This window comes from Schistocerca serialis, chromosome 4, assembly GCF_023864345.2.
Source record: "Schistocerca serialis cubense isolate TAMUIC-IGC-003099 chromosome 4, iqSchSeri2.2, whole genome shotgun sequence".
Lineage (NCBI taxonomy): Eukaryota > Metazoa > Arthropoda > Insecta > Orthoptera > Acrididae > Schistocerca > Schistocerca serialis.
In genome coordinates this window covers 457,744,066-457,888,244 of record NC_064641.1, presented here as the reverse complement: position 1 = coordinate 457,888,244, position 144,179 = coordinate 457,744,066, and the positions used below count along the sequence as shown (strand labels likewise).

General features: G+C 40.7%; 1 protein-coding gene across 1 annotated transcript; it reads left to right on the top strand.

The window, feature by feature from the left end:
- The first annotated feature begins 30,099 nt into the window (after positions 1-30,099).
- Positions 30,100-132,793, top strand: LOC126474534 (inactive pancreatic lipase-related protein 1-like). Its single transcript, XM_050102006.1, has 6 exons — positions 30,100-30,143; positions 30,226-30,374; positions 30,500-30,751; positions 30,827-31,018; positions 97,243-97,408; positions 132,706-132,793. Exons 1-6 carry the CDS (start codon positions 30,100-30,102, stop codon positions 132,791-132,793), a joined length of 891 nt encoding a protein of 296 aa, XP_049957963.1.
- Positions 132,794-144,179: the final 11,386 nt, after the last annotated feature.

Below are 144,179 nucleotides of genomic sequence, written 5' to 3'. Positions count from 1 at the left end.
TCAAGAACATAAATAATTTAGAAGCAGATATTCTCGGTGTAGCTTAGCAGTTTAAATTGCTTCATAAAGGCAAGTCTGCTGGCCCAGATTGTATGTCAGTTACATTCCTTTCAGAGTATTCTTACATAATAGCTCCACAGTTGGCAATCATACAACAATTCGTTCAGTGGAAGTTCCTTACCTCAGGACTGGAGAGTTGCGTAGGTCACATCAGTGCTCCAGAAAGGAAATAGAAATAATCCGCTGAATTACAGGCCCGTATCACCGATGAGGATTTGCAGTACGATTTTGGAACATATAGTAATGTAGAGACTTTTTGAAGGATTACATTGCATCTGATGTGGGCCCAATGGCTGCCCAGACAAGTCCCTGTCACAAGGAAAGAGAGCTGAATCAAATTAATTTCATAAATTCGATATTCCGAGTTCACTGATAGTAATTTCAGACCGGACAGACCATTAATTCAAAAGTAATAAAACTAAAACATTCAATTCATGTACATAGACTCATTTTTCCCAGCCAATGAATAGCACCGATGGCTTGCTTCATGAAGGACCAGCGACTGGAAAGGACAATTAATTCAGAAGGTACGTAAGACGGCGAAATTCTGTTACGTTCTACCATGTTACATTAAGTTGAAGCTACACGTTGTGGAAGCACAGTAATTCCTCCGTCATTCAGAGAACTGGCGGCCAAACAGGTGTCCCAACTTGAGCTCCAAGAGGCCATGCCATCCCGCTAGGCCAAGGCTGCCACAATAGTCTCCAATCGCTGTGTTATCGGCTACAGGAACTTTTTTGTCAACTGTGGACACACACTATGGTGTGGCAACCGAGTGTATGCATAGCACAGAGGGACACTCTCCAACCACAGTCCCTTGCTCTTCCTCGACGTTTTCATTTTACAGACAATAATAGTGCAGAAGTTCCCGCCATTTTGATACGTAAGTGTTGTCTTCCAATACCTTTGTTGCAGCTTTGTGTTAAGACTATCCAGTTAGGTCAGGATGACTCTTGATGGGAAGCTTTAGCAGCGACGTTGGTTGCTGCCGGGCAATCACGCCATTTGCTCCGCGAGCGTCTGGAACCGCAACTTCCACCGATCGTAATGTGGTAACCTTCGTGGTTCAGCCCTTGCCTGTGTATTGGTATTACGAAACTCGAGACTAGAATCTCTTTCTTGATTCGCCTCGATTAAACATACCTCGCTCTCTCTGGGAACTGGACTTATTCCCGTTTAGTTTTCATTGATTTTCGATGTATTTGTCCTACTCAGAATCGTGGTTACACGCTATAAAACATTGTAAGAGGACTACTTTATATTCGTGTCATTTTCTACAATATATTCCAAGTTTTCCGTGGAACTGTAGCTTTCCCGGTGCCTTTTTTCTTTAGTTAAACCGTTCGTTAGAGGCGAAAAAAGAGAAGGCCGACGGCTTCACGATCCAGGGACACCAGATTCGCTGGTGAGTGTTACTACCCGCCTGATAGGGAAATACTGATAGGCTGTACATACTCCAGGTTTTTATTCTCTGCCGTCACAGACGTGACAACGGTCCAGGCATAACATCTTTCATCATCTCACCCTTCATGCTAATAGACGTTACAACATGTTGTGTTCGAACATTATAAATTACGTAGAAGAAAACGATCTGTTCAGATGAAACACGAATTCAGGAAATATAGTTCTTGTGAAACATTTGTTCACACGAAGTAATGAGTGCTTATCGACAGGGGATCTCAAACTGATTCCTTATTACTACATTCCCAGAGAGTTGCTATTGCCGTTCCACACAAGCGGCTTCAAATCCTATTTCGTGTCTATGGAATATTGTGTCGGCTGGATTCATTATTCTGACAGAAATGTCACTTTATAATAATTGACGGAAAGTCATTGAGTAAAACAGAAGTGATATCTGATGTTCTCCAGTGCAGTGTTACGGGCCTTCTGCTGTTCCGAATCTATATAAACTATTTAGGAAGCAATCTGAGCATCCCTCTTAGACTGTTCGCAGATAACCCTGTCATGTACCGTCTAGTAAAGTCATCAGAAAACCAAAACTACTCGCAAAATGGTTTACATAAGAGACAGGATCTGTATGGTGTGAAAAATGGCATTTCACTGTAAATTTTGAAAAGTATGAGGTCATCCACAGGAGTAAAAAAAGGAAAACGTTAAATTTAGGTTCCACGAGAAATGACAGATCTAAAGGAATTCAACCAAATACTATGGATCACAACTACGAATAACATAAATTGGAAACATCAAAGAAAATGTTATGGGGAAAGACGAACCAAAGACTGCGTTTTATCAGAACACTTCGGAGATGCAACAGGTCTATTAAAGGGACTGCCTAGCCTACGCCTGTCCGTCCCCTTCAAGGCGATATGGGATCCTTAACACACAGAATTGACGGAGGGTACAGAAAAGTTGAAAGAAGGGCAGCTCGTTTCGCATTATCGCAAAACAGTGGAGACCGTGTCACGGATATCATACACGAGTTGGGGTGGCAGTCAACGAAACAAAGGCGTTTTTCGTGGCGGCGAGATGTTTTCAATAAATTTCAATTACCTTCTCTCTCCTCCGAATGCGAAAATATTTCGTTGATGCCCACTTACACAGCGAGAAAGTACCATCCTAATAGAATAAGAGAAATGAGAGGTCGCACGGAAAGATGTAAGTGCTCGTTTTTCCTGCTCGCTATTTGAGAGTAGAACAGGAAAGAAATAGTCTGAAGGCGGTTCGATGAACCCTTTGCAGTCACTTATGTGAGAATTGTAGAGCAGACGTGTAGATGTAGATGTTTTGAGTACGTTGTAATTAATGAACAGGATGTAAGCACATAAACTTTCGACTCATTGTTAAAAGAAAATACTTTTGTGTGGCACCGAGAACAACAATCTTTGATAATTGTAATACACTTCTAATGCCGACGGTGTTCTTCTTAAAATACTCCAGATCCGAACAATACTTTAACCTTATGAAGACTTCTTTCAGTCTTAAAAACCAAAACTGGTTAAGTAATCACTCGAGCGACAAACACAAACACACACACACACACACATACACACACACACACACGCGTGCGCGCATGCACGCACGCACATACAAACTCATTGATATACCAGATTCGAGAAGAAATAAAATAAAACCATATCTTGATATTTATTACTTTTGCTGCTCTTCCTCGTTGCTTTACAAGCAATTCTCCAGTCATTAAACCTGGTCTGAAGTCGATGCAGAGGCTAACATCGTCAAGACACAAGTAACTACGGGAAATAATTCGAATCTAAACGACTGATGCCTGTATGCAAGCTATATAAAGAAAGTTAAACAAAATTTGACTTACACATAAGGTACCGCAATCACACCAGCTCTCGTTAAGAACAAGTGCGTCTGCAAAATCGACACGCAATTTTACCGTTACGACAAGTCACCTCCAAAGCTGAAACCAGTCAAGGCCCGATAGCCTATCATGATTTACGAGGCTCTTAAACGCTCGTTAAAGTAACACGCTCGTGGCCCCTGAGAGACCCGCCACGATATTAACATGAAACGCGCGTTCACACATTCGTCAAGTCCACTTTTGACTCACAGGTAACAAACTGCTGTAAACTCTAACATTTAGAGAGCGTTGCTAAAGCGGCGAAAAATTCGTATTCGGTTTACTTTCGACGGCTATGCAAAAGATCAAGAATCTATATTCGACAAACTTCAGCCGATAGGTCAAGTGATTCAATTCTTTTTAGTCTGCAAATACAGTTTGGAAATATTAAAGAGAGAAAATGAGCTCGAACTTAATGCCCAAAACTAGTGTTCGAGAAGCCACCCGATATTGCTTGTTTACAAGACTGAAGGAAGATGCGTAGGTACACTATCACTCGCTTATTAACTGGGGCACACAGAGAAAAAAATTGACGTTTTGAGAATAACAGGCAAAAAGGCATCAACTACCTCAAAAAAATGATGAATGGAGATAAACTGTTTCGCTGTTGAGTTCGTGCCAGCAGGCACTGAGCTTACGGCATGCGACAGCGAACACCTCACGTCAGTACCACAGTATCCGCACCTGATTGCGACGGAAAATTAAATTTATCCTTATTATCACTGTTCATTTGCAACCTTTCCACTTCCACGTTTGATAATCCGCGCTCGCACATCTTCCAATGGCTTCTTAATTTCGCCAAAGGGAGTGAAAGGCAAGAAATAAATCTTCTGCTGTCATTTATGAGCAATATTAATATAGTTACTAGTGCGACCAAAACTTCATGAAACGCTGTAGGTAAGTCGTGATTCATAGAGCGACATTCACGCTACATGTGTTATTTACTCCTGCCGTGTATATACAGGGAGGTCCTGTGATCCGTGATCGGGCCAAATATCTCACGAAATAAGCGTCAAACGAAAAAAACTACAAAGAACGAAACTTGTCTAGCTTGAAGGGGGAAACCAGATAGCGCTATGGTTGGCCCGCTAGACGGAGCTGCCATAGTTCAAACGGATATCAAGTGCGTTTTTTTAAAATAGGAACACCCATTTTGTATAACATATTCGTGTAGTAGAAGAATGCTGAAGATTAGATGGGTAGATCCCATAACTAATGAAAGGGTACTGAGTAGAATTAGAGAGAAGAGGAATTTGTGGCACAACTTGACTAGAAGAAGGGATCGGTTGGTAGTACATGTTTTGAGGCATCAAGTGATCACCAATTTAGTATTGGAGGGCAGCGTGGAAGGTAAAAATCGTACAGGGAGACCAAGAGATGAACACACTAAGCAGATTCAGAAGGATGTAGGTTGCAGTAGTTACTTGGAGATCAAAAAGCTTCCACGGAATAGAGTAGCATGGAGAGCTAAATCAAACCAGTCTCTGGACTGAAGACCAAAACAACAGCAGAAACCTAAAACGTCAACTAACATTAAGAGCTTTTTAAGAGCCTATTGCTCTTGCTCAGTAACAAACAAAGATACACAAATAGTAATGTTGAAGATGTGCTTAGTTTTGATTAACGTTTGTTGATCCAGCAGCGTGCTTACAACAGCAGACAGGACCTCAAATGAAGGCTGTTGTACGAGGTGCATTCAAGTTCTAAGGCCTCCGATTTTTTTTCTCCGGACTGGAAAGAGATAGAAACAACCGCATTGTTTCAAAATGAGGCCGCGTTCATTGTCAATACGTCCCAGAGATGGCAGCACCGTACGGCAGATGGAATTTTACCGCCAGCGGCGAGAATAAGAACTGTTTTAAGTACTTAAAATGGCGACGTTTTCCTTACTTGAACAGCGTGCAATCATTCGTTTTCTGAATTTGCGTGGTGTGAAACCGATTGAAATTCATCGACAGTTAAAGGAGACATGTGGGGATGGAGTTATGGATGTGTCGAAAGTGTGTTCGTGGGTGCGACAGTTTAATGAAGGCAGAACATCGTGTGACAACAAACCAAAACAACCTCGGGTTCGCACAATCCGGTCTGACGACATGATCGAGAAAGTGGAGAGAATCGTTTTGGGGGATCGCTGAATGACTGTTGAACAGATCGCATCCAGAGTTGGCATTTCTTTGGGTTCTGTGCACACAATCCTGCATGATGACCTGAAAATGCGAAAAGTGTCATCCAGCTGGGTGCCACGAATGCTGACGGACGACCACATGGCTGCCCGTGTGGCATGTTGCCGAGCAATGTTGACGCACAATGACAGCATGAATGGGACTTTCTTTTCGTCGGTTGTGACAATGGGTGAGACGTGGATGCCATTTTTCAATCCAGAAACAAAGCGCCAGTCAGCTCAATGGAAGCACACAGATTCACCGCCACCAAAAAAATTTCGGGTAACCGCCAGTGCTGAAAAAATGATGGTGTCCATGTTCTGGGACAGCGAGGGCGTAATCCTTACCCATTGCGTTCCAAAGGGCACTACGTTAACGGGTGCATCCTACGAAAATGTTTTGAAGAACAAATTCCTTCCTGCACTGCAACAAAAACGTCTGGGAAGGGCAGCGCGTGTGCTGTTTCACCAAGACAACGCACCCGCACATCGAGCTAACGTTACGCAACAGTTTCTTCGTGATAACAACTTTGAAGTGATTCCTCATGCTCCCTTCTCACCTGACCTGGCTCCTAGTGACTTTTGGCTTTTTCAGCAATGAAAGACACTCTCCGTGGCCGCACATTCATCAGCCGTGCTGCTATTGCCTCAGCGATTTTCCAGTGGTCAAAACAGACTCCTAAAGAAGCCTTCGCCGCTGCCATGGAATAATGGCGTCAGCGTTGTGAAAAATGTGTACGTCTGTAGGGCGATTACGTCGAGAAGTAACGCCAGTTTCATCGATTTCGGGAGAGTGGTTAATTAGAAAAAAAATCGGAGGCCTTAGAACTTGAACGCACCTCGTAATACAGCACAATGAGTAAGAGAAAAATTACATTAAGAACATTTAGTAAACCTTTGTGTTCGTGTCTCATATTCCAGCTACTGTTATTAATTAATATAGCGTAGTAATTTATGTATGATAGCATTTACTTGTAAGATGGCTAGGGGAAGTTGTGGTAAAGTGGCCAGGACGAAAAAAGTTGCCATTTGATATCTTTTGATTTGAACAGCGCTGCTGCTTGTCGGGAAGTGATCAGACGGGTCTAACATGCATCGTCACTGTTGACAGTGATAGTGACAGAGGAAGCTTCTCCGTTATTTTCTAGAAAAATCTTTTTTTGGTTCTTGAGTCGCTTGACGTAATATACGTCACTTTTATAATTCTTGTCGCCTCAGTTGTACAAAGAGTAATACTTTGTAGAATATAAATGTTTAAACAAAGTATTTTGGCCTACACGTGTAATTCCTTGTTACTTATTTCAATTTGACAGCTCCTTCTGTGGATCAGTATTGCTGACATGGAGTCCAATATAAAAAAGTGGCCACTTGCAATTTTTGGAATATTCGGACAATCTGTGGGTTGAAGGTCCTCTGTGTTTTCCCAAGTTTTCGTATGTGATTCTTGTGAAAGGTAAAGATTTTGTAGATAGTAGATGTCAAAACAAAAACACGTTTGTTACAGTGAACGGTGCAGCTAATTTTGGATTCCCCCGAATCTTCAGGAAGCTGTAACAATGGTTAAACCGAAAATAGTAAGTGCTTCATATCGGCCCATTAAGTGACTGCAAGAGCATTTCACAATTTTCACAATTTTTGTCTGTGTACGGTTTGTTTTCAAGAAGAAAAGTGAGTGTATTCTTTTTGTGTGGACACATTGCTATTTGCATTAAATGTGCACCTTCCCTTTCCTTACGTACTGGGTTTCAGAATGCATTTTATATGTCAGAACTGTTTGATACTGCACTGTTGATGGCTGAAGGTGAGAGAGGGACAGACTTTAATTTCCCATTATCACAACTGAGCTATTCTGCCTTCTTGGATTTCGCACACTATGACTGACTGGAGATAAAGAGTACTGCATAGCGTAACTGGTTGGAGATCGGGGGAAGGAAGGTGGAAATTGTCCACCAACCCAGTTGCACTATTTCCATCACCATTTATTTATAATACTATGACTGGCTGGAGATAAGGAACGCCATTGTTTCCCATTAATAAAGATGATGATGGTGTCAATGATAACAGCAATGACCCCTCTGATGACATCAATAATAAGAATAATTACGTCAATGACCTAGGTCACATGAACTCACAAATATAAACAAGTGGGCCAAATAGTAAACACCCCTACTGCCACTCATGGGCTCTACAGGGTGGTCCATTGATAGTGACCAGGCCAAATATCTCACGAAATAAGGGTCAAACTAAAAACTACAAAGAACGAAACTTGTCTAGCTTGAAAGGGGAAACCAGATGGTGCTGTGGTTGGCCCGCTAGATGGCGCTGCCATAGGTGAAACGGCTTTCAACTGCGTTTTATTAAAATAGGAACCCCCATTTTTGTTACATATTCGCGGAGTACGTAAAGAAATATGAATGTTTTAGTTGGACCATATTTTTCGCTTTGTGATAGATGGCGCTGCAATAGTCACAAACATATGGCTCACAGTTTTAGACGAACAGTTGGTAACAGATAGGTTTTTAAATTAAAATACAGAATGTAGGTACGTTTGAACATTTTATTTCGGTTGTTCCAATGTGATACACGTACCTTTGTGAACTTGTCATTTCTGAGAACGCATGCTGTTACAGCGTGATTACCTATAAATACCACATTAATGCAATAAATGCTCAAAATGATGTCCGTCATCCTCAATGCATTTGGCAATACGTGTAACGACATTCCTCTCAACAGCGAGTAGTTCGCCTTCCGTAATGTTCGCACATGCATTGACAATGCGCTGACGCTTGTTGTCAGGCGTTGTCGGTGGATCACAATAGCAAATATCCTTTAACTTTCTCCACAGAAAGAAATCCGGGGACGTCAGATCCAGTGAACGTGCGCGACATGGTATGGTGCTTCGACCACCAATCCACCTGTCATGAAATATGCTATTCAATACCGCTTCAACCGCACGCGAGCTATTAGCCGAACATCCATCATGTTGGAAGTCCTTCGCCATTCTATCACGCAGTGAAACATCTTGTAGTAACATCGGTAGAACATTACGAAGGAAATCAGCATACATTGTACCATTTAGATTGCCATCGATAAAATGAGGGCGAATTATCCTTCCTCCCATAATGCCGCACCACACATTAACCTGCCAAGGTTGTTGATGTTTCATTTGTCGCAGCCATCGTGGATTTTCCGTTGCCCAGTAGTGCATATTATGCCGGTTTACGTTACCGCTGTTGGTGAATGACGCTTCGTCGCTAAACAGAACGCTTGCAAAAAATCTGTCATCGTCCCGTAATTTCTCTTGTGCCCAATGGCAGAACTGTACACGACGTTCAAAGTCGTCGCCATGCAATTCCTGGTGCATAGAAATATGGTACGGGTGCAATCGATGTTGATGTAGCATTCTCAACACCGACGTTTTTGAGATTCCCGATTCTCGCGCAATTTGTCTGCTACCGATGTGCGGATTACCCACGACAGCAGCTAAAACACCTACTTGGGCATCATCATTTGTTGCAGGTCGTGGTTGACGTTTCACATGTGGCTGAACACTTCCTGTTTCCATAAATAACGTAACTATACGGGGAACGGTCCGGACACTTGGATGATGTCGTCCAGGATAGCGAGCAGCATACATAGCACACGCCCGTTGGGCATTTTCATCACAATAGGCATACGTCAACAAAATATCGACCTTTTCCGCAATTGGTAAACGGTCCATTTTAACACGGGTAATGTATCACGAAGCACTGGAGAAAGTTACGTGATACCACGTACTTATACATTTTTTACTATTACAGCGCCATCTATCACAAAGCGAAAAAGGTGCTCCAACTAAAACATTCATATTTCTTTACGTACTACGCGAATATGTAATAAAAATTGTGGTTTCTATTTAAAAAAAACGCAGTTGATATCCGTTTGACCTATGGCAACGCTATCTAGAGGGCCAACCATAGCGCCATCTGGTTTCCCCTTCAAGCTAGACGAGTTTCGTTCTTTATAGTTTTTTCGTTTGATGTTTATTTCGTGAGATATTTGGCCCGCCACTATCAATGGACCACCCTGTATATATATTGGGCAAAAAGTTAGGAACACCGTGAGAAATGCATGACTGAACATGAATGTAGAAGCTAGCCAAACCTGAGGGTGGCGCCGCTGTGTTTGACCACGAACGGCACCTGTGCAATGCCCTCAATACGTTGGAAGTATCAGTGTCGTCAGAACAGTGTGCCGTGTAGTCGCGTGTGCATTATGTCGGAGGTAAGTAAATTCGAACGTGGGCAACGTGTTGGTGCTCGCCCGATGGGGATTGTTTGTTGCCAAGTGTGAAACAGGGTGAGGATTTGGCGATAATTTGGGCAGCCATATTGCGGTATTCCATGGGCCCCATGGTACCCTTCAACGTCTCATTAATGCCAAGGTTTATGTAACCCTTTTGGCTGATCAGGTCCATCTCATGATACACTGTTTATTCCCAAATTGTGTTTCTGTGTTCCAAGAGGACAGGTCCGCTGTTCACACAGTTTGCATTGTCTAGGACTGGTTCTGTGAGGACGAGGAAGACTTGTCGCATCCCCACTGTCCACTACAGTCACCAGACCTCTATATTAATGAGCCTTTGTGGTCTCATTTGGACAGAAGAGTTGACATCCACAACCATCACCAGTGGCGGATACATTTGGGGGCGCGTTAGGCGCCCCCCGCCCCCTCCTTGCGGAGCATCCCGCATAGCCACCATCGCCGCCCCCGCCAGTCAGCCCGCATGCAATTCGCTCGTTTCTCTCGTCAGTCGACTCGACTGAGTGGAGTTATGGAGTAGTTGTACCTTCTTATGTAGCACGCGCGTCCGCGTCGTCGTATTTTATACGTTTCTGTCTGGCACTTAGAAAGCTAATACATACCTACGAGAAAAGTCACGGCCGTTTTACTGATCTCGATACGTCATTCTGTCTGACATTTGTTCGAAAAAAGTCGCGAATATTCTACTGTTTTCTTATACAGAGAATCTTCGATACTTAGCGTTACAAATACAGGCTATTCGCCGAATAGGAAACTAATTTACAATCAGAAGCAGAAATATTAAGACTGAAGAATGAATAAATAAAAAGTCCTAGTTGTAGCAAGTGCAAGTTTGAAGATTAGTCAAGAGTGAGACTGATCAGTTGATTGTGAAGTGTTAGTAATAGTACTTCATAATAATTACTGAATAGAAATATTGTTACGAGACACGTAAAAATATTTTTACTAATAACGTAACAATAGCTTCCATACCTAACTCGTAATACGAGTTAGGTATGCGAAACAATTGATGCGTGCGTGTGTGTGTGTGTGTGTGTGTGTGTGTGTGTGTGTGTGTGTGTGTGTGTGTGTGTAATCAGTTTAAATAAAACTTCCTTAAACTCTGCATGCGATTTGATTATTTTTTATTACGGTAAAAGTAAAGGTAGCTCAAGATATTTTTAGCGCCCCCTACTTGTGGTTTTTCTGTATACGCCACTGCCATCATCGTTACATCAACTTGCCACTATTTTGTTGGAAGAATGGAATAAGGTTCCATTGAAAACCATACAGGACTTGCATTCATCCATTCCGAGACGAATGGAAGCTGTTTGGTATGCCAAAGGGTTTCCTACAACTTACTAGGCATAACAGTTTTCGTGTTTCTGGTTTTGCCACATTTTTTTGACACTTCGTACGTCGTTAGCGCCAAGCGCTAGCAAGTTCGCAACGGATATGAAAGTCGCGAACAGTTAAAAGATAAAAATACCAAATTCTGATGTCAGTTTCCGTCTGACGGCATGAACTGACTACCCCATTCTGGGCCAGGGTTGAAGCAGGACATGTTTCCAGTGAGGGTGTACAGAACTGATGTCGCAACCGGCATTACAAGACTATTGCTCCTTGGAAGCCAAATGTTCAGGAAACAGGCGACACACTGAGAAAACAAAACTAAAACCGAGGTTCAGCGACTGCAGTGCTACTCTGTGTAGACGACGAACGAAAGTAACACCAGCTCATTGTGCCCTGTGACAAACAAGTAGCCTTAGACACCTGTGTGTGGTTGCGTCAAAAAGTGGAGTAAAGTTCCCTAACACGATATTCTACACTTAACACTTTTACCTCTCTTTTACCTATAAACAATTAAGTAGATTAAATTTTCGTCTCATATTTTGCATAACAGCGTTGAGGTAGCCATAGTAAAAATGCAGCAAGCATGTCGAATAAAACTCAAAAAGATAACGTGTTTGCGTCTGTGTGTATGTGTGTGTGTGTGTGTGTGTGTGTGTGTGTGTGTGAGAGAGAGAGAGAGGGAGAGAGAGAGAGAGAGATAGATAGAGAGAGAGAGAGAGACAGAGAGAAACGCAGACAATGAGAGAGAAGAAACTCGACATGCATTGCAGCTAACGATACTTCAACATAGCCGGCCACGGTGGCCGAGGGGTTCTAGGCGCTTCAGTCTGGACCCGGGCGACCGCTACGGTCGCAGGTTCGAATCCTGCCTCGGGTATGGATGTGTGTGATGTCCTTAGGTTAGTTAGGTTTAAGTAGTTCTAAGTTCGAGGGGACTGATGACCTCAGATGTTAAGTCCCATAGTGCTCAGAGCCATTTTAACCATTTGATACTTCAAGATAAAATATGTGCATCTCGCTGTCTACGAATATAAAAAGCATAATGTTTTAAATCACCTGTATCCATTTCCAGTGTCGCAAGTATTGTCGGTACCAAAACAGAAAACGAATACTTAATTCTTTGTCTTATTAGTGTAAAGAGCGCATACAAGCGAAATATTGGAATCATTCCTGTCTGGTCATTTCTATTGTGTTACCAGACTTTAGCCGATGTAAATTTTATGCGTCGTAGCTGTAACTCATGCAGTTCAGCAAAACATAGAGTCGCGTTTTGGCATAAGCCTATCGGACTGAGGGTGTGTTCGCAGAGCAGATTCACATGTCACTACATGCTATTCTCGTCATATTAACAACATGCTTTGCAATTATGGGTTTCACGCCAGAGTAACATTTGCGCATTTCATGTACCAAAGTCAATAAACAGTGCACTTACGTTAGATAAAAACCCAACTGAAGTTATAGATCCTGGGAGAATTTCCAATATCTTTATCACACATGGTGTAACGGGTATAAGTGCAGTATTTCTTTCGATGACGGAGGATGCTGTGCTGAGCAACGCTACATCAGTATTTACACTACTGGCTATTAAAATTGCTACACCACGAAGATGACATGCTACAGACGCAAAATTTAACCGACAGGAAGACGATGCTGTGATATCCAAATGATTAGCTTTTCAGAGCATTCACACAAGTTTGGCGCGGGTGGCAACACAACCTGACATGAGGAAAGTTTCCAGCCGATTTCTCATACACAAACAGCAGTTGAGCGACGTTGCCTGGTGAAACGTTGTTGTGATGCCTCGTGTAAGGAGGAGAAATGCGCTCAAAATGTTCAAATTTGTGTGAAATCTTATGGGACTTAACTGCTAAGGTCATCAGTCCCTAAGCTTACACACTACTTAACCTAAATTATTCTAAGGACAAACACACACACCCATGCCCGAGGGAGGACTCGAACCTCCGTCGGGACCAGCCGCACAGTCCATGACTGCAGCGCCGTAGGCCGACTTTGATAAATGTCGGCTTGTAGCCTATCATGATTGCGGTTTATAGTATCGCGACGTTGCTGCTCGCGTTGGTCGAGATCCAATGACTGTTAGCAGAATATGGAATCGGTGGGTTCAGGAGGGTAATACGGAAAGCCGTGCTGGATCGCAACGGCCTCGTATCACTAGCAGTCGACATGACAGGCATCTTATCCGCATGGCTGTAACGGATCGTTCAGCCACGTCTCGATCCCTGAGTCAACAGATGGGGACGTTTGCAAGACAACAACCATCTGCACGAACAGTTCGACGACGTTTGCAGCAGCATGGACTATCAGCTCTGAGACCAAGGCTGCGGTTACCCTTGACGGTGCATCACAGACAGGAGCGCTTGCGATGGTGTACTCGAAGACGAACCTGGCTGCACGAATTGCAAAACGTCATTTTTTCGGGTGAATCCAGGTTCTCTTTACAGCATCATGATGATCGCATCCGCGTTTGACAACATCGCGGTGAACGCACATTAGAAGCGTGTATTCGTCATCGCCATACTGGCGTATCACCCGGCGTGATGGTATGGGGTGCCATTGGTTACACGTCTCGGTCACTTCTTGTTCGCATTGACGGCACTTTGGATAGTGGACGTTACATTTCAGATCTGTTACGATCCGTAGCTCTGCCCTTCATTCGATCCCTGCGAAACCCTACATTTCAGCAGGATAATGCACGACCGCATGTTTCAGGTCCTGTACGGGCCTTTCTGGATACAGAAAATGTTCGACTGCTGCCCTGGGCAGCACATTCTCCAGATCTCTCACTAATTGAAAACGTCTGGTCAATGGTGGTCGAGCAACTGCCACGTCACAATACGCCAGTTACTAGTCTTGACGAACTGTGGTATCGTGTTGAAGCTGCATGGGCAGCTGACCTGTACACGCCATCCAAGCTCTGTTTGACTCAATGCCCAGGCGTATCAAGGCCGTTATTACGCCCAGAGGTGGTTGTTCTGGGTATTGATTTCTCATGATCTATGCACCGAAATTGCGTGAAAATGTAATCACATGTCAGTTCTAGTATAATATATTTGTCCAATGAATACCCGTTTATTATCTGCATTTCATCGCGGTGTAGCAATTTTAATGGCCAGTAGTGTACGTCATTTGGAGACTAACAATTATAGCTATAACAAGTCGTATGTTTTTAGGTTGAGTAGTACGTCCAACAACATGCAGCAAGAGCAAGCCATTAATGCTTATTTTCCTGTGGGTAGCAGGTCAGATATTGAAGTGTGGACACGTGGGCGCAAAATAGTTAGTCTATACTCACAGGGTTAGTCCACTTAGTAGTGCAGGTACGATCCTACAGACAACATCAGGTAGTAAATTACGTGATGTGTCTGTGGAAAGACTGTTCGACGCCGAGAAAAAACAATCGACACACTGATGTGTGTACATACGAAGAAACTACGTATAAAAGTATTTGTACTTATCCCCGTAATTTCACGCTATAAAACGCAATGTTTGTCGCTTCCTTAGGTTTTCCCTCCTACTTCTCCTATCACCTTCTTATTAGAACTTGATGCCACCAACTATTCCATCATTTATTGATAGTTTACCATAGACTTCTTTCTTCATGTACAGGGTGGTCCGGGCCAAATATCTCACGAAATAAGCATCAAACGAAAAAACTACAAAGAAAGAAACTCGTCTAGCTTGAATGGGGAAACCAGATGGCGCTATGGTTGGCCCGCTGGATGGCGCTGCCGTAGGTCAAACGGATATCAACTGCGTATTTTAAAAATAGGAACCACTATTATTACTGCATATTCGTGTAGTATGTAAAGAAATATGAATGTTTTAGTTGGACCACTTTTTTCGCTTTGTGACAGATGGCGCTGTAATAGTCACAAACATATAAGTACGTGGTATCACGTACCATCCCACCAGTGTGGACGGTATTTGCTTCGTGACACATTACCCGTGCTAAAATGGACCGTTTACCAACTGCGGAAAAGGTCGATACCGTCTTGATGTATGCCCGCATCTCGTGGTCGTGCGGTAGCGTTCTCGCTTCCCACGCCCGGGTTCCCGGGTTCGATTCCCGGCGGGGTCAGGGATTTTCTCTGCCTCGTGATGGCTGGGTGTTGTGTGCTGTCCTTAGGTTAGTTAGGTTTAAGTAGTTCTAAGTTCTAGGGGACTGATGACCATCGATGTTAAGTCCCATAGTGCTCAGAGCCATTTGAACCATTCTTCTTGATGTATGGCTATTGTGATCAAAATGCCCAATGAGAGTGTGCTATGTATGCTGCTCGCTATCCTGGACGACATCATCTAAGTGTCCGGACTGTTCCCCGGATAGTTATGTTATTTAAGGAAACAGGAAGTGTTCAGCCACATGTGAAAAGTCAACCACGACCTTCAACAAATGATGATGCCCAAGTAGGTGTTTTAGCTGCTGTCGTGGGTAATCCGCACATCGGTAGCAGACAAATTGCGCGAGAATCGCGAATCTCAAAAACGTCGGTGTTGAGAATGCTACATCAACATCGATTGCACCCGTACCATATTTCTATGCACCAGGAATTGCATGGCGACGACTTTGAACGTCGTGTACAGTTCTGCCACTGGGCACAAGAGAAATTACGGGACGATGACAGATTTTTTGCAAGCGTTCTGTTTAGCGACGAAACGTCATTCACCAACAGCGGTAACGTAAACCGGCATAATATGCACTACTGGGCAACGGAAAATCCACGATGGCTGCGACAAATGAAACATCAGCGACCTTGGCGGCTTAATGTGTGGTGCGGCATTATGGGAGGAAGGAGAATTCGCCCTCATTTTATCGATGGCAATCTAAATGGTACAATGTATGCTGATTTCCTTCGTAATGTTCTACCGATGTTACTACAAGATGTTTCACTGCGTGATAGAATGGCGAAGGACTACCAACATGATGGATGTTCGGCCGGTGGTCGAAGCACCATACCATGGCGCGCACGTTCACCGGATCTGACGTCCCCGGATATCTTTCTGTGGAGAAAGTTAAAGGATATTTGCTATTGTGATCCACCGACAACGCCTGACAACATGCGTCAGCGCATTGTCAATGCATGTGCGAACATTACGGAAGGCGAACTACTCGCTGTTGAGAGGAATGTCGTTACACGTATTGCCAAATGCATTGAGGATGACGGACATCATTTTGAGCATTTATTGCATTAATGTGGTATTTATAGGTAATCACGCTGTAACAGCATGCGTTCTCAGAAATGATAAGTTCACAAAGGAACATGTATCAAATTGGAACAACCGAAATAAAATGTTCAAACGTACCTACGTTCCGTATTTTAATTTAAAAAACCTACCTGTTACCAACTGTTCGTCTAAAACTGTGAGCCATATGTTTGCGACTATTGCAGCGCCATCTATCAGAAAGCGAAAAATATGGTCCAATTAAAACATTCATATTTCTTTACGTACTCCACGAATATGTAATAAAAATGGGGATTCCTATTTAAAAAGAAACGCAGTTGATATCCTTTTGGCCTATGGAAGCGCCATCTAGCGGGCCAACCATAGCGCCATCTGGTTTCCCCCTTCAAGCTAGACAAGTTTCGTTCTTTGAAGTTTTTTCGTTTGACGCTTATTTCATGAGATATTTGTCCCGGTCACGATCAATGAACCACCCTGTATACTTCACAATACTACGTCATTTCGTTACTTACCCTAATAAGCCAAAAAATTGTATCTGCTTACTTAATGGCGTGTTGATCCACCACTGGAACGTAATATATCAGCTATCATCCGTGGCATTGATTAAAAAAGTCCTTAACACGTTTCTGGAGGTATGTTTCACCAGATGTCTACGCACAAGTCTCGTAATTCCTGTAAATTACGGGCTGGTGGTTTTTAATTGTGCCGCTGGAGCCGGGTATCGACCTAGATGAGGTCCAGCGGGTTCATATCGGGCGAATTTGGTGACCAAGACGTCAGAATCAGTACACTATCACGCTCCTCAAATCAATTTAGCTCATTTCTGTCCCTGTGAGACGGCCAGTTATCTGCTGGAAGATGTCATTGACTTCGGGGAAGACATCAAGAGTGAAGGGATGTAGCTGGTACGCAATAATGTTGACGTAGTCCACAGCTGCCATTGTACCTTCGATTACTACCACAAGTCCCATGGAAGGTGAATGTCCCCCATAGCATAACACTGCCTCAACCGGTCTGCCTAGATGGCGCAGTGCATTTTTCGAGGAGCCTTTCGCCTGGATGCCGGCATATCCGAGCATGACCATCGACCTGGTGTAACAAGAAAAACATTTCATCCGACCAGGCAACACGTTACCACTGATTCGCAGTCCAATCTCGTTGATCCTCTGCCCACTGCAATCGTAACTGACATCGTTGGATCAACATGGGAACACGTAGCAGTTGTCTGCTGCGGAGCCTCATTTTCAACAATGTACACTAAATGGCGTGTTCCAAAACACTTTCGTCTACACCACCATTGAATTCCGTCGTCAGATATGCCACAGATCGCTGCCTATCCTGCATTACAGATCAGGCAAGGTTCCAACCTCTACGTTCTGTGATGAAGCGTAAATGTCCAACACGTAACCTACTCGTCGTTTCACCGACCTTAAGGCACTTACCCTCGTACATGCGCACAGCATGAGTACACAAATCAGCTGACCTGGAGCTGGACCATAACAATCTGCCCTTCGTGCAAGTCACTCATGTCAGTGGATTCCCTCTTTTGCGGCCTGTATCGACGCTATAATGATTTCCAATTCGTCTATGTTCCATTCATATATCATTACAACAGTTCCTTGTTTTTGTTTGAACAGGCTATTACAGTTGCAAAACATCTCAGTTATGTAGTAGCTTCCGTCCCTGCGCAGCACAACAGAGCACACATTTGTGGTTTTCGTGGACTGGCCACAAGGCCTGTCGCTAGCTTGGTCCAACTCAACGACAGTGGGAGACTCCACAGATTATATTAAATCCATAATTTTGACTTCAGATTCGGGTTGTTCGTTAAATTGCCTTTCTTTTGGTACGTCTTTGAAGCTGATAAAGTAATTATCACAAAAATCGTTATAATTAATCTTTAATTATGCGATATCAAATTAATTTCACCAGACGATTTGAGACCACCGTTGGCTTGCCTAACCAGTGGACAGGCTCTTGGGGGCGGGCGAATTTTCAGGGTCCGAATTCAATAAATTCTACAGTAACGTAAGGTGGCGAAAATTGGCAGAGGCTACCCAGCCGTTAGCTTCAAATTCAGGCCAAGACTACTCGCCGCGGAAGGACACATGAGGATCCGCCGATTCTGCGGAGTTTCCGCCACAGTAAGAGCACTGAGCCGTGGCCACTGCACAGGGGTCCTAACGGTCGCAGCCACGCTGGTTGTGTTGGCTGTATGTCCCTCTTCTCTTCGGCGGAAGCGTACTGAGGTGAGGGCTCCTATCGAGAGACGATAAGGTTGATTGATTGTCTTTTTGAAAGGAACGAATCATCCTGACGTAAGCCTTAAGCTATTTAAGGGAATCATGAAAGAAGTGAATCACGGGGTGCGAACGGGGTTTTGAACCAGCGTTCTCCCGAATGCGAATCCAGTGGTTTCCCACTGCGCCACTTCGCTTGGTTAGTCTGGGCGGTTCGTGCTATTCCAGTGGCGTAGGCTTACGTGCTGGCATCAGTGTTACTTCCTCCCTTCGTTATCAACAACAGGCATGTAGCTCTATACACCACACTCATTCACACCAGCACTAAACACGTAATTTAATATAAAACAGGACACGTGGCATGTAATTGAAAAAGTGTCACGATGATCTCTCCATTGGCAAAACATTCCGGACTAGTCCACTATTCGGATCTCCGGGAAGGGACTACCAAGGCGGACATGACCGTGAGAAAAAAACATAAATAACCAACGGAAGGATACCGTTCTACGAGTCGAGGAGTGGAATGTCAGTAGTTTGAACGTGATAGGGAAACAAGAAAATCTGGAAAGGGAAATGCTAAGGCTCAATCTAGATATAGTGCGAGTCAGTGAAGTGAAATGGAAAGAAGACAAGGATTTCTGGTAAGACGAGTGTAAGGTAATATCAACAGCAGCAGCAGAAATTGATATAACGGGATTACCATTCGTTATGAATAGGAAGATAGGGCAGAGAGTGAGTTACTGTTTACAGTTCAGTGATAGAGTTGTTCTCATCCGAATCGGCAGCAAGCCGACATTGACAACAATAGTTAGGTAACTGTGTACGTGCCGACGTCGCAAGCCGAAGACGGGAAGATAGAGAAAGTATATGAGGATACTGAATGGGTAATTCAGTATGTAGAGGGAGATGAAAATCTAATAGTCGTGGGGGACTGGAATATGGTTGTAGGAGTAAGAGTAGAAGAAAGGGTTAAGAGAGAGTAAGGGTTTGTTACTACGAATGAGACAGAAGAAAGACTAATTGAGTTCTGTAATAAATTTCAGCTAGTACTAGCGAATACTATGTTCAAGAACCACGAAAGGAAGAGGTACACTTGGAAAAGGTTGGGAGATATGGGAATATTTCAGTTACATTACGTCATGGTGGGGCAGAGATTCTGAAATCAGATACTGGATGTTAAGGCGTACACAGGAGCAGATATAGACTCAGATCAAAATTTAGTGGTGATGAAGAGCGCGTTGAAGTTTAAGAGTCTAATCAGGAAGAATCAATGCGCAAAGAAGAGGGTTACGGAAATACTACGGAATGAAGAGATACGCTTGAAGTTCTCTCAGTCTATAGACACTGTGATAAAAAAGAGCTCATTAGACAGTTCAGTTGATGAAGCACGGATAACTCTGTTAGGTACAAAGAAGGTAACCACGACGAAACCAGGTGTAACAGAAGAAACACTTCAGCTGATCTATGATAAAAGGAAGTACAGAAATGTTCACGGAAATTCAGGAATCCATAAATACAAGTCGTTGAGGAATGAAATAAATAGGAAGTGAAAAGGAGACAAGGCGAAATGGGTGCATGAAAACCGTGAAGAAATTGAAAAAGAAATGGTTGTCGGAAGAGTTGACTCAGCATATAGAAAAGTTAAAACAGTCTTCGATGAAATTAAAAGCAAGTGCAGTAACATTAACACTACAGTGGGAATTCCACTGTCAAAGGCCGAGAGCTGACCGTCTCTATGAGGGGGAAGACTTTTCTGATGACGTGATAAAAGAAGAAAGAGGAATCAATAGGGAAGATACAGGGATCCAGTATTAGAATCAGAATTTAGAAGAGCTTTGAAAGGCTTAAAATCAAATAAGGCAGAAGGAATTAATAATACTAAATCGGAATTTCTAAAATCATTGGGGAAAGTGGCAACAAAACAATTATTCACGTTGGTGTGTAGAATGTATAGGACTGGCGATATACCATCGGACTTTCGGAAAAACATCATCCATATAATTACGAAAACTGCAAGAGCCGACAGGTGCGAGAATTATCGTACAATCAGCTTAACAGCTTACGCCTCCAAATTGCTGAGAAGAATAATACACGGAAAAATGGAAAAGAAAATTGAGGCTCAGCTAAATGCAGATAAATTTGCTTTAGGAAAGTTAGAGGCGACAGAGATGCAATTCTGAGGTTGATAATAAAAGCAAGACTAAAGAAAAATCAAGACACATTCGTAGGATTTGTCGACCTGAAAAAAGTGTCCGACAGTGTCAAATGGTGCAAGATGTTCGAAATTCTGTGGAAAACAGTGGTAGGCTATAGGAAAAGACGGGTAATATGCAATATATACAACAGCTAAGAGGGAACAATAAGAGTGCAGGACCAAGGACGAAGTGCTCTGATTAAAAAGGGTGTAAGGCGGGGATGTAGTCTTTCGCCCGTGCTGCTCAACCTATATTTCGAAGAAGCAATGACGGAAATAAAAGATAGGTTGAAGGGTGGAATTAAAATTCAAGGAGACAGGATATCAATGTACGCCACTGATGACAGTGCTATCCCTGTGGAAGTGAAGCAGAATTACGGGATCTGCTGAATGGAATGAACAGACTAATGAATACAGAATTGCGACTAAGGGTAAATCGAAGGAAGACGAAAGTAATGAGAAGTAGGAGAAGTGAGAACAGCGAAAAACTTAACATCAGGATTGGTGATCACAAAGCAGACGAAGTTAAGGAATTTTTCTACTTAGGCAGCGAAATAACCAATGACGAACGGAGCAAGGAGGACATAAAAACAGCCTAGCACTGGCGGAAAGGGCTTTCTTGGCCAAGTGAAGTCTACTGGTATCAAACACAGGCCTTAATTAGAAGAAGAAATTTCTGCGAATGTACGTTTGGAGCACAGCATTGTATGGTTGTGAAACATTAACTTTTGGAAAACCGGAAAAGAAGGGAATAGAAGCATTTGAGATGTTGTGCTGCAGAAGAATGTTGAAAATTAGGTGGTCTGATAAGGTAAGGAATGAAGAGGTTTTCCAGGGGAATCGGCGAGGAGAGAAATATATATGAAACACAGACAAGAAGAGACAGGATTGTAGGACATCTGTTAACACATCACACAATAACTTCTATGGTACTAGAGGGAGCTGTAGTGTGTAGGAACAGAGATTGGAATGCGTACAGAAAATAACTCAGAAAGCAGGTGTTGGCACAGGAGAGGTATTCGTGACGGTCAGCATCAAACCAGTCAAAGGACTGATGACTCAGAAAAAAAAAGCGAACGAAAGACAGAAATATGTGCGGAGAAAGATGTCATTTCTTACTAGAAGACTGAATAATAACTCGGGGTTTCCCAGCCAAAAGTGTCTTCCTTGCTTTTTTGTGTAGCTTTTCGTTACTATGCAGAAACGAGCCTTTTTTGTGCAGTTACTAACATACAGAAAATTTTTAGTGTGCAGCGTAGTTCCGCAAGAGAGAACGATTTATTAATATTTCCAAAGGCAAGCAAAGTTTTGGTTTTACACAACGACGAAAATTATTTGCCCTTAATATGTATCCTCATTATATTGCTTAACATATTCATTGAAACATAAACCAAACATGATATATAGCTGATGGTTGAATATAGTTAAAAATCCATTTCTCTAAGTATCTGACGGCTGTAGAAAGTCTCCTCACTAAAATATTAAATAAAAACATAACCGACATGCGCATTTAGCGGTACAGTCCATAAATCCCGCACGGATCTCTCAGCTTGTTACCTCTGCGTATCTTTCAGCAGCATTATTCTGACACATTCACTTCTGAATACACTCACTATATAAGCTGTCGTTTTAACCTCTCTAAATCCCAAAACACATTCCATTTCTCCATGCCATCAGGAGGCTGTAGCATGTTAGCTTGGATGGAGAATCATCAACAGATGCAGAAGTAACTCCGCCACACACCGTTGGGTGGCTTGCGGAGTATCAATGTAGATGTAGATATGCCCCAGAGAAATGTATTGGCACCCTTGCTATTCGTGTTGTTTATCAATGACCTTGCAGGAAATATTAAAAGTAAACTCAGACTTTCCGTAGATGATGCAGTTACTTATAACCAAGTATAATCTGAAAAAAATCTACACAAATATTTCGGCAGATCTTGACGAGATTAATAGTAGTAGTAGTAGCTTTATTCATCTTTAATCTCTTTTTGCAAGGATATAGGACATTTCAAAGTATTTACAAATTTAGATCAATTTAAAATAAGCTAATTCGTATACACATATATTTACAGACTTCTAGTTAGAGACAATTGTTAGATGTACTCCTGGTATACAATACTTTTTTTACAAGTAACTTATTAAATTGTAATGCCACATTGTTCACTCATATCTCACTATCAGTCACTGCACACACCGTACACACATTGTTTCATAACACTTCACTCACTACACACACACACACACACACACACACACACACACACACACACACACACGCACACTGATGGTATCTAGCCCATTTTCTGTACTGCAACTTCCCATTTGCTATCCTGAAAAACTGAGTCAGTATCCCTCCATAACGAGTGAGATGTTGAGCTTAGAAAGAGGAAGAGGTGTTAGTATTGTGCTACGCATAGTTTAGGGGTAAGTACTTCTAGAAAGGAAAAAAAAGGAAAAAATGTAAAGTGAAGGTGTTTGTGGAATGTTGGATATTTTATAATCATTATTATTATTATTATTTATTTGTATAACATTTTTACTCTGTTTCAGCTAAGTAATCCTTCAATGTATAAAATGTATTGCATAACAGGTACTATTTAGCTGCCTTTTTAGACAAGTGTATTTTTGCAGTTTCTTTAATCTCTTTTGGTAATTTATTGTACAGTTTTATTCCTTGGTAGAACATGCTGTTTTGAGTTTTATGTATATTTTTTCTTGGTAAATGTAAGTTGAGTCTATCTCTTGTTGCATGGTCATGGACAGAACTGTTTGTGCAGTAATTACCAATGTTATTTTTGATGCGTACAATTGATTGGTAAATGTATTCATATGGAGCAATTAAAATCCCCAGTGTTCTGAACAGATCTTTACAATGAGCTTGACTAGTATTTTTGATTATTATTCTTATGGCTTTTTTCTGGAGTTTCAAAATTGTCTTCATATTTTGTGCATTTGTTCCCCAAAAAAGAATGCCATAGCTAAGAACTGAGTGTACATATGAATAATATGTAACTAAAAGACACTGCATGTTAGATGCTGGTAATAGGATTCCAAGGGCATAACATGATGATGACATTCTGTTTGCAAGTACCTTTGTATGTTCACACCACTTCAACTGAGAATCAGTATTCATTCCTAGAAATTTTGCATTTGCTACACAGTCTATAGAGGTGGTATCTACATTTAATTTAACATTGTCATTTTTCCTCTTCAAACTGAAATTCATGGCATTAGTTTTCTTTATGTTCAATGTCACTTTATTACTTATTGACCAATCATAAACTTCCTTGGGAGTTTCATTTGCTTTCTCAGCAAGGAGTTCTCTAGTTTTCTCAGTGACTATAATATTGCTGTCATCAGCGAAGAGGATTTTTTCACCATGAGTAACACTACTGGGAAAGTCATTGCTGTATATCAGGAACAGTATTGGTCCTAATATGCTACCTTGCGGAACCCCTATATTAATGCATTTTGGTTCTGATAGGTGTTTTACTAAATGTTTAATCTATTTGAGGTATATGTTATCTCTGTTCTTTGTACCTATCTGTTAGGTATGATCGAAACCAGTCATTAGCTACCCCTCTTAGTCCTAATGCTTCTAATTTATTTAATAGAATCTTGTGTTCGACTGGATCAAACGCCTTAGAAAGCTCCAAAAAATGCCTGTGACATGCTCATCTTTATCAAGAGCATCAAGTACAACTTTGTGAATTCTACTATGGCTGACCCCATATTTTTGCCACTTCGGAAACCAAACTGTTATTTGATTAAAACATTGTATTTATTCAGGTAATTCATTAATCTGTCTTTCATAATGGCTTCTATTATTTTTGAGAATGCTGATAACAGGGAAATGGGCTAGTAATTTTCTATGTCTTCTGTATTACCTTTCTTAAGCAAAGGTACAACTCTTGCCTGTTTTAACTGCTCTGGAAATGTCCCTGATGTGAAGGATTCATTTTATTATATTTGTTAATTGCCTTGTATAATCCCTATGCATTGTTTCAGTACACACATTGATACTTCAAAATTGCAACCATTGGCAACTTGCTTTAAACGTTCAGAAATGCAAAATTGTGCACTTCATAAATCGAAAAAAACTAGTGTCCTATGACTACAATAAATCAGTCAGCACATATGAATACCTAGCAACAACAATTTGTGGGGATATGAAGTAGAAAAATCACATAGGCTCAGTCGTAGGTAAAGCAAGGTGACAGGATTCGGTTCATTGGAAGGGCAATAGCAAAATCCAATTAGTCTAAAAAGGAGATTATTTGTGACATAGTCGTTCAACCAGTCCTCGAATACCGCAACTAACAGGGGTACAAAGAAGGACAGCACGAATAGTCGCATTTGTCTTCTACTCATGGGCGAGTGTCGTGTATATGCCGAAAGGCACTGAAGATTGACGCAAACTACCTCATCAAAGCCTACTTTACGAAGTTTCAAGAATAAGTTTTAGGGAGACCACACCGTGGTTCAGGTCGAAGGAAATCGTTTTTCGGTTTTCATCATACTTCGATAGATTAAGGTTTTATTTAAGTACTCTGAAAAGGTTTTGCTGAAAATTTTTTTTCTAGCATTTAAAGAGCATATTCCTACCACATGTGCATATGTCCCACGCCCACTTTTCTGACAGCCACTTTTCTGCATATATTTTAGATCTTTATATCTCCTACATTGCATGTTAAGGATTTTTTCTTTTACTCCCGAGTGTCTTTGCTGTCCTTGGGTTGCAACGGTCGGTATTCTTTTGTTTCTGCTGTTTCTAAACAACACACTTTCAAACACGTGGTTAGTTTTATTCAAGTGTGATTGCGAGTAGTTGTTATACTTACGTTTGCAGTGCTTGTGTACGTGTGTTTTGTTGTGTTTATTGAAGATGACGAAACGTAAAGGCATTTTCAAGAAACGACAATTAAGAGGAAAGAGGTTTAGAGAGCTTTCTGTACAAGAGGTTATGTCGCCTGGTCACGATGTTTCTGATCGTAATTCTTCAACAAGTGCATCATCAAAGAAGCTCTCACCATTTCAAGAGAATTACAACGAATTTACTGTAAGTGACAAGGGGTGCAGCAACATTATTATAAATCTGACAATATCATCAGATGTAATTTCTAAATTTGTACAATGTAGACAGTGTAGTGAGTCACAGAGTGCGAAAATTTGTGGGAGTGCCAGTGGGAGAAAAGGCCTAGCAATTGTTTTCAATTTAATTTGCACTAAATGCTCAGCTGTGATTTCATTTATGAGTTCTTCAAAACTAGATGCAAGTGGCCCCCGTATGAAATCAATACTAGATTGGTTTATGCCTTACGATCCATTGGCAAGGGCATGGCTGCAGGAAGAACATTTTGTTCAGTGATCAACTTACATCAACCACCAAACAAATCTGAAAAACTGACTGCAATATTAGAGAAAGCTGTATGTGATGTCAGTGAGAAAAGCATGAAACTGGCTGCTAGGGAAGTAGTGGAAGAAAATGATGTATGTTCGGATATTGCAGTTGCACTTGATGGAAGTTGGTAGAAAAGAGGACATACATCTCCGAATGGAATAGTGACTGCCACGAGTGTAGACATCGGTAAAGTGTTAGATGTGGAGATAATGTCTAAATATTGCAAATGTTGTAAAGTCAATGAAAATAAAGAACACAACTGTGTGGCTAATTTTGGAGGAACAAGCAGTGGTATGGAAGTTCATGGAGTACAACTAATATTTCATCACTCCATAGAAACAAGTGGCGTACGATACACCAAACATTTGGGCGATGGTTACAGTAAGGCATACAACAATGTGGTGAACTCTAACCCATATGGAGGTGCCATTATTAGCAAAATAGAATGTGTAGGCCATGTTTAAAAACGTGTAGGAACAAGGCTGAGAAAACTAACTATTGATATGAGAGAAAAATATTAGAAGATAGAAAACTGTTGACAGGACAGGGTCGGTTAACTATAACTGAAATAGAAAACTTACAGGTATACTACGGGCAGGCAATTAGGCGAAATTAAGAATATCTGGCAAGGGCTTGGCTGCAGGGAGAACATTTTGTTCAGTGATCAACTTACATCAACCACCAAACAAATTTGAAAAACTGAGTGCAATATTAGAGAAAGCTGTATGTGATGTCAGTGAGAAAATCATGAAACTGGCTGCTAGGGAAGCAGTGGAAGAAGAAGAGCAATGAAGAGAGATCTTTGGGCCATATTCTTCTGTAAGTCCTCGCTGATGATAAACCATGTCATGGATTTTGTCCATCAGGAGAAAATTCGTGGTGCAAATACAATAGGGCTAAGGCAACTGGAGAATCTTATTCTCACCAGCATTCTCTTCCTGCTGCTGTTATTACAGCAATTAAACCTATTTTCAGACACTTGGCTCATCCTGACCTTCTAAGGAAATGTCTGCATGGGCAGACACAGAACCCAAATGAATGTTTCAAAAGCATAATTTGGAACCGCCTTCCTAAAACTGTGGTTGTAGGTATGCATACAATGAAACTAGGAGTTTATGATGCTGTTATTACATTCAATTGTGGTAATGTTGGAACTGGTAATGGGTACTGAAAAAGCTGGAAATTAATCCTGGTGAAAATATGTTCACTGGGCTGCAATATTGCGATAAAATGAGGATAGCCGATGCAGACAGGTCTGCATCTAATATGGCCAAGAAAGCAAGACAGATACCCAGGAAGGTGAAAAAGAAGTTGCAAGACCTGCTAGAGGTCAAAGAAGGGCCGTCATATGCAGCAGGACAGTTTTAATTAACTGTAAGTAACAAATTTCAAAAGTTTTTTCTTTAAAGTCAATTTCCCACAAACTAAAATTTTCAGTACATATGCCCCATTACATAAGAAACTATCATAGATAAATGAATGAAATTTCAGAGACTCTGCATAACATTAAAAGCCACCTCTGCTACTACATTCATTAATATTACCCCATTAGGAAGTTCACAAAAAAAATATTTTCTGCAGAAAAAAACTTAATATTTTTGGTTAGTAAATTTAAAAAAGTATTTCTTAAAAACTATAAAATGGATAAAGTAGATTTTAGTACAGTTGACTCCAGCGTCATGTAACATACAGTAAAAATATTAAGGAACTGCATCAAATAGTCTTTTTTCAGAACTGGGTCAATACTTGCCTAAATTAACATGGGTTAGATATGCAGGATGTGGTCGCTTAAATGAGGAATCTAGGACATACAGGGTGGTTATAAGCAAACCTTCGTTACCTGAGAGGGCCCCCATGAAAAACGAGAGATCTTGGGCCAATGAAACTTTATGGAGACATTTGTGAGGACATGTGGAAGAGACATAACGAATACACCATTGAAAGAGACGTATTTTAATTTCCATGAGAGCATAATATTTATTAACTGCATACCATGTATACTTTCCAGGTTACAGAAGTTGGCCGGCCAGGGTGACCGAGCGATTCTAGGCGCTACAGCCTGGAACCGCGCGACCGCTGCGGTCGCAGGTTGGAATCCTGCCTCGGGCATGGATGTGTGTGATGTCCTTAGGTTAGTTAGGTTTAAGTAGTTCTAAGTTCTAGGGGACTGATGACCTCAGAAGTTAAGTCCCATAGTGCTCAGAGCCATTTGAACCATTTTGAATAGAAGTTGCGGAATTTGACGACTATCTGCATCCACGACAGCTTGGAACCACATTAGAAGTACCATTTCGCAATTGTTCGCGGCACTTCTCGAACAGTAGACCATGGAATGTTCAGCTTTCGTGACACAACTCGTACACTGCTTGGACATCCCTCAATGGGTCCAGCACTCTCAACCATGGCAACACTAATTTCTTCAATAATTTTGTGGCGCCATTGGCCGTCGGCCTCTCCCGTTAGCAATTCCCAAATCGCCAGTTACTTAGAACTTCCGAATCATATTCTTCAACCGCGATGCGGAAAGAGGACCTCTCTGTATTCCTTTAACGCGCCGGTACTCGCGAAGAGCAGCAGAACTATTACTATTGTTTTGATAAAACAACTTTACGAGTGAAGTCCTGCTCACCTTGTTCAGACTCACGCTGACTGTCTGCAACTGTAATTCACACTGATGCTCGTGTTTCAATCCTATGTCGCCGTACCAGTACCGGCTTCTAACGGCAAATCGGGACACAATCACTCCTAAAAACGCAAATCCTGCAGCCCACTGTCTGAAAATCATTCCTATAAAGTTGGGTATCCATACCGTAAATAGTTTTTCGTCTGCATTGCCTCCAGTGGTGAAAGTTTAATTATAAACCTCCTGTACTACAACTCCTGAAGCACTCCGTAGGGATCGCCGCAACGGTTGAAGCCATTTACAGCGCGGACAGACTCGTTTAAACGATCGTTCTTTCCGCGATCCATACGTGAATGGAACGGGAAGCGGTACTAACAAGTAGTGCAATAGTAAGAACCGTCTGCCCTGCAGGTCACAGTGGTTTGCAGAGTACAGATGCAGCTCATTACGTAAGCTGTCGGTTTATCTTATGCCACTCCTCGTGGTCTTTGATCTCTCCTAGTTACTCATAGGAACATAACTCCTGCACTCTGTTTATATTGCGAGACGGACAGAAAATAATAGGTTTCACAACGTATAATAGAACAAAACAATTTACGGGCTCTGACACTACAATTATCTAATTAGTACTAGGCGAGACGAAATGTTGTTCCTTTACTTAAGTGTACAGTATCTCAAAGCTAACTGCTGGGACACAGGATTTGCAAAATGATAACAGGCAACAACTGATAGAATACTAACTCATAGTTTCTTCGGTTCCGCTATGTATGCAAGTAGGCATACCCCTTAATTAGGCATGCAGAAAAGATACATACATTTGCGCTTATCTCTATTTGATAAGTGCGTAAACAGTAGCTAATACGTTCTGCACAGATTGGGAACGGTTCACAAACCAGTTCATCACTCACAGCGGCCTGTGTGGGGGCACAATGTGGACCTTCTGCTCTTTCGCTTTTGTACTGGCCTTAGTCGCAAGTAAGTACACTTACTCGCATAGCACAATTTAAATTAATGTACTGGATGCATTTAAAAGTAGTTTATGTACTCAGACAAAAGCAAATGTAAGTATTCTCAGAAATTTTATTCGTACTAGAAGAAATATTTCTTCATGGCAATATCTTACTTATAGAATCACGTTCGCCCAATTTTAACGTACAACGAGTGTATTGTAATAAATATGTTCCAGTTGCGGAGGCACAGTGGTGGTTACCGTCGGGGCTGTTTGGTAGATTATTTGAAAACTGTTTGAGTCCGCCCATGGAATGTCCCAACGAGGATATAAAATTTTTCTTGTACACGAGGTAACTCGCATTCCTTCTTGTACATCCACTGATCACATTAAACTTATCTAGAATTACCAATGAAATACCTTTCTTTTTCCAGAGAAACACAAGATTCGCCTCACTTACTTGATGTAAATGATCCATCCTCATTTAAGTCTGCTGGATTTGTGAAAGGAAAACCTCTTAAGATTCTCATACATGGATACACTGGTCATCGTGACTTTTCTCCAAATACAGAAATACGTCCGGGTAAGTACGTTAGTAACAGTCTCACGGCGGAAGCATCCAAGATATCGTTCGCATGTCACATTTCTACTGTCACTCGTATTATTTCCGAAAGTTTCTCATTCAGTATTTTAACACGGGGATTGCAGCATACCTGCAGAATGGGGAATACAACGTAATCTCAGTTGATTACGGCCCTCTCGCACGAGAGCCGTGCTACATACAAGCTGCTTACAATACGCCGTTGGTTGGGAAGTGTACAGCGCAGTTACTTGATAAACTCATCGATGACGGAATAGTACCACTGTCAGATGTACACGTCATTGGCTTCAGTTTAGGAGCACAAGTGGCCGGGCAAGTTGGACAATACTTGAAATCAGGAAAACTCCCTCGTCTTACAGGTAAATACCCTTATACGGACATTCCAGTGAATCTTTTAAAGACTCTATTAATACATAAATGCGTTACCATAACAGGTCTTGACCCAGCAATGCCATTATTTGCAACTCCTTGGAAATCCAACAAGCTGGATTCCACAGACGCTGTCTTTGTTGACGTTATACACACGAATGCAGGCTCTAAAGGAAAGATTGATGCAAGTGGCGATGTGGACTTTTATACGAACGGTGGATTCCAGCAACCAGGATGTGACGCACCAGGAATTCCTAGTAAGTACTCCAGCTTTTTCAGTATGTAAAGCTGGGCATTTTATACTGTGTTCACATGAAATTTGCTCTTCTAAATCGCAAGTGAAATATTCTGACAGTGCATCTCACCAAAGATACAGGAAAAGCTGCTTATCGTTGTAGTAGCATATGCGAGTTTTTTCTCTGAAGTTCCGAGAAGCTATGAACTTCAGGTAGTAGTAGTAGTAGTAGCAGGATTCTAAGGGACTCGAAGCTCCCGTGCGTATCTCACATGATTCCTCCAGATGCTCCTGTCTTCTGTAGCCTCTTGGCAGTTATTTATTCCCAATCTTTCGGATATGCAATCAGTTTCACTTTGCCAAGTACTCCTGGGTCTCCCCCTTGATCTTTTGTCAGGTGGCTTCTTCCTGAATATTCTTAACACAATTTGGTCTTCTTTCATTTTCATCAGATGCATTTATTATGTTTACTATCGTTGGTTGTTGTGATAGCTCGTGTATTTCTACGTTGTCTTCTCTTCTAGCATTGTGATTCATTGTCATAATATGGACCAAAGATTTTTCTATGAACTTTATTCTCAAACACTTGTAAATGGTGGTGTTCTGTTTTCAATAGGCTTCATGTTTCTGTCCATAGATTAGAACTGGTATGATGAATGTATTATGTAACTTTATTTTAGTTTTCCTAGTCAGCAGTTTGGACCCTAAGAGATTTTGTATTGCATAATAGGCTCAGTTAGCATTTTGCAGTCTCGCTTTTATTTCTACCTGTCTCTGACTTTGTTCATCTATCATTGATGCCAGAAATTTGAACTGTTCAACACGCTCGAATTTGTGTTCAGCCAATATTAGATATGATTGGTTATCCCACTGATCTCTACATCTTTGAACTATCGTGTATTTCGTTTTTTCGTCATTTACTTTCAGGCCATGTCTTGATGCTTCTGTTGCTCCACAAAGAATTGTCTAATCTCTATTTCGCTGTTTCCAATGAGCGCTACGTCATCTGCGTATGCTTGGATGGAGAGGATTGTGACGAATGTAAGAGGACACGACAGCTGCAAATCACTGCAGAACTGAATGTCGCACTCGCGAGCCCTGTCAGCGCCAAAACAATACGAAGGTAGCTGCATGAGCAGGGAAATGCAGAGTGAGCTGGAATCGTAAAATCACTCGTCACTGGTGCAAATGCTCGTAACAGGAAAACGTTGTGCCGAAGCCATAGAACCTGGACTATGGTACAGTGAAAAAAATTCATTTGGTCGGGTGAGCCTTGTTTCACCTTCCGGTCAAGTTTACGTCGCAGGAGTGAAACACGAGGATGATTTAAGTAGTCATATCATGGTATTCCAAGTGCCCAATGGTTACTCTGGAAGGTCACTTTACCGTTAAGGGCTATATGGCCATTTTGGCTGATGGTACAACGTTTATTCACCAATGGTGACGCTCTATTCCAAGACGGCAGGGTCCCTGTTCACACAGTTCGCATCGCTAGGACTGGTTTTGTGTACACGAGGATGAACTGTCGCTTCTACCCTGCCACCGCAGTCACCAAACCTCAATATATTAGGCCTGTGTAATATATTGAGCCTATGTAGTCTATTTTGCAGTGAAGGATAGTGATCGCTATCCATCCCCATCATCGTTACCTGAGCTTTCCACCGTTTTGCAGGAAGAACAGCATAAGATTCCTTTGAAAACCGTACGGGACCTATATTCGCCAGTTTTGAGACGATTGGCGGCTGTTCTGATTGTCAACAGGTTTCCTACGCTGTATTAGGAATTTAAAAGTGTGATTTTGGTGTTTCAATATTTTTCTCCGTATGACCCCTAACTGTTGTTGTGTAGAAAGGAACAGGTCTTCCATACATTTATAAACGCCATCTCAACTGAAGGTGAGCGTGCAATCTGCCGTATTTTCTCAGATACGATATGATATGTTAGCTTTTTAGTTATTTAGCTACATGTTTCACTGATCGCCTTGCTTGACACATCGTAATAACGTGGAAGGAGTCAGTTTACTGAGTATTTGAATATGGCTGTGTCATGGTCTTCTACAGATGATATCACGTAACAGGAACGATATTTATTTTTGTAGCACAAGTACATATATAACATTTTCCCCGAAATAAGCTACACGTTTATAAATGAAAATCCTACCGTGGAAATAGCTTTGCCGTCTCTCAGGCATTTAATCCCTACTCTTGGGTATGTTATCAAAAAATTTTGGTAGTAGCTTTACTCATCGCTTTCCGAAGTAAAGTCAGTTTCATTGGAGAATAGTTAAAGCCATTTTTCCTTCTAGTATTATAATGAACCTTTTAACCCCTGACTTTTTTCCCACAAAAGTTTAGTAACTTGCGTTATTCATTAGAAAACATTTATTTACACTATAAGGTTCAAAAATATATTGCTTTACTCACTATATGCAAATGATAGGATGTACTACAAGTAGTACATAAGGTTTCAAGTGGAGTAAATTTTTACATACAAGCACTTATTCTTTTGTTGTCTCGTTTTCCTTTGTACACTGTTTCACACAAGAAAGTCATTGTTCAAATGTCTTTATCACTAATCATGGCAAAATATGGAAATGATTTATGTTGTCACTAATTTCTTTCATTGTTTAGGTACTGTTTCTAGTGATTACAGAAGGACTTGAAGCACTTGTTCATTAAACATAAAAGATATCACACTTTTCACACTTGAGTTTTACCTTCAGGCTACACATTTCTTTCTCCCACTTCCTTGATTGTTCACTGCTTTTGGCCAGTGTCCCACATTGTCAGATCAGATACCATCTGTACCCCCCGCACAGTAATAATACACAACTGTGGTGTCTCCAGTTACAGCAAAAGCTCCAGTCAGTTCAGATTTGAGAGATGCAGCTTTTCTTGGCAGACAATGAAATCATAAATCAGTCCACTCTCACCACACAGAATGTAACATTCCACCCCCTCCCCGCCAAGAATGTGTCTTACCATTTACATAATTCTCCACGTTCAAAGATCCTCTGAAAGGAGTAATTTGCTCATCAATACACACATTCTTTTCAAGATGGAAATCATGGCATCTTGACTTTAAGCAATCAATGATAGGTCTAACATTCCGTAGTCTATCGTTATTGTTGCCTGGTTCGTCAGGTGCTAAATACAGGCTTTCCAATCAGTTAGCTGGCATCTGGTCAGTAACCGATGGAGTGTGTGACAATGAATTTCTAAATCATCTTTTAAAATGCTATTGCCCATGTTTCTAACATAGTAGTTGTTTGTACGAAAAGCATTAGTTTTGTAGAGATCCTCTGGATTATATCTTCTAAAATATTCATACGGTGTGTAAACATCCTTCTCGTTGTCTCGCTATGGTGTTCTAAGGGCAAACATTGTTACGTCAGTTCTCGATGTCTTTTACTTCCGATTTCTCATGCACAGGTACGTGCTTCACATGATTACTCCATTGTGACGTTTTGTCGTCAATATTGACACCCCTAGCAATTTCTTCTGTCTCAAGGAAGCTGCAGTAGGTGTAATATCATCAGCTCCCACAATTGGAAAACAGTAGACCTTCAGGAGGGGATCCAGGTGTTTTCTTTTTCCTTTTTTGTATTTGGGGAGAGGGTGGAGAATTTGACGAAATCGTAAAACGTAATAATCGGAACTAAAGTAATATATTCACAAGCATTATAACGACTTTAACACATAAACAATGACAAAATGGCTCTTATAGAAGAAGGTGAAGAGGCTTCTTAGACATTTCACACAGCACTTCATCAGTTATTATTTCTATATTTTTGTGAATATATATCAAGACCAGTCCATTTAATCTGTCTACCCCTTTGTGCTCCTTAAGTAAGTCTTGAAATACCACGATGTTGAGAACAAATGTCCTGATGTTGCTGTAGTTACCAGCACTGTGCAGAAAAGTTCTAGATTCTTATGAGCGCAGGAAAAAATAATTTCATTACATATATTTAAAGATATAACAGAAGGTCAGTAAGTGAATATCTGTCTGATTAAGGGAATTTCGTCTCCCACCTTCGGTTCTTCGAAGAAAGTCTCTGGTGATGCATCAACATCATCAGGCCACTAATTTACTACTGCATCAAAAATCATCACAGCCATTCTCAACACTGTGAATAATGACCTATTACTGTCAGTTGTTAAAGTACGAGATGAACCAATTGTGAGCTACTCCCCATATTCCATAATGGTCTAACTTCTGGAGCAATATTTTGTGATCAACACAATCAAACGCCTTAGTTAAATCAAAAAAATATTCCTAGTGTCCGAAACCTTTTGTTCAACACATCCAGTACTTCACAGAGAAAAGAGAATAAAGCATTTTCAGTTGTTAAACGACTTCTAAACCCGAACTGTACATTTGATAGCAAATTGTATGGCATAAAAAGATCAACTATTCTTACATACACAACCTTTTCAATAACTTTAGCAAACACTGAAGGTATAGAAATAGGTCTAAAATTATCTACATTATTGTTGAATTGTGTGTTAGGAAATGTAAAAACTGAGTCTTACTGTGATTTAGCGTTAGTTTATATTCTACAAGCCATGAACTTACGTCATGAGCTGCCTTTTTATAAAGAGCGCTTTACTACTGAGTACTTCAATCCTTAAGGAAACTGACCATTCCTAAACGAAAAATTATAAATATGGTTAAATACAGGGTTAACACGAGCAGTACTTTAGTATTTTGCTAGGCACTTTTTTTTTTTTTGCACTATCATGCACAAAATTTGTATTGAAGTCACCACATATAACTAATTTCTGGTACTTCCTACAATGTTAATCAAGAACCCTCTCTAGCTTGAGCAGAAATGCTCTGAAGTCAGAGTTAGGGGACCTATAAACAACAACAATCAGAAGTCTGGCTCCACTAAATTCAACTGCCCGTGGATAACATTCAAATAATTGTTCACTGCAGTGCCGTGATACGTCTATGGAGTCAAATGGAATACTGTTTTTTACGCACATGCCCGCTCCCCCACCCAGCAAGAAACTCCTTGAAAAATAGCCAGCTAATCTGTATCCTGGTAAAGGAAGCCTCTGAATTGTCAAATTATTTAAGTGGTGTTCCGACATACCAGTAATTTCAGAGTCAACATCTATAAGCAGTTCACTAACTTTATCTCTAATACCTCTTATATTCTGATGAAATATGTTAATTCCTTCTCTATTTGGAAACATGACGTCCTCTGAACGTGAGCCCTTAGTTAGAGGGTCTTCCTTTAAGCAGGTACACCTATCAGCTGACTTAAATCTAAAAAAGGTGCGGCTCTAACACCAACTACTACAGGAATTTTTCCATGAGTGATCCCACCACCACCCACTACTCTGTCACCTATAAGCTTCCCATACCCATTGAGGTGCAGGCCATGCCTAGTGAAACACGATCTACCGATAGACCCAACTGGCACCACTGAAATATGACCCATGCCCTCTATCATCAGCGCCCTCCCCAGCCCAGTTTTAACGCGTCTAACAGCCGCATTAAGATGAGGCCGATCATGACGCTGGAACAGTTGCACGAAATGCACATCAATGCCACCAGTTTGAGTAGCTATCTTTGCCAGGTCACCACCTACATCATATTCCCCGTTCCTATCAAAACTGTTCCCTGCTCCACCCACTATCACTGTCTGATCCTCCTTCGTAAAATTCCTACATAGCTCCCCTATGGTATATATCACCTCAGCCAACCCTACACTAGGCTTCACAATGCTGGTGACCTGGTACTCATTCCCCAACACTTCCTGCAACTGCTGGCCCACACCTCTACTGTATGAACTACCTAGCAACAGAATCTTCACCTTTCTATTTGACTTTGCAACTAACCTAGGCCTCCTAATTGCTGAGGAGTGCTGCATGTTCCCTACATCTACAGCTACGAGAGGCTCCTCTCCACTCTGACAGTTGCTCAAATCTATTGCATAAACGCAAAGTATAACTGTTTGAATACCTCCTCCTCCTAGCTGCCGTCTTGCCAACTGCCAGTTCCCATCCCCCACCACCCTTCACCCTCCACAACCTATCTAGTTTCTCCTTTGCTCTTTGTAACTGCACCTGAAGGGTACAGATCTTACGCTCCTGCTCCTCTATCAACTTATTTCTACAACAGATTCAGCATTCCCAGGAGAGGATCTCGCTAGAATGCCCATTGTCTTCCCCACTGCATCCCCCCCCCCTTCACTCCAATGAAAATACTTTGAACAAATCCTACATCGTAACCCACTACTCACAAACCTACGACAGAGCCCGCACTTCTCACTCACGGTAAAATTTCACAGTTACTGAAAAAACTATACATCTACGTTACCTAAGTTCGATTACACCAGTAGAACTATTTAAAGAACTAACAATAGTGGTCTCGAAATTCTCTGTCTACTAAGAAAGCAGCTACTTGTATTAATACTACTACGCCACAGCTAATACCAATACCAACAAAAATTCACAAAATTATTAGCTAAAACCAAAAATTCAAGCTGCCACTGGAACACTCAATGAAGTTAAAACATTGAATGAAAATTTTACTGAACTATTTCACTAGAAACTGAAAACTAAAGCACGAAATTTACTAAACGACTTCAACGCACAGAAAACTCTAAAAAACACAGCGGGCGAACGTTGCCAAAAGTTTATTATATCGTTATTTCGCCACAAACAGCACGAAACACCGCTGAAAACAACTATGCCCCTTATTCCCTCCTCCCCCCCCCCTCCCCCCCCTCCCCCCCCCCCCCCATGCAACCGCCGCTACAGACCTTATTGTTTCAAATTGGTTTTCCTCATTCTTCTCCATCGGAGACACAGTCCAGATCAAATATCAGTATTTTGCAATTGCTGTAGCGAACTTCTAGTTCAGCACCGGATAATGGTGTGTACTTGTCAATGTGTTTTACTCGACTTGGATCCACTGGACAGCCTACACACCGCATAAAGGGTAGAATTGGAAATATGAAACAGTAGTCACTAGTTTCCACACTTGAAAATGATAATGGAATCAACTGTTATTTCTTTGATGGTATCCACCCAGAAACTTGACACACTCTTGGTTTTCACTCAGTATTTCCAGAAAAATTGCTCCATAAACGCCAGATATTACGAAAACAGAGCAAACACTCAGCTGTTAATCACAAATAATGTTTTATATAAAGTAGATTCGTTAAGTACTGTGGACAATATATATTCACAAATTTTAACTCCTGAGACCTGTTATCCTACATTAAATACATCCTGTTTGATATGAACATAAATAGGCGCTACTCTTACAGGGCTTTTCTGACATAACTGTGCTATGACTTAATTAACGCTATTTCACTCCTATTTTTGAATAAAAATATTGCCGATAAACGCTACAAGTACTTCAATATGCAATATAAACTATAAGCTTACCGGGAGGAGCTACGATTCTGTACACCGTATTGATTTCTGTTGGTGTGTTCAAGACAGGCAGCTGTTGTTACACTCTCTGCCAGTTTGTCAAGTGGAAATGTTACTATATTCAGAACACCCCAGTGCTCAAGTCTCCCAGAGTACTGAACAAAGAAATAATTATTTGTTAAGTGACCCACTTTATTTAGTACGTCAGAGCTGAAAGTGTTAAGGGTATCATTATTCTTTATGAAGTATAATAAATTATTTACAACAAATTTCACAAGAGATCATATGTAGTGTTACTTTGATGCTCTAATTGAAGCATCTAAGTTCTAAATAGTTGTTTACACGACGATCAAAGGTGAGAGCTACAATTCTGGCGATTAAAATTGCAGCACCACGAAGGCAGCCTGCAACATACGTCAAATTCGCATGAAGTGTTCGGATATGCAAATGATTAATGTTTCAGTGCAACCGCAGAAAGTGATGGGAGTAACGCCATTTACAATCTGTACATAAGGAAACATTAACCAACACCTTCATTCCAAAGATGTTTTTTGTGGGATAATCTGTTATACATCACGTAATAAGGACAAATGTCTATTTCCACACGTCTGAATTCGACAGCGGCAGTGACGTAGTCTACGGAAACTGCAGTTCATCGGTCGACAATATGGCTGCTCTTATTGGTAGGGATCAGACAACTGTCAAATAAATACGCTATGGAATCAGAATGGCCCCAGACAACCAGTCTCAGAGAGGACAGACATGTTGTTCAGTCGGTCATGTGGAATCATACAACCTCGTCATGTATTTCGTTTGCAACAACACAAGTTCCCACACAGTCAACACAGTCAATGCGACGACGTCTGGAGCCCTATGAACTATAAACACGACAGTCATCGATGGGGCTTCCCTTGACACGCCAGCAGAGAGAGGCATTGCTACAGTGGTGGACCATACAAGGGCAACATTGGACCCAGGAGCAACCCATATCATCATTTTGGACGTGTCTGCCTTCTTCGTACCGCATCATGATAGACTCACCCGTGTTTCAAGGTTCTGAGGACAACGATCGTTGCTAAATAGTATTTATCTTTATCATAAGGTGCTGGGACCTGACATGATGGAATACACGAATCAGAATATGTTTGAACCTACTTTTTTTGAAAGTGTACATACGAAGTCAACAATCCACTATCAGCGGTGGTCCTTTCTTGGACTGGCTCGACATTATCTGCAGGTAACTCCATGGCTGGTGCTGCTGTCAGTTTTTGAGCAAGGCAGTTGCCCTTCACACGTCCACGTCGTACGAGCAACGAAGCGTGATTCATTTTCTATGGAGCAAGGGACGAACGCCCATCGAAACAGACACACAGCCCACTTTTTGGAAAAAGTGTCTCGCTTTGAGAAGTGTGAAGCAGCGGTGGTGGTGGTGTGAGTTCGTATAAGACCGTGAAGACTTGCATGACAATTAGCGTTCGGGTTGGCCATGTTCGTCGCTGACTGACAACATTTCCCACGTGGATGCAATGCTGAAATCAGATCGGCTTGTGCAGCTCAAGGACACTTCCCAGGGGATTGGCATTTTGTATGGGAGCGTTTATCACATCGTTCATGAGTCATTAGAGTATCGGAAGGTTTCATGTCAGTGGGTGGCTAAACAGCTGGATGACACGATGAAAGGCAAGCGAATGATTGCTTCACTCAATTACCTGCGACAGTATCTCAGGAGGTTACAGTTTCCAGGACCGCATTGCTACTGGCGATGAAACGTTGATATCGCATTTCATGCCAGAATCGACGCACCAGAGCACTGAGTGGAAAACATCCAGGCTCACCTGTGACAAAAAATTGCGTTCAGTACCATCTGATGGGAAAGTGGTGTTAAACGGTCTTCTCGAATCGCCGCTAGGTGCACCCATCAATGCCAGTCGTTAATGTTCGACACTTTCATGGCTCAAATGTCTCTTAGCACTATGGGACTTAACATCTAAGGTCATCAGTCCCCTAGAACTTAAAACTACTTAAACCTAACTAACCTATGGACATCACACACATCCATGCCCGAGGCAGGATTCGAACCTGCGTCCGTAGCAGTCCCACGGTTCCGGACTGCAGCGCCTAGAACCGCACGATCACTGCGGCCGGCTCACACTTTCATGCCTGCACGCCTCCATCAGGAATATGCCTCTAGGTTTTCCCCGTGTGGACAATGTGGTTATCCTACACGACAATGCGAAGTCACATGTTGCAATCAGAACCGCCAAGCTCTGGTAATTTCAGTGGAAGAGTGTAAACCACCGACCATCCAGTCCGGACCTCGCCTCTTCTTATTGCCAAGTTTTCGGTCCGCTAAAGAAGTTCCATGCAGCAGAGCTGTTCACTTGCAACGACAAGCCAAGACAGCAGTCCAACAGTGGTTCAACAGTCGTCCGGACGAATTATACCACAGGCATATCTTAAATTTAGTCCTGCGATGGGGCGCATGTCCGAAATCGGGCGGGTTCTATGTGGGTAGCTTGGCTGCAAAAACGGCTAACTGCATGATAAGCGAAACTGAGAGAATCGCGAAAAACTCGTCCCATCCAAATTAATAAAAACTCATTTCTTTTTTAAAAATAAGTAAAAAACAATTAATTACTCTGTATTAATGGATGAAAGTTGTCGTTTTGTTTTATACATTAAAATCTTAAGTGTAATATTGACTTGGTGGATTTCGCACCCGATTTTTACAGAAAGGGCGGCCGGAGTGGCCGAGTGGTTCTAGGTGCTACAGTCTGGAACCGCGCGACCGCTACGTCGCAGGTTCGAATCCTACCTCGGTCACTGGTGTTTGTGATGTCCTTAGGTTAGTTAGGTTTAAGTGGTTCTAAATTCTAGGGGACTGATGACCTCAGAAGTTAAGTCCCATAGTGACATCCATGACCTTAGAAGTTAAGTCCCATAGTGCTCAGAGCCATTTGAACAAATTTTATACAGAAAGCAGGTTTTGCAAACGTATCTACACAACTGCAAAACAAACATTCGGTTGCAAAACCCGCTATTCGGTGATATGTTAGGAATGACAAAGGGATGGAATTTAATTATTGCGAATATGAACAGAATACATTCCATTTTGAAGGGAAGTCTGAAAAATCTACAAAACTACTAAACAAACACATGAAAGTGACATTATTTTACCTGAAAAAACTGACTTACTTACCGTCAAAAAGAGGAAAAAAATGAATGTTCAACATTAGGTTTAAAAAAATACACAATCGTGCTTTCGACATCACAAATAGTGTAGAAAATAAAATAAACTCCAAATTGTATCTTAGTAAAACATTGACAAAATATTACAAAATGAAGAATCTGGTGGAAAGTTGCATCTTTGTTTTAAATAGCGACAAAAAATTCTTCCTTTTAAGTGACCTCAACCTCAGCTCTGTCCACCAACTAAAAATCGCCTGCAGCTTCTTTCTCGTTCTGAGGCTTGACGGCAGCAGGAGCAACTCTAGGGGTGCCTTCCTACTCGTCGAACACCTCGGGAGAATTTGATGTTGTCGCTGGTCGCCCAGTCTTCACCAAAGTGGAGCTCCAAAAGCTTTTTAACGTCTCTGAGTTTGGCTTCTGAATGTTGTACACCTGCTGTGACTGGTGATGGACCGTTTCCTTTTTTTCCCCTCTTCAGGATGCTCTTCCCCTCTCCAGCTTTAAAATTGTGGAAGAACTCCCCACGAACTAGGAAAATTTTCTTGCTTTTGCTTTCCATGAACGCGGTTTTTTTTGTCTTTTTGAGTCTTCTGCGTACTCTTTTCAGTTTTGAACAGGGTATTCTTTTTTGTCCTAGACGCACTACCATCGCAAATTTTCCAGTGCACTGAACGTATAAAGATTGGTTTTCAATGACGCTCAACTTGCGAAGTTGTCTTTTGATGTTACCAGAAATCCTGTCAGGAGGGATGAACGAGTGGCTCACTATTGGGAATCGCAGTTCTATTAGTTCCAGCTTGTTAGGAGCTTCGAGAAGAAACCAGTGACATAACATGTTAATCATCGCCCTGTTTTCATTCTGACCCCCACATCCATCGGAAAACAACAGAAGTTTTTTCGCTCCTTCGAAGTGAGTTAATCTGTGGTGAACCATTGACGCAATTTGGTTTTATTCTTTGCTATATTCATGTTCCAATCAAATGTGCAAAAACATAGTGACGGTGTTCTGGGGGAAATCTGAGCATCCCTCAAACAGTAAAATTTTAAAGGTACATTTGATGGGAATAATAGGCTGCTTGGTCTGGCACCTTTCATAGTACTCAATTCTTTTGACAATCGTAGCCGAGAGTTATTTCACCCTCGTTATTCTATCTCGGCTTTGTGTAGGTCATATCAGCTCTCATTTTGAGGATTTTGAGCTGTGTTTGCAGATATCGAGCAGGTATCAACATATAATGCACCGCAGCCAGTAATAAAATCTTGGCGGAAAATGATTATGTAGTAATTGCATTTGACATTTCCAGGGTCTCTTCACACAACATGGTCCACATCTTCGTTATGCTCAGTTCGCTATTTACGAGGGGCGTTTGAAAAGTCCGTGCAAAAATAAAAACTACTTACGTGTTTATTTTTCGACATAGTCTCCTTTTAGACTTATGCACTTTGTCCAACGCTACTCCAATTTGTTGATCCCTTACGAATAATAGGAATTGTCAAAGTCTGCAAAATAGCTATTAGTTGCTGCAATCACATCCTCGTTTGAATAAAATCTTTGTTCCGCCAGCCATTTCTTCAAATTGGAGAACAAATAGTAGTCCGATGGAGCCAAGTCTGGAGAATAGGGGGGATGTGGAACGAGTTGGAATCCTATTTCCATTAATTTTGCGACCACAACTGCTGAGGTGTGTTCTGGTGCATTGTCGTGAAGGAAAAGGACTTTTTTGCGGTCCAATCGCCGGCGTTTTTTCTTGTAGCTCGGTTTTCAAACGGTCCAATAACGATGAATAATATGCCCCTGTAATAGTTATACCATTTTTCAGATAGCCGATGAGGATTATCCCTTGTGAATCCCAAAAGACATTCGCCATAACCTTTCCGGCCGAAGAACTGGTCTTCGCCTTTTTTGGTGCAGATTCTCCCTTGGCAACCCATTGTTTACATTGTTGTCTGGTCTCAGGAGTATAGTAATGTATCCATATTTCATCCACAGTGACGAAATGACGCTTAAATTCCTGCGGATTCTTCCTGAACAGCAGCAAACCATCCTTGCAGCACTTCACACGATTCCGTTTTTGGTCAAGCGTGAGCAATCGCGGAACCCATCTTGCGGATAGCTTTCTCATGTCCAAATGTTAATGCAAAATATTATGTACCCGTTCATTAGAAATGCCCATAGCACTACCAATCTCACGCACCTTAACTCTTCTGTCATCCGTCACCATATCATGGATTTTATCAATGAATTCTCGAGTCGTAACCTCCACAGGGCGTCCAGAACGTTCAGCATCACTTGTGCCCATATGGCCAGTCCGAAAATTTTGAAACCACTTATAAACTGTTCTAATCGAACGTCCAGGGTCACCATAATGTTTATCAAGCTTCTCTTTGGTCTCCTGAGGCGTTTTGCCTTTCATAAAGCAATGTTTAATCACCACACGAAATTATTCTTCGTCCATTTTTTGACCATCACTCGACTTCCTCGATTCACACGAATGCCAAACACAAAGAAATAGACCGATATGGCTGAAACTTGGTGTGCGTTCTTTTCAAAGATGTTACTAACTAAACATGACCTCAATATGCGCCGGTGGTACCATCTCTCGGACTTTGCACGGATTTTTCAAACGCCCCTCGTAAATAGTCTGTTTGGGTGTTGGTTCCTCGCGTGTAGTAATGTTCTACGGTGATGAACTTATTAATGTGATTTTTCACACACTGTTTCCTCGTTGCATACAGCTTGGTTCTTCTGTCACCTCCCCTTGTCTAAGTGGGAATTGCATCTTCGTCTAAAATTTTGTGGCACAACCAGGTAACCATATCTTTCTTGATTTGTAAAACTGACAAAATGCCGGTTTGCAAACAGCAATATTTTCGATCTCTTCGTCCCTCTTTATAGGTAAAGAAAAGTGGACAGTGATGGTTCGTTTCCTTTTTCCACACTTGCAAGATCTTCTTTCAGTGGATATGATACAGACATATTGACCTTGTAGTTGTTCTGTCACTTTCGGGTTCTTTTCTGGTAAAACGTTAGGTGAATTTCTCGTGCATCTTGCATGGAAAATTCGTTACATCTTAGTATTCCACAGGGATGTTTACAAGCAGGCACTGGCTTAGTATCTGAAACAAAGTCCCATGTTTAAGTACGTAGGAGCACTAAACAGTGACGAGTGGAAGGGGGGGGGGGGGGGGAGCGGACCCAAATTACGGGTCTTCAAAAGTAGGTAGAAGTCTGTACACGCAGATAAAATAAAAGGGATAGTAAGCAGGATGAGTTAAGAAAACAAGTAGTGTAATATAAAGAGGCATGATAAAAACTACGTGATTGGTGGAAAATTTAATTTTTTACTGCAAACACCCTCTCCCTCAGTGGTTGCTTTGCATAAAACCCTCCTCAATGGATAATTCCTGCGAAACTGAAACTGGAAGCAATCTGGCAACAGTGTAATCGTACTGCATAGCACAACTACACGCGATCGCTCGCACTATTTACTGCTCCCTGCGAGATCCACTGCATTTAACACAAATTTCTTTAGTTTGTCTACGCACTAGACTCTTACTTTGTTGTCAGACACTACCAGTTTCAGTTTGTCGGAATTATCCATTAAACTGATCTAACTATGCCACTGTGTAGAGAACAGCACAAATTGTGCCACGAATTTGTTAAGGTTATGTCATAACAGTTAGTGTCAACACAGTTTTCACTGCATAACATTGCTTTGATAATACTTTTCATATTCTTACCTTTCTGTTTTGGAAACGTTTCTCTCCCGCTGATCAGGACACTTCTGTTTCTGGGAGGGACTGTCGTTCTGGTCTTTTGCAACCACTACCATGGGTTCGACTTCTTGCAGGATTCCTGCTATTTCAATTAATTCCACTTCATTTGTATCATCTCCTGAATTTACACCGTCCACAAAATCACTCATTTTCTTCAAAACGCACAAATACGCTAACAAACACCCTGATGAACTGTGCTTACCAGCGTATATTTCGGCAATGCATCGGCAGCGGTAGCTTCGTTGCTGCGTACAGCACACTCAACCTAACTCTGAATAAGAAAAATATACATTCTAATCGTAACAAATTGAAAGGTAGCTTTGTGTGTCTACATTGGTAAGCCTGATGTCATTTGGCGTGTTTTGCATCCGGACATGGCACACTAACCGTCATGCCAATTGAAGTTGCCTTTTTTTCATTTTTTTTTTTTTCAAACGTTGGGCATTTAGCGGGCTTGCATGCGCCCCACACAATTACAGAGCCTCCACCAGCTTGAACAGTCCCCTGTTGATATGTAGGGCCCATGGATTCATAATGTTGTCTCCATACCCGTACACGTCAATCCACTCGATGGAATTTTAATCGAGACTAGTCCGACGGGTTAACATGTTTCCAGTCATCAACAGTCCAATGTCGGTGTTGATGGGTCCAGGCGAGGCATAAAGCTTTGTGTCGTGCAGCCATCAAGGGTACACAAGTGGCCCTTCGGCTCCAAAATCCCATGTTTCGTTGAATGGTTCACACGCTGACACCGATTGATGGCCCCGCATTGAAATCTGCAGCAATTTGCGAAAGGGTTGTACTTCTGTCACAATGAATGATTCTCTTCCATCGTCGTTGGTCTCGTTCTTGCAGGATCTGCTTCCGGCTGCGGCGATGTCGGAGATTTGATGTTTTATCGGATTGCTGATATTCATGATACACGCGTGAAATTGTCATACAGGAGAATCCCCACCTCATCACTACCTCGGAGATGCTGTGTCCCACCACTCGTGCACAGACTATAACACCATGTTCAGACTCACTTAAATCTTGATAACCTGCCATTGTAGCAGCAGTAAGCGATCCAACAACTGCGGCAGACACTTATATAGGTGTTGCCGACCACAATGCCATATTCTGCCTGTTTACATATCTCTGTATTTGAATAAGCATGCCTATACCAGTTTCTTTGGAGCTTCAGTGTGTTTATCATGTGGTAAGGCTAGTGAGCGTGCCTATCTTCGAGATCTCCATGATATTATCTCTCAACAAGATAATGCATGTTGCTCGTGCTGTCCTGATTTCGTCGGTACAAAGGTTGCTCAGCTGCTCTGTCACCCACTGAAAACATGTCGGGCGGGGACTGCCGAGAAACTGGCACGCCAACGCTCGCCCGTTACTACAGTTAATGAATTCAAAACAGAGTTGAAGCAGCATGGACTGGCGTGCCCATATCTGTCATCTAAGCTTAGTTCAACTCGATACCTAGTTGGATTAGAGACAATTTTGCTGCCAGAATGGCTGCATTCTGCACTAAATTTCGTGTCCTTTGTACCAACAAATCATTCACACATTTAATATTACGTTTTTTTTTTGCTGTTACAGTATATACTCACAACAAGTAAAATTTTGTTATTTGCAATCCTTCTGATGCTGCAATTTTAATGGCAATCGGTGTATTATTCTTGTGGCATGTTTTGTGCAAAGGAGGCTTTATTTATTTAAGAAGGCAAATTCAGGTACGTAACTAGGCTGGGCCGTTGCCCCAGGGCTACAGATAGTAGTAAGGGGCCCCTAGCGCCCAAAAATGAAACGGAGGAAAGTAAGGAATAATTAAAATGGAAAAATTAGTAAAAATTTATCAGTCAAGTGAATTATGTTGCAAAGGTTGTTTCGAGAACACTGCAGACATTTCGCTGGGAATCCATTACACATCATCCTTACCGTCTCGATCTCCCCCCATGCAATTTCCAAATTTTTGGAGTCCTGAAGAAAGACATTCATGGCTGTTGATTTTCTTCAGACGAAGAGGTACATGCCTGTGTACAGTCATGGTTCTGAAGGAAACCACAAACATTTTTCCATGAAGTAAGTGTGATAAATGTATTAACGTTTATGGTGATTACTTTTGAAACAACAAACAGTTTACTTTCTTCCTCATGCGTCTCGTTTTCATCTGACTGCCCCTTATACTTGTTGTGTCGGTCAGGAGTTACACAACAATCATGTGCAAATGATACTCACTGCTGTAAATTATGTATCACCGAAATAAAACAAAGCATTAAGCAATGACGAACTAAGTTGAGAGGCCTATGGCGAGCAGTACGACTTGATAGCTAAAACTGGCAGCGAAAGGAATCAACATACTGTTCTCTGGCTACGGTTATTAATGCAATTAAGGTAACGTACGTCATCAATAACACACGTTTCGATGGAAATACATTTGTTAAACACTGAATAACTAGACGCAATACAGCAGAAAACATGAGCTCTACAGAAAGTGAGAAAGCCGGCATCGGACTGGTCCAAAGAAAGTCACGGATAAAACACAATTAGCACTTATTGATAGTCGCCACAGAGTCTCCCACATCCCCCCCCCCTTCATGGAAGTGCGGAGCGCGGTAGAGAAGTTGTCCAGAGGCCCTGTGATGGTGCACAAGAGACTGGGTGCAACGAGACGTAGTAGTCTTCATGCCAGCAAGGCAGTTCAATAATGAGTCCGACTCTGGAGACAGGAGCTGCATCAGCCTACGTCGGTTCAGTGGGAGCATTGTCATCGTGTTAATGCTCCAAGGGGAAGCCTGAGAGGGCATCGTCTTGGAGCAATGGGGAAGCCAGTGTCACAGAGGAGTCTTCCAGGGTCCAAGCAGGTTTTACGCAGTGCATTGATATTGTTGATGTTTGCCATTGAGCATGATGCACATAGTAATGATGCCATGTACGAGCACTTTTTGTGTCACCAAGTAGCGGGGTTTAAGAGCGGCACCTACAGAAGTGCCCCATAACATGATGAAGCAGCATGTTTCTAAGTCCTTTTGGAGGAACATACATGGAGTGGTGTGAGGCTTAGGTGGTGGTGTCCAAAGGTTAGAGACGTGCACATGGACATGCTCGACCAGTGCATTTAGTGAATCTTGAGTTGGAGGTGATACATTATCCACAAATTCGGTGGGCAGGATTAGTGGCTCGCCGTACAGGATTTCTGCGAGTGATGTGTCCAGGTCCTCCTTGTGCACTGCATGCATGCATAGAAGTAATCAGGGAAGTGTCTCGGACTAACCCCACCATTGCACATGAGTGCAGCCTTGAGTGTCCTGTGCCAGCGTTCCACCAGGCTGTTGTTCTGTGTGTGGTAGGTCGTGATGTGGAACTTCGACACACCACACAGAGCACACAGCTGGTTGAACGGGTTAGACTCGAACTGGTGGCCCTATTCCATCGTCAGTGACAAAGGGGAGCCAAATTGCGAGATCCATATGTTGATGAACGTGTGCCCAACAGTATCAGTCGTGATGTCCTCCAGAGGAACCACCTCAACCCAATGGGTGCCCCAGTCAACCGCAGACAGTACGTATTTGAAACCCTCAGACATAGGGAGTGGATCCACGAGATTGATGTATATGTATTTCAGCCTGACAGAGGGTAGGTGAAGGTGCCGAGGAGGGCAAGGTGTGCTTACCAACCTTGATATGTCGGCACAGGTTGCACGCCCTTGTACACATCCAGCAGTCATGCTTGACTCCCAGCCAGACGTAACATTCGGTTACCAGTGTGGTGGTTGTTCTTACACCCAGGTGGGCCAAGTTGTTTAAGGCATCAAAGATGTCACATCGCACTTCGGTTGGGACAACTGGTCACACCCTATCTGTTAATATGTTGCAGAACACCAGTGTCATTGCTTTAGGAAGGTGGTGTATTTCAACTCGATTGTTCGGTGCATAGCTGTTGGACTGGTGTGTTGACAGCAAGTCGATAAGTCACGTCTTTGAAATTGAAAGGCGCAGCAATGATATTGATCTGTGAGAGATAGTCTGTGCTAAGTTCTCTGCCTCGCATATGTATCACGCGTCTGTGGAAGGCTGGCAGATGAGGTAAAGTTGGCAAAACCTGCGAGACCCTAAGACAGGTTTCAAATGGCGTCAGCAAGAGGTTTATGGTTCATGTAGTATATAGTGAAGTGATGCCATTTTGTATCGTTACAGAAGTATTTGATGGTCTCATAAACTGCTAAATGTTCTCGATCAAACACTACCCACTTGCACTGAGAGCTTTTCACTTCTGTCAAGGCTAAGTGGAGTGTCACCCATGTGCTGTTGTAGCATGGTGCCAATGGCCATGTCGCTGGTGTGTGCCATGAGCGACGGGATGGGGTGGGAAAGAGTAACGACCTTCGAAAGCGCGGCCCTCAGATTGTTGAACATGTCAATAATGTCTTTTGCCCAAGGAAGACGCCATTTGCCTGACATGTTCTTCTCGGCCAATGCATCAGTCAAAGGTATCCACACGGAAATTGCATTGGGGAGGTGTCAGTCGTAAAAACTAACCACGCCCAGAAAGCATCTTCGTTCAGCATAATCTTCAGGGAGAGGTAGGCTGAGAATGAGGTCGACCTGGTCCAAAGTGGGGCATATGCCATCAGATGAACCGGTATGACCCAGAAAAGTGATGCTGGTGCTACTAAGTTACAACTTTTCGTTATTTATCTCGACGCCAGTAAATTCCAAGGCTGCACGAACTTGTTCAAGATGCTACTGATGCTCGCTCACAGATGATGAGAACATGAGAATATCGTTGAGGTATGCATAGGCAAAGGGAAAGTTAAACAACTCTGACTCGAGAAAACGTCGCCACGTTTGGATGTAGTTTTGATGGCTGAAAGGCATGAATTGGTACTCAAAGAGCGCAAATGCCAAATGATAGCAGTCAAAGAAATGTTGGGTGGGTGCATGGGAATTTGGTGATATGCCTTACAGCAGTTGAGAACTATAAACACTTGGCACTATGTAGCAACTGTGTGAAGTCCTGGATGTGAGGAACAGGATAGTTATCGAGGATTGTGAGAAAATTTAGTGTTCCTTAATCACCACACAGATGGAACATACAATCTTTCGTTAACATGAGGTGTATTGGCAAGGACCAGTTGCTGTCTGAGGGCCATAGGATACCTGTATCGAGTAAGTTTTTCACAGTGTCTTTAGTGCAGCATAGCTTGAATGTGTTAAGGAACTGAACCTTGTGTCAAACCAGAGTCCCCTCTGTGGTATTTACATTATGAAAGGTGCCACTGGTGATGGTGCCTAAGCAGCAGGTGAAGTGGGTAGGGGAGGGGTCGGATGTCATGAGCTGTGGGTCACTGGTAGCTGATGAAACACACATTGATGGGAGACCAATTGTTGGTGCACGGGAGGTGGGGGTGGGTCCGCCAGCTGTGTGAGTGATGTGTCAGCTGACGTCAGGAGACCCTGGATGAGACGCACTGAGATGGCAGGTGGTGAGTGTGGGTGTGTCCTATCAGCAAGGATGATGGTGCTATCGCTATGCACATCACATGGAAGCGGATATGGTTGCTGGTACTCGTTTGTTGGTTTCTGTGGAGGACGCAGGGAGAGGTGTGTTGGCCCATGTCACAACTGTCAGGTCGAGATCACACTCAGAAGACCGGGAGTCAATAGAGAGGCGACAAAAATCCGCCAGTACACATGACATTTCATGGTACATTGTGTGATGTGTGAGAGCAGCTCCATGTTTTGTGCATGGAGGGCTGCTGTGTGAGAGAGCTTTGAGAGCATGGTCGCAATCTGAGATGGCAGTGAAGTGCATTCTGTGAGGATTGCCAGCTGCAGGGCTGAAGGAACAGGCAGTGGGTGTTGCTCATGGCTGCCATCACAGGAAGAGTAGTGAAGTACAAGGGCTTGGAGATCAGGCAAGAGGTCATAGTGGTGGAGGAAATCTAACCCTATGATAGGTTCATGGAAAAAGCTTATCGGTGGAAAGATAAGAGTCATAACCTGACGGAACCGTGAATGGTGATATGTGAACTGTCTGGCATGTAAAAGTCCATGGAAAAAGCTTATTGGGGGAAAGACAGAGTGATAACCTGACGGAACTGTGAATGGCGATATGTGAACTGTTTGCAGTGGTGAGAGGTATGGGGAGGATCAATAGGTATCACATTGGCAGGGATAAAGCTGACATTCACTCCAGTGTCCACGAGGAAGCGGAGGCTGCACCCGACGTCACACACATAGAGGGGGTGAGCATGTTCCTTAGGTGGATGCTGTGCGACCTGGGCTGGTAGGCGCCGTGTACCGTCAAGGCATGATGTGGCACCTTAGGTGCTCATCGTTGGCTTTTGGATGACTGCACAGAGGCCTACAGTTGTGAGCAGCACAGCCAAACACTGCGTGAAACCAACAGTGTGGACAGGTAGGGAGGGGAGGCGGTGTCAGCAGATGGGCAGCTTTGGCTGAAGTCAGTGTGCATCAGCTTGTTGACACTGGCAGTGCAGGCTGGAGGCCAGCAGGGGGCAGTGGCGTAGCAGTGGTGAGTGGGTAGATGAGGCTGCAGCCATGTGTGTAAGGGGTTAGCAGGGAGGATGCTGCCCCCATCACTGTAGTCAGTGGTTGCACTCAAGGCATGTGCTGGCAATGGTGAATAATAGGAATGCTTGGTCAGCGAAACTGAGTTGTGACTCCAGAGGGGCTCTGACATGCAAAAGCAATTGCAAGTGTAGCTTGTGAGCAAGTCTGATAAGCCAAAGGGTCCAGAGAGTGACATCGGGTATAACTTCACTGTTGACTTGGGAGCGAAGGTGCCACAAGAGGTGGGGTGGCGTGCGCTCACCTAATAATTTGTCTTGAATAATGTGGCCTATGGCCTCCTTAGGAGGCTGGGAGAGGTGCTCGATGAGGCAATTTTTAGCTGACGTATATTTGCAGTCCTTAGATGGCAAAAACAGTAGGCTATTCAAAAATGGTTGAAATGGCTCTGAGCACTATGGGACTTAACATCTGAGGTCATCAGCCCCCGAGACTTAGAACTACCTAAACTTAACTAACCCAAGGACATCTCACACATGCATGCCCGAGGCAGGATTCGAACCTGCGACCGTAGCAGCAGTACGGTTCCGGACTGAAGCGCCTAGAACCGCTCGGCCACAGCGGCCGGCATTTGTTAATCGATGGGACATAATTGCAGAGATTGTGTGCCTTGTTTTTGCAAGCTGTTGTCTCAGTAATTTACAAGTTAGTGCATACTACAATCTCTATGTTGCATGTTTCACTTTGCTGACGGTTGCATATGGATAAGTAGTGCGCGAAAAATTTTCTAATCTCAAGGAAAAATTCATTCACACCAGAAAGTCGTTTCACACCCTAGTTAGTCCACTGTTACCGGATGCTTCGCTTTCATATCAGCAGTTTTGTTAAGAGTGATGAAGAGTAAGCAAGCTAGTAATTTTACGATATGTCTGTATATATAACGGCATCCAGAAACCCTCAAAAACATACGTTTTTCATATTAGGTGCATTGTGCTGCCACCTACTGGCAGGTACTCCATATCAGCGACCTCAGTAGTCATTAGACATCGTGAGAGAGCAGAAGGGCGCTCCGCGGAACTCACGGACTTCAAACGTGGTCAGGTGATTGGGTGTCACTTGTGTCATACATCTGTTCGCGAGATTTCACACTCCCGCACATCCCTAGCTCCAGTTTCTCCGATGTGATACTGAAGTAGAGACATGAAGGGACACGTACAGCACAAAATCGTACAGCCCGACCTCGTCTGTTGACTGACAGAGGCCGCCGACAGTTGAAGAGGGCCGTAATGTGTAATAGGCAGACATCTAAACAGACCATCACACAGGAATTCCAAACTGCAGCAGGATCCACTACAAGTACTATGACAGTTGGGCTGGAGGTGAGAAAACTTGTATTTCATGGGCGGTATATGCCAAACGACGCCTCGCTTGGTGTAAGGAGCATAAACATTCGACGATTGAAAAGTGGAAAAACGTTGTGCCGAGTGACGAATCACGGTACACAATGTGGCGATCCGATGGCATGGTGTGGGTACGGCGAATGCCCGGTGAGCGTCATCTGCCAGCATGTGTAGTGCCAACTGTAAAATTTGGAGGCAGTGGTGTTATGGTATGGGCGTGTTTTTCATGGAGGGGGCTTCCATCCCTTGTTGTTTTGCGTGGTACTATCACAGCACAGGCCTACATTGATGTTTTAAGAACTTCCTTGCTTCCCACTGTTGAAGAGCAATACGGGGATGACGTTTGCATCTTTCAACACGATCGAGCACCTGTTCATAATGCACAGATAGTGGCGGAGTGGTTACACGACAGTAACATCCCTGTGATGGACTGGCCTGCACAGAGTCCTGACCTGAATCCTATACAACACCTTTGGGGTGTTTTGGAACGCCGACTTCCTGCCAGGCCACACCGACCGACGTCGATACCTCTCCTCAGTGCAGCACTCCCTGAAGACTGGGCTGCCATTCCCCAAGAAACCTTCCAGCACCTGATTGAACGTATGCCCGCGAGAACGAAAGCTGTCTTCAAGACTAAGGGTGGGACAACACCATATTCAATTCCAGCATTACTGATGGAGGGTGCCACGAACCTGTAAGTCATTTTCAGCTGGGTGCCCGGATACTTTTGATCACATAATGTATTTACTAATTGTATTTAAAAATGCCTGAATTCGCTACATTTGTGAAGAAGTAGTTTTTAGGAGTTCTCTGCTTCACCTAGTACGGGGTGTGAGGTTTTGACACCAGAGCGACACATACCAACCACTTCACTGCTCCATGTTAATGTGTTATGATGGCTACATTTTTTATCCATCCCCTTATGTATTCTAATTTATGATTAACATGGTCGATTAATAGATCATAATCAAATGCAGCCTCACCAAAAGCCTCCCATGTTCAACGTGTAAAGGTATGGCTCGCTGTCATACAGCCTTTAAACGACGCTGTCGTTGTGAGTCTTTAAGCATCTTGGAAGCTGTAGGGCGTAGGCAGTGCTGAATGCTCAATGTCTAAAACGTGACGGTCTTGTGACTGTTCTCATGTTCCTGAACCTCTGAAGCCGCCTGACATTCAGCATCCAAGTTCATTTGGACATAAGACTGTTCTGGCGTTTGTTGGATTCGAGTAACTTTCGCAACTTGTGCTGTCTTAGAACTGTGCGCCAAATGAGACTTACGTTTGTGAGGCCGCGCGGAGTTCAAATGGTTCAAATAGCTCTGAGCACTATGGGACTTAACAACTGAGTTCATCAGTCCCCTCGCACGGAGTGACAGCGCGGTTTGAGGCGCATCACGGATTGCGCGGCCTCTCCCGCTGTAGCATCGAATCCTCCCTCGGGATTGGGTGTGTGTGTTGTCCTTAGCGTAAGTTAGTTTAAGTAGTGTGTAAGTCTAGGGACCGATGACCTCAGCAGTTTGGTCCCTCAGCAATTCACACCCATTTGAACATTTCGCGAGGGTTATAGAAACATTTTGAAATACGGTTCTCGGCTTTACCGTCACATTTTATTGTTATATCTCCACCAGAACTCTGCAGCTTATGCCAGGTAGTGTAGAAAGCCACTGTCATAAACTACATGCACGTTAACATTGGATTTGCACCGTAATGGAATAATTCATGGACACTGAGAGTCGCCGACCATCGCGCCAACGCTGTCTCTCCCGCTGTAGGTTCGAATCCTCCCTCGGGATTGGGTGTGTGTGTTGTCTTTAGCGTAAGTTAGTTTAAGTAGTGTGTAAGTTTAGGGACCGATGACCTCAGCAGTTTGGTCCCTCAGCAATTCACACCCATTTGAACATTTCGCGAGGGTTATAGAAACATTTTGAAATACGGTTCTCGGCTTTACCGTCACATTTTATTGTTATATCTCCACCAGAACTCTGCAGCTTATGCCGGGTAGTGTAGAAAGCCACTGTCATAAACTACATGCACGTTAACATTGGATTTGCACCGTAATGGAATAATTCATGGACACTGAGAGTCGCCGACCATCGCGCCAACGCTGTCTCTCCCGCTGTAGGTTCGAACCCTCCCTCGGGATTGGGTGTGTGTGTTGTCCTTAGCGTAAGTTAGTTTAAGTAGTGTGTAAGTCTAGGGACCGATGACCTCAGCAGTTTGGTCCCTCAGCAATTCACACCCATTTGAACATTTCGCGAGGGTTATAGAAACATTTTGAAATACGGTTCTCGGCTTTACCGTCACATTTTATTGTTATATCTCCACCAGAACTCTGCAGCTTATGCCGGGTAGTGTAGAAAGTCACTGTCATAAACTACATGCACGTTAACATTGGATTTGCGCCGTAATGGAATAATTCATGGACACTGAGAGTCGCCGACCATCACGCTAACGCTGTCTGCATGATACTCACGCATATCATGTTTTAAAATGCTAATAATGCCCAAAAAGATACAATTTTAGAAAGTAGCCAGCGGTCTTCCTCATGGTTCTAATATCTCTGTACTAAATATCATCGGAAACGGTTTAGCGATAGAGTCGTGAAAACGTAACACATCCAGCTACTTTCCCAATTAATAATACTGGTATTAGTGTGGAAGTAACGATTAACGCGTTGAGAATTGAAAAATCGTTGTAAGTAGCAGGGCAACAGCGCCATCAGGACGTTTTATTAGTGCTGGTTGCCTGCATCGGGAGCAAGTATGCACTCAGGAGCAAACCTGTTGTCCTCTTTTGATTGAGAGGTAATGGCCCCCTAGGGTTAATACTTCCTCTAGATTGACAAGTCCTTAAAATATTGATCCCCCACCCCTCACTCTCCCCATCCTCTCCCCTTCTAAATCTACCAGGAAACCTCCAACTCACACCCCTCCCACTTACTGATGCAGGTACACTTTCAGGCCTGAGCTATTCGAATAGTGCCCTCTCACTCTCATCACTTTTATTGACTACTTAATTAAATTGATCAGTTAATTAACCCCTCCCCCTCTAGTAAACCCTAAGTCCTCACCCACCCCTCTTCCCCTCTCCTCCCCTATCTGCAATTTGGTGGCTCTGTGCTGGAGAGGAAGGACAGGAAATTCAATTACATAGCAAAGGGTATATTGTTTACTTATAAAAAATTCAGTTAGCAGGGGTTGGATTTCTCTTGTTCATCATTCTCTGCTATTTGGGGAGATGCAGGACTTGTAAGAAGTAATTACATCTGTCGCTTTTTTTTATTCCGATGGCACACGAAATAGCGTCATGAAACATCCATCACATATAATTACACTGTTAAAAATTGTTCGATCGTGATGCATGCGCCATCCACTGGACTGCAAGGAACCTCACCCACGCAGGCCGCCGACCACGCCACACTGGCCAGAGCCTAAGAAGCGGCCGCCACACGCAGGTGTCCACCAGGACCCTGCGTCTGATGGACCAGATATCCTCGAATGAAAGCATCCGAGAAATTCCTGTCGAAACACGTGGTGGTCTTTCTCTGTTCCTCCTCCGGTCCTACCGGGCCTGCACACGCCGTCAGTCGCGGTCAGAGTGCACTGCAAACTGAGCAACATTCACGCAGTAAATGTCTGCGAAAACCGACGCATGCGAGAAGGCTGTCCTTCCAAGGCAAATGGCTGATCGGGAGTGGAATCCGCCATGGGCTTTAAGCTGCCGTCTGTGCTGGAGAAAAAGGATCTCACGACAATAAATTGAATTATACAGCATAGGGTATACTGTTTATTTACAAAATTCAATTTGCAGGGGCTGGATCTCATTTTTATTTGGCAGGAAAAGGTCACATCCAGCAACTATATGTCCTAATTACGTAATGACACTGTGGAAGATTGAAGATGTCGTCTTATTGAAAAATTTTCCTGTGTGTGCTCACCTTGACATGCAGGGATCGACTGATCTAATGCACAGTGTCACCAGCAGAGGACGTTCCACCCCTCTTCCCATTCCCCCTTCCCTCCCCACCCTCCCAGAAAAAAGTTATAGGGGAAAGGCTCACTATATGCTAGAGAAGAAGGATCTCATGACATAAAATTCAAATCAAAGTCAATAACATATGGATAGATATTCTTTATTTAATCACTTTATGGGAGACGGGATTCCCCCACTTGGGCAGTCATCGTGACTGCTACCCCCCGCCATCGCTCCCCATGACATAATAAATGTAATCACAAGGAATGGAATGAAGTCCGATATAGTAGCCACCGTTTGGGCTATCACACGTGTATGTTTATCGTCTGGGCGCCGCCATGAAAGTGAAAAGAGTCCAATGTCCTAATTACAGATCACGTTACAAGATACCACCGACCATATACCGGATATCAGCTTCCTTTGACCTCGCGACCCACAAACAAAGCATCAAGTGGCAGCACTCTGTTGATCAGCAAATTCCAGACTCGCTTCCTGTCTCTGCCGCTCCCAAGAATCCATTTCATGCTTGTCTGTGTGAATCAATGTCTCCAAACACGAAGATGAATGTTCTCATCTCTTCTCAGAATACTGTATTCCTATTGGTAAATGTTGGAGACATAGGGAAAGCTGATGCAATTTCGATATCAAAAACAGAGCGAAATAATTCATTTGCACTATGCTCTCAAATTAATTGTTCAACAGTTTACAGGAGTCAAATAGATAGCTTAATACACTCACTTCCACCTTACAATGATCCTTCTTCGTAATAAAACATATTTTCAATGTTCGAGTGTCACACGAAAACATTATGTAAATCCAGTATTGAAATTTCCATCGCAAATAGATCGCAGCTCTAATATATCCGAGGTCTTGTAAGCACCCTCCTCCACCACGTTTCCACCAAACATATTCGGTGAAAAAAAAAAAATCCCGACGATCACAAAAACTCTCGATCACGAAGCACGCGCCACTTCTTGTCAGGCAACGCTCTCGCTCGCCGAGGCGCGCCGACAATGTCTATCCGCACCGAATGCATGCTTCCGTGCAATATAACTATCGGAAACGATAAATTGATCAATCAGGAATTGAACGTAGCTATTGGGCTTTCAAAAATTCTATAGACTTCTTAAATTTATTCTCTCTGCTGTATTCGGAAGCAGAGAGGAAGGTTCTACTGTGTGACAGAATAGAGACAACAGCAAATACCACTGCAAGACAGAGTCCACTGCCTTGTATTGAGAAGCACTAACTACGACATACTTAAACCACCATCCAGTCCGTAACAATAAGATGTCAGGGCTCCTGTGCCGATGTCCACACGCAGATCCCCCCGTGCCCATGTACACCGCCAAGGCCGACGTAAAGAAGTCAGTGAAAATTTCTACCACAGCTACAGTCACAAGCGTGACGTAAGCCGAATGCACCATCCCCCGTCATGGAGGGTTGGTTCAAATGGCTCTGAGCACTATGGGACTTAACATCTGAGGTCATCAGTCCCCTAGAACTTAGAACTACTTAAACCTAACTAACCTAAGGACATCACACACATTCATGTCCGAGGCAGAATTCGAACCTGCGACATTAGCGGTCGCGCGGTTCCAGACTGAAGCGCCTAGAACCGCTCGGCCACAACGGTCGGCCCATGGAGGGTGTCCAGTGCTGATGACGATTAATTGCCGTCGGGTAGACCGTTCGCCGGGTGCAATTCTTTCGATTTGACGCCACTTCGGCAACTTGCCCGTCGATGGGAATGAAATGATGATGATTAGGACAACACAACACCCAGTCGCTGAGCGGAGAAAATCTCCGACCCTGCCGGGAATCGAACCCGGGCCCTTAGGATTGACGTTCTGTCGCGCTGACCACTCAGTGGTAAGAATTTGGGTGTTATCAATCCGTCCAGCGCAAACGCCCATCATTTTGAATCTTCTCTCACGTAACACACGTCCACTTCTGTCGCGCTCACTCAGCACGTAGTTCACTTCGCCAGCCGTCGCTGCCGCGGGCAAGATCAGACAGATAGGAGCATCCTTTGTACACGTCAAAGGCTGAGCTAATCCAGTATTTCCGGTTGACGACTCCCCGTGACCACCCTTGCAGGCAGCCGCGGTGCACTGTGAAACAAGCAGCTGCAGCTTCTACGTATACAGTATTTCTGAACAATCGCGCCCCCACATAGACACGCCAGTTTAAAAAATCTACTTTACACAGTTGGAGGCAGTACTGTTGACCATACACCTTGAATTTCTCACACGAAATGTAGATTCATCCCATTTATACGAGTTATTTTCGAAGATACTAGAAATCGGACAGTTCACGCGTTTACACGTCGCTAAAGTACAGGAATTTGGCATAGACAACTTTACCTCCAAGTATTCTTTCATCAAGCAGAAAAAAATCTTTCCTTATTTGTCACGTTAGGCATCACAGGACTAGAATATTAAATTCATTTTTGGCTCTTGACTGAGTGCTAAGATCTACCACTATTATAGGAAGCCCCCTCACTTTCGAACTCTCTCTTAAAGTAACCAAATGTCTCGCCACAGTCTCTTAAGGTTAACAGCACAAAGAAGTTGTAAATGTAAGTTTCATACTACGTATCACTTTATAAATTCGTGAACACATCTGATTTTATTATGATGGTTGTCTCTTCCTGTATAGGTGGACGACTGAAATAATGTTAAAGGTTAAAGGTATCGCCGCAACGAAAAAAAAAAAAAAAACCAAGTGAAGAATCATATCCGTGGTGCCCTAGCCATCGCCTACAGGTGGCATCTCACTGATATCAAATTGATAGGCTAATTAAATAAATTTATCATGAGAGTCACTTTGCATGGCCAGTAATTTTTCTTTTCCAGAAGTCAGATTACACTCATCAGGCAGTTCAAATGGAAATCCCTGAGGAAAGACGATGTTCTTTTCGAGAAATACAATTGAGAACAGACATTTGAAGCTGACCACAGAAGGATTCTGCCACCGGGAACACACATTACACGTAAGGACGGCTCTATTAAAAACACGATCACAACGACTATGTTACAGTCACCCTGCATAAAATGCGGCCTCGGTTCTACAGGCACGCTCAAGAGTCGCTGATAGTGTAACGCTTTCCGGTAGAAATGCTGTCAGTGATTTGGTATCAAGTCTCTACATTCAGCCTCATACTTGCGTTCGATCCTATGGAGACGTCTTTCAATGATTTCAGCCAATGGCGAATAATATTCGTGTCACTCTCATACATCGCAACAAGTCACCATTTTCGATCCTACCTGCTACAGCAAAACTCCAACGTGATTTTAGACAATTCCTTTGCATCTTGTAACTGTTCCTCGCTCTCTGCTCCGGCCTCCCTGTAGCTTCGTGCATGTGATCGTTCCGATTTAAGTCGGAACTGAACGGAAGTCGGAGGGCGCTATACCCACCACCTTCTGCCACCCGTGTAGAAACAGGTTGAGCTGAGTTAATGCAAAAGGACAGTCTTTTGGCCACTCGGTAGAAATGGGAACATGCTGTCGTAGCTCCGCCAACCGTGTACGATATGTAAGGTCAGCGCTAAACAAAGCCTGCTCCTGTAACACGAGGTAATCCCTACGTCGGCCCTGGCGGTGTACATGGTGACTGAGAGGGGTAGGGGGGGGGGGGGGCGGCTCGTGAGGACCATAGAACAGGAGCGAGCAGGGATATGCGAATGTTTCCAGCTGTCTCTGACGTCTAACCCTAACAGCTTATTGTTACGGACTGGATTGTGGTTTAAATGTGTCATGTTTAGTGTTTCTCAATACAACACAGTGGACTCTGTCTTGTAATGGTATTTGCTGTTATGTCTATTCTATCACGCAGTAGAACCTTCCTCTCTCCTTTCGAATGTGGCAGAGAAAATCAAATTATGAAGACTAAAGTACTTTCAAAAAGCCAATCGCGATTCATGACGTTAAATTCCTGATTGATCAATTTATTGTTTACAATAGTTGTGCTGCGTGCAAGCAAGCATTTGGTGTGGACAGGCATGGTCGGCGCGCCGTGGCGGCGCCAGACAGAAAGTGGCGTGTGCTTCGTGATAGAGAGATTGTGTGATCGTCAGGATTTGTTTTGACCAGATATGTTTAGTGGAAACGTTGTGGTGGAGGACAGTGCATACAAGACCTCGGATATATTTAGCGCTGCGATCAATTTGGGACGGAAATTTCATTACTAGATTTACATAATGTTTGCGTGACACTCAAAAATTGAAAATAAGCTTTATTACAAAGAAGGATCTTTGCGAAGTGAAAGTGAGTGTTTTAAGCGATCTCTTTGACTCCAGTAAATTGTTGACCAATTAATTTGACAGGGTACTGCAAATGGATTATTTTATTCTATATTTGACATCGAAATTGCGTCAGCTTGCCCTTTGTCTTCAGCATTAGCCAATAAGGAATACAGTATTCTGAGGAGAGATGAAAACGTCCATCCTCGGGTTAGGAGACGTTGGTTCACGCAGACAAGCATGGAGTGGTTTCTTGGGAACGACAGAGACAGGAAGTGAGTCTGGAATTTGCCATTCAGCAGAATGTCGCCACTTGATGCCTTGTTTGGAGCCGCGAGATCAAAGGAGGCTGATATCCGGTCCGTGCTCGGTGGCATTTAGTAACGTGATCTGTAATAAGGATATTGGACTGTTTTCACTTTCATGGTGGCACCCTGACGATAGACATACACATGGAGGAGCCCAAACCGTGGCTGTTAAATCGCACTTCATTCCATTCCCTTGTGATTACATTTGTTATGTCGTGGATTGGGGGGGGGGGGGGGGAGGCTGCATGCCTGCCCAAGTGGGAGAATCCTGTCTCCCGCAAAGTGATTAAATAAAGAATATGTATCAAGATGTCACTGACTTTGATCTGAATTTCGTGTCATGAGATCCTTCTTCTCCAGCACAGAGAGAGTCCTTTTCCTATCAATTTATCCTGGGAGGGGTGGGGAGGGAGGGGGCGACGGCTACGAGGCGTGGAATATCCTCTGGTTATGGCACTGTGCACTAGCTCAGTCGATCCTTGGACGTCAAGGTAAGTGCACACAGGAAAATTTTTCAGTAAGACGACATCTTCAATCTGCCACAGTGTAATGATGTAATTAGGACATGTAGGTGCTGGATATGAGCTTTTCCCACCAAATAAAAATGAGATCCAGCCTCTGCATATTGAATTTTATAAACAATCAGTATATCCTATGCTGTATAATTGAATTTCTTGTCCTGAGATCCTTTCTCTCCAGCAGAAATGGTAGCTTAAAGCCCTTGGCGGAATCCATTCCCAATCAGTAATTTCCTTGGAAGGACAGACTTCTCGCGTGTGTTGGTATTCCACAGGCATTTACCAGGTAAACACTGCTTAGTTTGCAGTGCGGTCTGACTGTGATTGACGACGGCGTGTGCAGGCCTGGCAGGACAGGAGGAGAAACAGAGAGAGACCTCGCGTTTCGACACGAATTTCTCGGATGCATTCGTTCGAGGATTAGTGTGACATCCGCTCTGTCAGTTGTGGGGCCCGAGCGGACACCTGCACGTGATGGCCACTTCTCAGACTCTGGCCGGTGTGGCGTGGTTTGTGGCCTGCGTGGGTGGCATTCTGTGCTGCCTAGAGGATGGCGCGTCCTTTGCGATTGAACGATTTTTTACAATGTCTACATCTACATCTACATCCATACTCCGCAAGCCACCTGACGGTGTGTGGCGGAGGGTACCCTGAGTACCTCTATCGGTTCTCCCTTCTATTCCAGTCTCGTATTGTTCGCGGAAAGAAGGATTGTCGGTATGCTTCTGTGTGGGCTCTAATCTCTCTGATTTTATCCTCATGGTCTTTTCGCGAGATATACGCAGGAGGGAGCAATATACTGCTTGACTCTTTGGTGAAGGTATGTTCTCGAAACTTTAACAAAAGCCCGTACCGAGCTACTGAGCGTCTCTCCTGCAGAGTCTTCCACTGGAGTTTATCTATCATCTCCGAAACGCTTTCGCGATTATTAAATGATCCTGTAACGAAGCGCGCTGCTCTCCGTTGGATCTTCTCTATCTCTTCTATCAATCCTATCTGGTACGGATCCCACACTGTTGAGCAGTATTCAAGCAGTGGGCGGACAAGCGTACTGTAACCTACTTCCTTTGTTTTCGGATTGCATTTCCTTAGGATTCTTCCAATGAATCTCAGTCTGGCATCCGCTTTACCGACGATCAACTTTACATGATCATTCCATTTTAAATCACTCCTAATGCGTACTCCCAGATAATTTATGGACTTAACGGCTTCCAGATGCTGACCTGCTATTTTGTAGTTAAATGATAAGGGAACTATCTTTCTATGTATTCGCAGCACATTACACTTGTCTACATTGAGACTCAATTGCCACTCCCTGCACCATGCATCTATTCGCTGCAGATCCTCCTGCATTTCAGTACAATTTTCCATTGTTACAACCTCTCGATACACCACAGCATCATCTACAAAAAGCCTCAGTGAACTTCCGATGTCATCCACAAGGTCATTTATGTATATTGTGAACAGCAACGGTCCTATGACACTCCCCTGCGGCACACCTGAAATCACTCTTACTTCGGAAGACTTCTCTCCATTGAGAATGACATGCTGCGTTCTGTTATCTAGGAACTCTTCAATCCAATCACACAATTGGTCTGATAGCCCCTATGCTCTTACTTTGTTCATTAAACGACTGTGGGGAACTGTATCGAACGCCTTGCGGAAATCAAGAAACACGGCATCTACCTGTGAACCCGTGTCTATGGCCCTCTGAGTCTCCTGGACAAATAGCGTGAGCTCGGTTTCACACAACCGTCTTTTTCGAACCCCATGCTGATTCCTACAGAGTAGATTTCTAGTCTCCAGAAAAGTCACTATACTCGAACATAATACGTGTTCCAAAATTCTACAACTGATCGACGTTAGAGATATAGGTCTATAGTTCTGCACATCTGTTCGACGTCCCTTCTTCAAAACGGGGACGACCTGTGCCCTTTCCAATCCTTTGGAACGCTACGCTCTTCTAGAGACCTACGGTACACCGCTGCAAGAAGAGGGGCAAGTTCCTTCGCGTACTCTGTGTAAAATCGAACTGGTATCCCATCTGGTCCAGCGGCCTTTCCTCTTTTGAGCGATTTTAATTGTTTCTGTTGTGTCTAGACAAGACAGCCTAGACACAATGAGAGGAAGCCGAAAGGCACGCGCTACGCTCACGCAGATGGGCGTGAGGTCTGAAACAGGATACGTAATGAATGCTATAAAGAAAATTACGTAGCTTCTGGAATACTTAACTTTAATCCATCCTTTTGGTACATCTGGAGATTGTGGCGATACATGTGAGACTCTTTAGGTACATGCAATGTTACTAATGGCGCCTTGCTGGGTCGTAGCCATGGACTTAGCTGAAGGCTATTCTAACTATCGGCTTGGCAAAGGAGCGAGGCTTCATCAGTATAGTCGCTAGCTACGTCGTCCGTACAACTGGGGCGAGTGCTAGTCCGTATCTCTAGACCTGCCTTGTGGTGGCGCTCGGTCTGCGATCACACAGTGGCGACACGCGGGTCCGACATGTACTAATGGACCGCGGCCGATTTAAAGCTACCACCTAGCAAGTGTGGTGTCTGACGGTGACACCACATTCCTCCCACGCAAATCGGCGAACGGTCGTGTTATAAGGCTTCCGCCCGCCGTGGGGAGGACCCCATGTTGACGTATGCGATGAGGTGGGGAGCCTAACAACAGGCGAGGCTGTGCCACCCGCACCCGGCCATTCGGTCCGAGGGGATCTAGGAAACGCCTGAAAACCTAGTCCAGGGTGCACGTCAACATGCGGTGTATGCGCCCGTAAAGAGACAGGAGGGGCCGAAGGGTCGACCTCCATTGCGTCGGGGTACCCGACGCGCGAAGACGCCATGTGGTCCGGAGCGGGCAAGAGTTCCATGGCGGAGGACAGCTGGTCACGGGAAGCGACCGGCGGCGCGTGACCCAGGGAGGCGCTTGGCGGCTGCAGCGAAGCGTCCACTGCGGGCGGCGCCGGCTGGAGGACAGGCGGCGGCGGCGGAGGCGGCAGCGGCGCGTCGCCATGGGGCAAAATGGAAGGCATCGTCGGTAACACCTGGGGATGGGGCGAGCAAGTAGATGGGTCCCCAGGGCGCTGACCGGACGGCACCGTCGCTGAAAGCAGACGGGGAGCGGCAGAACCCGTGCGACGACAGAGGCGCAGCTGATTGAGATGCCGACGCACCTCACCAGAGGCCCCCAAAACCAAATACATCGCGCGGCCGAGGCAGCGAAGAAGGCGCCCTGCGAGCCAACGCCGTGAACCGCGAAAGTTGCGATAAAATACAACGTCGCCTGGAGCAAAAGCAGGAGTCTGCCGCTGCACAGGAACCTGATGCGGCGGATGCAGCAAAGACATCAAGGTTCGATGAGGACGACCATGGAGCAACTCAGCCGGCGAGCGACCATCTCGGGGCTGAGAGCGATACGATGACAAAAAGAGCAACAACGCGTCCTCCCGAGAGTGCGACTCTTTCAACTTCAACATCTGTGACTTGAAAGTCCGGACCAATCGTTCAGCGGCACCGTTGGACTGAGGCGAAAACGGCGCGGATGTCAGATGTTGAATACCATTGGCCTTGCAGAAAGACTGAAATTCTGCAGACATGACGTGTGGGCCATTGTCGGAAACAATAGTCTGCGGAAGACCTTCAATGCAAAAGATAGCAGACAACGCTTGGATGGTGGCAGATGACGTCGTGGAAGACATCCGGACAACAAAAGGAAAATTACTGAAGGCATCTACCAGAACCAACCATCGAGCATTCCAGAATGGACCAGCAAAATCGATGTGCAAGCGTTGCCAAGGGGAAGTGGCTTGTGGCCATGCAAAGACTTTCCGCGGCGGTGCAGATTGTTGTTCGGCACACGCCATGCAAGAAGCACACATATTCGTAATCGCAGCATCGATTCCGAACCAAGTACAGTGCTGACGAGCAAGTTGTTTCGTTCGCACTATACCCCAATGTCCTTGGTGAAGAAGCCGTAAAACAGAGGACTGTAACGAACGTGGGACCACGACTCTGGACTGATCATTATCAGAACGCAACAAGAAAACACCACGTCGAACAAAAAGTCTCTCCTTGTGAGCAAAAAATCGGCGAACCAACGGATCCTCGATCCGAGACTTTGACAAAGGTCATTGCGTAGCAACAAAACACAAAACGGTAGCAAGGACAGGGTCAGCAGCTGTGGCTGTAGCTACACGACGAAAATCAATCGGAAACGAGTCGACCACTTCATCGGTCTCCGAATCAATGAACATGCAAGCAAGTTCGGAAGAATCGAATGCTCTATCCTCAGCAACAGGCAAATGGGACAATGCATCGGCGTTTCCGTGCTTAGCAGTGGACTGATTCAAGATATCGTAGCGGTACTGCGAGAGGAAAATAGACCAGCGAATGAATTTCTGCGCTGTATGCGGAGGTACAGGTTTGTTCGGATGAAAAAGCGACGTCAAAGGTTTGTGGTCTGTGATGATGGTAAAGTGACGACCATACAAGAAATCATGGAACTTAGTAACACCAAACACGAGAGCCAAAGCTTCTTTCTCTATCTGTGAATAATTTCTTTGCGCAAACGAGAGCAAATTGGACGCAAAGGCAATAGGGCGATCACGCGACCCATCTTTGTGCGCAAGCACAGCACCGATCCCGAAATCCGATGCATCTACCATCAACAAAAGGGGTTTCTGGGGATCGAATGGCGTAAGGCAAGTATTAGAAAGCAACGCCGATTTCAACTGGCGAAAGGCGCGTTCGCATTCCGTCGTCCAGACGAACGGAACACCTGTACGGCGTAAGCGATGAAGCGGAGCTGAAATGGAAGAGGCATTGCGCAGAAAGCGATGATAATAGTTAATTTTACCCAACACACTCTGTAGCTGCTTCAAATTCCGCGGCGAAGGCAAGTCTTGTATGGCACGGAGGTGCTCTGGACTCGGATGTATGCCTTGGACATTGATTACATGTCCCAGGTATGGTAAGTCACGAGCAAAAAACACACGTTTGTCCTTCCGCAAGCGAAGACCATTTTGTCGCAATATCTGAAATAATGTTCGTAGGTGTGCTAAATGCTCGTCTGCTGTCTTTCCGGAGATCACAATATCGTCCAGATAGTTCGCAGCAGTAGGGACCGACGCACAAACAGTTTGTAAATATTGCTGAAACAATGCAGGGGCGGATGCACACTCGAATGGCAGTCTTTTGAATCGGTACAAACCAAGATGCGTGTTAACCACCAAGACGCGCTGGGATTCGGCGTCCACTGGGATTTGCAAGTACGCATCTGCTAGGTCCAACTTCGAAAAGTATTTACCCGGGCACAGTTTATCAAAAAGATCTTCCGGGCGGGGTAAGGGAAAAGTTGCAATCACGAGTTGTGGATTCACTGTTGCCTTGAAGTCCACACAAAGTCTCAGTTTTCCGGAAGGTTTTGGCAAAATTACTAAGGGTGATGCCCAGAGAGAAGCTTGCACATGTTCAGTTACACCTTGTGATTCCAAATCGTGTAATGTTTTTGCGACCTCATCACGCAATGCGTGAGGAACATTGCGCACTCTGAAAAATTTTGGCTGCGCGTTGACTTTCAGTTCCAAATGTGCTTCATAGTTCTGAGCGCAACCTAAGCCCGGTGCAAAAATGTCTGCAAATTCTTCACACAGACGAGAAACACTGTCTGAAGGCACAGTCTGATTCACTAATAGGACCTGATTTACTATAGACATGTTAAACAATTGAAATAAATCTAAACTGAACAAGTTCACTGCAGAAGAAGAACGAAGAACGTAAAATGACACAAGTTTTGTTTGTCCCTTGTATGTTGCAAGAAGGCTGCACTGTCCTAACACAGGGATATTCTGACCTGAATAACTATTTAACTTAACATTTGCGGCACGCAACGGACGTTTGCCCAGTTGTTTGTACATGTCGTGATTGATCAATGAAACAGCAGCTCCGGTATCGAGCTGGAATGGTATGACCTTGCCATTAAAGTCCAAATCTACAATATGTTTATTGTCCTGCTGGCGACAAGAGCGACTGTCTCGTGCAATTTGAACTGATACTGGTACAGCATCACTTGCTAATTGATGTGATTTCCTGAGACATCGATTCACAGTATTTGTGGGACGAACACAGTCACTGTTAGAGACAGTGGCACTGGACGAAGTGGAATTAACGACATGAATGTCCATGGGGGAAGGTCCATGAGCCTGAGTGTCCTTGGTTCGATTCCGGCGCGAAGCAAAGGGCCTGGAATGGTTGTGATTGTCTGATCTGAGCTTTTTCTGGCAAACACTTTGAACATGTCCTTTCTTATTACAGAAAAAGCAAATAGCTTGGCGTGACGGGCAATTTTCACGCGAATGTCTAGTAGCACACCGCGGGCATGATTTCACTGCATTTGTATGCTGGCGCGGCACACCTGGTTTAGAGCGTGGCGGCAGCTGTGTGGACATGCGCGAGGGCAGTTTACCGGGCCGTGCAGCGCGCCCGACGGGCCGGTTAATGTTACACACGGCTGGCGAAGTTGCAAATGATTCCTGAGCAAAGTCAAGCGTGTCTTGTCTATCCAATATGTCTATCACTAGTTGAAGGGAGGGATTGACGAGTTTCAAAATCTGTTCCCATATGCGAACATCAGAAACGTTCTGTGCTATCGCATCACGTACCATAGTATCTGAATAAGGGAGTCCACATTCACACTCAAAAGCACAATCCCTTGTAAGGCCTTGCAATGTTGCAACCCACTCCCTATTAGTCTGACCGGCCATACGTTTTGTACGAAAGAACGTATACCTTTTTGCAACGACAATGACTGTTTCTTTGAAATAGGCATCTAAAGCAGACAAAATTTCTTCGTAGGACAGAGTTGCTACGTCGCGCCGGGGAAATAATTTCACTATCACACGGTACGTTTGTACCCCTACACACGCCAATAAATGAGGCTGCCACTCGTTTCCTTTAATTCTGTAGGCGGCGAGATGAAATCCAAACTGGCGTGACCACTCCGTCCATGTTTCCGTAGCTGGGTCAAACGGCTTAAAAGGCGGTGCAACTGCGAGTTGTGGCTGCGGTAGCGGTGAAGCGGCGGCTGCCGCATCGTTTTACAGTGCACGTTGACCCTGGACGAGCTGTCCAAGGGCATCCAATAACGCCTGCGTCTGCTGATTCTGCAAGCGATAAAATTCGGGCAGTACATCTGGCGAAGCCATGACACAAGTAAATGTAAGCAATTAGAAAGAACAAGACCCTTTCTGTTGACTCGTCGCCAAAAATTGTTGTGTCTAGACAAGACAGCCTAGACACAATGAGAGGAAGCCGAAAGGCACGCGCTACGCTCACGCAGATGGGCGTGAGGTCTGAAACAGGATACGTAATGAATGCTATAATGAAAAGTACGTAGCTTCTGGAATACTTAACTTTAATCCATCCTTTTGGTACATCTGGAGATTGTGGCGATACAAGTGAGACTCTTTAGATACATGCAATGTTACTAATGGCGCCTTGCTAGGTCGTAGCCATGGACTTAGCTGAAGGCTATTCTAACTATCGGCTCGGCAAAGGAGCGAGTCTCCGTCAGTATAGTCGCTAGCTATGTCGTCCGTACAACTGGGGCGAGTGCTAGTCCATATCTCTAGACCTGCCTTGTGGTGGCGCTCGGTCTGTGATCACACAGTGGCGACACGCGGGTCCGACATGTACTAATGGACCGCGGCCGATTTAAAGCTACCACCTAGCAAGTGTGGTGTCTGACGGTGACACCACAGTTTCTTTATCCCTCTGTCGTCTGTTTCGACATCTACCATTTTGTCATCTGTGCAACAATTTAGAGAAGGAACTACAGTGCAGTCTTCCTCTGTGAAACAGCTTTGGAAAAAGACATTTAGTATCTCGGCCTTTAGTCTGTCATCCTCTGTTTCAGCACCATTTTGCTCACAGAGTGTCTGGACATTTTGATTTGAGCCACCTACCGCTTTGACATAAGACCAAAATTTCTTAGGATTTTCTGCCAAGTCAGTACATAGAACTTTACTTTCGAATTGATTGAACGCTTCTCACATAGCCCTCCTCACACTACATTTCGCTTCGCATAATTTTTGTTTGTCTGCAAGGCTTTGGCAATGTTTATGTTTGCTGTGAAGTTCCCTTTGCTTCTGCAGCAGTTTCCTAACTCGGTTGTTGTACCACGGTGGCTCTTTTCCATCTCTTACGATCTTGCTTGGCACATACTCATCTAACGCATATTGTACGATGGTTTTGAACTTTGTCCACTGATCCTCAACACTATCTGTACTTGAGACAAAAGTTTTGTGTTGAGCCGTCAGGAACTCTGTAATCTGCCTTTTGTCACTTTTGCTAAACAGAAAAATCCTCCTACCTTTTTTAATATTTCTATTTACGGCTGAAATCATCAATGCAGTAACCGCTTTATGATCGCTGATTCCCTGCTCTGCGTTAACTGTTTCAAATAGTTCGGGTCTGTTTGTCACCAGAAGGTCTAATATGTTATCGCCACGAGTCGGTTCTCTGTTTAACTGCTCAAGGTAGTTTTCAGATAAAGCACTTAAAAAAATTTCACTGGATTCTTTGTCCCTGCCACCCGTTATGAACGTTTGAGTCTCCCAGTCTATATCTGGCAAACTAAAATCTCCACCCAGAACTATAACATGGTGGGGAAATCTACTCGAAATATTATCCAAATTATCCTTCAGGTGCTCAGCCACAACAGCTGCTGAGCCAGGGGGCCTATAGAGACATCCAATTACCATGTCCGGGCCTGCTTTAACCGTGACCTTTACCCAAATTGTTTCACATTTCGAATCTCCGTCAATTTCCTTCTATACTATTGTACTTCTTATCGCTATAAACACGCCTCCCCCTTCACTGCCCAGCCTCTCTCTGTGGTATACATTTCAATCTGAGTTTAGGATTTCATTACTGTTTACGTCTGGTTTCAGCCAACTTTCTGTCCCTAGTACTATATGGGCGTTGTGACCGTTTATTAATGAGAGCAGTTCTGGGACCTTTCTATAGACGCTCCTGCAGTTTACTATTAGCACATTAATATTGTTATTCCCTGTTGCATTTTGCCTACTCCTACCTTGCTGCGTCTCAGGAGGCGTCTTGTTGGGCCTAGGGAGGGAATTCTCTCACCTAAAAAACCCACATGTGCTCTCCACACGTACTCCGCTACCCTTGTAGCCGCTTCCGGCGTGTAGTGCACGCCTGACCTATTCAGGGGGACCCTACATTTCTCCACCCGATAGTGGAGGTCGAGAAATTTGCACCCCAGATCTCCGCAGAATCGTCTGAGCCGCTGGTTTAAGCCTTCCACTCGGCTCCAAACCAGAGGACCGCGATCGGTTCTGGGAACGATACTACAAATAGTTAGCTCTGATTCCACCCCGCGAGCGAGGCTTTCCGCCTTCACCAATTCCGCCAACCGCCTGTAGGAACTGAGGATGACCTCTGAACCCAGACAGCAGGAGTCATTGGTGCCGACATGAGCAACAATTTGCAGTCGGGTGCACCCAGTGCTCTCTATCGCCGCCGGCAGGGCCTCCTCCACATCTCGGATGAGACCCCCCGGCAAGCAGACAGAGTGAACACTGGTCTTCTTCCCCGACCTTTCCGCTATTTCCCTAAGGGGCTCCATCACCCGCCTAACGTTGGAGCTCCCAATAACTAATAAACCCCTCCCCCCGTGTGCTTGCTCGGACCTTGCTGAAGGAGCGGCCACATGTCCACTCACAGGCAGAGCGGGCGATGCCACACGGCCAGCCTCCACATTGACCCTCTGCCTCGTGCGCCGGGAACGCCGCTGAACCCGTCACTCCCCTTGGGGAGAGGGTGGCCCAACCGCGCCCGGTACCCGCGAAGATGTCTCGACAGCAGGGACAGTGGGTGAAGCATGTAACACCTGGGGTGTACCATCCGACGCACCAGACTCCCCACTGCCGCTACACTCCGAGGCAGCAGCCTGAAGACGGCTGTGGTCTGTGTTTCATGATGGTATTCCTTGCACAATCAGAATAAAAAAAGCGACTGCCGTAATTACTTCGTGCAAGGCCTGCATCTTCCCAAACAGCAGAGAATGATGAGCAAGAGAAGTCCAACCCCTGCAAACTGAATTTCTAATAAATAGATAATATACCCTGTGCTATGTAATTGAATTTCCTGTTGTGAGATCCTTCCTGTCGAGCACACAACCGTCAATTTCCAGATAGAGAAGGGTAGGGGGAGAGGGGATGGGGGGGGGGGGTTAATAGATATGAAAGGGTTCATTAACTGATCAATTTAATTAAGTAGTCAATCAAATTGATAAGAGTAGGAGGGGACTATTCGAATAACCAAGGCCTGAAAGTGTACCTGTATCAGTAAGTGGGAGGGAGGTTGTTTGAAGGTTTTCTGAGGGGTAGGGAAGGGGAAGTGGTTGGGGAGAGTGACGGATGGGGGAACAATAGGTTAGAGACCTGTCAATCAAAAGGAAGTATTATCCCCAAGGTGTCATTACCTGCCAGTCAAAAGAGAACAATCGGTTTGTCCCTGCGTGCATACTTGCCCTGGTGATGGCAACCTTCACTAACAAAACACCCTGATGGCGCTTGTTGCCCAACTACTATTGTACTGTTCAAACTGAATCATTATGTAGAACATATCAACGAATAAAACATTTTCACAAGTGTGATAAAGTTCCAAATGGAAAGACTAGGGCCGGCCGCGGTGGTCTAGCGGTTCTGGCGCTGCAGTCCGGAACCGCGGGACTGCTACGGTCGCAGGTTTGAATCCTGCCTCGGGCATGGGTGTGTGTGATGTCCTTAGGTTAGTTAGGTTTAGATAGTTCTAAGTTCTAGGGGACTTATGACCTAAGATGTTGAGTCCCATAGTGCTCAGAGCCATTTGAACCATTTGAAAGACTAGGTATATTTTTCAAAGAGTAATTGCTTTTCATCAATTTGCATAATATTCTTCAAATCAGTAAATATCTTGTGCTACATACTTTACAAAGTAGCCTACCTACTTCATCAGCGTTCAAGTTATGTCATGCCTAATTTCATGGATGTCGGTTCAACAGTTAGTCGTGAAAACGTAGCGGTCCAAGTTACTTTCACATTTCTATTGTTAGTTTAGAAGTACGAATTAGCGTGGATTAAACATGTTGGGGTTTGTGTAAGCATTGTGTTCTAGCCGATAGCCACTGCTGCACTTGCGTATCAGTAAAATGAAATGAAATACACATACGGTTTTATCGGCCAGAAAACCCTGCTTGAGATGTTCAGGAACTTGGTCTTTTTATTTGACTCGACTTTGGTGACTTGCACGTCGTTGATGACAATTTGATGATGAGGGAAATGAACACATCCAGACGCAAGCAGAAGAAGAAAACTGAACCAAGCTGGAATTAAAACCTCAAAGCTAACTGCATGACCACACCTATTAATTCAAATTAGTATGTAACAAAGAAGTTACAATGACACATAACGATCAGCGGCTAAAATGTGACAGGCTTGTGACTGACACTAGTGTGGAAGCTTGGATTAAACACATAGAGGACTGTAAACACTGTATTCATTACGTTGAATCGTATTATGTAGAACATATCAAATAATAATAACATTTTCACGAATATAATAAAGCTCAAATGTCGAAGAGTAAATATCTTTTTCAAAGAGCAATTATTGTTCCATTTTAAGCGTTCTATTCTTCAAATCAGTAAATATGTTGTACTACATACTTTCTAAAGTAGCCTATGTTGTCCCTCAGCGTTCAAGTTATCTCCATACCAAATTTTATCAAAATTGCTCAGTAATTTAGTCGTGAATGTCTAACAGACAGAGTTACTTCGCATTTAAAATATCAGTATGGAAGTATGGATTTTTTTGCAATAAAATGAGTAATCGATGCCAAATTTGGTTGCACTCGTATATTCAGTTGAGTTCTTGTTTAGAATGTTCAGCATTTTCTTCCTATTTCAGTTATTTTGAGAAATTTCAAAAATCGAGGACAAAAAATAAACTGTTAGGCTCAATCAGTTTTAAAATAACTAAGGACAAAGCATGAAAATTGAGGACTGTCACCTTATTTAGATAGGAGATTTGCATTGTTGTGCCGCTAGATGTTGGTGATGGTGGAGGGGGAAGGATATCAGCGCGTTTGCCGGTAGCAAAAAACACGGTTTGTCATTTTTTAGTTCTCGTTTAGGGTGGCAAAGCGCCTATCCTCTAATTTGAGCGAGGTCTACCGATTCAGTTCAATGGAGACTAGAAGCCCAGAAAATTTGGCCGCACAATACTGACTGATACGAACTGCGCTGGTACAAAGGTGATAAAGATGGCCCACATTAATTTAATGATAGCATTAATAAGCAAAAGCAACAATTTCAAATCGCATTTCATTCCATTAATAAGATACCCATGACTGAGTATATACACTGAATAGCCAAAGAAACTGATACACCTGCCTAATATCGAGTAGGGCTCCCGCGAGTGCGCAGAACTGTCGCAACACGACTTGGGATGGACTTGACTAATGTCTGAAGTAGTGCTGGAGGGAATTGACACCAGGAATCCTGCAGGGCTGTCCATAAATCCATTAGAGTACAAGGGGGTGGAGAACTTTCCTGAAAAGCATATTGCAAGGCAACCCAGATATGCTCAATACTGTTCACGTCTGGGGAGTTTGGCGGCCGGCGGAAGTGTTTAAACTCACAATAGTGTTCCTGGAGCCACTCTGCAGCAATTTAGGACGTGTGGGGTGTCGCATGTCCTGCTGGAATTGCCCAAGTCCGTCGGAATGAACAATGTACACGAATGGAAGCAGGTGATCACACAGGATGCTTACATAAATGTCGACTGTCAGAGTCGTAATTAGGCGTATCAGGGGTCCCATATCACTCCAACTGCACAAGCCTCACACTATTACAGGGCCTCGACCACTTTGAAGAGTCCCCTGCTGACCTGCAGGGTCCATGGGTTCATGAGGTTGTCTCCACACTCGTACTCGTCCATCCGCTCGATACAATCTGAAACGAGACTCGTCCCACCAGGCAACATGTTTCCAGCCATGTTTCCAATACGTACCAGTGTTGGTCTTGACAGGCTCAGGCGAGGCATAAAGCTTTGTGTCGTGCAATCATGAGGAGTACACGAGTGGGCCTTTGGCTCAAAAAGCCCATGTTTCGTTGACTGGTTCACACACTGACACTTGTTGATGGCCCAGCAATTAAATCTGGAGCAATTTGCGGAAGATTTACACTACTGTCGCATTGAACGATTCTCTTCAGTCATCATTGGTTCCTTTTCTTGCAGGATCTTTTTCAGGCCACAGCGATGTCAGATATTTGATGTTTTACCGTATTGCTGATATTCACGGTGCACTCGTGAAATGGTTATACGGGAAAATCCCCATTTCGTCGCTACCTCGGAAATGCTGAGTCTCATTGCTCGTTCAAACTCACCTAAATTTTGAAAACCTGCCATTGTTGCAGCTCTAATCGAGCTAACAACTGGGCCTGACACTTGTCTTATATAGGCCGACCGCAGCGTCGGATTCTGCCCGTTTATATATCTCTGTGTTTCAATAAGCATGCCTAGACCAGTTTCTTTGGCGCTTCAGTGTGTGTGTGTGTGTGTGTGTGTGTGTGTGTGTGTGTGTGTCAAAAATACGCGATTTTCAACAATGCAGACATATAATAAACACTACAGCACATGCAAAAATTAACTGTGGAAAAAATTACACGGAATTAAAGACGGCATCATAACTGATACCAGCAATAATTTTAAGTATTTACTGACTTTTGAAAAAACTGAAAAAATCACACCTTAATATATTATTATAAAAATCAAGTTTCAATATATTTCATTACAACACTTTATTAATGTCAGTGACATCTAGCAGTCATGTAAAAATTCAAATGCGCAAACATATCTAAATGGAAACAGAGAAACTCATTTATAGAAAACTGTATCTGTTGCATTTATCGGGTTTAGGAAAAATGCTCCTGAATTTTTCGTATCCCAATTTTACTAGTGTTATATCGTTTGTAACATTTATATTTTTACAATACATACCGTCTTAGGCAAACCGCGATAAACACTCAGAATGACTGGTTTGTAGAATCAAATTACACTGAATATAACTGCTGTGTCGAAGTCCAAATTCATCTAACATGCATGTTTGTGAGAATTTATGTTATGCATGTCAAGGACTAGCAGAAATCGAATGCTGGTTGACTGCTTACCTTCTGACTGCTATCGCTGTTCTGTGCTCGTATTGCATTTCACGGTTTCCTTAAGATTTTACCGATTGGGGACAGAAACATTCGTATTGCTCGCCATTCGACTCGTCTCAAACCAATGCTAAGAAACGGCGTGGGCCGTTGGACTGACCCCGGTATTGTTGAGAACTGTGTCACGGCAAGATCAGTGTTGTTCACTCTAAAAGTATGAAAGGAATATAATCATCACACAATTAAGGAAATTATCCAGTGATAATGGAAGGGACATAAATCGACTGTGGCGGCCGGGACAGTGCCCCCGAAGATGCTCCTAGCGTGCGAAGGAAAGAAATATAGAAAAATTTTAATGGTAAGGAAAAATGGAAAAATTAATCGATTTTTCAAGACAAGTCTTCCGCTATGTAAAAAGTAATCAAAGGTTGTTGTGAAAATCATTCCGAGTTTTAGGTATGTGAATAATTTACCTCGTTCAGCCAGGTCAAAGATCAATTTCGAACATCAAAAAACTGAATCTGGAAAAGGAAGGGACGAGATGTGGGCAAATGTTTTGACCAAGGCTATCGTGAATGGCGTATACGTATACAATGAAATACAAAAAATAATTGAGTCACTATTTGAATCTAGTCTTTAAAGGTACGGCAGAGGCTAATTAAAAAAGCAGTTCTATATTTCGAAATAGGTGATATCATTTACAAATTTTTTGGTCTCAATATGCTAAAGTGGTGAGAAACGACACGTGAGCAAAGTTTTGTTGCGTTGGGAATGGGATGGGCGTGCAGAAGGCGAACCGGAGGTGGAGACCTGCAATATAGTAACATCAAGAGCAAAAAGTTGTTGAACTTACGTGCATAAACGCTCTAAAACATCGTTTTTCCAATTTAGATTCTCGCCGATGTCTACATCCAAACATTTTAAGACTCTACCTTGCATGCTAAATCCTGCTCATGCTTTGAATTTGTCATTGGTGGTGTAACCACTGATGAGCAGAACTGGATGTTCTGTGTTTTCTTTAACTTAAAGAGATAGACCATTTGCAGGAATCAAGTCAATAAACCTTCCGAACACACGGTTTGCAACTTCCTCTGTTGCTGTATGTTTTTTGGAACTGATTGTAGTATTTGTGTCATCTGCATACAGCAACTAATTGCACTTGATATGTGTTAAATGGATGATCATAAGCATACACGAGAAACAACAAACAACCCAATACTGAAGCTTGTGGAACCCCATTAACGATTTTCGCCTCAATGAGAAAAATATCTCCTGTCTACAGCTGATGTCCTCCGACATACACCTGCCAGCATTCGTACCTTTAAGTATGATGTGAGACATATGTCAGCTGTACTGTTTAAGGTCATAGACCCTCAGCTTTTGTTACAAAATGTTGTGTTTTCACAGTTAAATGCCTTGGTTAGGTCGCATTTTGTTTTGCTGTTTAATCGTAGTGGTCCTGAAGTGATGTCCCTAAATTGCTCTAGGTGAATGCCAGGATGATTATTCTGAAAGAACACAGCCAGTTTTCTTCCCTAGCCATGAAACATTCTGAGAATATGATCCATCTCTAATGACCTCAACTCAACAGGACTTTAAACTTTTGTCTTCCCTCCATTTATAGCTCTGATATTTATTAATTTCTTATTAGTATAATGATATAAGCATCAGCAGAAATTTATCAGTGTTGGGGAGGGGCGAGAGGTTAGCAACAAGGCTATAAAATTATCATTTTTATTTAAATAAGTTGATTAGTTTTGAGATATGTCAGGCCACAAGAACTCAGTTTAATGGTTAGTACAAAATACTTACCATATCCAAGAGAACTGATGGCTATGCACTCACTTTTAGAAGTATATGAGAATTCTATAATGAATAAAAACTCTATTCCAGATTCCAGAGTAGAGGGGGACGGTAGGTAGATGTATTTTCTCTCTTGCAGACACCTATTTGGGATGGGATACTGGTCTCTACCACATCTCAAACTTAAAAATTTTGGTTAATAATGTCAGCAATGAAAGCAGTTGATTATTATTGACGTTAGTTTTTTCATCTCACAAAGGGGTTTGCTAATTTCACACTTTAATTTCTCTGGAAAAATGCATCAAATTAATGATGATTTCACATGTTTCAGAGAAGGTGTTGGTTATTCTATGATATCTGCTCCTAGAATTTTATTGGAAAGACCATTATCTCTGTATGAACTTTTGTTTATGAGAGAGTTTATTATTTTCTTAATGTCAGATTGGAAAGCAGATGACACTGGATCATTACTTTTATACAGGGTGATTATAATTAAAGTTAAACTTTCAAAACGCTGTAGAAATAACACCACTGGTCAGAGTGACATCAAATTGCAACGGATTATTATCGGAGAAGGGGTAAAACATATGGCAGAAGAAAAAAAATAGTGTGAAAATTCCAGAATGAGATGTTTTAACCCTGCAGAAGAGTGTGCGCTGATGTGAAACTTCCTGGCATATTAAAACTGTGTGCCGGACCGAGACTCGAGTCCAGCACACACTTTTAATCTGCCAAGAAGTTTCAGTGTGAAAATTGATCAATAGATGGCACTGTAATTGTCAGAATACATAAATGAAAACATCTGTCATGTGCTTGACCCAGTGAAGTTGACATAACCAGCTGGATACATGGCTTTTCCTCCTTTTGCATCTGCGACATTCACCATGATGGTCTCAATGCAGGATTGCACTCCGCTTGTAAAGCTAGTATACAAGAATGCTGACTGTGCGCACGTCACTCTGCAGAAGTTCTGGACACTGAAGGGTTTGAAAAAAGGCATTGGTCTGATGACTGTCATGGACCTGGAGAAAGTGATTCGGAATTTCGAAAAGATGGGTTCTTTTGGTGTGCAACCTTGTAGAAGGAGGAAAAGAATTGATTTGATGTCGGAGCAGCAGTGGCCACAGCACTGTAGGAGTAGATGGGTGGTGGTGTGCAAACATGTAGTGCACGGAAAATTGCCCAAACATTGGACATACCCGTGAGCACGTTGCATAAAATCCTACGAAACATCCTTCTTTGCTATATCTATATCTGGATCCTGCTCCAGATACTGCCGGGTCTGGGTGCTGACGAGTCCTCTCCATTTGGCTCGGCCCTCCCACCACTTTTCTTCCTCCTCTAGCTGCCGGGTCACACCTCTCCTTTCCACAGATATTCTCACTCCCATTTTCCACCATGTTCTTGGGCGCCATCTAGGTCTTTTCCGTCCATCTTTAGTTCTTCCATAATTTTGGCGAGTCTCTGCCCATGCATCCTCTTAACATGCCCATACCATCTTAATCTCTTTTTTTCGATTTCTTCTCTCATACTTTCTTGTTTAAGGCTCTCTCTAATCTCTTCATTCCTTACTCTGTCCATTCTTGTTTTTCCCTGAACTGCTCTGAGAAATTTAATTTCCCTTCTGTAACCTCCTATTTATTTTCATTGGTTATTCTTGCATCCTTAGATATTTCACTCCCTAAATAAGTGAAACTTTCTACCACTTTGAGGGGTTCTCCATTCAAGGTAATATTTCCATTGATCCCTTTCTGCCTTTCAAATACCATTACTTCACTCTTATCTTTATTTATTTTTAATCCATACCTTTTCATTATTTCCTTTCACGCATCAGGTTGTAACTGTACATCTACCTCTTTATCACCCCACATTACCATATCATCTGCAAAAATCATCTTTTTGTCTTTTTCTTTTACTATATCTTTAACTGCCCTACTCATTCCCTCTATCACAACATTAGAAAGTGCTGGAGATAGAATACGTCCTTGCTTAAGTCCTTGAATTATTTCAAAGTATTCAGAGTTCCCCAATCGTGTTCTCTGTATATTGTCTCTATTACATTAATGTATCCATCTTCTATATCTGTCTTCTTCATTTCTTCCCAGTGTCTTTCCCTGTTGACTGAGTCATATGCCTTTTCTATGTGTATAAAAACCACATCACCCTTTTGTTAAATTCCCAACTTTTTTCCATTAGTTGATGGATAGAAAATATCAGGTCGATCATGCTTCTTCCTTTCCTAAACCCAAGCTGTTCTTCACTCAGTTCCTTTTCTATCTTTTTACTTATTCGATTTAGTAAAATTCTTTCAAACATCTTGGCTGTATGACTCAAAGGGTTATTCCTCTGTAGTTTTTAAAAGTCTTTTATTGCCTTTTTTGAAGATGAGAACAATGTCTCCTCTTCTCCAATCATCAGGTATTGTACTACTTCTCCACACACTTGATAGTACTCTATACAGCCACTGCATTCCCACTGGACGTGCTGCTCTTATCATGTCCACTGATACTTCATCAGGTCCTGGGGCTTTCCCCCCATTCATCTTCTTCATAGCTATTTCCATTTCTTCCAGTGTAATTTGTCCTAACTCTGCTTCCCAACTTCTCTCAATTTCTCCATTATTTGTTGTTTCCTTGTGTACCTGCTCCTCAGCATTTAACAGTTTCTTAAAATGTTCTTTCCAGAGATTTTTTATATTCTCTGGGTCTTCAATCATGGTACCATCCTCTGTTTACATCTTTACTGGTACTTCAGAAGCCTTCCTTTTATTTTTCATCGTTTTATAGAACATTTTCTCATTGCTCTTCACATCTTCAAGCTTTTTTTTTTTTTTTTTTTTTTTTTTTTTTTTTTGTAAACTCTTCTCATGCCTTTTTCTTTGCTGTTTCCATTATATCTTGGCACTTCTTCTTTTCTTCTATATATCTTATGGTCTTAGTCATTTTTAGTTTTCCGCCACTTTCTCCATGCTCCATTTTTTTCTTCTAACTGCTTGGATTGTGGTATCATCCCACCAACTTGTCTGTCTTACTTTTTCCTTTCCAGATGTTCTACCAAATACTTTTTGTGCTGATTTGACTAAAGTGTCTTTGAATAAACTCCATTCTTTTTCTACATCGCAGAAAACTTCTTTTGGAAATTTTTGTGTGATTAATTCTCTATACTTCTCAGCACTTTCACTCTCCTTCAGTTTCCAATCCTGTATACTCATCACTTTCTTCTGTTTTCTATTTTTCACACACTGATTCATTTTCCATTGCCCCACAAGTAATCTATGGTCTCCATCTGTACTCACACTTGGGTCCTCACATTTGTTATTTTCTCTCCCCATTCCCTATCTTCTAGAATACAATCAATTACACTCTTGGTTCTTCCATCCCAACTGTATCTGGTGATAACATGCCTTTCTCTCTTCATAAGCCGGCTGTTTGCTATTTTCATTCCATTTCTCTGGCACAAATCCAGGAGTCTGCCTCCATATCCAAAACGTCCCAACACTTGCTCAAATCCCTTTCTGCCTTTGCCTACCTGTGCATAAAAATCTCCCATCACTATATTAGCACCCTCTTTATGGTTTTCTAACTCATTTTCAAAGTCCATCTTCTCTTCTTTGCTACATCCCACTTGAGATGCATAAATCTTGATTACTTTTAGTGTTTCTTTTTGGAATCTCAGGCTTAAGATTATGATCCTGTCTGATATATATCCCACACTTTCAATACAGCTTTGTCATTCTTATTCACCATCACTGCCATACCATTTCTTCCAAACCTGTTATTCCTACTGCAGTAGTTTTCCTCCTCCTCTCAAATTCTTCTCACCTTTTCCCTTCCACTTTGTTTCTCTTAATCCCAATATATCTAACTTTCTCTCTGTTAGTAGATCTGTCATTTTTTCCATTTTTCCATTGAGGGTTAATATATTAAGGGTGCCAATATTTAGGTTATTTTTTAGTACATTTGGTTTCATCTTCTTGTACTGATGAATATCATCAGGTTTCCCATCATTCGCAGCAGTACTTGAAAAAGCAGTGTGGTCAAATCCTGAGTGTTTCATTCCAAGGCTCATCTGTGTTTTGAAAGCAATATGTGAAGACTTTCCTACTGGCTTGCTAGGCCTAACGCAAGAAAGGATTTTCTGTTGGGGTTGTCTCCCTTAGCCTTTGGAGTTTCTCCTCCACCACAATGTAGTGGTTCCCTTCTCATTAATTCCCAGAGAGGAGGGTTGCCCCATCTGCCAGGTACGCCATTTCGAAGTCTTCCTTCTCCACCGTCGCTGCCATTAAGGTCTTCACCTGTAACCTTGGGCATGGGTTCCTTGTTATACCCCACGGGAGTGGGTCCCTGCCTGAACTCAGCCATTCTAGCACTCTGGCCTACTGAAGTGTAGGATGCATACCCCCGCGATGTGGATGCGCCAGACAGGAATTACCCCAGTGGAGGAATAGGGAAGGGGACCCTACCTTCCTGGAGCTGGGTTAATGATTGTGTATGGTGCCACAATCCATTCAAAATCAACCATATGCACGAGTTGCTTCCCGTTGACCTGCCAGCAAGAGAGACCCAACTTTGCTTTAGAATTTCTTGTCGCATGGAAGTGGACAATGATTGGCCGTGGAAAATTTTGTGGACAGACAAAGCCCATTTCCATCTGACATGATATGTCAATAAACAGAATTGTCAAATATGGGCAATGGAAAATCCATACGCAAATCAACCAGTACCACTTCATCCTGAAAATGCCACTGTGTGATACAGAGTTACGGCATCATGTATCATAATGCCATATTTTTTCAAAGAGACACATGCTTCCGGTCTTGTTACCTCTACCATCACTGGTAAGTGCTATGAGTGTCTTGTGCAACCACATCATTCCAGCTCTCCAACATTGTGGATGTGTGGATGGGATCATTTTTATGCAAGCTGGTGTACCTCCACACATTGCAAATCCAGTTAAGCAGCTTACCATTTTATTGACTATACTTTCTTCTTGTTGTTATTTATTATTATTTCATGTACAGTATACAAAATATATACATTATGGAAGTAATGGAAACACTCTAACTACAGAGTCATAAAGGAAAAGATACAAACAAAGTGTATGTTCTTTCCAGTGGAACTTCATACTCTTCTTCATATTCATCAATACACATTTTGGAAAGCTTCTGTAGCTAAAATTCTGAACACGTGCTAGTGCTGTTGCTCTTGACTGTGAAAGTTCCCGGTTGAAATCCAGATAATGGAAGACATTTTCATCATCAACATGTGACTCATAAGGGAAGGAGAAGTGATAGTGTGCCTTACTAAACTATACACAAATGTCCTGTGCTAAATTTCGAATGTCTATAGAACAAATTCTTAAGAGGGAGATGTGACAATAATAAAAGTAACCTCTGACATGCTCATAATCTGTTCAACACTGATTCTAGAGTGTGAATCCAATAAAAAGAAACTAAATCAGAGTCCAAAACGCGATCTGAACAGCAGTATTTCTATGCCAAGTCACAGTAGGCCATGATGCACGAATAAAGCTGATTACACCAAACTGGTGCTAGCTGGTGGAGACTACTCCCTTATGGCTGTCCACTTACAGTGGGACAGCCATGTCACATGCCCCTGGTAGTGCAAAACACTGAAGCAATGGTCTGGCATGCCCTATGTGACAGCACTATCTGCAGGCTGTCTGCCAAATCTTTGTCTAATTTTACAAAGGCACTGGGCTGGGCTATGGTGAATGGAAATATCTAAACATGTTTGTATGTCTTCAGTATCACTTTCTGAACAGTCAGGGACAATGTAGAAGATTTGATTTAAGAAAGATAGATGTGCAAATTGCAAAAGCAACAGAAAGAGTAACAAATTCATAAAAAATGTCATGAGGATTGTTTGGTAACAGTCATGGAGAATTTCTGTAGAGTTGTTGTGTACATCATTGACTACTATATGCCATGTACAGGTAAGAAGGCATTCTGCACAGAGAGAGAGAATACTGTGCAGGATAACTGTTGAGCTGTCTGTCTTTGTCCCACACTAAATGTTCCAGCCATTGCCCATGGAAATGCTGGGGTGTCACATTCAGTAACTGTTCCTACTTCTAAATTTAGTAGAATTTATACACTCAGAAAACTATCAATTTCATCTGCTACTTACTTTGATACTTGACATTTATGCTTTATGCTGACCATAATGAACACTATGGTGGGCAAGTGCCTTCACGACACCTAAACTAACATGGAAAGCAATGCTAAATGCTCTAAACACACTCTAAACTGCCTGCAACAGACAGATGCCCAAAGAATCACACAGTACTTTCCCCCTTGCAACTGTTCTTCACTCCACCATCTGCCATCTTATGCCCACACCAGTACAGGGAGAGCAACTGACCTGTCTAATCTTTACTACTAAGGTGACATCTGTGATGGTGTCTGCTCATTTTACACTACTGTATTGCATGATGCCATTACACTTAGATAATTCTGGTTTCTGTACCATTATTTAATCATGGACCCCTGTCATATAATTCTTTGCATACACAAAATGTGTATCAAATATTGTAGACCAGACGTCATTTCCATTATCATCAGTTTAACTCTGAGAGCAATCTAAAAATGTTGATTCTATCTTATATGATACACTTGCCACAGATGGTGATCTACACCCTATGCTTACTGGTTGTGGTACTAATTCTGCTCTACTTACCTCTTTGGTGGTGGCAGACCCTAAATATTCCTTTTTCTTAGGCAAATTGTTCTGTGTGCGGATGAATGCACTACATTGTTTGTTTGCATGGTTGGTGAATGACATAATTTCTCTTCTGTGTTTTGTTTTCATTTAATTCACAGCTTAAGATACATGTACATTAATTACCCAACAATTTCTTTATATAAGACACCATTCTCTGTTGTTGCGGTCTTCAGTCCAGAGGCTGGTTTGATGCAGCTCTTCGTGCTACTCCATCCTGTAGCCATTCTCTATAAACAACAACAACAACAACTCACTGGTCATACCAGACTCAAAAGTCCATTATCGCAGCAATGTATTTTCGACATCTGTCCCTGTCTTGGGCTATTTCCTTCCATTCACCTTCAATACCTAGGCTCCTCAAATCAGCCTTCACATTGTCCTCCCATCTATGCCTCGGTCTCCCCACAGGACGTTTTCCTTCTAGGTGCCCTACCAATACTCTGCGCACTGCCCTGCCCTCATCGATTCGAGCTACGTGACCTGCCCATCGCAGCCTATGTGATTTAATAATACTGATTATGTCAGGGCTTGAATAGAGTTCGTGAACCTCTTTGTTATGCAGTTTTTGCCACTCTCCACTAATGTCATCCCTTTTCTCTCCGAAAATTTTCCTGAAATTTTTTTTTCAAATACTCGAAACGGCTTTTCATTTTGCACAGTGAGAGACCAAATCTCACACCCATACAGCATAACTGGTAGAATAATAGTTTTGTATATTCTAATCTTTAAATTTCTAGACAATATCCATGATGAAAGTAATCCATTTAGTGAGAAGTAGCACGCATTTCCTGCCCGTAATCTCTTCTTCAGTTCAGAATGAATCTCATTTCTCGAAGTGATGTCCACGCCTAAATACTTAAATGTGTTCACTTTTTCAAACTGCATGTCTCAAATTCTTAACATTTCCTGGTCTACTGCTGTAGCCTTTCTCTATGAAGACTAATAACTCTCTACTTACTATTAGCTAACACTTGGTTTAAGAATAATGAGAGAAGGTTGTATACGTGGAAGAGGCCTAGAGACACTGGAAGGTTTCAGATAAAATATGTATAAGTAAGACAGAGATTTAGGAATCAGGTTTTAAATTGTAAGACATTTCCAGGGGCAGATGTGGATGCTGACCATAATCTATTGGCTATGAACAGTAGATTAAAACTGAAGAAACTGCAAAAAGGTGGGAATTTAAGGAGATGGGACCTGGATAAACTGAAAGAATCACAGATTGTAGAGAGTTTCGGAGAGAGCATTAGGGAACAATTCACAAGAACAGGGGAAAGAAACATATTAGAAGAAGAATGGGTAGCTTTGAGAGATGAAATTAAATAGTGAAGGCAGCAGAGGTTCAAGTAAGTGAAAAGATTAGGGCTAGTAGGAATCCTTGGGTAACAGAAGAAATATTGAATTTAACTGATAAAAGAAGAAAATATAAAATACAGGAAATGAAGCAGGCAAAAATGAATACAAACATCTCAAAAATGAGATCGACAGTAAGTGCAAAATAGATAAGCAGAGATGGCTAGAGGACAAATGTAAGGATGTAGAGGCATGTATCACTAGGGGTAAGATAGGTATTGCCTATAGGAAAATTAAAGAGACCTTTGGAGAAAAGAGAACCACTTGTATGAATATCAAGAGCTCAGATGGAAAACCAGTTCTAAGCAAAGAAGGGAAAGCAGAAAGGTGGAAGGAGTATATAGATGGTCTGTACAAGGCAATGTACTTGAGGGCAATATTATGTAAATGGAAGGAGACATAAGTGAAGACGAAATGGAAGATATGATAATACGTGAAGAATTTGACAGAGCACGGGAAGACCTAAGTCGAAACAAGGCCCCAGGAGTAGACAACTTTCCATTAGAACTACTGATAGCCTTGGCAGAGGCAGCCCTAACAAAACTCTACCATCTGGTGAGCAAGATGTTTGAGACAGGCAAAATACCCTCATACATGAAGAAGAAGAATAATTCCAATCCCATAGAGACCATGTGCTGATAGGTGTGAAAATTACTGAAATATCAGTTTAATAAGTCATGGCTGCAAAACACTGACATGAATTCTTTACCGATGAGTGGAAAAACTGGTAGAAGATGACCTTAGGGAAGATCAGTTTGGATTCCATTGAAATGTTGGTGCATGTGAGGCAATACTGGCCCTATGACTTATCTTAGAAGATAAATTAAGAAAAGGCAAACCTACATTTCTAGACTTAGATAAATCTTTTGACTGGAATACTCTCTTTGAAATTCTGAAGGTGGCAGAGATTAAATACAGGGAGTGAAAGGCTATTTACAATTTGTACCAAAACCAGATGGCAGTTATAAGAGTGGAAGGGCAAGAAAGGGAAGCAGTAGTTGGGAAGGAAGTGAGATATGGATGTAGCTTATCCCCGATGTTATTCAATCTATACATTGAGTAAGCAGTAAAGGAAACAAAAGAAAAATTCAGAGTAGGAATTAAAATCCAAGGAGAAGAGAACTGTGAGGTTTGCTGATGACATTGTAATTCTGTCAGACCTGGAAGAGGTGTTGAACGGAATGTACAGTGTCTTGAAAGGAGGTATAAGATGAAATCAATGAAAGCAAAAAGAGAATAATGGAATGTAATCTAATTAAATCAGGTGATGCTGAGGTAAGTGGATTAGGAAATGAGACACTTAAAGTAGTAGATGAGTATTGCTGTTTGGAGAGAAAAATAACTGATCATGGTCAAAGTAGGGAGGATATAAAATGTAGACTGGCAATGGCAAGAAAGCATTTCTGAAGAAGGGAAATTTGTTAACATCAATTATAGATTTTAGTTTCAGGAAATCTTTTCTCAAAGTATTTGTATGTAGTGTAGCCATGTATGGATGTGAAACATGTACAATAAATAGTTTAGACAAAGAATAGAATCTTTCAAAATGTGGTGCTACAGAAGAATGCTGAAGATTAGATGGGTAGATCATGTAACTAATGAGGAGGTAGTGAACAGAATTGGGAAGTAGAGCAATTTGTGGCTCAACTTGTCTAGATGTTCTGAGGCATCAGGGGATCGCCAATTTAGTATTGGAGGGCAATGTGGAGGGAGACCAACAGATGAATACACTAAGCAGATTCAGAACAATGTAGTGTGCAGTAGTTACTTGGAAATGAAGAAGCTTGCACAGGATAGAGTAGCATGGAGAGCTGTATCATACCTGTCTGTGGACTGAAGACCACAACAACAACAACTATTAAAATTGGAAATTTGTGGTAAGCTCTATGGGACCAAACTGCTGAGGTCATCAGTCCCTAAGCTTACACACTACTTAATCTAATTTAAACTAATTTACGCTAAGTACAACACACACACCCATGCCCAAGGGAGGATTCGAACCTCCACCGGGGGGAGCCGAACGAACCGTGACAAGGAGTCTTAGACTGTGCAGCTACCCACCAGGCCAACAACTATTAGGACTGACAAAATAATCATATATTTAGGTCATTTGTGGAACTTTAAATTATAAATTTTCTATCCTATTTCCCTTGTTCATTCTTACTGTTATAGCCCTTTCCAGTTGAGTCCACTCAATCGTGTGCATTCGTTTTTCATTTTAGGTTTTTTTATTCTGGGCTGAGTCTCTTCTCATGCTTCTAACCAATGTCCAACGATAGTGCACTAAGTATTTTACTTAGCACTCACCATTATTAGGACACCAGTCATCTAAATGTATATATGTGACTGCCAAGGAAAACATGGCAAATTTCTACTATCTTACTATACTCCATGAAGTGAATATCACAGTGAATATCATCACACAGCTGAGGACAGTGAATCCCACAGAAACAGAAAAAAAGAATCTCAGATAAAAGAAAACATACTTTTTTTTTTCTTTTTTTAATATCCATTCAAGTGGTTCGATGCACCAGATATGGAAATAACTACTTATACTGAAACAGCAGACACATTTATTGATGATATAATTCAAAGAGTAGTAAATCATTGCTATAATTTGCATTAATGGAATGCTAAAACGTCATGCATGACTGTGACTGTTCCTTTAATGTGCCAACATCAAAATATTGTCCCCATACAAAATGTAAAAGAAACATGTGTGAAAAACTTCCTGACGGAGTAAAACTGTGTTCCAGACTGAGACTCATATTTTGACCTTTGTCTTTGAGGAGATATGCCCTTACTTATTCTTTTTATTACATTTATGATACAAAGTCATTTAAATAATTGGTAATATTAAATTTTCTAAATTGCCAAAGAGTCAAATAATCCAATTAAGTCTTTGTGCCCTTTATATAGTTCACTCTCATTTGTAGCTGGCTCTGGTGTGTAATGCACCTTTGAGCCATTACGGTCACCCTGCATCTTTCAGTCCTGTAGCACAAGTCCAGGGAGTCACAGTCTAGGTTGTCACAGAATTTCTAAAGTTTCTAGTTCATGTCATCCACCTACCTCAAAACCAAAGCTCCACAGCTCAGACTCAAGGTAACAGGTTTCATATCTTACAATATATCCCACAAACTACTCGCAACATGTGTATTTAATTGCTGAATGAACCCCTGGGCAAATACACTGAGTTCACAATAATCTTTCCATCCCCTGCCATCAGTTCCCCATAGGGTGCCATTATTTGCTATTCATTATTAAACCCACCCACAGCAAATTTCTGTACATGATTTGACCTGATACAAAATGTTGAAAGCTTTCCAGCACAAGAAGTGTTCATTATATCTCAGGTTCACATGGGTACAAACTTCACATGTTAATTGTTGGCAGGGGTACAGGTGTAGTACCTTCAACTCTCTCCTCTCACTTCTTCTTTGGTAGGCATTGCTGAATGTAGCCTGCTTTGAGTATTTCAGGCATATTGGTTTGATGTAGTTCATCCTGCCTTGAGTTCTCACCAGCAGTCACACCAAGAATTTCTGTCAACTCATTCCATGTCTGTGAACTTGATTGTAGGTGAGCAGGTTGGCCTTCAAAATAAACTGTATTGATAGACATTTTGCACCACCTGCATAGCAGTGGATGTGTGTGATCTTAGATTTGAGGGGAGCAGTTAATGAAATGAAATGTCATGTAGCTAGGGCCTCCCATCAGGTAGATCGGTCACAAGGTGCAAGTTTTTTTAGTTGTCACCACGTCGATGACTTGCATATTGATGAGGATGATACGATGATGAAGACAACACAATGCCCAGTCCCCAAGTGGAAAAAATCTCTGACTCAGCAGGGAATTGAATCTTGGCCCCTCATATGGCATTCTGACATGCTGACCACTCACTAAGCTATGGAGGCGAACAATGAAAGAATAAGTCTTATATATAAATTTACTGTAAAATCCAGTTAAAACAATAATAAAAATAAAGAAAACTTTCTGGAAGATTTAAGCTGCCAGACCATACATTGAACCTGGGACCTTTGCCTGCCACTGACAAGTGCTCTACCAACTGAGCTATCCAAGCACAACCCATGACCAACTCTTATAGTGTCACTTCTGCCAGTACCTTCTACCCTACCTCCAAAGCTTATCAGACATTCTCCTGCATCCTTTGTGGTGCTAGCACTCCTGGAAGAAAACGTACTGTGAAGAAATGACCTATTTCACAGCCTGTGGGATTGATTCCAGAATGACTTTTCTCTCTGCAGTGGAGCATGTGCTGTCAAGGTCCCAGGTTTGAGCCCTGGCCTGGCACGCAGTCTGAATCTGTTCAGAATTTTCAAATCAGCACACACTCCTCTGCAGAGTGAAGACTCATTCTATAAAATAAAGGAAATCAGTTCAAAAGTGTACATCTGTGAAATCAAAATCTGCTGCTGAGTAACTTTCAGTATTGTGTTGCTCCATCCATCTATTTAACATGACTGGATCCTCCTCACCATGCTGTACACAAGGTAGTCTAGACATTCCTGCTCACATTGACACCACTCTTTGACAGTACCACTCCTGAGCTCATACAGTGAGTAAAGGCAGTTCCAGTGATGACACACTGTAGTTTTCAACTGGTCCAAAGCATGCTCAGTTGGTAGCAGACAAGATACAGCACACTATTCCATTCAGTTGATCCCAGCCTCTAAGAGGAAGTTGTTCGTGAGATAGGTGCAGTTTTCTCATGCATTATCATCATCTTGAAAGACAAATCTATTGCTGAAGTATGGAGTAGATTGGAGGATCCTCTCCTGCTAATGTAGAGCCCTCGAAGCACCCTTAATAGTGGTGAGAGGTATCCAGCATTCACACATGACACCAGTCCAAAACATTACTGACCATCCTCCCTGCCAGGGCTTCTGTACTGTTGTTTGTGATGGACTCCTGAATTGACCATGTAGACACATTTGCCTACAGTGTTGGTTAACACTGATATCCAGTTGTCTCTAACAAGTCAACATGCAGTTCTCTTGCTTTCTCCCCTGGGTATCTATGAGCCAAAATTTGTAGAGAGGAGCCATTCACTGGTATTGTTGACCATTACACAAGTACTACAAGGTAGAGTGATCTTCAGTGTATTGCATTTCATGACAATGGTTAAATGTCTCAATGACACATGCTGGTGTGTGTGTTAATTCAATGGGAAATTTGGTGACAGACCTTCTTGCTGTAAAGTGACAATATGCGTATGGTCTACTTTTTAAAATGCCCTTTAAGGTGTCTTGACAGACTGAGCTGTGTACAAAATCCACACTGATCCATTCACAATCAGAGGCACAGCACATTCCGTTGGAATGTGCTGACAATGAAAATTAAGTTTTACTCCATTACGCAGACAGCTGTGTGTAGTTGTTTGTGGTGATCGAAGCAATACTGAAACACAAATCCTTGATCAAAAATCACAGACTGCACAAGTCATTAAAGTGACAGTGACATGTTTTTGGGCATCTTCAAATGAAAACTTAACAGAACTTATCAGAATATTATGTATCACACACATTAAAGATTACGCAGTTTTTCCATTCAAGGGTAGGCAATACTGATTATGTGAAAAAAATAACCTCCAAGTCTTCATTATTAAAAAAATGAGAAGCAAAGATTAGAAATTCAATGAGAAAGAAGTGGAGCACTCACTTACAAATTGTCATAACAATATGAGCAGGTGGCAATGAAACACAGCTATTTAACATTTTAAACTGAATGAGTAGTAGCTTTTATCAAAGTACCAACTTCCTTGAAAAAATTCCTGCATTAAATTTAATCTGTGTGAACACAAATAGTTTACAGTAATTTAAAGATAATTAATAATTAATGTTATTTATAACAATTGCTTCTATTTGTTAGTGTGGAAATAGAATCATTTCAGATCTCTGTATGTTCTTATCAATGATGGGATATGGGGAACATTATGAATGAATGAATGGATATTTGGTCTGTTACGAGATGCTGACATTCATAGTATGCCAAAAGCTTCATGGAACATAAAACTAAATTAAAATAAGCAAATGGAGCGCTCTCCCAGTGTGTGTAGTTAAATGGAGCACTCTTCTGAAGTGTGTGGTTAAATGGAGCACTGTGAACTTATCTGTGTATAAGAGTGGTTTTATAAGTCTGGTAAAAAAGCAAGAAAAACTGTTTTTTTTAATAAACAACTCACCTTACTTCTTGACATAGTCTCCATTGAGGGATAAGCACTTAGTCCAGTAATCTTCCAGCTTTTTATCACATTCCAAAAACAGGTTCTATCAAACTCTCCAAAATACTCATTGACTGCAACTAACCATTCCCCATTTGATGAAAATTTCTTCCCTGTATCAAAGTATAAAACGGGAAGAAATCACTTCAGGCCAAGTCTGTTGTATAGAGTCAATGAGGAACCAATTAAAAGCCCAATTTATCCACTTTCACCATTGTCATTGCTGAGGAGTGGGCTGGTGCATTATCCTGCTGAAAGAACAGTTTTTTGCATGCCAATTTGCTCTTTTTTCAGCCAACTCAACTTTCAGATGACCTTACATGATGGATAATAGTGTCCAGTTATGATCTTGCGTTTTTCCAAGTAATCTATGAGGATTATTCCTTGGCAATCCCAAAAAACAGTGGTCATCACCTTACCAACTGACAAAATGGTCTTTGCCTTCTTCAGTGCGCTTTCACTAGCCATTGTCCATTGTTTTGACTGTTGTTCTGACTCTAATGTGCACTATAATGATGGATCCAGGTTTCATCAACAGACATAAATTGACACAAAAAATCTTGCAAATTGCAGTTAAACATCACCAAATACTACGTTGAAATGTTGTGAAAGATGTGCTTATGGTTGACTGTGAGCAATTGCACCATCCACCTCACACAAAGCTTCTTCATAGTCAGTTTCCGTGAGGGCTATAATGCTCTCACTCAGTTGAGATGCCTACAGTCTCAGCAATCTCATGAAGTTTTATTCAGTGGTCTTGCATTATCATATCATGGATTTTGTCAGTGGTTTCCTTTGCGGTGATCTCAGTTGGTTGGCTGTTGCATGCTTCATCTTCAATCCTTGTCTGGCCTTGTTTAAAATCATTAATCTAAAACTAAATGGTCTTCAGTGACAGATTAGATTAGAGATTAGATTAGATTAGATTAGATTAGATTAATACTAGTTCCATGGATCATGAATACGATATTTCGTAATGATGTGGAACGAGTCGAATTTTCCAATACATGACATAATTAGGTTAATTTAACAACATACTTAAGTTAATATAACAACTTTATTTGTTGTGTTTTTTTTGTTTTTCTTTATTTTTTATTTTTATTTTTTTAATGTTTTTGTTTTGTTTTTTTCTTTTTTTTTCTTAACTTATATCTAAAAATTCCTCTATGGAGTAGAAGAAGTTGTCATTCAGAAATTCTTTTAATTTCTTCTTAAATACTTGTTGGTTATCTGTCAGACTTTTGATACTATTTGGTAAGTGACCAAAGACTTTAGTGCCAGTATAATTCACCCCTTTCTGTGCCAAAGTTAGATTTAATCTTGAATAGTGAAGATCGTCCTTTCTCCTAGTATTGTAGTTATGCACACTGCTATTACTTTTGAATTGGGTTTGGTTGTTAATAACAAATTTCATAAGAGAGTATAAATACTGAGAAGCTACTGTGAATATCCCTAGATCCTTAAATAAATGTCTGCAGGATGATCTTGGGTGGACTCCAGCTATTATTCTGATTACACCCTTTTGTGCAATAAATACTTTATTCCTCAGTGATGAATTACCCCAAAATATGATGCCATATGAAAGCAATGAGTGAAAATAGGCGTAGTAAGCTAATTTACTAAGATGTTTATCACCAAAATTTGCAATGACCCTTATTGCATAAGTAGCTGAACTCAAACGTTTCAGCAGATCATCAATGTGTTTCTTCCAATTTAATCTCTCATCAATGGACATACCTAAAAATTTGGAATATTCTACCTTAGCTATATGCTTCTGATTAAGGTCTATATTTATTAATGGCGTCATACCATTCACTGTACGGAACTGTATGTACTGTGTCTTATCAAAATTCAGTGAGAGTCCGTTTACAAGGAACCACTTAGTAATTTTCTGAAAGACAGTATTGACAATTTCATCAGTTAATTCTTGTTTCTCAGGTGTGATTACTATACTTGTATCATCAGCAAAGAGAACTAACAGTGCTGAGTCTGCATGAACTTCATTTAGTTCTGTTTTGATTTGTGTGGTAGTTCAACTGTTTGAATGAAAATGTTTAATAATAACACGAAACTTGGTTTTCTCCAGTTTCAGTCACAGTTGACACACTGACCAATTCAGATGGAAGACAACAATGAACTGTATGCTGGACATTGTTGAAATGCTTTATACAATCCATGAAATAATTCAGCTTACCAACCATGAAGTCACAACAAAAATGTTTCATTCTTTCTTCAAAATTTTTCAGACTTAACTAACCACCATTGTAGGCCTAATGCATTTATAGTCTAGCCAGCAAAGCAAAATTAGGGGAAAAACCATGTAGTCACAAATTTTTGTACAGTGGTAGAAGGGAGTGTCTTGAATAACATATAAAAAGTCCTGAGCGATCGGTTGCGAGAGTTGGGGTGGGAGGCATTTACAGATCACTTTTTGAAGTCTTTCTTGAATAACTCAAAAACCACAGCTTCTAGCAAGAATGTTTCTCAGCACAAAATTAAACAACATTAAATTTCCAATGTAAGAGATTCTATTAATTTTTTCTCTAGAGCTAAGAGCTTCCACATTGCAAGGGTGGAAAAATCACAGATTATTAAAAAATATTGTCTTAACAGAATAAAATAAATGTTTATTTTTAAATTAACTGGGTTAAATACAAATATTAAATGTATGTACAGTGTCAAGTGCAGGAGGCCATGTTAAGGAAAAAATTGTCTCCTAGGGGGAGGGGGGAGGGTGTTACAGGGCAGATGGGAGTGGACGGCAGAAGCACAAGGGAAATCAGATTGTGGTCATGAATTTTCCTCCTTCAAACAATTGGTAACTGAAGAGTGAGCAGATGATTCCCCACTGCACCTATCCCACTGTGTCACAAGAAGTAAATACTGAGTCCTTCGTAAAGTTATACACACCTTATGAAATGAGGTGACACATTGTGCTGACTCGCTTGTGGAATGTTTATGAGTGATGTTTATTTTCAACAAAGTGCATGAACACTACATGTGATGCAGATATGAGTTACCAACAATAGTAATGAAATAAATGTATGTGAGCAAAGTATACACGAATCTCTGCACACTGTTCTATACTGCTAGAGGGGATATTGCTTCTTAGTCATCCAGTTTGGCAGCTGTAGTTTGCTTCCAGCAAAGGCAACTTCCCCCATCTCAAGCACTGCTTGCTTTTCAGTTTACAGACTATATCTTGACAGCATTTCTTGTTCATTTCTATTATGTGAAAACACAAAATAACTTCACTGAGAACATGTTTATATGATGGAATTATTTTCAGTTTATAAAATGATTACTTATTTGCAGTTACATTTTCTCAACATGTTGTCAGTTGGAACAGTGACCATTACCCTGACCATTACCCTTAAGAAATAACATATGTTTTAGCCTATAGCCCCAAGTCTGCCTACTAGCTACTGGTTTAGGTACACAGTACCATCCTAAGGCCTTCTACTGGTATGTAGTAAACACACTTGCTACAATAGGTGTGTCAAATAATTATGTGCAGATATTTATATAGATTCTGTCCACATCCTTTCCTTGTATTATTACATTCCACATAGTGTTACTGGTAATGCACTTTGTGGGAAATAAACATTCTCCAGGTATGTCTGATCATTGTGTTGCCAGTGATCCATAAGGTGTGGTGCGGTGTGTCAGTATAAATTTGTGAAACACCTTGTAGTTGCTTCTTGTGATGTAGTGCGGTAAATGGAGTGGCAAATCACCTGCATGCTCTTCAGTTTGCAGATGAATGGAGGAGAGAAATGCACGACCACAATCTGGCAACCTATCGTCTGTTGACCATCTGTCCCCTCGACTGCTCCCCCCCCCCCCCCCCCTCCCCTCCCCAACCCTGCTTATCCTGATACATCCGCAGAACAAAATTTCTCCCTTCATATGATTCTGCTGCACTTAAATGTGGTACACATTTAATATTAGTTTCAAACTTACTTAATTTAAAAATAAAAATTGATTTTATACTATCAAAACATTATTTTTAATAACCTGAAGTTTTTCCACCCATGTAATGTGAAAACTGTTAGCCCTAGATCAAAAATAATAGGACCATTCTTGTTGGTAATTTAAGGTAGTTTAATTTTGTATTGAAAACAATTTCCCACCAAGCCATGGTTTCTGAGATATTCAAGAAAAACATAGCAAAATGATCTTTAAACCACCCCCACCCCAACACTCATACCCATTGGTAAGGATTTTTAGTATGTTTCATGGAACTCTCTCCTACCACTGTACAAAAATCTGTGACTACATGAAATTTTTCCACTAATCAATCTTTCTTTTTATCTTTGTCAACTGGGCTATCAAATAATTGTATTTGAAAATATATTTAACACAATAAATAAACTCCTTTGTAGGTACTCGTATATTTAAAAATATTGATGTATGGTCAATGAGCTGGAAACTGATTAATTTAAACTAAGATACAAAATCAAAGTACTGGAAAACTTTGTTGTAAAAGTATGTGTAAGCAATAAAAATATGGGTTTGTAAATAGACTGGCCATTCTTTTTTAAAGGTTCAGATAGCTGCGCTCATGCTAGAGCACCAGAATATTTTGCAGAATCAATATCATCTGATGAGGGGTTTTGGGGAACCCCTTGTGACAGCTGGACACAATACCTTTTAAATCTTTGTAATGATTCAGGGCCAAAAATAGAAATGGGAGAACATGTGCCTCTGAAGTAAGTGTGTGTCTTATTTTATTTTATTGTTTATCTTATTTTATTTTTGTTATTTAATTGTTTATTTATTTGTTTTATTTTTCATATGGCTAGCATCACATTATATGCTGTGAAACGTGTCAACACCAAATATTTTGTACTTTCCTATGAAGAAAAAACTTGAAACAACAAATATGTGTAAACATAAAAAGCAGTCTGGCCAGGAATGATCTAACAATAACTGAGGAAGCACATTATGTTAATGGATTACGAGAATGATGGGGAGGGATGTATAGAGTTTTGATATTGGTTTTTAAGTGCCTAACTGTTGAGGTCATTAGCCCTTTTATCTTTTTAACAGTTCTTCAGTAGTGATCATGGTTGTTCCTAGGTCAAACTTCATTTCATAATGTAAGAGTAACACAAAATCTATGTGAATAACATGAAAATGAAGCAGTCAAGTAGCCAATATACTTACAATTCTAAAGCAGGTGAATGAAATGCTTTTCTGGAAATATGTTGAATGTGTAGTCCAGAGGGTCTCCAGGGGAGGAAGCATACCCCAAGGCTGAGTTCATTGCATAACTCAACAGATTCTTTATTCTTTTATTCACTCACACAAAATGCTGTATAGATTTCATCCTTCCAGGAGACTTTTTTTGTTATTTTTGATCAATACGTTGACTTAATGTTGATAGCTGAAATTCTGTAAGACTGATCATGAAGAGGTATTGCTTGTAGTGTTGAAGTGCCACTCATCATTGCTGGATGGCTGCAACAATATTCTTGGGCCACTAGTCCCACCCCTCGCACTGTATTTTCAGGGATGCCTCTTATGCTGTCATCATTTTCAGTCTGGTACCTATCACACATTTTGAGTCAAAGGCTGGCTAATTGGATCTTCTGAGTACCCAGCATGGAGAATTTTCTATAAGTTGCAGACTAAGGAGTGAGACCATGGTTGAGATATTTGGTTGCTACAGAGGGAGCCATGCATGTTCCATTGACATAGAGAGATCAGATTTAGTTACAGTCTGCAATGTCTATGATGTAGTATAGGCCAAGAGCTATGCTGAAATGTGTTGGCTTTCCAGTGTTAAGAGGGCAAATATTTAGGTCACTAAACAATCTGAAAAATTTTTGTCTTCTGAGGAACTGGATTATACAAACCCATAGTGGATAGTAGTTACTAAAATCCTACAGTGGCAGGTGAGGAAGGTGATGTGGGGCTAGTTGCTGCTCTACTTTGCTTCATGATTCAGCAGGAGACAGATGATGCAGACAGTTATTTTGACTGTCAGTGACATGTGGACTGCAACACCTTTCAGGAGAGAGTTTAGCAGGACTTATTCACTAAAGAACTCCTATGTGTATGAACTTTAAGACCCCTCTGGGCATTCACCCATGCCAGCCTTTGCCAGCCTTTGACTCAAAATGTGTGATAGGTACCAGACTGAAAATGATGACAGCATAAGAGGCATCCCTGAAAATACAGTGCGAGGGGTGGGACTAGTGGCCCAAGAATATTGTTGCAGCCATCCAGCAATGATGAGTGGCACTTCAACACTACAAGCAATACCTCTTCATGATCAGTCTTACAGAATTTCAGCTATCAACATTAAGTCAACGTATTGATCAAAAATAGCAAAAAAAGTCTCCTGGAAGGATGAAATCTATACAGCATTTTGTGTGAGTGAATAAAAGAATAAAGACTCTGTTGAGTTATGCAATGAACTCAGCCTTGGGGTATGCTTCCTCCCCTGGAGACCCATGTTTTCCAGTATGCAGTGAGGTTTATAAAGGATGCATGGTGATCTTCTGAAAATTGCATCCAATATGGTACAATGAAGACTGTAGGAAAATCTATGACCAGTTGCCAATCTTAACTAAGTGCTGATTATGTTTCTTACAGGCTCATTGAATTATCATTGTCTGAGACACCATAGTAGGAGTGTGGTACATGTTTACCTCAGGAACTATGATGTACATGAATAAAGTTTAGAACAAAAAATTATATTCATTACTCCATATTAATATTATGAGAAGGAAAGTTGCTACTCACCATATAGCAGAGATGCTGAGTCACAGACAGGCACAACAAAAAGATTCTCACAATTATAGCTTTCAACCGTTAAGGCCTTCATCAACAAAAACAGCCACACGCACGCACAAACACACACACACACACACACACACACACACACACACACACACACACACACACACACACACAAACTCATGCAAATGCAATTCACTCACACATGTGCATTTGTCTGTCTTTTGTTGACGAAGGCCTTAATGGCTGAAAACTATAAGTGAGTATCTTTTTGTTGTGCCTATCTGTGACTCAGCATCTCCACTATGTGGTGAGAAGCAACTTTCCTTCTCATTCCATTCTGGATTTTCCATTGTTTGATTATTCCATATTAAGGTTGTTTTTAGCACAAAAAGGGATGTGCAATGCTGTCACCAAAATATTTGATCACTTACCAGTGATACAAAATGTCTGACAGACAGAAAAGTTAAACTTGAAAACAAACTGAAAAATTTCTCCTTGACATCACTTTCTATTCCATAGAAGAATTTCTACTTTGATTATGTGTAAAATGGTGGATAGGAATTACTAAGTCATACAGTACTTGTAAATGGTCAACATGTAACTCTACACTGAGGTGGCATAAGTCATGAGATGCATCCTAATATCGTGTCTGACCCTTTTTTGCCTGGTGTAGTGCAGCATCTCGACATGGCGTGGACACAATGAGTCACTGAAAGCCCCTGCAAAAATTTTGATCCATGCTGCCTCTATACCCATCCATAACTGTGGAGGTGTTGTGGGTGTAGGATATTGTGCATGTACTGACCTCTCAATTGTGTCCCATAAATGTTTGATTGGATTCAGGCCGGGTGATATAGCTGGCCAGATCATTCACTCAAATTCCCCAAGATTTTCTTCAAAACCAGTTGTGAACAATTGTGCCCTGGTAACATGATGCATTGTCATCCATAAAAATTCCATTGTTGTTTGGGAACATCAAGACCACAAATGGCTGAAAATGGTCTCCAAGAAGCTGCTTATAACCATTTCCAGTCAATGATAAGTTCATTTTGACCAGAGGACTCAGTCCATTCCATGTGAACACAGCCCACATGATTATGGAGCCACCACCGCTTGCACAGTGCCTTGTTGACAACTTGTGTCCATGGCTTCATGGGTTCTGCACCATACTGGAACCTTACCACAGCTCTTACCAACTGAAACTCAGATTCATCTAACCAGGCAATAGTTTTCCAGTCATCTAGGGCCCAAACTGCATGGTCACAAGCCCAGGAGAAGCTCTGCAGATGGTGTTGAGCCATTAGCAAAGGCTCTAACATCAATTGTCTGCTGCTGTAGCCCAATAACACACTGTCTTAATGGACACATTTGTCACATGAACCAAATTAATTTCTGTAGTTATTTCATGCAGTGTTCTTTGTCTATTGGCACTGACAACTCTAGGCAATGCAGCTGCTCTCTGTTGTTAAGTGAAGACCTACAGCCACTCTTTTGTCCATGGTGAGAGGTGATGGCTGAAATTTGGTATTCTCAGCATGCTCTTGACACTTTGGGTCTCAGAATACTGAATTCCCTAACCATTTACAAAACAGCATGTACCATGCATCTAGCTCCAACTACCATTCCACATTCATGGTCTGTTGATTCCCATTGTGCAGCGATATTCACTTTGGAAACCTTTTCATGTGAACCACCAGAGTGCAAATGACAGCTCTGCCATTGCACTGTCCATTTATCCATTGTGTACATGATACTACTGCCATCTACATATGTGCATCACTGTCCCATCACTCCTATCACATCAGTGTATTTAAATATGAATGTTTAATGTGCATGCAAAATGACTCACAAGGGGAAGGCCTCAGACACAGCCAACCAATTCGGCTCAGATTTTGAAAGTTGCTTGTGTACAATCTAAAATGAAAGACTATAAAATACTTTGGCTCAACACCCTCCCGTTTTTGAGAAAATCACCGCTAAAGGTTATGGTGAGCAATTGACTCAAAATTGGCAGAATCAATAGATAATTGTATGTAGAGCATTTTTCATCTTCAGTTATGGGGTCCACAAATGCATACCTTTCCAGAAATCAAGGAAAGAAACTTTTACAATCGCCACTTATGTACTCACATGGTAAACGCTTTTCGCTGAGAGCACCGATAGCTGCCGTCATGTAGCTCAGCATGTTTGGCCCGAGGAGTGGCTGCCCTTTGTAATAAAAACAACTGAGTTAATGGATCAATGACAAACTTGAACAAGCATCATTAGACATCTGCTCCAAACAAATACAATGACCAATAATGAACAAAATGAGATTTTAAAAAAAATGCAATGGCCAAGGTAATTGGCTGGGAAGTGGAGAATTCGGGTTTGAATCTCAAGGAAACCTAGCAGATGTTATTCTTCTCATTTCTATTTTTTCATATCTCAATTGATATGGATAGGAGGGTTAATAAGGTAAGTAGATCAATAAATAATGATAAAAAGATAGGCAAATAAACTACTCAAACCTCTTGGGATAGTAAACAACTAAAATGTTACTCCTGGTCACTTTACAATGGCTCTTCTAGTCACTGTTACGTGTCCTCACTTTTCTTTGAACTGCTAGACAGATGGTACTTGTCATATAAACATTCAAAACAAATATACTCATGGCACCAAGGACATCTAATGAATCCATTCTTTTGACAGCTACACTGTTCCTTTTGAAGAGTTGGCAGAAAAAGAACTTGGTTTACATTTTAAAATATGTCTTTGTCGGGAATTAATTTTGTTGCATACCATGCATACAATATCATTGCCTGAAAAATCGGTGCTGAAAGTTACTTATGAATAATGCTGTGAATAGTTATTGCATCCATATGGTAGTCCAATTTCCACTAGGTTCCCAGAAGCACACTGTAATTCTGAAGCCTCAAAATAAAGTTTTTAACTTGCGATAGAAATAAACATCACATGGCTGGCACACAGTGTGCAGTTTGGCAGTATTACTTTTACTGTGCACATCAGTTTTTCCTCATCATCTATAAACATGTTGTCATACATTAGAATATTACTTTGTCCACCCCAGGAATCCAATATTAGACAAAACTTGTTATCACCAATGTATGATTTTAACACATTCTCAAGGAACATTCTGTAAAATGCATTTGTCAATTTCCCAGATCTGGAGTAAGTAATGTAAACATTTTTCAATGAGTTGATATTTGTCATATCTTGTACCTCCTTTAACAATATCATTCTCCCACAATTTTAGGCCCTTCTTCCTTTTCGGGGGTGTTGTTGCTCCATGCTTTTGCAGTGTTTATTTCTTGTAATTTGGATGGTTCATGGCTAGCGCTACTGCCTTTACTTTTACTTAAAGGGGTATAGCGCCATAGTTCAGTCACTGAATAATTGGTCCATAATACTTTTCTGGAACAGATGAAGCACAGATTGCCTGTGACATGCACATTTCCAAAGGGTTATGACCATTTTGTGATTCACTAGTTGTGATACATTCCACTGAATCACCTTCTGATTCGCCTTCATGGTATAGTTCTTTAGTATCAACAAAAGTCATTTCATTTGTCAGCTCCAAAAATCACTCAACGATAGCCGCTCCTATCAATCTGGAACACCAAGAAACATAACTGCCTGCTTCCAGTAGTGCATTGATAATACATCTGTGTTGCAACACTTTTACAAACCAAAACACAGCATCAGTAACTTCCCTCATGCCGTCATCTATAACAGGCTCCTAAGTATACATTTCAGTGCTGGTCCTCCATTATTCAGGTTATGCAACTGAAAGATATGACACAACATACAATAGCTAGTTACTATGGCATAAACAGAAAAACTAATTACTACAAACTACATACAGTGCAAGTTATATGTTAATTGCAGAAGATCACTGTATTCTTTCACAAAACATATTTTATTTGGTGGATTAATGACGAAAAATCATTACATGTATCCTCAAGGTTTGCTGCATCCTAGTGACAGAAAACAACACTTTCTGACTGACCACTGTAAGGTTCACTACTATATGATGAACAGACAACTGGGACAACATAACTCTCCCCATGTGCATTTCGTCCCATGCCTCACCGTAAATAAGCATCATGAGGTTGGCTATCTATGTTCCCTCATGAGAAATTCACAGCACTCTTACTCAGAGTTGTTTTCATGTGACAAGGCATAAAAGTTTAATTCCTTACTAATTCACATCGTTTTGGAAATTAGCTTGCCTACCTTATTACTATTATTATTCCATATTAAGTTGTGTACCTTATTAACCCTCCTATCTCTACACATTCTGATACAAAAAACTACAATTTAAAAAAATGAAAACCACACAGTTTCCTCGAGATTCGAACCTGAGTTCTCCGCTTCCCAGCCAGTTACCTTGGCCATTGCACTATTGGCACCCTCTTTTTTCTGATCTCATTTTGTTCATTAATATTTGTTGCATTTGTCTGGGGTGGACATCCCATGACACCTGGTCAAGTTCATTTTTGATCTGTTCACTCATTTTTTTATTACAGAGGACAGTTAACTCTCTGACCAAACACGCTGAGCTATCACACCAGCATGCTCTTGGTGAAAAGCATTTCACATGTGGCTACACTTGTGGCAGTTGTAAAAGTTTCTTTCCTCAATTTCTGGAAAAGTATGCATTTTTGGACCTCATACCTGATGACAAAAAATGTTATATTTACAATTATCTATTGATAATTTTGATGCGATTGCTCATCATAACCTTTAGTGGTGATTTTCTCAAAAACAGGAGGGTGTTGAGCCAAAATATCTTAAGAGTCCTTCATTTTAGGTTGTACACAAGTGACCTGCCAAATTTGAGCAGGATTGGTTGGCCATGTCTGAGGCCTTCCCCTTGTCAGTCCACATCATTACAATTAATTGCACATATGATCCATTGGACATGAAACTAACTAATAAACTCAAGTTCTTATGTCTTACTTTGATAGTTATGGAGAGGTGTAAGATTTTCTGGTTATTCTTGACATTCTTCCCAGCCAAGTTCCATTCTCAGTAGTTCTAATTAAGAGTCAGCAGCCTGACAGTATGTAAGTTTTGCTATCTGTTGGTATATGCCCACCTTACTTTCTATCTTTAGACATAGTTTTATCAATAGATGTATTATTTATTTTCGTTTTGCTGGGAGGTTCATAATTTGCTTGCACTTTGTTACCAGACTATTTGGTCTGTTTCCATAAAAGGGGAACTGAGTTCCTCAGTGAGTGTACATTCGTAGGTGCACTAGCAAGAACAAGTGTTGGAACTGATTCCAGGAGGGTCTATCTGTAACTGCATATGAGATTCATCTCATTGTTTGTGTTTCTTGTATATTTCATTCATCAACGTTAACAGAACTTTCTCTGCCCACACAGTGTGATTCCTCAAACAGTTTACACAGACACTTGGTGATATATGAGGGCATGCTGAATATTAATACCTCCTAATATTTTACTCTGTTGCCAATATTGGTTGCATATTACTTGGCCGACGTTCCTACTTCACCGTCGCTAGTTGCAATCCTCTGCAGCTAGAGGGCACTTCATTGTAACATGTAATATGGCAGTGTGTAAAATAAATGTACTGTTATGTGGGAAGCAGACCCTCAGAAAACTGAAAGCTAGAATTTGAAGAATTCATCACACATGGAGCACCCTGTTCTTCAACATGTCAGTGCTGGATCGCATATGAGCACTGTGACATCTGCAACAATCTGAGATCTTGCGTTCACTCAGCCATCCTCCAAAGAGTACCAACTTGGACCTATCCAATTTTTCTCTGTTTCCAAAAATGAAGGAACATCTTCAAGGGTTCTCTTTGATAGTAATGAAGCAGTGCAAGATGAGATGAGTTTGTGGCTCCATCAACAAAGTCAAACATTCTACAGTGATGGTATCAAGAAACTGGTCTCTTGTTGGGAGATATGTGCTCATCACCAGGGTGACTAGTTGAAAAATAAATATATAGACATGATGAATAAAGATGTAGAATATTAATAAAGTTTGTTTTACTTGAAAATCTTTTAAATAGTTTTCAGGTAACAAATTTAGAGGCATTAGTTTTCAGTGTGCCCTCATACAATGTATGCTTTTTTTCTGGGTAGCATGAGCACTGTTGCTTCAGATTTCCCGGCTGTAGTAAGAAAGTCTCCTACTGCTGAGTTGCAGTTCAATGTGTTAGTGATGTACGGTCATATTCTGATTTAATGTAATCCAGTAGCACAAGGGATGTAATTTAGGGGTGACAAAAACCGACTGGTTAACCTTTTAAGTGGGTAGTTTGCATGCGTGTGGCTCTTCCACAGTGGGTAATATACAACAGCGCGCCCGCTCGTTGTGGTGCTGTGCACTGCTCTCACGTTTTCCTTCGCGTTTTCATTGTTGAATTTAAATTGATATTGGGTGGAAATGAATAAAATATATTGCAGAAGTTAACAAAACTGTATTTTCACAATATTACATATCGTTTTCAGTGTGAAACATTTTAAAACAAGGTGCTGCACACAAGGAAACTTTGCATTCTGCGCACCAGTATGAAGTCTCTTTGCGAAGGCCTTTTCTCATACACACCACACACCTCCTTGTTGGTCTTTTCTTCATTGTGGGTGGCAGAAGGTCTGGAAAATGCCTGGCTGGCTGTAAGGCGTGTTGCTTTTGGTGTACGAGGTGGGCGTCCTACTGATCTCCCTTGGTGTGGTGAAGATATGGTCAACTGTTCACCAAGACTAATCAGGAAGCTCATTCTACTTTGTTCACCACCAAGCTTCTTGTACAGAAAGTAGCATTGTAGCATGCAATGTCCAACAAGTTGCGGAAAAGCTTCTGATAGTATTTTTTCAGCCTGCTTCTGGCCTTCTGGTAGCTTTGTAACTGAGGATTGCACCTCATATTCTTGTTGTAGTCAACGACAACTTGTGGCTTTTTAACGATTCCCTTCTTCGAGTTTACATTTACAAATGTATCATCATGGAAGGTGCTGACTATAACAACGTCTCTTTTGTCTTTCCATTTCATTACTATCTGCTTGCCTTTGTACCCTGTTATGTACTCCCCTTTCTTCAGTATTTCCTTTTTTATGAAGTCAGGGAACCCCTTCCTGTCTTGCCGCATTGTGCCGACATCGGTGTTACTGCTGGTTAGTTTGTCCACTAAATCTCTACTGGTGTGCCAGTTGTGAAGATAAATACAGAGCCCTTTTCCGAGTAGATCATGTGCAAGCTCCAAAACAATTCGAGAGGTTATTTTTTCGTCTGGATAGTGGCTACATAATTAGTGTCCTTTCCAGTGTAAACAATAAAGTCCCATACATACCTGGAACTGCTTTCACAGAGTTCGTACAATTTGATGCCAAATCTGCTATGCTTTGATGGAATATATTTCTGCCATCCAAGCCGTCCTTTCCAGAGCAACAATGATTCATCAACGGTGATGTTCCTTTCTGGCATGTACACTGATCTGAATTTATGTCGCAGATGCTCCATAATGGAGTGAATTTTGAATAGTTTTCTGCTGATAGTGCCTAGTGGATCATATGAGGTATTGTCAGCAAAGTGGAGGAATTTCAATAGAAGATGAAACCACTTTTCACTCATCACTTTCCTGAAGAAAGGTGTGTCAACTTATTCCCTCTTTGAAAAGTACATATTGTGGTCTGGTTTGTGAAGAATTCCTTGATGTACAAGCATTCCAATAAGTGTTTTTACCTCATCACGTGTAGTATTCTGCCAACTGTGAACCCTGGAGCGTGTGGCTAAATTGGGATGAGAAGTTATGAACTGTTATGCATATGAGTTTGTCTGTTCAGCTATCATTGTGCACAAAGCATCATCCACAAAACACATAAAACAACTCATCACATCGTTTTGTTTTAGAGGCATAACTGTACCACTATCACCACTGAACAAATATTGAATACGAACTGAACTAGCATGCACAAATTCACTAGGTACTGTCTGCTGCAGTAGTGTCTCATCGTCAGATGTTTCTGAATCGAAGTCACTTTCACTATTCTCAACATCTGTATCTTGAAAACTTTCAGAACTATCACTGAAATTATTGTCACTTTCTAAAAGCAGCTTCTCAATCTCCAAATCTGATAAACGACTTCTTTTCACCATTGCAAAAGATCACTCACTAACGCTGCGGTAAACACATACGACAAAGGCGCGCTTTTGCGGCTGCTTCACAGGATGCATTTTCTCAACGCACGCTTGGGTGGACAATGTTATAACTAGCCTAGAACACGCTGTGTTGCATGACAAGAGCTTCCATCTAGTGGACGAAGCTCAACTAATACCACAGTGTCAACAGCAGGCCGATAACTCATCATTCTCACTAGCTACTAGCCACAGAATGCAGTGGACAGATATATCGGTCCACTGTGCAATAGCAGAGCATGGACAGATATATCCATCATGCCCACTTAAAAGGTTAAAATTGATATATGTATTTTATTTATGAATAACCAGAATTTTTTAGTATTTGTTTGGTCTCAGTTATAACAGGTGTTTTTTTTTTTATTTTTTACTAATAACCAAGAAAAGAAACCAAAATATCAATTAGCCAATTAGCTTAGTTTTAAATAAGCCTTTTTTAAAAAATAAGTAATTTTTATATGTAAAATTTGCCTTATTTTGAAGCATTGTGTTATTACAGAAAATGAGAAAAGCAATCAGTGCTATTTTAATGACAATGCCAACAGAAATGAGCAACAAGCATATCCATAAGGATTGGTTGAGCATTGCTGAGACAATAATGTCCCTGTTGTGTGTGTCATGATACACATGTACGTGCAGTGTGTAAGACTTGTTCCCATCTGGTCTATATGGTAGTTTCTTACTGTTGTCAGCTGACATCTGTTTTATTGCAGAATGGCACTAACCCTAGTCTGGAAATATTTTTTTGAAGTGACATAACAATGAAGTACAATGTGCTTTAAAAGTTTAACTATTTGGCTGCCATTTCCGTGAAATAGTAAAAGAGGACTGTGATTATGGTAGTAGTAACAAATTAAAACCTAACAACTGTTCATTCATAATACACAATAAAAATTGAAGATAGCTGATCTGCTGCCAGTGTCTACATAATATGCCTTTATCTGCTTGCAGCTCTTGAAAATGGAAACAGACTTCTTCAACCTCAGTTTTCACACTTTAGCATTGACTGTTCTAAAGGACTAAATACTGATATGATCCATGATTACAACATGATTTTTGAGCAGTTTCAAAATATTAGAATCAGTACAACAATATTGGTAATTTTTTCTAGCATTTAACAACTTACCACATTTTGAGAATAGCAGCGAATAGCAGATGGATGAAGTTTTCTTTTATTTGCCTATTCAATTTGATGTTTTGATTTTATGTGCCTTGAAACTGAGAGAGTCAAAACATTTCAATATTTGTTCCATTTCCAAATTTATTACAGGAAATAATAGGCATGACTATTGTTTATTTCAGAAACCGGTTATTTTGAGGAGTTTAAAAAATTAGGTTAAACTGATTTGGAAAAGAGTCTATATAACTGAAAATGGTTGTTTCAGTCATAATCGCCATCCTTAATGTAAATGCCGAGATAAACTGAAAGACCCAGAGGTTGTAGAGAGCTTCAGGGAGAGCATTAGCGAATGATTGACAAGAATGGGGGAAAGAAATACAGTAGAACAAGAATGGGTAGCTTTGAGGGATGAAATGTTGAAGGTAGCAGAAGATCAAGTAGATAAAAAGAACAGGGCTAATAGAAATCCTTGGGTAACAGAAGAAATATTGCATTTAATTGATGAAAGGAGAAAATATAAAAATGCAGTAAATGAAGCAGGCAAAAAGGAATACAAATGTCTCAAAAATGAGATCGACAGGAAGTGCAAAATGGCTAAGCAGGAATGGCTAGAGGACAAATATAAGGATGTAGAGGCACATATCACTAGGGATAAGATAGATATTGCCTACAGGAAAGTTAAAGAGACCATTAGAGAAAAGGGTACTACTTGTATGAATATCAAGAGCTCAGATGGAAAACCAGTTCTAAGCAAAGAAGTGAAAGCAGAAAGGTGGAAGGAGTATATAGATGGTCTGTACAAGGCAATGTACTTCGGGGCAATATTATGGAAATGGAAGAGGACATAAGTGAAGATGAAATGAGAGATATGATAATGCGTGAAGAATTTGACAGAGCACTGGAAGACCTATGTCGAAACAAGGTCTTGGGAGTAGACAACATTCCATTAGAACTACTGATAGCCTTGGCAGAGCCAGTCCTGGCAAAACTCTACCATCTGGTGAGCAAGATGTATGAGACAGGCAATATACCCTCAGACTTCAAGAAGAATATAATAATTCCAATCCCAAAGAAAGCAGCTGTTGACAGATATGAAAATTACCAAACCAACAGTTTAATAAGTCACAGCTGCAAAATACTAACACAGATTCTTTACAGATGAATGGAAAAACCGGTAGAAGATGACCTTAGGGAAGATCAGTTTGGATTCCATAGAAATGTTGGAACACGTGAGGCAATACTGACCCTGTGACTTATCTTAGATGATAAATTAAGGAAAGGCAAACCTACATTTCTAGCATTTGTGGACTTAGAGAAAGCTGTTCACAATGTTGACTGGAATACTCTCTTTCAAATTCTGAAAGTGGCAGGGGTCAAATACATGGAGCAAAAGGTTATTTACAGTTTGTACAGAAACCAGATGGCAGTTATAAGAGTGGAGGGGCAAGAAAGGGAAGCATTGGTTGGGGAGGGAGTGAGACTGGGTTGTAGCCTATCCCCAATGTTATTCAACCTGTATATTGAACAAGCGGTAAAGGAAACAAAAGAAAAATTCAGAGTAGGAATTAAAATCCATGGAGAATAAATAAAAACTTTGTGGTTTGCCAATGATATTGTAATTCTGTCAGAGACAGCAAAGGACTTATAAGAGCAGTTGAATGGAATGGACAGTGTCTTGAAAGTGGAGTATAAGATGAAATCAATGAAAGCAAGATGAGTATAATGGAATGTAGTGGAGTTAAATTGGGTGATGCTGAGGGAATTAGATTAGGAAATGCGGGTGATGCTGAGGGAATTAGATTAGGAAATGAGACACTGAAAGTAGTTGATGAGTTTTGCTATTTGTGGAGCAAAATAACTGATGAGTCTCGAAATAGAGCGGATATAAAATGTAGAATGTCAGTGCCAAGGAAAGCGTTTCTGAAGAAGAGAAAATTGTTAACATCGAGTATAGATTTAAGTGTCAGGAAGTCATTTCTGAAAGTATTTGTATGGAGTGTAGCCATGTATGGAAGGGAAACATAGACAGTTTGGACAAGGTTAGAACAGAAGCACATGTGGTGCTACAGAACAGTGCTGAAGATTAAATGAGTAGATCACAGAACTAATGAGGAGGTACTGAATAGAACTGGAGAGAAGAGAATTTTGTGGCACAACTTAGAAGACGGCATTGGTTGGTAGGACATGTTCTGAGGCATCAAGGGATCACCAATTTAGTATTGGAAGGCAGGGAAATTGTTCACACAGGAGAAATGTACAAACCTACATCCTTCTGAATCTGCTTAGTGTATTCATTTCTTGGTCTCCGTCTATAATTTTTCCCCTCTATGGCTGTAGATACTATGATAATGAACACTGAAGTAGGCAGTGAAAAGGAATGGACATCTCTAGAATGGGCAATCACAAAAGTTGGACACACAAGATGTAGGTACAAAGAAGGTAACTGCAAAGAAACCTTAGGTTACAGAAGAAATTTCAATTGATTAATGGCAGAAGAAAGGACAGAAATCACCAGGAAAAGATAGCAACCTCTTATTTCACCAAGTCAAAAATTATGATTTAGTAAAATTATGTTAATTACCAAATGTCACAAATATTTTCTTTGATTTTTTTGCAGTGTATTTTGTCACACCTCAGCAGCAAATAATGGGAAATGATTAGACTGCCCATGAGTTATAAATTGATGTTATTGACAACAACTCCATTTTACTTCTACGCATCGTCCATTCCATCTTGATTTCATTGTTGGCACAAAAAGTCTGAGATGTGTGATGTTCCTGCTTGCAATACTGTTTCCTGGTTTTAGTACTCATTGTGTATATCTTATGAGGCCTTAGTAACATTCCTTCAGAGTTTCTAAAACTACTAGGAGAAGTGGGCAACATATCACTATTCGGTTTGGTTTGTAGAATCTTTGCATCGGGGCAAATAGCATCAGACTCTCAGAAAAATAGCCTCTAGACAATACCTGTGATAGTAAGGGCAAATAAGTGTGAGAACTATTGCACAATCAACTTAATAGCTCATATGTCCAAGTTTCTGCCAAGATAATACCCAGAAGAATGGAAAAAAAAACTTCATATCATATAGATGATGGTCAGCTTGACTTTAGGAAAGGTAAAGGCACCAGAGAGGTAGACATGACATTGCATGATAATAACAGCAAGACTCAAGAAAACTCAAAATATGTTCATAGAATTTTTTGACCTAGAAAAAGTATTTAACAATGTAAAATGGTGCAAGATGTTTGAAATTCTCAGGAAAATATGTATAAGCTGCAAGGAAGGCTAGGTAATAAATAGTACATACAAGAACCAAGAGGGAAGAATAAAAATGGAAGGCCAAGAATGGAGTGCTTTAATTATGAAAGGGATAATATAGGGATGTTGTCTTGGAATGGGATTAAAATTAATTCTGAAGGGATATCACTGATAAAATTTGCTAATGAAATTTCGATTCTCAGTGAAATTGAGGAAGAATTATAGAACATCTTGTATGAAATGAACAACCTAATTGCAAACACTATGGACTGAGTGTAAACATGTTTATTTGGTCTGTCAAATCCTACATGTACAAGTTATATAAGGATATTGGATGAACTTAAATTTTTAGAACAAAATTCAATTTACAATATGAGATACAAATTTCAAATTATAAATTGTGCAACAATGCTAAACAGATTAGTTTATGTGCGATGTATTGTTGATCTTGTGTTCTTTAGTCCAAAGACTGGTTTGATACAGCTGTCCAGGTTATTTTATCCCGTGTGAGCCTCTTTATCTCCAAATAACTACTGCAACCTACATCTTTCAGAATCTGCTTACTGTATTCATTTCTTGGTCTCCCTCTACGATTTTTACACATCCACATCCCTCCAGAACTAAACTGGTGATCCCTTGATTAACCTTCTTTTGGGCATCTTGTGTCCTAAATTTCTTGTCTCTCCAATTCCATCCAATTCTATTCAGTACATCATCGTTAGTTATCTGAGTGACTTATCTAATCTTCAGCATTCTTCTGTAGCACCACATTTTGAAAGTTTCTGTTCTCTTATCTAAACTGTTTATCATCCATGTTCCCCTTCCATACATGGCTACACTCCAGAAAAATATCTTCAGAAAAGACTTCCAAACACTTACATCTATATGATGTTAGCAAATTTCTCTTCTTCAGAAATGCTTTTCTTGCCATTACCAGTCTGCATTTTATATCATCCCTACTTCGGCCATCATCAGTTACTTTGCTACCCAAATAGCAAAGCTCATCAACTAATTTAAATGTCTCATTTCCTCAGCATCATATGATTTTATTATAATTAGATTACATTCGTTTATCCTCATTTTGCTTTTGTTGATGTTCATCTTATATCCTCCTTTCAAGACACTGTCCATTCTATTCAACTGCTCTTCCAGGTCCATTGCTGTCTCTGACAGAATTACAGTGTCTTCAGCAAGTGTCAAAGTTTTTATTTCTTCTCCATGGATTTTAATTCCTACTCCACATTTTTCTTTGGCTTCCTTTACTGCATGTGCAATGCACACATTGAATAACATCAGAGATGGGCTACAACCCTTTCTCACTCCATTTTCAACCACTGCTTCCCTTTCATGCCCCTCGACTCTTATAACTGCCATCTGGTTTCTGTACAAGTTGTAAATACCATGTTGCTCACTGTATTTTACCACTGCTACCTTCAGAATTTCAAAGAGAATATTCCAGTTAACAATGTCAAAAGCTTTCTCTGAGTCTATAAATACTATAAATATAGGTTTTGCTTTACTTAATCTGTCTGCTGAGATAAGTTGTAGAGTCAATATTGGCTCATGTATTCCTACATTTCTCCAGAATCAAAACTGATCTTCCCTAAGGTGGGTTCCACCAGTTTTCCATTCTTCTGTAAAGAAGATTTATGGTAAAATTTTGCAACCATGACTTATTTGCAGATTTCTTGACCTACGCTATGGGATGGGAGGTTGTAGGACACCCCTCAATAGATCAGGGGTGCACTACACACAGGAAGCAGCTACATTAGTAGCACAGTACTTGTAGTGTGCACATAGTTCTTTTTTTAGATTAGGCTACTCCCCTGGGGAAATAAACCATTGGCCTGAAAAATTACCAGTTAATGACACTGATGTGGATGTGCCAACTATAAAAACTGATAGTTTGCCTAAACAGGTCATTCCAAAGGATTTAAATATGCTAAATCTCATGTTAGTACATTGTCAAAGCATCTGTAGCAAGATCCCTGAGTTACTTTTCGAAATTAACAGTAGTAATGCCAATATTGTATTAGGTACTGAAAGGTGGTTGAAACCAGACATAAATAGCAGTGAAATTTTGAAGTTGGATTGCACAATCTTTAGGAAGGATAAGACTGATGCTAATTGAGGTGGTGTGTTCCTTGCAGTTAAAAGCTGTTTAAATGCAGTTGAGATTGATACTGGGATGGACTGTGAAATTGTCTGATAAAGCTGTCAATCAGACAAGGAGTGGCCATTGTATTAGGATGTTTTTATATACCACCAGCATCTGCAACAAATATTGCAGAATGTTTCAGGAAAAGTCTTGAGTACATAGGAAATAAATATCCAAATTATTCATTTGTTATCAATGGAGACTTTAATCTGGTGTCCATTGACTGGGAAAATTATCACAGGGGGTAGAAGCAAAGACTCATGTGAAGTTATTCTAGGAGCACTCTCAATATACAACATTGAGCAATTGGTTGGAAAACCAACTCGAGATGGGAACATATTAGATATCTTGGTGACGAACAGACCTGATCGTTTTGAGGAAGTTAATCTAGAAGAAGGTATTACCGACCAAAATGTTGTTGTGGCTTCTGTGTCAGTAGAAGTTGCAAAAAAAAAAAAACAAAGTTTTCTTGTTTGGGAAAGCAAGTAAAAGTGTCATTAATGAATATCTTCATAGTCAGCTCCAAGCATTTATCATAGGACACAAAGATATCGAGCATCTTTGGTTGGAATTTAAAGATATTGTCCACCACGTGCTAGAGAAATAAGTGTCTAGCAAAAATATAGGGGAGGGAAAGGATCTACCTTGGTTCAACAAACATATTAGGAAGTTTCTGAGAAAGCAGAGAGCTTTTCAGATTCGTTTTAAATGTAGTCACTGCCCCACTGGCAAACAGAAATTATGCAAAATGAAAGCAGCTGTCAAAAAGTCAAAGAGAGATTCTTTTAATGGATTTGAAAGCAATACTTTATCTGCAGATTCTAAAAATAACCCCAAAAAATTTTGGTTGCACATAAAATCTGTGAACACTACAAATAATTCAGTACCTTCTCTTGCTGATAGTATGGGTAATGTAACAGATGATGATAAACAGAAGACAAAATTCTAAACCTAGCTTTCAAAAACTCATTTACAGTACAGGACTGCAGCACCATTACCCCTTTCAATTATCAAACAATCACAAGGATGGCTGACATAGTATTTAGTGTATCTGGGATTGTAAAACAGTTAAGATCCTTAGACACCAGGAAAGCATCTGGCCCAGATGCTATCCCCGTAAGATTTTATGTTGACTATGCTAGAAGTATAGCACCATTCTCATCCATCATCTATCAGAGATCATTGGAACAGTGGAAAGTTCCATGGAACTGGAAGAAGGCCCAGGTCATAGAAATCTATAAAATCTAGAAAATTGGACGCACATAATTACTGGCCAATTTCACTGACATCGATTTGTTCTAGAATCATGGAACATATTTTGTGTTCAGACATAATGAGCTTTCTAGACTCTGAGAAGCTCATCTGCAGAAACCAGCACCGTTTTAGGAAACAGCAGTCATGTGAGACACAGCTGGCTCTCTTTTTGCATTATATACAACAAGCTTTAGATATGAGCTCCCAGATTGGAGCCATATTCCTTGACTTTTGAAAGGCATTTGACTCAGTTCTGCACTGTCGCTTGCCCCAAAAAGTGTGTGCTTACAGTCTATCCAATGACATATGTGGGTGGATAGAGAGTTTTCTAACAGACAGAGAGCAGTATGTCATCCTGAATGGGGAGACTTCAACAAAACAAGTGTAACGTCAGGTGTGCCCCAGTGCGGCATAATTGGTCTGCTGCTTTTTATAATTTACATATATGATCTGGTTGGTGGTATTGACAGTGGCATTAGACTGTTTGCTGATGATGCTGTAGCCTACAGGAAGGTAGTATCACACAAAAGTTGTGAACAAATCAATGAGGGTTTGCAGAAAATAAATGCGTGGTGCAATGGCTGGCAGTTATCTCTCAGTATTAGTAAGTGTAAGCTACTGTGTATAACAAAGCAAAAATCCCCATTAATCTCCAAGTACAATATAAATGCCCAGTCTTTGGAAGCAGTAACATCTGTCAAGTATCTGGGTGTGACTATACGAAATGATCTCAAATGGAATGATCAGATTATTCAAGTAACAGGTAAGCTGAACTCTAGATTGCAGTTTATTGGTAGAATCCTGAAGTGATGCAGTCCTTCATCAAAGGAAATTGCTTACTCAATACTTTAGTTCATCCAGTCTTAGAACATTTTTCGTTTGTATGGGACCTGTACCAGTTGGGTCTGACTCAAGAGATTGAGAATGTCCAAACAAGGGCGGCAAGATTTATTATTGGTACATTTAGCCATCGCGAGAGATTTACAAATCTCATGTAAAGTTTTGAGTGGGACACATTTGCAGATAGACGACATGCTAAACAGAAGGGGCTGCTCACTAAATTCCAAAATCCGATCTTCGCCGAGGATGTAGAGCATATATTATTACCACCAACTTTCAAATCATGCATTTATCACTATTCAAAGATAATGGAAATTAGAGCTTGTACTGAGTCATTCAGACAGTTGTTTTTCCTTCATGTGATCTATGAGGGGAACAGAAGGGGGGTAATATGACTTTGGCATGAATAGGGCCCTCCACCACATGCCACTCAGTGGCTAGCAGAGCATATATGTAGATGTAGATGTAGATTAAACTGATAGTTCTCTAATTTTCTCACCTGTCAGCAGCTGCTTTCTTAGATATTGGAATTACTTTGTTCTTCTTCAAATCTGAGGGTATTTCGCTTACCTTGGAAGAGTTTTATCATGGCTGGCTCTCCCAAAGCCGTCAGTAGTTCTGACAGAATATGGTGTACTCCTGATTTATTTATTTAATTAATTTATTTATTTTTTCAAATTCTTCTTGCAGTATCATATCTTCCTGTCAATGCTTTCAACCTGGAAATGACCCTCTATGTATTCCTTCCACCTTTCAGCTTTCCCTTCTTTGCCTAGGGATGGTTTACCACCTGAACTCTTGATACGCATACAGCTACTTCTCATTTCCACAAAGGCCCCTTTAATTTATCTGTATCATGTATATATCTTTCCCCTGGTGAAATATGTTTCTAAATCCTTACATTTGTCCTCTAGCCATTCTTGATTAGCCATTTTGCACTTCCCATCAATCTCATTTTTTAAACGTTTGTATTCCTTTCACCAGCTTCATATGCTGTATTTTTATATTTTCTCCTTTATTAACTAAATTCAACATCCCTTGTGTTATCCAAGGATTTCTATGAGGCTTTGTCTCATTACCTATTTGATCTGCTGCTGCCTTCACTATTTCATCTCTTAAAGCTACCTATCCATCTTCCACTGTATTCCTTTCGCCTTTTCTAGTCAACCATTGCCCAATGTTTGCTCTGAAATTCTCAACAACATCTGGTTCTTTCAAATGATGCACGTTTTATCTCCTTAATTTTTTACCTTTTCCCAATTTCTTCAGTTCATAATCAATAAATTCTGGTCAGAATCCACATATGCCCCCTGAAAGGTCTTACAATTTAATACCTGGTTCCTAAATCTCTGTCTAACCATTATATAATCACTCTGAAACCATCTGATGTCTCCAGTTCTCTTCCATGTATGCAACGTTCTTTCATGATTCTAAAACCAAGTGGTACAATGATTAAATTATGTTCTGCATAAAATTCTGCCAGGTATCTTCCTCTTTCATTCCTTTCCCCCAGTCCATATTCACTTACTATTTTTCCTTCTCTTCCTTTTCCTACCATTGAACTTTGGTACCCCATCGCAATTAAATTTTCATCTCCTTTAACTATCTGAATAATTTATTATCTCTTAATCATTTGCCGAGCTAGTTGTCATGCATACTCTTACTACTGTGGTAGGTGTGTGCTTCATCTGTACCTCAGCTATGATAATGCAGTCACTATGCTGTTCATAGTAGCTTACCCATGTTCCTATTATCTTATTCATTATTAAACTCACTCCTGCAGTACCCCTATTTGACCTGTATTTATAACCCTGTATTCACCTGTGCAGAAGTCCTGCTCTACCTGCCATCATATTTCAGTAATACCCACTATATTTATATTCAACTTACCCATTTCCCTTTTTAAATTATCTAATCTACCTGCCCAATTAGGGGACCTAACATTCCATGCTCCAGTCTGTAAAAGGCCGGTCTTGTTTCTCCTTATGATGACATCCTCCTGATTAGTCCCCACCTGGAGATCTGAACTGGGTGCTATTTTACCTCTGGAATGTTTTACCCAAGAGGTCATCATCAACATTTAACCATACAGCAGAGCTCCATGTCCTCAGGAAAAATTACAGCTGTAGTTTCCCCTTACGTCTAACCATCCATTACATGTGGAGTGCCCCAGGGCTCAATTCTTGGGCCACTATTATTCCTGATTTTTATAAATGATCTACCATCATGTACAAGCCTGCCGTGTAAATTTACATTATTTGCTGATGATACCACAATTTTTATGAGCAGTAGAACAGACAACAATCTTGAGGAACTCAGTAATCACATACTCTCAGATATGATTAATTGGTTCAAGGTGAATGGTCTCTCATTAAATTCCAGTAAGACCAGCTTTATTCAATTCTGTACAAAAACAGAAAAAGAGAGAGAGATAAGTGTGACATGTGGTAATCAACCAATAGTCAGAATTGAAACAACAAAATTTCTTGGAGTGCACATTGACAAGAAAATGAACTGGTCTTCACATATTATTGATCTCTGTAAGAGGCTTAGCTCTGCTACCTATGCTTTACGGGTTGTCACTACATGTGTTGAACCTAACACTGCAAAAGTGGCCTATTATGGCTATTTTCATTGTCTCATTGAGTACGGAATTATTTTTTGGGGCAACCAGCCATTAGCAAGGAAAGTGTTCATTGCACAGAAGCGAGCTTTAAGAATTATATGTAGATTGCGCCCAAGAGACTCTTGTAGAAATAGTTTTCGTAATCTTAAAATATACACAACTACATGCCAATATATTTTTTCTCTCATGTGTTTTGTTTGTAAAAATATAGATATATTTCAACCAAATAGTAATTATCATGAGCATAACACACGGAGGAAGAATGACATACACAGTGAACTCAGAAATTTGAGCTTGGCACAAAAGGGTGTCCATTACACTGGAGCAAAACTCTTCAATGCTCTTCCTCCCGAAATAAAGACAAAGATTCATAACAATAGCGAGTTTAAGAAAGCACTAAAAATATTTCTGCTAGAAAAAGCTTTTTACAGTCTAGATGAATTTTTAACTAAATAAATTGTAATATTTTAATATTATATAATACAAGTTGACATAATGCCACTACGAATTTTATTTAACCTGAGATCTGTATCTGTGTGTGCTCCGTATCTGTTTTCTGTAGTGTTTTAATAATTCTAAGAAAATATGTATTTTCTTTTTCTATATTGCTGCCCAAAGAATTTACTGTATAAGTTTTTATATAATTATGTACTCAAATTTCTGTATATGCTATAAGATTATCAGACGGTATTTGTAAAAAACTGACTCATTCCACGTCCTTGTGTATTCAACACAGTTGACCTATGGAACACGAAATAAATCAAATCAAATCAAATCAAATCAAATTCACAGTACCGGCACAGCAAAGCCGTTTTGGTTGATGTTACAAGACCAGATCAGTCAATCATCCAGGCTGTTGCCTCTGCAACTACTGAAAAGGTTGCTGCCCCTCTTCAGGAATCACACTTTTGTCTGACCTCTCCATAGATAGCCCTCCATTGCAGGTGCACCTGTGGTTTAGCTATTTGTATCACTGAAGCACACAAGCCACCCCAGTGATGAAAAGGTATGAAAAAAATTTTTTGAGTTTCCCATTCATCAAAAAACAAAATTCATTGTATATGTTTATTAGCTTCATAAATATAGGCATGCCAAACTTGATGCTTCTTTCTGGTACATTGTACAGTATTCCATTAAGCTTATACATGTAGGCATACTACAGTACAGTCACGCTATAGGCTAAAAGTTGGAACATATTTAGGTAGTCATCAACAGAAAAAAGAGTGAATGAGTAATATATTTTCTGCTCTATTCTAAATGCATTACTATTTCTCTATAGCTGATAGAGGCAACTTATTGTAAAGCACATTGCCAGTATTTCTTAACTAAGTAAACTATTCATCAGTTTTTGGGTATTGAGGTGGATGTCTGCACTGGAATAAGTATTATGATTGTGAATAGATTTATTGGTCTCAAACAAATGCAAATTTCTTATCAACAAAAGACACAGTTTCGAAAATATAAATGCCAGGAACAGGTAGTATTTTCAATTCCCTGAAAATAGGTCTGCAGAGACATCTGCTTCATTATCTTTAAGAGCCTTTTTTGCATCACAAAAATTTTACCGAACACAGACAACCAAAATTAGAGTCCATAAGAGAGCATTGCATGTACTAAAGTAAAAGAAACTGATTTTAGAGTTGAGATAACACAGGACTGACTAACAATCCAAAAAGCACAGAACAGACTGCTCAGTTTCCTCAGCAGACTTTCTCTGTAAATATTCCACTGTAAGTTATTGTTTGTCAACACCTCAAGCAATTTAATCTCATTGGCTTGCAGTATTGTTCCATCATTAATTTGTGTGGGCTTAATGTAGATAGGGCAACTTTTGGAGGCACTGAAATGAATATGAGCAGTTTTGTTTTTGCCAGATAATAGATCATTTTTGTGTATCCAGAAAAGTATCTTGTTGATAGAGTCTGTTATTACATCCTTAATAACCACAAGGAACGGATTTTGGAAAAACAAACCTGCAAACAATAGAGGTGAGGCGTTAGGCAGATCCAGACGCTGGTCCTTGATAAATAATAGTTGAGGTAAGGTCCCTAGAACTGAACCTTTAGAGGTGAGGCATTAAGCAGATTCAGATTGGTCATTGATAAATAGGAGGGAAAGTAAGGTCCCTACAACTGAACCTTCAGGGACACCATGACTGATCACTGTTTCACTGGATCGAATTTTAATACAGTCTTTGTTTGAGAATTCAACAACATACTCCTGCTGGTGAGGTATGATTGAAACCACATATTGTAAGAACCTCTACTATGAATTAACTGTAGTTTTTCAAGTAGCAGAGTATGACTGACCAAGTCAAGGCTTTAGTCAAGTCTAATTAAACAATGGACAACCCAGGATGGAATGTAACAATATTATGAAATGGGTGGAGATACTGAGTCACAGATAGGCGCAACAAAAAGACTGTCTCACCAGGCAAATGCAACTCGCTCACAGACACACACAACCACAGTCAGGTCTGTGAGAAGACCAGAGGCAGAATGTTCATCATTAAATGTACTCAGAACCTGATCATTAAAAGAAAATAAATCTCCATTAATGGATCTGCTTTTAAGGAAACCAGACTGATATTTTGTGAGTAGGCAACATTTATCAAGGAGTGAAATTACAAGGCAATACATTAACTTTTCTATAATCTTCAGTATGGCAGAAAGAATGGAAATTGATTGATATTTGTTGACATTGTTTGTATCTCCTTTTTTTAGCAGAAAGATAACTTTAGTAATTTTAAAAAATCTGGAAAAAAAACAGTAATTAGAAAACTGTTTATTACATCACAAAGTGGAATAATGATTTCTAGTGCAATATTTTTAATGAAAAATCAGGTATCCCACCAATAACAGATGAATATGAGTTGCCACTTTTTCTGACAATTTTTAGGACTTCTTGAGTTACCGGCATTAGAAACAATGACGTGCCTAATTTGAGAAATTCAATGAGAAGTGTGAAGTAACCTAGGATGGAAGATTACAAGCAATACCTGAAAAATGCTTGTTAAAAGCTTCACTTATCTATGGGCACCTCATATTTCAGCTTCATTATGAATTATATGATCTGGACCTTCCTTAAAACCTCCAGTTCCAAGGGTACCTCTAACAACATCCCGAATTGCCTTCCTTCAATTGTCAGTTTTTTTTATAATTATTATTTGTGATTTTCTTAGCCTCACTTATTACTTGCCCAAATACTTTTTTTTAGTATTTTAAAAAATATATGAAAATTGGCACCATTGCCTGCTATACGTTCAGCATATATTTTCTTGTTGTAGCACAGAAGGTGATTATTCTCTTTGTTGTCCACCCCTTGTACTGGTTAATTTGCATGATGAGGTACTAGTCTTCTAAGGGAGAAGGCAACATTAAAATAAGGGGCTGCAGTGTCAAGAAATATTTTTGCCTTCTTATTAATTTCACCCTCACTGAACACATTCATGGTACAACATAAATTTAAGCAATTCTAAATTTCTGGGATCTTTAAGTATGAAGAAAGACAAAAGTAATTAGGAATAGCAGATATGAGATTAGATATAAACTTAATGTTAAAATTAGACACTACAAAATAAATGAAGTGAAAGATTTTTGCAACCTTGGAAGCAAAATATAATGTCAGCTGAAGCAAGAAGGACATAAAAAGCAGATTAGCACAGGTGAAGAGGACATACCTAGTTAAAAGAAATCTATTAGTCTCAAACATCAGCCTTAATTTGAGGCAGAGATGTCTAAGGGTGTCCAGTTGGTGCACAGAATCACATGGAAATTAATCATTGACTGTGAATATCCATAAAATGAGATAACCAAAGCATTTAAGAAGTGGTGCAAAAGATGGTTGTTGAAAATTAGGTGGACTGATAAGATAAGAATGAGGAGGTTCTCTACAGAATTGCTGAAGAGAGAAACATGTGAAAACACTTACAAGAAGGACAGGCTGGTAAGACATATGTTAAGACACCAACAAATAATTTCCATGGTATTTCGAGTAAATTTGGAGGTTAAAAATTAAAGAGGAAGACAGAGGTTGGAATACATCAAAGAAATAATTGAGCACATTGGGTTTAATGCTACTTTGAGTTGTAAAGGTTGACACTGGAGAGCAATTCATGGTGGGCCACATCAAATCAATCAGAAAACTGATAATCGCCCCCTCCCTCTCCAAAAAAAGAAGTTTCTGGAGTCCTAATATTTTCACTCTGGCTGCATGAAAATTTGGATTATACTGAGATCTGGTCTGTTGTTCTCATAGTAGAAATAAGTCAATAATGACAGTCATATTAAAAAAGTCTAAAACTTTTCAAGCTGCTATCTAAAAAAAGATATGGAAGTCATGAAAGTAGTGCAAAACTTCTTTTTAACGCAATACTACTTTTCAGATCTGGAGAATAACTGTTAAAAATGAAAAAGGAAAGTATCTGGCTGGGTTTTTGCATTCAGTTTGGAACTTTTTCCCCAAAATTCTGTAAACATAATGAAAGAATCAGCCCTATCATCTCAACTAGTTTCAACCTCTGTTCATGTGTTACAAAAAATGTTTTTCAGACTTCGTATGTATTCTGACAGTGCTTGTCTCCTATTATCAGGTTCCTTTAATGGAGTTTAAGTGCACAGACTGAAAACTGGGACAAAGAGAGAGATTGAGAGGGGGGGGAGGGGGGAGGAGGGAACAGGACAGAATGCACTTGAAGACATCATTGACTGAAAACAGTAGCTTCAAGGGTTGATAGTTTGATGCAATCATAAGGAAAACTTGGTGTCAACCAAAATGCTACCACCTAAAATACTAATTGCTAGTCTTCTAATGCACATCGTAATTTTTATCACTGGCTCTGCTGGTAGATTATGTACATGTCTAAGTGAATTTGGAGTGGGGAAGGGGCAGAAACTTTATCTGCCCCTGCCCCTCCCCCTTCCCCCACCCCTGACATTGAGCACCACAAGTAGGTATATTTCAGGATAGAAAACCACATGAAAAGGAATTTAGGCAAAGAAAACTTCTTCACTTTTAGTAATAATCTAAATGAGATAGAATGGGCAGTATATCAAGTGACGCAAATTTTGACAAATTCCTGAACTGTTGTCTAGATGTCTTCAATGAAACACTTCCTTATACAATCCGGAACAATAAAGTGACAGATAAATTATAGTGTAGTGGCAGCTGCCAAGCCAAGAGGACACTCAACAGAGCTGTGTACACTAGTGGTTAGAAAATTAATAATTGTTTTTGCATAAGTATTGTGAATATCCTTGTGTAGGGTGGCTTCCTAGTGTAAATTTTCCGTGTAGAGAAATTTATTTCTGTTTAATATCTTGCGGTCTCAGAGTTCAGTGAGAAATCAGTACGCTAACTTTTAGTGTTACTTTATCCTCCTTTGGTATATTTTCAAACTCAGTTGCGCCATTTGAGACCTCATATCTATTTTATACATAGTACAACGTGGCTAGGGACAGTGCTTGTTGTGAGCGGACACAAGGAGAGTTGGCTGCTGTCCGTAAACAGCTGGAAGCTGCATTGGCTACCATCGACAAGCTTCTAACTAATGCTTAAAGTTGCAGTGACATTGGGGTGCCAGTGATGAGACCTGTGACACTTTTGGTGTCACTGGAATCCCCTGGTGGCCCAGACATCACTGCGGCTTCTGATACACAATGTCTGACCGGTCCATCCTCACTCCAGAGTGGATGGCAGACAGTGGTGGGTTTGCGTGTCACTGGGCAACAGGTACGAAGTGCTTCCCAGTGTTAATGATAACTCTGAGCACCACTGGATGCCTCTCCTGTTGGGCCAGTGGTCGATTTTCCTGCTCAGTCCAGACAAGTACAGAGGGTGGGTATGCTAGTCATTGGGAGCTCCAATGTTAGTCGGGTGATGGAGCCCCTCAGGGAGATAGCAGGCAAGGTGAGAAAGAATTCCAGTGTGCATTTGGTATGTTTGCTGGAAGGTCTCATCCATGATGTGGAGGAAGCCCTGCCAGCAGCTATCGAGCACACTGGATGCAACCGGCTAAATGTAGTGGCACATGTCAGCATGAATGACGCTTGCCGCTTGGGTTCTGAGGCCATCCTCAGCTCCTTTCAGCAGCTAGCTGATTTGGGTAAGGCAACTAGCAATGCGCACAGGGTGCAGGCTAAGCTGTCTATTTGTAGCATCCTAGCCAGGGTTGATCATGGTCCTCTGGTTTGTAGCAGAGTGGAAGGTCTAAACCAGAGGCTCAGATGGCTCTGTGGTGGTGTCAGGTGTGAATTCTTGACTTCCGTTATTGGGTGCAGAACTGTAGGGTTCCCCTTGATAGGTCAGGCATGCACTACATGCAAGAAGTGGTTACTAGGGTAGCAGAGTACGTGTGGCATGCACATGGGGCTTTTTTTAGGTTAGAGAACCTCTCCCTTGGGAGCAAACATGATTTGCCTGTTAAATCAGCTACAGCAAACTCAGAGAATCTTGGTCCTCACAGATCATAAATAGAAAAGATTAACACAATTTTAGTAAACTGCATGAGCACCCAAGGAAAGGTCCCAGAATTAGTATTGCTTATTGAAGGTTATAATGCACAGATAGTATTGGGAACAGAAAGCTGGTTGAATCCAGGCATCAATGACAACAAAATCCTAAGTTCAGACTGGAATGTTTATCTTAAGGGTAGGTTAGTCACCAGTGGTGGTGGGGTGTTTATTGCAGTAAAAAATTTGATAAAATCTAGCGAGATTATTACGGTTTCCGAATGTGAATTAATCTGGGAGAAATTGAATATCAAAGAACGGTCAAAAATGGTGATTGGATGCTTTTATGGACTACCTGGGTCAGGATCTGTAGTTGTAGAGTGCTTCAGACAGGGCTTGCAGAATATCATTAGTAATTTTCCTGATCACAGAGGGTGATTTCAATTTGCCAGGTATTGAGTATGCCACCAAAACTGGTGTCAGAGACAGGAAATTGTGTGGCATTGTTCTGGATGTCTTGTCCGAAAATTACCTTTACCAGATAGTTAGAGAACCAATTCATGAGGGTAATGTCTTAGACCTCCTGGCAACAAACAGACATGAACTTATTGAATCAGTTAACATAAAGGAAGGTATGAGTGATCATAAGGCTGTGACAGCATCTATGACAACGAGTCCTACAAGGAATGTTAAGAAAGGTAGGAAGGTATATTTGCTCAGCAAGGCTGACAGGATACAAATTACAGAATATCTCAGTACACAGCATCAAATATTTGGTGATAAGAATGAAGATGTGGAGAACAAATGGAAAAAATTCAAATGCGTCATTCAATATGCTCTAGACAACTATGTTCTGAGTAAGGTTTTGAGGGATGTTAAAGATCCACCATGGTTTAATAGCCATGTTAAAAAAGTGCTACATAAACAAAGAGCACTTCATCTCAGATTCAAGAGACGTAAAAACCTAGCTGAAAAACAAAAGCTGAACGAAGCAAAAATGAGTGTAAGGAGAGCAATGAGAGAAGCGTTCAATGATTTCAAAAGTAAGGCATTGTCAACTGACCTGAGTATAAACCCTAAGAGATTCTGGTTATATGTAAAATCAGTAATTGGGTCAAAATCATCTATTCATTCTCTCAGCAACCACACTGGCACTGAAATGGAAGATGACAGAGAAAAGGGCAAAATACTGAATTAGGTCTTTCAAAGTTGTTTCACTGTGAAAGATCGTAACACTATCTGTCCTTTCAATGTCAAAATGGCAGATATTGAGACAAAAAACTGCAAAATTGAAAAGCAGCTACAATTGTTCAGGACCAGATGAGACACCTATAAGATTTTATAAAGATTATGCAAAAGAACTTGCTCCCCTTCTAGCAGTACTTTATCGTAGATTGCTTCAGCAACTTAAGGTACCTAACGACTGGAAAAAAGCACAGGTCATTGCCATTTTTATGAAAGACCATAAGACAGATCCACAGAATTGTAGTCCTATATATTTGACATCAGTCTATTGTAGAATTATGGAACAAGTTTTATGCTCAAGAATTATGACGTTCTTGGAAAATGAACAGCTCCTCTATAAAAATCAACATGGATTCTACAAACAGAGATCCTGCGAAACTCAGCTTGTTCTGTTCTTCCATGAGATCCACGCCACAGTGGACAATGGTGCTCAAGCTGATGCCGTGTTCCTTGATTTCAGTAAGGCATTTGACACCGTCCCGCATTGCCATTTAATGAAAAAAATATGAGCTTATGGAGTATTGGAACAGATCCGTGATTGGATTCAAGACTTTCTTTCAGATAGAACTCAACACGTCACTCTTAACGGAACTAAATTGACAAATGTAAAGGTAATATCCAGAGTACCACAGGGAAGTGTGATAGGATTGTTGCTGTTCACAATATACATAAATGATCTAGTAGAAAATGCTGGGTATTTTTTAAGGCTATTTGCAGATGATGCAGTTTTTTATACCAAAGTAGCAATACCAGAAGATAGTAGGACTTTGCAGAACGACCTGCAGAGAATTGATGAATGGTGCAGAGTCTGGCAGTTGACCCTGAACACAAATAAATGTAACATATTGCACATACATCAGAAAAGAAATCCACTACTCTACAGCTACACTATTGATGATAAACAGATGGAGACAGCATCTGCCATAAAATATCTAGGCGTAACTGTCCAGAGTGACCTTAAGTGGAATGACCATATAAAACAAATAGTGGGAAAAGCAGACACAAGACTCAGATTCACCACAAGAATTTTAAGGAAATGTAACTCATCCATGAAAGAAGTGGCTTATAAGGTGCTTGTTTCCCCAATTCTTGAGTATTGTTCATCTGTGTAACAAACTCCACCAGCAGACGTTACAAGAGAGATGTTGTGCATCACGGAGAGATTTACTACTGAAATTTTGGGACAGCACATGTTAGAAGGAGTCAGACAACATATTACTTCACCCTCCCCCCCCCCCCCTCCCCCCACCCAGGACACACATATTTCGCATATTGACCATAAGGAGAAAATTCGAGAAATTAGAGCCAATACAGAGGCTTACTGACAATCATTCTTTCCAAGCACTATTTGCGAGTGGAACAGGGTTGGAGGGACAGATAGTGGTACTTACACTATTAGGTGGCTTGCGGAATATGATGTAGCTGTAGATCTACAGTGCATAATTGAGCACTAAAGGGCACAAAAATTCTAAATCTAACAAAAAGGAAGTTCCTCAAGATAGAACTCAACATGTCACTCTTAACAGAACTAAATCAACAGATGGAAAGGTACCTCAGGGAAGTGTGATAAGAATGTTGCTGTTCACAATATACATAAATGATCTAGTACAGGGCTGGCCAGAATTCTGCACGCATGCGGTGCTCATGCACATGTGCAACTTCCGGGTCATAGTGTGCACGCCGCAGCCGTCAGCGTTCATGTAGTGCATGTTTCTACGCACAGATGTCACTTTATCCACTTGCTGGGATACTCTGTACCAGCGCATTCTAGTGCTCTTTCCACAGCTTGCAAGCCAAACAAGTGAAGGTATTTCACATATTAAACACTTAAAATACTGTCACAGTCTACTCATTGAGACATCTACTTTTATGTTAACAGTTTAACCCAGTAAGACATGTAATACAGTTAACAACCGTGGGTTTTTATTAAGACAGCTTGACTGACGGCACGTAAATACGCGTAATGTTTCTGAGCTAGTATTTAAGAAAGAGAGCACTTAGCCACTTCCAACAAACCTTAGTCATGATTTCAAATAACATTAAACTAATGCAAGGTTTCTTATAACTAATTCTCGGTGCCCTCAATTACACCCACATAATTTCTGTCTCACTCACCTCTGAACAGAATGCTAACCACAGATCTCTCAATGATCACCTGTTATTTCAATACCATTATTGCTATATCTTTCATCAGTTCCGTCTGAAATCTGCATAATAACCGACAATTAGATGAATGTTATGTTTTATCAACTTCAGCTGAGCGTAGCCCTTCACACATTTAAAAAAAAAAAAAAAAAAAAAAAAAACTAAATGTAAGTATACATTGAAACAATCGGTTTAATGACCAATTTTCCTCTTGCTTGTACCACATAAACAGGGAAGTGGAGCCACCACCATTCATTTAGGACACATGTCAAATAACAGATGTCACTGTCGCTCCCTGTCACACATGTGCGCACAAATGCAGCACTTCCGCATGTCTGCACACTGTGCAGCGTTTGGCCGGCCCTGATCTAGTAGAAAACATCGGATGCTCTTTAAGGCTATTCACAGATGCTGCAGATTTTTATACCAAAGTAGCAATGCCAGAAGATAGCAAGAATTTGCAGAATGACCTGCAAAGAATTGATGAATGATGCAGACCCTGGCAGTCGACCCTGAATGTAAATAAACGTAACATATTGTGCTTACACAGGAAAAGAAATCCACTACTGTACAGCTACACTATTGATGACAAGGTGGAGACAGTGTCTGCTGTAAAATATCTAGGCATGAGTATCCAGAGCAATCTTAAGTGGAATGACCATATAATACAGATAGTGGGAAAAGCAGACACAAGACTCAGATTCATCAGAAGAATCTTGAGGAAATGTAACTCATCCACGAAAGAAGTAGCTTATAAGGCACTTGTTCACCCGATTCTTGAGTATTGTTCATCTGTCTGGGGTCCCTATCAGGTAGGACTGATAGAAGAGACAGAGAAGATCCAACAAAGAGTGGTGTGTTTCATCATGGGATCATTTAGCTAGTGAGTGAGCATTACAGAGACGCTAAACAAAATCTACCCACAGACATTACAAGAGAGATGTTGTGCATCATGGAGAGATTTACTACTGAAATTTTGGGTCAGCACTTTTCAGAAGGAGTCAGACAACATATTACTTCCCCCCAGATATATCGCATGCATTGACCACGAGGAGAAACTTTGAGAAATTAGAGCCAATAGAAGCTTACCGACAATCATTCTTCCCATGCACTATAACTGAGTGGAACAGCATTGGAGGGATCAGGTAGTGGTACCGAAAGTACCCTCCACCACATGCCATTAGATGGCTTGTGGACTATGATGTAAATGTACATGTACTGTGCATAAAAGAGCATTAAAGGGTACAAAAATTCTTAATCTAACAAAAAGGAAGTTCAACAAAGAATTAAAATACAATAGAAATACTGATTTCATTACACATATTAGCCTTTATGAAATTGTACAAGAACTGAGATATTGCTTGTTGGCTTCTGTCTCAGGTCCTTTGGCTGACTTTTCTGTAACAATATTTCTGAATTTTCACTTGCATAAGTTGCTGGCAATGTCTAAGCATTGCCCTCCATTGCTGGTGGCAGACTGGAATCAAGCTCATGACCATACATTATACGTACCTGTCCTGCCAATATATGAGGGCTCTTTCCTTGTTACCTACAACAGTCATTTGCCACAGCATGGAAATCCAGGATCCATTTAGCTTGAGGCTTTCCAGTTTCTATGGCTTCCCTGAAGAAACAGGCACTGTAGCTCTTGTACAAAGTGAAACTTCTATGTTGGCAAATTTTATTATGTGGTCACTCTCACAAATCTGCTGTAATAGTAAAAAAATGGTTTGGGTTTCAGCAACATAAAAGCACTATACTTGCAGTAATCATATTTAGATGGGAGTAACCAAGTTTCAGGAATGTTCTGTAACATCACAAAAGTTTTTTATTCCATAAACCATTTCTTACTTATTTACAACCTTGACCAGTATGCCACTAGGAGCAATGCCCAGCAGTGGCTTATATCCTAATTATGGAACAGCAAACAAACAACAATAATTAGTTTAAATAGGGCAAATTATTGTTCTGTCTGAAAAACAGTAGCTCATGGTGTCCCATACATTTGCATAACATATACACTCTGTTTCTGTTCAATGTGAATGATATACCAATAAAGAAAAAAATTCTGTTTTGTTGATCAGTATTCTCAGTAGCCTAGAAACTCAGTTTCAGCTAAATGGATTGTATCTGAGCATATATAAAAATCATATGGGTCAATTGAGAACCAGACAATCAAAATGCAACTTGTTTAAGATTATCAAACCAAGACATAGAAAGAACTAACTCAGTTTGAATTCTTAGGATTAATTCCAAACACAAATTTAAACTGGCACACACACACACACACACACACACACACACACACACACACACACACACACACACACACACACACACATGCGCGCGCGTGCGTGCGCGCGAGTAATGAGGAAACTAATTAAGCAGCTTAGTGTTTGAAATGCAAATATTATCAACTGAAACTGATGTCACACAATTAGTGGCATATACAGTTTACTTTGAAATTGTTTTTAGGTACAGTATTGTTTTCTTAGAAATACTTGGCTAGCATTGTTTGGATACCAAAGATACAGAAAAAAACAGGTAGAAAATGTGCACTGTGTGTGAGAAAGAATACAGTTGCCCGTTACCTAGAAAACTACAATTTTTTTCTTTATTTAGCAAGTTATTATCTTTTTGTACACCAGGAAGAAATTATTTGAAGAAAATCACTTTGTTTGTAGATGAGATAAAAGAAACAAAGAAAATTTTATACTTCCCACCTTCCAGCTTAAACTGTATGAGGATGAACATTATGGTAAATTAAGAGAGAACAAGTTAATTTCACATCCAGTTAGGTTCAAAGAAAGCCACTGAAAAGAAATGCCCTTACTCAGTCAATGAATCTGAGCTTGTTCCATATCACAATACATATATTTCTTATATTTAGATTAAAGTTCAGTCTTGATCACGTTATGTCTGTTTTAATGAGTAACCGGTTTCGGTTTTTTCTATAAAACCATCATCAGACCCATTGGCTCCCTTGGGTTGGTAGGTGGAGCTCTCCTTGCTGCTGTGCTGCTGTGCAGTCAACTGATCAGTTGACTGCACAGCAGCAAGGAGAGCTCCACCTACCAACCCAAGGGAGCCAATGGGTCTGATGATGGTTTTATAGAAAAAACCGAAACCGGTTACTCATTAAAACAGACATAATGTGATCAAGACTGAACTTTAATCTAAATATAACAATTAATTGATCACTGTAATCCAAAAATGTTTACCACATATATTTCTCTTCAAAGAAATAACATTTTAATGCTGTTTTACTCTTTATTAGTGCAAAAAATTATTTTAATTATAGTTTAAATTTCTGGCATCTTTCCTATATACAAGCCATTTTGTTTGCAAATATATATCATGTGATGAATAACCCACAACACACATGAATATTCTCATGTAATATATTGGAACAGCCACCATTAAAATCCCAAAGGTGAACTGAAAATGTATACCATTTTCAAAAGTCACTTATCATTAATCACATTTCCTTTGATAGTGACTGTTGTTCAGCACCTGAACCTCCATCCATTTTCAACAAAATTTCTCTAATGGCCATACCAATTGAAGCAAAGAAAGGTTATGCCTATGAAAATAGAAGAGCTCAAGAAAGCCATGTGCAGTTGCTCAGTAGACTGTCTGCCCAACACCCATCAAATCACAGTAATTCATCACCTAAAAATACTTCCAGTTAATGGAAATCCTTCACCACATATTCTAATTATATTACATTTAAAACTACAACATGAAATTAGGTTCAATGGTGCTCTCAGATCTGAACCAGTGACTGCAGAATTCTCAAAACTTTCAGAGTGCCTAGCATATTTTGAACTTAATAAATGAAGATCTGTACTTGTGGTAAGTTATTGTATGTCTCCGTTATAGCTACCTGAATGGTCTTGTAAATCCCTGTAATCCTTGTAGTACATATCAAAATATTATGTAGATGTTAAGCAATTTTGATCACAAATATTTTATAATCTTTCTTCCAGTGCATCAGGCAGCTATTTTCTCTTCACTAATATACAACCACCATATGCCAGAGGTACCGCTGGAGCTTTCAACATTTCAATAAACTGAATCAAATGTGTGACAGTTTTCAGGAGCCTAAGGCATCCATGACATGAAAAGCGGGTGTGAGAAAATAACAAACATTATTTGAAACAAGATTTAAGTGACTTCAAGCATATGAATCATTCTGTGTCCTAGTGACAGTGCATATAGCATAAATGACAAATAATGTCTGAATTCCTTGATGAAACTCTTCAGTTACACAGTTATGTGACTATATAACCTTTCTTTTATTGTTTCAGTTCTACAAAAGACCTTATCATTTCCCACTTTTGGTCTATACATTGTATGAACCTCAACCTAGACTGTTCACAGTTTTATAACAAATCACTTCACCCTAACTGTAAAATGTTTTACCAAATGCAGTTACTGTTATGTTCTTAAGCATAAGGGGCATAATTAGAAATAATATGTCAAAATTTTACTTCTGTCTACAAAATTGCTATTGATGTAACACGCATTTCACTGGTAGTGTTATATATTTCCTTATGCTGTTCATTAATATATTCAAGATTAATAGACAATAATATAATATGATCTATGTATGGAGGAAATACTCATACTTTTTTTATCTTTCGCTCAGCTATTGCATAATCTTAAGTAATTCACTGTGTAATACAGACTGGAAATGCCAGTAAAACTGATGTGCAATAAAAGTGTTTCAGAAAATTATAATCAATTCTCTTTTCACTTAGAAACTAATGTTATGATAACACATATATCGCTAAGAATGGTGCAATAAAGTGTTCAGAACTGTTCAATAATTTTTATTTTTATATTAATGTTACTTGCAACTTTGCCCATACCTTTATACAAAATGGGAAGGTTATCTTATCTTTTGACAGGAACTAATTAATAGACCTAATTAAGAAGACAAAGCAGTACTCAAACTTTCTACATAATATTTTTTTTTTTTTTTTTTTTTTTTTTTTTTTTTTTTTTGCCATGAAGTAATTTCTCTCATCTTTCACATTTTCCCATTTATCTTTGCCTTACCTCTATCACATTTCTGTAGATTCTTCTTTATTCTCCAGAAGTATAGTTTTAGACATAATTCATGTTGCTGCAGAAATAAGTACATACACACTAAGAACAATCTAACTTAGGCATTTTTACATATCTACATCTACACCTTGTAATGCGACCAACTGAGACTTGCCTATTAAGCAATAAGATACACATAACTAACATAAATCTCAATTTTTCAATCTCATTTTTCATAATTAATCTTTCAGTTTGGATATTGCTCAATTATGCCCATTTTTCTGTTATCTTTTGCTTTCACTTGCATTTATTATTCTAGAAATGAAACAGTTAACTAACTCAGATAATGATAAGGATACATAAAACATGGATTGTTAACATCACATAATTTGTGTAGTTTTCTTATGAAGATTTAAGATTATGAAGAGTTATATGTATTTGAAAGATGATTGTACTAATTAATATTACAGTTCATATGAGTAAATATTTAACTCCAAAGTGAATAAAAGAAAATTTTAGAATCAGACAAATGTAAAAAGTCTGGCAATTTCATCAAGAACAGAAAGTGTTGATAAGAATTTTCATTATAATAATATTAGTCAAATATGACAAACAAATTTTTAACGTTACTCTTGTTGAGAAATCATTTGGGTGATGAAACTAATTTAATTGTAAAGTAAAACAAATAAGTAAACTTCATTCTGAATGTAAAAAGATAACTTACTGTGGCTGTTTAAAGATGAAGCAATGTTTGGAATAGATGGTGTAGCAAATTTCCACAACCACCACATTTGAGCCAATCACAATCCTCATGCTACAGTACAGGCTAGACATCAGGATCAGTTTAAGGTTAATATGTAGGCTGGAATTGTAGATGACTGTGCAATAGGGATACACACTCTCCCAGCATGTCTTACAGGTGCTGTTTACTCCTACTTCCTCCAAGACCTACTAGAAGGTGTACCCCTACAATTTCTCCACAATGAAGCTAAAAAAAAAAAAAAAAAAAAAAAATTGTTCAAATGGCTCTGAGCACTATGGGAGTTAACATCTGAGGTCATCAGTCCCCTAGAACTTAGAACTACTTAAACCTAACTAACCTAAGGACATCACACACATCCATGCCCAAGGCAGGATTCGAACCTGCGACCGCAGCAGTCGCGTAGTTCCGGACTGAAGCGCCTAGAACCGCTCGGCCACCACGGCCGGCACAATGAAGCTCCCAACACTTTTCATTCTCAGCATTCAACATGCACTGGCATGTATATACCAGTTCCATGACCTTCAAATTCACCTGACCTCAGTTCTTTGGATTATTATCTTTGGGTGCACCTTAAATAATTGGTCTATGCAACTAACCACCTGGATGCAGGAAAGCTTCATTGATGTGTCAAGGGTGCCTGCGAAACCATTCAGAACCATCATGGAGTATTTGAAAATGTGTGACAGTCCATGGTTCGATAAGTGCATGTGTGTTTGGAAGCAAAAGAAACACATTTTGAGCATTTATTATGAGTTTATATGTTGATGATCACCAGTCACCTAAACTTTCACTTTCATTAATAATTCAAAAATGAAGAATTTTTGGACATATGTTTATCTAAACTTTTTTCTTGTTTTGGTGTAAGGAACCCTTCACCAAAGTTAGTAAAAATGTTTTGAAGCACCCTGCATATGTGTACAGGGTGTCCCACTTAAGAGTCATTAGGCACATATGTCCCACTTAAGAGTCATTAGGCACATATTTCATCATATTTTGGCAGATACTTACAATTTGGTTTTTGGAATGTGTAGCTTGAGTCAGCTCAGACAAATAATTTTCATCCTGTCTTTCATGCTACCCCCAGCATTGACGAAAATCCTTGGTTTTTTCCATTACAAAAAAATGATTTTTAAAACGCAATTTTACATGCCAGTTTGATATAGTGGTCTAAAATTAGTCTAGTGTGACACTTGTTTTATCCGTGTGTATTAACAGAGGCAGTAAAACAGGAATAATAACCAGTACTCCAGCAGTGACAGCATTACCCAGGCCTACACTGAGTGCTACCACCATGAAGCAGTGCTGCTCAGCCACTGGTGGAGTACTAATTATTCTTTGTGTTTAACTGTTCTTGCTGGTACGTACACCTAAACTGAACATTACACTAGATTAACATGGGATAGCTCTGTTGCATGCACATGTAAAATGTTGTGTTAAAATCATTTTGTTTGTTATAGGAAACAAAGTGACACTTTCTATCAACACTGACCATCACATCAAAGAGCAGTGAGCAGTATTAGTTTGGACAGACTCGCCTACACATTTCAAAAATGAAATTGCAAATATCTGCTGAAACACCACAGAAAATGCACCTCACTACTAGGAGGGACACTCACTATATATTTGCATGTATGGACATGTGTGTGTGTGTGTGTGTGTCACAGGAGGAATGGTCAACATTCAGGAATATGACAGGAATAATCATTTGAAGCAAAAAATTCTAGTAAATGTAGTTTCTAAAATTAATATGATTATGAGCTACGGGCACTTCTTCATCTTCAATACAGCAAACTAAATCTCTTATACTGCAAGTTCATTGTCTTCCATATTTTGGGAGGAGCTATTATGGACAAAACCAAGTAAACATGCCCTCTAAAATGCATATGTTAAGAGCTGTGAGCGCTTGTTCAGTATGAGAGATGTGTTTCACAGTAGAAAAAATGAACAAATTATCATAGTACTTAAGGTAAGCATTTAAGAGCCCATGTTTACTGGAAATTTTTCCTTGTTTTGGACCATACTATCACCTCTCATAAAATGGAAAGCAAAGAGCTTTGAACAGAAGAGATTTGTTTCACACTATCAAAGAAGAAGAAGTCCTCGGAAATGGTGATTTTCAGAAAAGGAGGCAAAACACCCAAGAATGTGGAAATCAACATCAGAGGACAAAAAATAAAAATCTCATCAGATTTTAAATACCTAGGGGTGACATTGCAACCAACAGCCAGATGCTTCACAAAACATACAACAGAAAGTGCAGCCCAAGCAATAATAGCAATACAGGACATCAAAAACATCTGCCTACTCAGGCTAGAAATAGCCATGAAATTATTCAATGCAAAAATCTTGCCAATCCTGGCCTATGGGATGGAGGTTATATGGTACCACCCGACTGAAAAAAATCTAGAAACACTAGAAAAGGTGAAATTCACTTATCTAAAAAGAGCACTAGGTCTCTCAAAGACAACTAGATCTAGACTAGTGTACTTGCTAGCGAGAGAAATATTGCTAATTGAAGACATCAAACTTCGATATATGATGCCACACACCAGGGCTTCCAGAAAGCAACTGAAGATCATGGAGGACAAACGAGAAAAAGTAAGGCCGGAGTTCAAAGGCACCGAAGCAATGACGAACCACTCATGGACAGCACCAAACTTTAAGCTGCGACATGTTGTAACTAGACTTTCTATTCATGGCTTTCATCATCTAATTTGCAAAAACAAAACTTATCATGACCCAACCACAACATGTGTATGTGAACTGTGTAACGAAGCCTGTGAATGATATCACATAGTGAAATCAATAAATGAATATGCAAAAATGTAGAATGTAAATGTAAATGTAAAATTTATTATTTAATTATTTTATTTTATTTAGCATCCATGTCATCGTACAAACAATATTGGACTTGTCATATACAGAAATTAACAATATAGAATATACAAAATGAAATTGTCTACAATTGGATTTGTCATACACAGAAATTAAAGTATAGGATGTACAAAATGAAATTGTCTATAATAAATGGCAGCAAACTTGCTACTGCTTCCAGCTTATCAAGGAGGATTTCATGGCAGACCATATCGAAAGCTTTCGATAAATCTAAATTTATTTCTACTACACTTTTGTTTTTCTCCAAATTTTTAATTATTTCTTGGGTGTAGTCTATGAGTACAGTTTCTGTGCTTCATTTTTCATGAAAGCCATGTTGATTACTATTCCAAAGTTTATTATTGTCTAGGTAACTAGTGACTTTTAATTTCATTAGTTTCTTTAATATCTTGGAGGAAGCAGGAAGAAGTGATAGGGGACAGTAGTTTTCTATTTTATGTTTATCTCCATTTTTAAATAGTGGCCTCACTTTTGAGATCTTCAGTCGCTGAGGAAACACACCTTCACTAAAGGATAAATTTGCAATATGTGCTAAAGATTTTGCAACCTGTGCTGCAGTCCTTATTATGATTGAAACTGGTACTTCATCAACACCTGCTGCCATTTTTGGTTTTGAGCTTCTAATCACTGTAATTACTTCCTGCTCATTTGTTGAAGGAATATTCATGCTGCAGGCAACCCTTGGAGCATGTATTATTTTTCGTTTTGTGAAGTTTATGTTTAATGAATGTGGTACATTTAAAAAATAGTTATTAATATAGTTTGCCATTTCCTTCTTTTCTATATTGCAATTTTCACTGCTTTTGAGTATTATTTCTTCCTCTTCTCCCAAGGTAGTAGCTTCATTCCTCACAATGTCCCATATAGTTTGTGGTTTATTGTCTGAGTTACTGATTAAACTGTCATTATATAGCAACTTTGCCTTTGCTACTGCCTTTTGGTATATTTTTCTGTATGTTTTTACATATTCTACAAACTGTGGATCTGAGCAAGTTTTAATTTCTTGGTTCCGTCTTTTCATGGTATCACTGGAAATGCTAATGCCTGTAGTTATCCAAGGTTTGTGTGCTTTTTGTTCTGAAGACTTGGACCTCACTAACTTCTTAGGGAAACACATTTCAAAATGTGACATGAATATAGAAGAAAAGGTATTTGTGCATTATTTGCTCTTGATTCTGATGTCACATTTGTCCAGCTTTCATTGGTTGGACATTTAACAAAATGTGTGCTGTTTTCCTTAGAAAAAATTCTTTTATAAGTGTGGCAAGATGTTTTTTTCACAGGCATTGGGGGAACGGTAAGCACAAGAGCAGTGTGATCAGATAAACCAAGGTCAGTGTTATTGACCTCCACTTCAGTGGAATCTATGTTTGAGAATATATTATCTATGAGGGTCTGTGATGTGTGTGTTATTCGGGTAGGACCTGTTACATGGGGTAACATGTTAAAACTCTGTAAAATATTCAGAAATTTATGTTTAACCATATTCTTGCAAATAAGATTTGTGTTACGTTCCCCACAAAGAAGCACAGTAGCTTTTTCATTGTACCCAATGTTTAACATAATTTCTAGTTTTGAAAAAAATTTATCTGTATCTCCACATGGTGACCTGTACACAATCATTACTATCATTTTCCTTTGCTTACTATACAACTTAATAGCAGCTGCTTCAAAATTCTTTTCTACACTTAACTTTTCAATATCACATCTCCTTTTGAATTTTATCCCTGTTTTTGTATACATACAGACACCACCACTTCTGGCATTTTCCCTGCAGTAAGAGCTAGCTAGTCTAAAAGGGTGTATAATGATGTTGTTTAATTCATATTCCCTACATCAATGCCCCGAAAGACACAAGCACTGAGTGCTAAAATCATCTAAAGCAACTTCTAGTTCAAGGTATTTATTTCTTAGAGACTGAATATTTAGATTCATATTCAGTATTCAGTTTATTCACCATTGACCACTTACAGTGGAATAGGTCTGAACATTAAATATACAATTAACAATAACTTTACAGTAAAGTTTTTACAATTTAATTCCTTTTCTTTTTAGGAATATTCTTATATACTAATGTCAATGATTATTTCAAAATATTCTGTTATCTTATAAAATGGGTGTTTGAGTAACCAGTCATAAACCTTACGTTTGAAAATATTACTGCTCAGTGACCGAGCAGATGCTGGAAGTTTATTGAAGAGTTTTAAACTCGTTATTTTGTGTGAGTTTGCAGTCTTGAAAAGAATTTGATGGGAGCCTAGATTTAGTTACACTTACAGTTTGTTTTATCGAACTGGTCATGGAGAAGTTGGTTGTCTGCACATTTGTTGAAAGTTCTATACTGCAACTTTTCCTGTTCTGGGGTAGAAAAAATCCTGTTTCATTCTTGAAGATCGTTTTGGTCTTAAGCTCATTTTTCCATTCTTCGGTGTGTCGGTTGTCACTATAGGCTGCACTGATCTTGTTTTTCCATTATTCTTGCAACTACTTGGAATAGTGGAGTGTTTCCCTGAATTATTGATCTTGCTTTCGGACTTCTGTGTGCTTGTTCCAACAGGAGTGAGCTGTACTGCATTTGTTATTACATTGGTTCTTGAAGCTGTTGGAGTACATAATTTGTTTTGGACTAGTCCTTTAGGCAAAGTAAAGTAACTGTATCTGACTATTTGGCTGCAATTTTATTAAATTAAAGAAGTCCTTATAGCTCTAAAGTTATGCATTCCAGAACCCATGCTTACTAGACTTTTTTTACTTCAAATTATTATTCCTGTCATATCCCTGGATACTGCTCATTCCTCCTGGGACACCATGTACATATAAAACTTACTTGGAGACTGCTGCAAATTTATTTTAATATTTACTATATATTCAAAGAATGTTCAAGCATTATGTTGACATACATACATGTCTGAAGTGTTATTGAGTCTGTGCGTACAGTGCAAATCATTCCCTAAATGGTGATTAATTTTAGAAATAAACTTACAACAGTCTTCAAAAAAGTTACAGAAATTAATGATATGCTACACAACTCACAATTAGTCCATGTACTTTTTGGCTGCAGAGTCATACCAGTGAAGATCTGTGCCCTATCTTTGTTTGCTGCTGCACATGTGATTGCTCATGGTGGTCATAGAATAAACAAGGATACAACTAACATGTTTACACTGGAGAAAATTTGTATGCTTTTTGTCTAAAAGTATGGAATTTACTCCAGACAGCACTCCTTTTGTAATGATATACATTCTGAATCATATACAATGCATCTTCTTCTTCTTCTTCTTTTTAAGTCATGACTGTGTTACACTCCTGCAAACTTCAGTAAGTGCAAATGAGATGACTGCAGTGCCATAGCTATCAGACTTGTCATACTTGTGGAACTGCAGCAGAAGGAAGGAAGGTGGATTGCTCTGACAGAACAGCAGTGCCTTTATTTGTAAATTAGGCAACTCACAATATTTGTATTCATTATTCAGTTTATCCTCCACCGACCAGCTCCAGGGGAATAGGTTTGAACATTAAATAAACAGCTAAGAATGATTCTTACAGTGAAGTTTTTACAATTAAATTCCAAATATCCATTTGTTATAAAAATGTAATCAGAATAACAGGCAAACTTAAACCTAAGGACATGGCTGTCTCCTCTTTATCATTTATTTATTTACTGTTTTCAAATGTGTTAGTAATAACTAAACATTATGCTATTTAAGTTAAAGTTTAAGGTAAATTGCCTGTTATTCTGATTAATTTTTTATAACAACAGAAATAATCAATTTTTGAAAATAAAATATAATTGGATGATAAAAAATCTACCCACCAAGTGGTGGCAGTGGAACACACATTTTGGAGTCAGTGGCTTCTGCTTCTAGCAGAAGGGTTGAATGGAAAGGAAGAGGTGTGGAGGGAAAGTAACTGGAGAGCTTAGGAAAAGGGGTAGAGTTCGAAAAAGTCACCCAGAATCCCATGACAGGGGAAACTTACCAGATAGAATGAGAAGAAAAGATTTATAGTTGAACAATTGGTCTTTCCTTCCCCTCCCATAAAACTATTGTGCAGTTAGCTACAAATGCTGCTTCTTTAAATTTTCTCAGTAGCATTTCATAAAATGAATATTGTCTTCATTCCAGGGATTCCCACTTGATTTCATGAAGCATCTTCATAACAATTGTGTGTTGATTGAACCCGCTGGTAATAAATGTAGTAGCGTGACTCTGAATTGGTCAGATGTATTCCTTTTTCAATTTTTACTTTTTTGCGTTTTCTGAATCTGCAGACTATTACCTTTTAATAGATATATAATTTATTCAATTCTGAAGACTACAACTATTTTTAAATTTTTTTTGAAATGTGTTCTACATGGGCGTGACCCACTGTGGCGCTGTTCAACTGCTGTCAAATGGTGTTATTATTAACGTCCGTGTTCATCAGGTACATTTTAGTGATGTGAGATAAAGTATGTGTTGTGGCTAACCTGTGATGGTTCAATATATATTGCTGGTGTGATTGTCGATTGTTTCATGTTTATTTACTCTGTCTTTATCTCGAAAATATTCGTAATTAATTCTGTTTCTTGAGTCTCTGTTTTGTTGAAGTATAATAATGAGTAAAAGTAAAGTTATTAGAAATCCTCTGAAGGCTTTTAAGAAAAGGAGAAATGTTGGAAAGCCAAAGGTATGTGTTATTACTGTAAACAATAAAGACGATAACCAAGTGAGTGAACCTAACCTCTCAAGTACACCTGCCCATAGCAGTCAAAGTGGGAAAGAAAATACTTCACAGAAGAAGCATGGTTCAATGAGTGAAAACTATGAACGTTTTATGGGTGAATTGGATGTGAATGAAATATTTGATATGTCGGTTCTCAAAGGAATTTTTTCAAACTGTGTAAGATGTATTCATTGTAGTGAAGTTGGTCTGGAACTCTCCATAATAAAGCACATAGGACTTGCTAGTGAAATACAACTGAAATGTGATAAGTGTTCATACACGACCACCTTTTGGAACAGTGTTGCAGTAACTGCAACTGAAGAAAATGGTAGCAAAATCTATGAACACAACAACGAGCGATGCTTGCTTTAGACAAGGAACGCCTTCGGGCTGCAGACAGGGCTGTAAAGAGTCTAGAAATACAAGCAAGAGTAAACAGAAGGAGGAACAAGAGGAAGCTGGAGGAGGAGTTTGCAGAGGATGAAGATAATCCATCCTATGGACCTGGAATGCACTAAAAAGTTAATCCAATCTTTGTCGCTTGATTCCCAAAACTTTTATTTTCTCATACTAATTACATGTTTTCTAAGGATCTTCCAAACATATTTGTTTCAAACTTTCAGTAAATGTTACACAGTACCTTCTGCATAATTTAACGCAGCCTTTTTTCCAAAAAACTGTATATTTTTGAATATATAAATAAAAAATTGCAAAAAAATGTTGTGAATTTTCATTACAATTGAAAAAAATCATCTTTAATAACTGAACTAAAATTTTGGAAAATCCCTGTGTTAAGTTGTAGCCCATATTCCAATAAATAATCTGTAAAAAGTTCAACTTCCTACCTCAAATACTTTGTGAGGAAAGATGTAATTTATAAGCGTTATTTTAACATTGCAAGCATAGGGCGTTCCGGAGCCCCTTAATCCAGTTTGGTGAAGATCCCAAACACTCAAGCAGTACACACTAGTGAAACTTCCTGGCAGATTAAAACTGCGTGCCCGACCGAGACTCGAACTCGGGACCTTTGCCTTTCGCGGACAAGTGCTCTACCATCTGAGCTACCGAAGCACGAATCAAATGCAATTCGTGCTTCGGTAGCTCAGATGGTAGAGCACTTGTCCGCGAAAGGCAAAGGTCCCGAGTTCGAGTCTCGGTCGGGCACGCAGTTTTAATCTGCCAGGAAGTTTCATATCAGCGCACACTCCGCTGCAGAGTGAAAATCTCATTCTGGAAACATCCCCCAGGCTGTGGCTAAGCCATGTCTCCGCTATATCCTTTCTTTCAGGAGTGCTAGTTCTGCAAGGTTCGCAGGAGAGCTTCTGTAAAGTTTGGAATGTAGGAGACGAGATACTGGCAGAAGTAAAGCTGTGAGTACCGGGCGTGATTCGTGCTTCGGTAGCTCAGATGGTAGAGCACTTGTCCGCGAAAGGCAAAGGTCCCGAGTTCGAGTCTCGGTCGGGCACGCAGTTTTAATCTGCCAGGAAGTTTCATATCAGCGCACACTCCGCTGCAGAGTGAAAATCTCATTCCAGTACACACTAGTGTTTAATATGTGATCTCCTAATATTTTCCCACTAAACTGAAGTCTACCATTTACCATCCCTATTACTGTCCTTACATGCTCATTCCATTTCGTATCACTTTACAGTTTCACACCTTGACATTCCATCAATGTTACTGCCGCAACCAGCACACAACCAATGCTGTATTCAAATACTACAGGACTATTTTTCCTAATCATCAGCATTAATTGATATATTTCTACTTTTAGATCAAGCTGTCATTCATAACACCAATCATAAATCCTGTCTAAGTCATCTTATACCCCTACAGTCACTCAGCAACAATTCATTCCCGTAAATCAATGTATATCAGTGAATAGCTACAAATTTCTGTTCATCCTGTTCATCAGGTCATTCATGTATACATAGAACAAGGGCTATGCCATCACACTTACCTTGGGCAATCCTGATATATTTCTCTCTTTGATGAACACTCACTGTTGAGGAAAACATAGTGGGTTCTATTACTTAAGAAGTCCTCAAG

Coding starts and splice junctions, on each gene's coding strand:
- LOC126474534 (XM_050102006.1), top strand. CDS start 30,100: ATGGAATGTCCCAACGAGGATATAAAATTTTTCTTGTACACGAG. Junction 30,752..30,826: donor AAAACTCCCTCGTCTTACAG/GTAAATACCCTT, acceptor TTACCATAACAG/GTCTTGACCCAGCAATGCCA. Junction 97,409..132,705: donor GGAGAACATGTGCCTCTGAA/GTAAGTGTGTGT, acceptor TCTTTCTTCCAG/TGCATCAGGCAGCTATTTTC.